This window comes from Aulostomus chinensis, chromosome 20 (assembly GCF_037954235.1).
Source record: "Aulostomus chinensis isolate RoL2024-O1b breed Wild chromosome 20, RoL_Achi_v1.0, whole genome shotgun sequence".
NCBI lineage: Eukaryota > Metazoa > Chordata > Actinopteri > Syngnathiformes > Aulostomidae > Aulostomus > Aulostomus chinensis.
In genome coordinates this window covers 11662149-11779570 of record NC_141339.1, presented here as the reverse complement: position 1 = coordinate 11779570, position 117422 = coordinate 11662149, and the positions used below count along the sequence as shown (strand labels likewise).

Sequence of the window (117422 nt, the reverse complement as noted above, 5' to 3'; positions counted from 1 at the left end):
CCAGTCAGTCAGAAATTACTTCCAAGGGAGCAAAGAAAACGTGACCAAACTTGTTGAAGATGATGTGGTTTCTGAATTGGAAGATAAAATCTGAGCAGCACAACTGGAACACATCCCACAAAAATAGGGATTTAGAGGCCTGAAGGAACAAAAGCAGTGGCGTACACAAATATGCAAGATGTCAGTACTTTTACCTTTTTATTAAATTGTGTATTTTTATGTTTTTTTATTCTTTAAATAGAAGGTAATCTAAATAATGTGACACTTGACAACACTCTATTTCAAAAGCTGATTATGTTAATTCATGCATTCAGTTCATCAGGTATTAACAGTACTTTTGTCAACCACGATGATGTTTTGGGATAAAATCTTCCATGGAACAAGGGGGCACTTTCCTGTTGGTCCCATGTTCCACCGGAGGAATTGGAGTTGAAAAAACAACACCTCAGAAAGGACAGACCTCTCAACCACACCCTTCTTGTCCCTGAGATCAGGAGGCAGAGTTAGTGGGGTCAATGACCCTAAGGCTGGGTCGGGGTCTTGACTGGCTTCTGTTCCCTCTGTTCAAGCCACTCAAGTCACTTGGGACTGGAGCCACAACTGTTTCTTTGGGGGTCTCAAGCTGTAAGAGTTGGCTCAAAACCTCTGCAGCAAAATCCCCCATTTGGCTCAGCAGCATCAGGGCAAAACTAGTGAGCTGGTGAACCAGGTTGCCATGGTGATTTACCTGGCTGATAGCTCTTTGTATAGCCAGGACCATATCGTCCCTGCTGGAGCAGCAGAAGGTGGTGTGGCTGTCCATGGTCTGAAGAGCACTGGAGACCCTGTCCAGGCCTTGTGACATCAACAAAAGCTTTACTGAGCCTCTGTGATGCCTGATTGAGGAGAGGGCATGGAGGGAGAGCGCTGAAGCCTCACAGGACTCCTGGGACCGCCTCCATCACCACCTCTCATGGGCCTATCAGTTTGGAGCAGGAGGGTTTTGCCTAAAATTCTGGCAAATTTGCTGAGGATTCAGGGATGCCTGTTTGTTAAAATGATGGAAAAACACTATAAACGCTCCTGAATACTACAGGGATGTGAGAATCACTGCATTATAATGGAAGATGTGACCCAAAGCATGTCTTGGGGGACAGGGCCTGAGGCTTCGAGGAGCACTTAAGCTGCGCAGTTGGTGTCCCTCCTACCACTGTCCACATCCCAAACCAGAAACCAATCAAGAAGTTGAATTTAGGTGCATATTTGAAAAGATTTACAGGATCAAATAAGTTACTCTCTTCTCCTTTAGAGGCGTGTGTGTGTGTGTGTGTGTGTGTGTGTGTGCGTGTGTGTGTGTGTGTGTGTGTGTGTGTGTGTGTGTGTGCGTGTGTGTGGTAATTGTCAGGTGATCTGTGATCTCATTCCCTGGCTGGTGGAAACCCAGAAGTCCCCTCAGCGGAGCGATATAATCACACGTAGCAGATTAGCTACACCAATGATCAGAGCAGACGCAGCGCTCTATGACGGCGCAGGATTGGCGGAAAGTTTTACCCGAACCTTGAATCTGTAGCAGGAAATGACATCACATCACTTAGTTTTCTACAGTCACTTCCAGCTGTCTCATGCTAACAATTAAACTTTATTACATAACTTAATGAAAACATATAAATTGCAGTTGATTATAATTTTGTATTACTGGCATTAATACTTTTAACAATATAACTGGAATTAATTATTTTGCACATCCACTAATTAAATTTAAAGATTCATAAAAATGACAATGTCATAAATCTGGAGAAGAGCTTTCTTTTAAAGTGTGATTGAATGATGTTAGTTCATTTGCTCAACTGTGTATTTCTTGTAATAATGAAAATATTTAAATGAAATGATTCCATCATACAGCAAAACCGAACGGATGTAAAATTGTTCTCAAGCCAAACATGACACGTTTATGAGTTTGTCATAAACGCAGTAACACCAATAAAATCAAAGAAGCTCCATGTCGTTGCTTAGCAACAGCAGCGTTTTCATGAAAAATTAGTCCAACACTTGTTAACCCCATTTTTAGTATAAATTCTCTTAAAATAATTTACTTGAAGTAAAACTTTTGCATGAAATTCTACATTAGCCATCCTCTGTACGTGACAAACACACACCCACACACACACACCCACACACACACACGCACCTCTGTTGAGACTGATAGTTTCATACTGACATATTCAATGCTCATTTGACAGAACCTGACAATATTTAACGTCTATAACTTCAGTAAACACTCTCACTTACCCCGAACGGTTTGTACACTCCATTGGAGCGAAATGCAACCTTTTGTTGTTGTTTATTAAAATACCACAACAAGAAGGAGGATTTAAGGAGCGTTAAAGGCTTGAGGGTAGCTTCTGCTACGCTCTCGACCCTCGTGACACACGAACAAGCAGCAAGTGTTAGCGGAGAGGAGAGTTAATTTACCTATAGAACAAATATAAAAAGCTTATTTAAGTAAGAAGTACAATATTTCACCTTGAAGTGTGGTTGGATAAACTGTTAATAAAACTGCTGAAAAAAACAGTTGGTGCCGTTAACTGATTAAAACATTTTGAATATTGATGTTACAGAGTTTAATAGGTGAAGTGCACTTTATTATACATTATTCGCAGTTCCTTCTTATTTCATCATATAAAACACTGGACTGGTGTTGCGTTTATACAATCATTTTCCTTTTAGCATCCCGTAAATGCAGCGGTTCACAGTTCACTGTTCTGGAAAGAAGAATAACAGAGTTGAAATGTCTCTCGCACAGCAGTTGATCCTACCACGGCAATTTGTGTTTCCTCTTGGAAACACCGAGTCACAATATAAGAAAGACACAAAATGACAACTCCCTCGAAAAATGGAAATTTGCAATAATTCCAGAGTTTAGTTTACGATGTTTAAACATGTCTGAATGTTTCCTGAGAAAAATGACCGAAAATTTCTCCCTGAAGTCTGCCAGGTTTTAAGCTTCTTCTTCTTCATGTAAACAAGCTGTGCATTTAATTTCAAAATCAACACCAAAAAGCATCGCAACATTTAAAATATTAAGGATGCAGAATGGCTATTTTCGGATTATTTTACAGTATGTAACAAAAGATTGTTGAGTGTTAAAGGTTGCAGCAAATATTAACTGCCTTCCGTGCTGTCAGTGCGTTCATCTGTACTATCACAGTTTGTTATATGAATATGCAATGAAATTCATGACTGACACTTACATTAATGTGAAGGACAAATCACATTTAAAAAAAAATTGGGATCAAGAAAGATTTCTTTTCTTCTCTTCACTTCTTCTCCTCTCCTTTAGAGGCGCGCGTGTGTGTGTGTGTGTGTGTGTGTGTGTGTGTGTGTGTAAACAGGTTATGGCAGTGACTTACATCCCAGTAAACCTATATTGTACCATTAATGTACCACCTCAAAACTTTCTAAGCAAGTTGGTGGTTAAATTTACTACAAAGCAGAATGATGTATTCACTGATCATATGTTTTACTGTTATACCCTCAATCTGCAGACGTCAGCTGTCAAACGCACACTGGTTTATTGTTGTACGCAGTGAGGAGGCAAAAATAGCTTACAGTGAAAATACTTTGAAGCCTTAGAAGTACCTCGTAATTATTAATACTTGCTAAATTTCCATCAGAAGCTTCCTTTAGAAACCTTCAAATCTAACTGCTGAGCTTCCTGAGATCATTTCGTTTTAACCCCAGCGACCTTCAGAAGTTGGAGTATTTCTAGGGAATTTTACAGCTCATCAAAGAGATGAATTATTACATACGTCTTTTTGTACTGTTGGGTTATCTCCCCTCAATAAAGAAAATAACACCTATTGCACTCGAGGATACAAAAACACTGATGTTGAATTCTACAATCATCTCCTCACTAATCCCCCTCTATTCTGCACACACACACACACACACACACACGCGCGCGCACGCACGCACGCACACACACTCACTCACACTCACACAGATGAATGGAACTAAGTTCTTGTCACAGCGCTATTAATCATCAGCAGCTAATGGGATCTACCGTCATTTCACCTTGCGGAGCAGAACAGAAACAGTCTAATCTCATGCTGCCTCAGAAATATCTCCAGCAGAGCCTGAAGCTGCCTTTTTCCTGCTGTATTTTCTATTAGCTTAATCCTTTCTGACACCCCTGTGCTTAACCTCTTTTCCTCATTAGGCTCTCTGCTGCCAGTTCCCCCATGCTTAAATGCTTCCTGGAGAGAGAGAGAGAGAGAGAGAGACAGACAGACAGACAGACAGACAGACAGAAAAGGCTCTTTATCTGCGCGGCCATTCAATGCAATAAAGTTCCTTTTCTCTGAGTAGACAACCTTCTTGTCTAGAACTAGTAGGCACGCAAGGAAACAAGGCCTTTCTCTGGTATGGGCAAGTCAGTTTCTCATGTGTTGGTGGGTAAGTCTCTTTGTCTTGCACAACAAATCAACGATGAATGCGATAAATGAATGTGCTTCGCCTTTGGGAAACAAAAAAGAAAAGAAAAATGTGACTTGACAAATATCACTTTTTTCAGTGTGTGCAAAAACACTGATATGGCATGAAATCGTTTCCGCACAGACAATTTTGTTATTGGTCAATATTGGCAATCAGCCAAATCAGTGCTATATTGGGAAAAAATATAATAATAAATCTAATGTCTGTGTAGGTTGTCATTCATCTAAAAATAAATAATAATAAATCTAATAATAATCCCCCCCAAAAATATCAGCTTGGATTCAAGGTTTACCTGTCCTTCAGACTTCACATCAGACAAGTGCACAGCAGAAATAACACTGCATTTGTTTCGTAAAAAGTAGCGTTAAAGTATTTAAGATAACTTACCATATACCGTTATTTTTAGTGATTTACTTTAAAGCCCTATAATGTACATGCAATAAAATCTCCTCTATCATCATGAGAAATAAAATATTGTGCACCCCCAGTATAATAAAACGTATACATACACCATATTTTGCCTGTTGGTAGTGTTTTTTTTAGTGGGAGTGAGACTCTTCATTCTCTTCACATTGCACACCAAAGAAGGAAATCACTTGTATTTCTTTAGATGTATTTTTATTAAAAAAAAGGAAACCCAACAATAACTTTTTTTTTTTTACATAATGGTCAAGGATTTTTATTATCTTATTCTCTTTCATCAGTTTCATATCATTACAGAAAATGTTATAGTACAGCGTTGTTCAATGTCTCCTCATTGCTTAATAATTTCCTTAGGAGTGCTGGTCACATATATCTGTACAATATGGTTCTAATTTTTTTTTTCTGTACATTTTTTTGTGAAGTTGGTTAAAAAGGCTGTCAGCACTTAAAGAAGCTGTTTCTTTTCTTTCTTTTTTTTTTTTCTTCGGTAGTTGATCAAATAAAAGGTTATTTCTCCCAGGTTCAGCTCGCCCCTGGCAGGGGGGAATTCGGAGCGAAGTTTCCACCTGGTCACCGTGAATATAAGGAAGCTTCAGGTCTGGGCAGACTGGGTGCGGGGTGACCCCCCCCCCCCCCCCCTCTAACACACGCGCACACACACACACACACATACACCACCCACACCACCTGCACACATGCACGCACACATGCACACACGCACGCACACGCACAAACACACACACGCGCCTCACGCACACCTCCCCCTTCCCAACACCACCTCTTCCCTGCCCAGGCAATTTGGCACTGCGCACATAAACAAGACTCACAAGATAAACAACAAGCAAAGCTCTTTGTGAAGCCATTATGATGCATACTAATGAGAGAAAAACTGAAGTGTCACCTTGATGGGCGCTCGAAAGAGGAAGTGGCCTTGATGTACCCCCTCTTCCTCTTAGCTGAGCACCGTGGGAAATCTGGAGTCTTCCTCAATATTTTCTTCATTTTTCAAAAAACAGATTTTTTTTTCCACTAAAGATGAGAAAATAATAATTATCTTTTTTTTTTTGTCCTGGCAGGCACCTACAGCTGTCTATTAAAATGCTACTGCTATAGATAAGGTCTAGCATTGAACACACAAAGCAATTGCAATGAAAGGAACAAAGTTGCCTTAATATAATAATGATAATAAGAATAATAATGATAATAATAATAAGAATAATCATAATAATATATTACAGAATAAATCTCTTTTTATAATTAGATTTTTTTCATTAAAAGTTATATTTTCTTTGTTTGAAATACTATAATCTTTTTAAATTAATTTTTTTCATATGTATCTAGGTTGTGATCAAGATGTTGACTATACCTCAACGTTATCCAAATCAATAAAAACTAGCTGTGCCGTTGCATATTACAGAATAGTCAATGATATGTGGACATGCACCGTGAACCACCCATTCCATCCCTCGCTAAATGACGGCAGCTCTCCGTCCCCCTGTGATGACATCATAGCCGGCCGATGACCATGACGTCAACCACCTCCCCCTTGTGCAGCTCCACATATTGCTCTGTTTTCGGAGGTAGCATCAGGAGCCCGTTAGCGCTGCGCATACTCATCAGTCTGCTGCTCACCTGGTTCCCTGAAGAAAAAAAATAAGGATGAAATTTGGATAAAATTGGAATTGCTGTAAGTGTTTAAGATGGATAATCCCCCCCCCCCCTTGACAGTTTCATATGCGATAAATCTAGCAAACTATAAATTAATTCAATCATTATCTACACTGGCGATCCTGTACAGGTCACAGTACTGGAACCTTTCTCAGCTTACGTTGGGCGTGAGGCGACCCTGGACATACAGAGACACACGTCTACTCCCACCTACCGATTTAGAGTCACCACTTAACCAAAATTGCATGTTCATGGTCTGTGGGAGGAACGTGGAGCACTTGGAGAGAACCCACGGGGAATCAACTGTCTAGTACTGAGTGTAAACAACATCATTATTATTTCTACCTGGACCAAAAAGTGAAATCAAACACGTCAAAGCATCACAAATTCACTAAACAAAAGAAAACAGGAGTATATTAATTCTTAAAATTGAATTCAATTCATGAATTGTTCTCATTTTCTTTTCCTCCCATCTTTTTGATTTGGGATGAACCAAATAATTGTGATAATTTTGACTGATACTGCAAATGCAATATGATTTGCAATATTAGAGGAAATACAGATGTTTGTATCGATATTCTCATTTTCATCGAAAATCACATTTAAACAATAACAGTTCATCTTTTTTGGGGGTCTTATTTAAATAAAGATATCTTAAGTCTGTAGAACACTACGTATCTGCCTCGACACAATAGTCAATTTCAAATCAGACCGTGACACACGATGAACCCTTACAAATATTAATTGAACATTGCTAAAGGCGATACAGCGATTAATTTCTATCAAATGTGCCTGCTGCATTTAAGAAACCACTCCAAACGCAGGACAGCGACGAACAGAAAACAGTTGCACTGACAGGCAGAACCGCTCCGGAGCTTAGCTTAGCACAAGCGTTGACTGATGTCGCTACCTGTGCTCTGTGCCCACGGCAGAGGCTCCTGGTGATGCCATGTCAGGATGCAGCGGTGGTATTCAGGGCGAGGATCCAACTTCACGTCACACGACAACTGAAGCAAAACCGCACACAGTTCATTCAGAAGACATTTGTCATTTACAAAAAAAATGTAACTTGGCTGTCAGAGATGGGGTTTTTTCTCGTTCTATGTGACAAACTCCATTATTCTGGTGTACCTGCGGGTAACAAAGACAGACTTAAGTAACAGAGAGAATCTTTTGAAGACAGATGAGTAAATCTCAGGTCTCCGTAACATTTTATGTCTGTTAATCTTAAATTTAGTGGGGCTGCATTAAGTAGTCGTCATAGTACAGGTCTTATCTTCAGTGGTTGGTCAGTTCTCGTAATGCTGAAATGGCCTCTGCAGAAAAGACTTAATCTTCCAAATAAATGCCCACCTAAAAAAAAAAAAACTATGTAAAAAAAAAAAAATCAATATTTGTTAACATGTAAGCTTTATTTTTAACATCTCATTGCTTTACTTTTGGAGTCAGGCAGCCCTTTCTGTTGTCAGATTAATAAATCTGAAAGTGCTGCTGCATGCGTAGGAATGTAAGGAAGTCGAGCCAAAAGGAAGGGCTGTCTAATGGCTAAAGTAAAACAGGGAAAATGTTACAAATATAGCCTACGTGTTAACAGCTACGGGTTTCTTTGAGGTGGGTGTTCATTTGGTGAACACGTTGTCTCTGCCATCTCCGTCCTCTGCAGAGGAATGCTGAGCATTACAGCGCCGCTCCTTACGGCTCCTTTGCACGGAAGTCGTGTTGACCAACATCTACTGAAGGTAAGACCCTCGACGTGATGCTCCCCCCCCCCCCCCCCGCATCACTTCTTTGTGACTACAAGAAGCAGTGGAGGTCAGCCAGGTACATTTAGCTTGAAGCTAACAGTGACTGACGGCAGCAAAACCTGCCAAACACATCTGTTTGCAAAACTCTCGAGCATGTTATCCGATATGATCCTCATCTCCTTTATCCAGCCATACGCTCAGTAATTTGTAAATACTTTGAATGTCAACTGATATTTTTTGGACAGTTTTGCTGTTGTTAGCCATCAGTCTCCATTAGCTTCAAGCTAAATATAAGTGGCTGGATCTTTCTGCATTCTGGAGTCACGAAGAAGTGACGCGGAAGTGAAACACATATTCCTGCGATCAAGACGTCAATTTGAGAGAAAGTTAAAGGCAAAAAAACAACAACAACAAAAAAACAACAATTTTGGATGAAGAATTACTTTAAGTATTATCAACGATTGATTTTCTGTGTAATGACTGCTGTCAGTAAAATTCCCATTTCCTTGAAGCACGTGAATGCAGCTCAAAAGTTGCGACTAAAATTAAATGTTCAACTGGCAAAAGAAAGATGCGGACCCCCAAAAATATTACTGAGGGGATACATGGTACATTTACCCACATATTAGGCCATCTTTAAGGCTTAACCAATAGAATATAAGTTAAAGGAAAATGGAGCAGTTGGCAGCTGAGATGGCTTCTCCAGAACACCATTTGACCTGCGTCTGCTGCCATCTGCTTTCAGACCATCAGTCCCACTACTAAGTGACAGTAATGCATTCCAGTTGATTTCTAACGGCTTTACGACAGCAAATGATGTAACAGAGCTCTCTGGGTAGCCCCCACGATGGCGAGGGACCAGAACTCATACTTGATGACGCCTGTTGTGCACACAAGCTGCTGGGTTTGTATGATACTGTAATAATAAGTATGAATAATCATGAGGCCTTCAGGTCAGTGTGGCCCAGTTGATCTGTCAAGTCTGAGCAAAATATGGCGGTCATAAATATGTATTAAGGAGGTAATGAAAATGGCTTTAAATCAGGAGTTAAGATGCAATGGACTGCAATGATTCAGTGCAAATGTCCAATCCTCTTTGCTTAAAATTGTTGTACTTAAATTATGAGAACTAAAAAGAGAGCGATCAGAATTTAACTCCATATTTACTGTTTTTAAAAAAAAAAAAACATTTACTCTTTTCAGACAAAGAAAAATCAGCTTGGATCAAAATGACATCATCAAACAGATGCGTGCTCAAAATGAAAAGTTTGAGCCTTTTAGCTGTCACAAAAAAAAAAGCCTCTCAGAAGAACTTATTTCTTGGAACAGAAATAAACACGTTGAGACCACCAACGCTTAAGGACGTGATGAACTCTGCGGGGTCAGAAAGTGACGGTGCTCGGTCGCCTACCCTTGCTTTGATGATAGTGGGCCTTGGGTCCAAAATACCCTGCATCTTCCTCAAGGCAGGGATGACAAAAAGATTACAGGTGACAACAGCGGACACAGGGTTTCCTAGGACGGACGGACGGACGGAGAGGAGGACAGCGGGAAGGAGAGGGGAGGATACAATATATGAGTAAAAGCTCTTCAGAAACAGCAGAGTGAATGGCTCTTTCTCTCAACTTCACACACTACCTGGGAGGGCAAAGATTAATTTGCGAGCACCGTCGATGTCCAATGTGGCAAATGTTGTCGGGAGACTGAAAAAGAGCATTTCATTTCATTTCAAATTATGATAAAATGAATGTTTTAGCTCCTCAGAGGTATAGAACACACTTGTTTTGTTCAGTTTTCTCTCATATGTTTATGCTTCAAGTATACAACCTCATTTACACTAATAATTATAAATAGTTGTACCCTGGTTTCATGAAAACACGACCAAAATGGATCTGAGCATGAAGATCAATATCCAGCACCTGCTTCAGATAGTCCTGAAAGACACAAAACACAGACAACTACACTAAAAGAACAACTAAATATAATCAGGGATATTTCAAGAGTACAGAGAATTAAAATCCTTTATGGACATAAAATATTTTGTATTTACCTCATAAATAATCAACAATTTAAGTTTCTTCTAAGACTTATTTCTTGTGAGACCAAGATGTTATACCTCCTTTCTACCACAAAGTGTCAGCAAAACTCAAAAAGCTACGACTGAACTCGTGTGCACTTTTTTATTGCCATCCTACCTTCTCTCCCATGGACACTCCTCCTGAGGTGATGATGACATCAGCACGGCTGATGCCTTCATTCAGAGCGTTGAGAAGGTCATCGGGGCTGTGGGGCACAGACACAAACTGTGTTGAATACCAACTCGCAATGGAAGGGGGAGAAAATAGGCCGTTTCAGAGCAGAGTGAGCGTAGCGGGATGATGAACACGAATGTAAATGTGGATGTAAATGTGAGAGAATAAATGTGAAGGTGTACTTGTCTCCCACAATGCCCAGGTTGATAGTGGGGTAGCCGTGCTCCTGGATTGTGGCCAGCAGGGTGGAGCGATTGCTGTCCCTGATCTTCCCAGGATGGAGGTCATCTTCTGGGTTCAGCAGCTGTAGCAGGACAAAGTCAATAGTAAACACTCTATAAGTGCAAATCTGGTTTCAGTTATTTTCATAAAACATTCTTCAGATATTGGGATTAATAGAGCCATCCTCTTAGGCCCAAATATCCTTATATTTTTGACCAAATGCCTAAATAGGGATATTATAGCACCGATGGGTGTAAATGAAGTTACATTTTCTGATCAATAATCATTCATAAGATGGATATAACAGTGAAATGGAACAGACAAAGTATAGAAGACTCAGGTGAAGTTCAGAAAACTCCATTACTTCACTCTTATGCACCCTTTAAAACAGAGACGAAGCCACACTATGATTTAGTGACATCCCAAAATTTATGATATCTCCTCTTATATCACATAATCAGTTTTATATTGCTGGAAGCACAACTCTGATCACAAAAATCTTCAAGTTTTAAAGTAGAACCAGTCACTTGCCGTCTCGCTTACATCCAAACTCAATTCAGAACAACAGGCTAACTTACGTACACTTGTCAATATGACTGTTTTGTGTAAAAGGTCATATTTAGGAGTTTAAGTTTAAGATACACAGATTTGACATCCATACATGATTTCCCTGTCTACTTTTCAAAATGACGTCCCGAACTGGTAAATGGACTCATTTTTATATGGCGCCTTTCTACCTTAGCGGCACTCAAAGCGCTTTACAGTGTCGTCTCACTCACCCATTCACACACACACTCACACACTGATGGTGGAGGCTGCCATGCAAGGCGCCTACCTACTCATCAGGAGCAATTAGGGGCTCAATATCTTGCTCAAGGACAGTTCAACATGATGGGAAGTGCGAACTGAACCAGCAACCCCTTCGGTTGCTAGACGGCTACCTCTGAGCCATGCTGCCCAAGATGTATTCAGTGCAGCTTGTTTGACTTTTAGCAGGATTGTGTAAAAAAAATTACGCTCATTTTCACCAATGTGTGGGACGGCTGTAGCATCCGGATTTACAAGAGCAAAAATTTTTTTATTTATTTTTTTTAAACAAGAGGTTTTGGCTGTAAGTCTCCAGGCGCGTGTAATCTTGCCACGGTAATGGTAGCAGCCTCTAGTTTCACATGATTTCCAGTCTTTGATGAGGAGGAAACGCAAAGAACAATGACAGGAAGACGTTATTCATTTATGTATTATTCAAGTTGGTAAAATCCAACTCAATTCTGCTTTTATACCATTTTAACTGTTTTTTTTTTTTAACATTCAGCTTCCCGTAAAAATGATGTAATTCATCTTGGCGTGGATTTCATTAAGTGTGTGACAGTCAAAGTGCGCTTGCCCTTGAAAACCATGAAAACTACGATAAACTTTGAGAAGAGAAAGCATCTCTTAATGTAGGGTCTAATTTATTCAGTATTAAAGAGAATGTATTTCTTTCCATTACTGTTCTTTTAGGGGGTAAAGTACCCATGGTGACTATGACGGTGAAGTTTTGAAATAAATCTATGAACTAGTAAAGCTAAAATTGAATTTAATATTTGGGTTGGACCAAGAAGCTGATTATTCGGGGGGATTGCAACGCAAAAAGGTTGAGAGAAGTCCAGAGAAGCAGCCGAAACTGAACATAACAGCGACCTGGATGGCCTAAATAATGCTGCTGCACATGAGAAGTACTCACAGAGAAACAAACAAGAATTATTATTTGTGATTTAGGCATTTTAGACATATTTTCTAAGGAATGAGAGCCTAAAGTCTGCAGAGGACCTCCATGAAGGTTACACATTTCAGCCATACTCAAATTATGATTGCATCATTTAAAATGTAATGACTGAAATCACATTTATTGGCAGAAAATGCTGATTGTGCATGAATATGAATTAGGTATGTTGTCAAAATAGTTGTTACACTTTAGCAGGTGGAGCTTTTTTTTGGCAAATAAAGATCCAATGATGTGCTGTTACCTGAGAAATTCCAAAAAAAGGTAAAACCTCATTACCTCATTTCCTGTAGACATAACAGCCACCACAGGGAATTTCTGGACCTCAACCTCTGTGACTCCAACAGTGGCAAGGAGGCCAATCTCAGAGGGGCCCATGTGGGTGCCTTTGGCCAGCACACACTCTCCACGCTTGATGTCGTGACCGATAGGCCTAAAGAGAGGAGTGGAACATATATAATATATACCATAAATGGGAATTATTGCTTTTATCTTGATATTGTTTTGTTTTTTTGTTTTTTTTAGCAAATTTCCATGACATTCTATAATTTTTCTGGTTTTATGTCATTTCCCAAAGTCCTGAGAATTGCTATAATTAAATTCAATGACTTTTCCAGATCTTTCATGACCGTATGATACAACAGAGAAAAAGACTAACCTGATGTCCTGGCCCGGGCGAGCCTGGACTAGAATTCGTACCTCTAGCTCCTCTGTGCCCTAAAAGACAAACAAGCTCTTAAGCTGTTTCTCATGATGAAATTCTCATTTCCTATTATCTTTTTGTTGTTTGTTATGCACAGTTTCTTTTGATTCCACTCTTGATTTTTTTTTTTAAAGGAACAATAGGTCTTGTTTAAGATTAAATAAACAACAAAAAAGATGCATGCTGTCTCACCCTTCCAGTGAACGACAAAGCCGCCTTGAATACATCTGCTGAAGACAATTAACTCTCAGGGCTCTATTTTAACCACGCAAGTGCACAAACAAGCAGAGGTGTGCGGACTGCGTAGGTGTAGATTTGTGCACTGCTTGTTTTGGTCCAGTATGGCGCTGCTAAAAGGAGCTGGATGACTGAGAATATACGCAGAGGGTGTGGGAATGAGTGAATATCTTTTAATCCAATCATATCAGCCCTCGCAGATCTTAACAGCAGGATCAAGTGGAATTTGGAAAACATTAGGTTTCATTCTTTGAGACTGGAATAATTCAACACCTTTTATTGTGATCTATTTTTATTCACCCTTGTATTGACACACTTGTTCTGCAGTAGAATAGATATGGTTTAATGATCGTACCGAAGCGCGCTTACGATACTCGTGCTGCCTTCTAGTTCAAATCAGATGTTGGAAATTCCGAGCTGGAAGTGTTAACTGGAGCCCCTCAGAAACTCAGAGATACTTGACGAACCCCGAGATCACAATTCAAACGGTGCTACGCACATCAATAGTGGGATCGCTTTGATCATAAATTGTTTTTTTAGCAAGTACATCTTGATTGTGTCTTGATTGTGTTAAATCGGTAATACGCTCGAGACTGTTCATCTTCTACCAGTGGACATGCTGTCATAATGTTTACATTAACAAAATACCCCATACAGCGTTGCTATCAACTGGTATTTCAAATAGCTGGGACATCCACAAGGTGTGTTTTGTTACTTTTACTCACTTCTTCTGATAGAGTGCTGCCATTTCAGGTGTGATGTCCCAATACTGACACCCCACTTGTGAGGTAAAATGAACACTGCACTGGTATCCAGTTACCAGCCTAAATCACTCACAAATCAAAAATAAGATGCACTCATCAGCCCAAATTTCCATGTAAATGCTCAACTAAACACCGAGCAACGTGTTGTGACGCGCCGTTAAGACAGAAGAATTACAGAAAACACAGACGGTCTAACTATTTTACAACTGAGGCAGGCTGCATGTATTTCACTCTTGGCGGCGGTAGACAATATGTCGGAGTATCTGTTTCACATTTATGTTTTTTCGATGGCAGGTGAAGCAAAGTGCAACGATATATTAACTGCCAAGATGTCTTAGAGAAGGAAAAGTGGCATCGAGCCATCCGTAGTTTTAAGACCTCTATTCACAATGGAATATGTGTTCTGAAATGTCTATATTATGCTGCTTCATTTCATAAATCTCTCCTCACATGTGCCAACCGTGTGCTGTCTGTCCATTCTTATGTCTCCATGAACTTAAGGCCCTTAGTTGATACTTTTTTAGAATAAATATCAACTTTTTTTATCCTCTTTTATCCTCTCTCTTGTAAAGTTTTGTTTCCTTCAGACTTACATCTTCAGATTCACGGAGGAGTTCAGTATCTTCCACTTGTACGACGGCGTCAGCCCCACAGGGGATAGGAGCACCCGTCGTCACCCTCATCACCTGGCCGGGCATCACTGTGTGGGTGGGCTGAACGGGAAAAGATTGGACACCACAGATGACAAAGATGTAATAATAAACAAAGGTGGCACTTTTTATTACTTTCAAAAATGTGCGGCTTCTTTGTTGGGATGGCTCAAGTAAATATAAATGAGAACGCACATCCTACTGAATAGCACTTGAACCAAACTGAAGAGAGCTTTGAACCTAAACAAAAGATATCTTCTGTTCACATGTAGGCTGTGTGGGTGTGAGAATAACTGAGTGTGTGAGGGTCTTTTTGTGAGCACGAGCGTGATAAGTGTCAATGTAGGCACAGACCTGCTCTCCAGCTTGTGACTCTCCAATGATGAAGCGGTCGCCCGGGCCATCAGCAGCTAAAATAAAAGATTGAATAGTCAAACCAAAGTATTCCACATGTGTGCAGCTGAAATGGTGTGTAGGAGTGCGTCATTTCGTTGAGTCACTGTGTTTCAGTGGGCTTCACAACGAACAGGAGGGAAATGAGGGAAACTCTGACGTTTGGAGTTCTTGAGTTAAACATCTCAAAAACAGACACGCGCTGTATTTTTAATGCTGGAAGTTCTCACTAATTTAATCATTAGTCATTGGGTCTGACACTGTTCTATGATGAGACACCATGTGGGCTACAAACACTTTTTGAAGCCATGAACTCCACCCTGAGCTGCACAGACAGTCTGTTCAGAATCATCAACGACTGGCTATATCCAAACTTTCAAAGAACCTTCATTATATAGTCCAAACACCAAGAAAGAAGCTCCTAACGCTTATTAGCTTTACTTTAAAATGACCATGTGACACATCAAGTGACTGGAAAAATAGAAATTCCAACATGTAGGAGGATTAACTGCCCCTCTACTAAAAAAAAAAAGGCGAAGGTGTGTAACCTCTTTCTCTGGAAAAAAAAAAAAAAGATCCCTGCATACTTCCTACTTCCTGTTCCTGAGTATCAGTTGAGCTAACTCCTGTAACTTGACGTCCCTCCTTCATGCTGTGCCAGCACAAGAGCACCATGTGTTTCAATCTGTTATTGTTCTCCTAAAGTAGTTAAAATGCAGTGGCTTGGTTTTATTTCTTTAGGCCAATCATAACTGTTGTGGGCGTGTGCAAAGATGGCATACAGGGCTCTATTCGGAAAACTTACTCATATGTCAATATTTGTGAATATATTTACTATTTGCTAATATCTTTACTGTTCACTGTGAATAAATCATCATCAACTTGCCATTTGTGATGTGTAGGTTGCTCCTTACTTGCTAACTGGGAGTATGTTGTTGTTTTTATGTAGCATGGGGGATTTTGTAAGCAGCAGCTGATAGCGCTAAAGCAGTTCCAGGAAACTATACTAAAGAAACATAGACATCGCTTCCTCCCTGTGCTACCCTGACGACGAAAATACCTCAGATGGTACGTGAATGTTTGCTTTAATTTTGAATTTATAAGTCAATGCGGGCCAAACCAATGCAAATTTGACTTTAAAGAAACATTAACCATCACTTAGGTCAACATAAGCTGTTTCCCCAGAGTTAACCTATTACAGTATTTCAACTTATTTATTCAGCACGTGTAGCAGAAGAAGATGGCTGCTGTAAGTTGGTAAAAGTTGAATAACACACACTGCCTCTGATGGAAGCAGTAGGTTATTGGCTCTTTCTAGGCTCACCATCTAGGCTGAAATCTCTGCACGTGGGCCTCAGAGGACCCTCGGGACAAATACACAAAACCTGGAGACCTGTGGTGTTGCTTCTTCTCCATCAGCAAGTACCAACAGCAGATGTTATAAGAATTTTTGAGCTGCCTGAAGCCAACAAGCTGCCACCCTGCTCTCCAGGTTAACAGGCCCCTCACTGCCTCCCAAGAACCACAAGCCATCTCCTGGATCTCGATGAGAACACTACTATAAGACATTTCCACAGCCTGAAGGGATAGAGTTTGAAGCAAAAATAAACTCACAGCAGTTTTACGCTATCTCCTGCCTGGTATGTCCACCTGGCAGCCCCCTCAAAGTTTCCCCAAAGAGCCAAGCCTTGTTGAAGAGAAGCCTTTCATTGCTCCTGAGGCAGGTTTTCACTGCACCATGTGTCCCGTTCATCACTAACAAGGACAGTCAGGTCAGTTATGTAGGAAGGAAGCACCTCAGAGTTCGCAACTCCTTTGTAAGAACACACAGCAGCATAAAATGTAAAATAACAGTCGCATCACTATATTATAGGTACCAGGTTGAGGTATGATGCAAATATATCTGCTCCATACCTGCTCCTCCATATAAAAATTGCAACGAAAACCAGCATTTCAGTAAACACTGTATTTTCTCTCTCTGGAAAGCAATAAACAGACCTTAATAAAAAAAAAAAGAGAGAAAGAAGAAGAACATGACATTATTAGGTTCCAATGGCCCGTTTCTAAATATGGACATCCCAGGACCGTCATTCTCAGGCGCCTGTTGAATTTCCCAGTAAAAACATATTTTGTTCACGTCTCCGAAGCCTGAATTTTAAGGCATTGCGACTGTGCAACACATATATGTTTTTTCATCCATATCTGACAGTAGGCAGTAAAGGCTCTGACATATCAAGCCAATGATCAACCATCAGTCCACATGATAATTGGCTGTTCAATCAAGCCAATCGGAGCACAAGCGGCAGTGTCACAAAAACATCTAGCGCCAGGATTTCAAACTGCAGCACGTACATAGCTGGAATCGCATATTCGTTGCACACCAAGTATTAGTGTGTATTAGCTATGTTGATGCAACCCAGGAGGTCTACGTCAATTTCTTCCTGGGTCAGAAATGACACCAAAATTGTTGACTAACTTGTTCAAATATCACGAAATGCTTGGTGGTTCAAAACTGATGAAAGCATCTGTGTCCGACAGTGCTAGCACGTTAGTTGAGGTAAACAAAGTACACAGAAGAGGGTGGAATGTTTCAAAGGGACATAAAAGAGTATCGAGCGTATATAGTGAACAAAAATGGCGAATATAAGTGATTGTTGGTTAACAAAGGTGTGTATTTCTGCAGTCAAATGTCTTTCAGTTTCCCTTTTTCACTGACAAATGCTGACTACCGCCTCCTGCTGGTTGTGAGAGTTATTTCCTCCCAAGAATGTTCAGACCATTGGCGCAAGATGTCGTCTTAGCGGTGTGTTCAAGTGCAACTTTTTGGTGAAAGAACAGGACGCTGGGCAACACAACTGTCTGTGTTTTCATCATTACTTCTATTTGGTGTGTCAGGTCCCCATAAAGAAGAAAGAAACATCATCATCACTGACCTCTCACAGCATAACCATCCTTGACAGAAGCGGGGAAGGGTGGCAGGTTGTCTTTGGCATAAACGTCCTGAGCCAGGACTCGACCCATCCCATCTGTGGGAGAGGAAGAACATGAGTATGAGTAGAGGAGGCGAAGCTGTGTTACGGGTGGCGGAGGGTGGGGCGGGGTTGGTGGTGACAGGGGGCAACAGCTGCAAACAGAAAGAAAGACAGAGGGTGAGTGAGCGTCTGATTCACATGAAGATACAGAGAGACATATTCGCCAAAGGTGTGTGTGTGTGTGTGTGTGTGTGTGAGAGAGAGAGATAGAGCGAGAGAGAGAGAGAGAGAGAGAGTATGACACCATGCATCAGGATCTCACTACATGACTCACTACCTGACCAGCACACATGGACACATCAGCTGATTCAGACACACCGATGCTGCAATCCAGACTATGAACAAACATTTAGGAAACATTCATAGAAGAAGAACAGAGACAATAGCAGCTCATAGAGAGCGAGGGAAGGAAAGAAAGACAGAAAAAGACAGAGGAAATGTGGGTGGAAGAGAAAAATCTTGGCACTAAAATACCTTAAGCTGCTGTGTGGCTATATATAGCATTTCTCTGAGCCTTTATGCTACTATCACGTGGGTGTTAATATGAAGATCTCAGCTTTGATATCAAGGAGTTGAAGGCAAAAATATGCATACACACGTCAGCTTACTAGAAGGCAGCGATAATGGGCTGCTGTAAATAACGCATCTCAATCACTGAAGAAGGCTTACGTCCAATCCTCATATCTTTTTTTTTTTTAAGTCAACAGCATTTCATCTGAGATATTGTGTATTTCAACAAACACTCTTCCTTCCGAGCTGCCATTTAAACAGCTTGTTAAGACCACAAAGCTGACTCGAGAATAAAAATAGAGCAGCTGCGATGTCTTGTTGAAGAAGCAACGTGTGTGTTTGATCAGACACATTACTTGGAGAAAAACAAGCTAACATTTGGTGTGAAAGCCCCTGGAATGCGCTTCATGTACAAGCATAAGGTTGTGAGACTTTTGCTCGGCTTTTTCTTTAATAGCTGTTCTGATCTCGAGACTTTTTAGTCTCTCCTTTCAGTGTGTTTTCAGTTCTGGAAAATGTTTTGTTTAATTTGGTATGCAGGTACCATTAACACTCTTTTTTAAACCTGCCCCGAGGAGGTGATGTTTTTAGTACTGTTTGTTTGTCTGTTCACAGGATTACACAAAAAAAAAAAAAAAATATATATATATATATATATATATATATATATATAAAGCAGATTTTCACCAAACTTGTTGGAGCTGTGTAGAACGGGCCAAGTAAGAACCCCTTAAATCTTGGGTAAGATTCATTAAAAAAACTGTAAAACTACATTTTGTTGCATTAAGTTTGGTTGAGTTCACCTTGGAGGAGACAAGTGTTCTCTGAGTATCCTCTGGTTTCGTAAAGATGTGTGAAAAACCATAATTTCAGTCTGAGAGAGACTGAAGCCCCAAATGCATATGCAAACATACACTCTTGCACACACACAACAATCTTGGCACATCTGTTAACTCAAAGCATACAACTAAAAATTATACAGTAAACATCTCAGTTCTGAAATAGTAAGCATATACCGTTAAGGTTGGACAAATTATGATAAAAGGAACATAGTATACAGAACAAATGCAAGTGGACATGGTGTGAACACACACACACACACACACACACACACACACACACACACACACACACACTCACACACACACACACACACACACACACAAAATGCAGGCCCTGAGATTGTCCAGCTGTTTTCTGTCTAAATGTTTCATATATAAAATCTCTTCATCCTCTCTCTCTCTCTCTCTTTATCCTGCTGTCCTCCTTCCAGCTTCCCAGCTGTGCTTCTGAGAATCCTACTACTCTCTTCCGAAACATAAAAAGCCACTTCTTCTAGAAGTCGTGAGCGCCGAAGGCCATCATTGCCCCCGGGTACCTGCTACCCCTTCTTCAGAGATGTGTTTTCCCCTCCGGCCCTGTCTGTGTCACCCCCATCTGCCAGAGGACTAAACCCTCTGGTGCTCTGCTAACCTCTGTGCGCATATTCATGTTTGTTTAGACATGCAAATGCAAACCAAGCCTACGAGAACAAAATTTAAAACACATATTGCTTTATTGGGGCGGCACAGTGGAGCAGTGGTCAGCACTGTGGCCTCACAGCAAGAAGGTTCCTGGTTCAAGTCCCGTCTCCAGCACGGGATCTTTCTGTGTGGAGTCTCCATGTTCTCCCTGTTCCTGTGTGGGTTCTCTCTGGTACTCCAGCTTCCTCCCACAGTCCAAAGACATCAAGAGGGGACGAGGCTGATTGATACTCTAAATTGACTGTAGGTGTGACTGTGAGTGTGAATGGTTGTCTGTCTCTATGTGTTGGCCCTGAGATGGACTGGTGACCCGTCCAGGGTCAATTTTGATCCACGTTTTATTCAATGTTGACTCAATTTTAAACTATTTCTTAAAAAAATGTAAAAATCCTCTGAGGGCATTTCTTTATTCCTTGAATCTGCTGTTGGTATGAAATATCAATTACAGAAACTTTAACCTAAAAAGAAACGATGAAGATTGCAATCTAGCTTCCTGCTGAAATTATAACAGCAAAAGCTGTTAACGATCAAATTTTTCTTTCAGAAAGAAATAAAAAAATATTCTGTGTGCCACAGTGTATTTCAAAGTTCGTTGGGAAATATGATTTTTTTTCGTATTATTATTACTTTTATGTGTGTATTTTTGCTTCCTGTCATGATAAACAGTGTCTGTAGACTGCTGAGTCAGTGACATGTCCACTTGAAGATCGTTCAAATGCTGTCATGTACAGTTAGTGTTCTGTAGCAGAGATAATGGTGTCCTAGCATGCCATGGAGCCGATTAATTTTGGTACGTTTGTGCGTGTGAAGTAGGATTGTTAAGATCTTCGGGTGTTTGATTTATTGACACAACACAAATGTTCACAGTAGCGTCCCGCTCACCCCTGTAGTTGATGATCTCAGTGCCCAGGACGGCGGTCATCTCCAGCACAGTGATGAAGGCCTTGTCCATGGAGGTGAGGGGGAAGGGGGACATGCGGTGCCTCCGAGCCACCTTGGTGATGTCCACTGCACTGTGACCTAGGGAGAGGTGTGACATCACAAACATGGCCAGTAAACTGATGCCCCCAAAATTGAAACATATTGTAAAAGAAGACCAGCTCACACTGGGGTAAATCTCTGCTGTGTCTTTGTAATTCATTATCAAGGTCATTTGAACTTCATTTCTTATTTATGTATCTTTCCATTGCTTCTAAATAAGTACAACATAATCAAATAAATTCTTTCTAAAAATATTAATAAAAAGAAAAAAAATTGATAATTAAAACCTGTAATTTTCCATTTTAAAACGTTTTTCCTCATCTTTTCTCAGCATTCTACTTCTATGTTTCGACAGTTTTTAAAGTTGCGAGGGAGGCAGCAGTGATGGGAGGGAGAGGCGAGAGAACTCTGCTGGGAGTCAATCCCTCAGGCATGAATGTGGTTCCATCAGCAGGAACCACTTAACTACCTCTGGGGACAAAAGAGACATTTAAGAGTTGCTTTTTGACCGATAAATTACCTAAAACCTTAAAAAAAACAACAACAACAATAACAAAAAAAACATGGAAATCTAGCAGTGGCTGTCAAAACCGTCAAAATACAAGACTTGATGTGCACAAATGGGAAACATATAATTTCATATAAATAAATTTAAGTAATCGAATGTGTTTCTACGCCAGTATCACCAAGACAACTGGATTAACATGAATAATTTTTTGCCATATATGTTTGTTTGTGTGTGTGTGTGTGTGTGCGCGCACGCGCGCGTGTGTGTGCGCCAGGCTTGCAACAACAACACACACACAGGAAGGATCAAAAAATAGGTTTGTTTGTTTGCAGAAGCGGTGCAACCAGCTGGATGATAGAGGTGCTTGATAGCAGCCATGTTGCTCTAATAATACCGCTTTAATAATTCCAAAGGTAAAAGGAACAAAGCAAGGTGTAACTAATGTGTAATCTGCTCTCTCTCTCTCCTCGTCTCTCTGCCTCACAGTAAAGAATAGGCGCTGCGCTTTGATTTCCCTTGACCCAATTTCCTCTCCTTTAAACATACATTTCCATATTCTGATGTTTAACATTAAGCTTAACGACCTCTGGCAAAAACATCACATACATGCCAACGTAACGCCGCAAACACTAATCATGCATCACGTGCACATTTAGAACTTATTTCTGTGTCTCGAAGTGACATTCAGATTTGACACTCGGGGACTGGACACTCACTTGATCTTAGGATATTTTCTTTGCTGCTGCATCGTGACTGCACCTAGAGATGGAGGGAGTGATCGGGGAGAAAGAGCGAGGGGCAGGAAGAGGGAGAGAGAGCATTTGGTAGTTTCAGGTCAACCGGGTTGCTCTTTTCACACGCTGGAGGTGAAAAATTGTTTATACAACAGCCAGAAGCCGTGTCACAATACACTGTGCACTTTGTCCTGCTGTTGGGAGATGGCTGCATCTCCTGTATTAGCATTAGCATCACTTACTGTGGACATCATATAATCACAGGTGATATTCACACTGATAAATGCACGGACATGTGACAAAGTACTGTTAGATCCAAACACTAAGAAGAATATAAGGACAAAGGCAACAACATACAGAGTGACATCATTGTATCACAAGGTCATAACAGATGTTTTAACTATGCTAACATCAAATGTAGTGGGAATGTAGTGTCGAGTATCGATTGTGGCTGCTCAGATGTGGCGCAGGATGGTGAGATTTCTCTGGAAATCACTGATGTTGCGTGGTAGCTGCACTAGCGCTCGACTACTTGTAATGTGCAGGAAGGTGGGGAGGAGAGCAGGGCAGGTCAAAGACTACAGCTTAGTGAGTAGAGAACATACAGTAGTTATACCTGTTTATATTTAGCCGGGGAATTCAACCATCATTATAAGAAGACAACCATGGTGGACAGTTTTAGTAGCTCACAACCATAAATTCTACATTTTTGTCCCTATTCCAAATTACTTACAAGTAGCACTTATGGCTATTTGTCATCGTGCCTGTTTTTTTTTTATTTTTTTTTTTAGAAACATTTATGTCGTTCATCCTGTTCTCCAACTAGATGATTACACACAAAAAGAAGAGAAAAGCTTTAATTATTTTATGCACATCTGTGTTCTCCAGAAGCTTATGAAAAAGGGAGTAAAAGCGCAATTCAGTGGGAATTATTATGTCATACCAGTATTTTCGATGCCAAGTAACAGTTTTCATAGTTAACTTTGAGCCAAAACAGGTGAGAATTCTTATTAAGCTCACACGTTCTAAACCCTTTAGCTGCTTAACTGTCAAGCAAATTTGAAGGGAACTGTGGATGTGTTGACAAAAAAGCAAGTCTTCGTAAGGTGGGTTTACGTCAACTGATTTGGAGCAAATCAAATAGGTTATTTAATGCTGTCAGAAGATGGCGCTACAGGGATTATAGCTGTAGCTTTAACAGAGTAGAAGAAGAAAAGCTGCCTATCAGTGATAAATGGAGAGAGGGCTTGAGGAACTCCTTTCAGTTGCTGTTATGAAAAATTACAGCTTGTTTGTCTGTGCCAGCGACCACTGCAGTCCAGAGTGGAGGAGAAGTTTTGTGAATTTCTGCGAAAACGACTACAGCGGAAACAGCCGGTCGGTCACGTGACATAAACATTTGCTGTAACCTTTATTTGCTGAAGGAGTTTTCATTTCCCCTTTTAAGCATTTAATGTCCTAAAAAAAATTTCTTTTTTTTTTAAATAACAAATCAGCTCAAGTTCTTTGCAACATTGAGCTTTTTGTGGCTGTATTTTTAAATATGATACTGGAGACCTCTATTTGTTTTGTACATTTAAATTACTCTGGTAAACTATCTGCTTAACTTTTTTTCCTGGTAGTTTCTGGACTGGATTAAGCATCTAAACTGAGTTGTTTTTTTTTTTTTTTTTACATCTTGCATCTCAACTGAAATTAATAAAAAAAACAAGCAAACTGACAGTTGTGAGAGCTTTTCTGGCTTAACTTGGATACGTAATGAAAATCAATTTAAAGTCAGTATGTAGTAGGGAATTGGGACATTTCTCCTCCGCCAAGCAGCAAATTACGTAAGTAAAGCATAAAGCATTAACTACTGGTGACCAGGACAAAAGGAGCAATGTCTAGATTGGTCCTGCTTAATCTCACCATGGCTGCCAAATTTTTCATTTCTCCATAGAAAAACAACATGAAATTGATGTGTTGAGGTGTCGTACAGCATTATTAACTAAGTAGAAGATGCCGTGTCACAGTATGAGCATGCTTTTTGTAAAGCTCAGCCTAAGGTGAGGGCTAAATAGTTTGGGGAAAAAATCCCAGGGTGTAGTTGTTGGAGTAAGTCTACATGTTTGGCAGTGTATCAAAATATCAGTGACACAAAAATAGGCTGTATGCGTTGCTAGGATAGAAATTTAGAGTTTATAGAATGTCAGGCCATTTACACGACCAATTATGGGTATTATTTTTCGGGTGTGTTTAGCTCTCCTTTTGCCTTCTTGCTGGTTTAACAGATGTGTTTATTCGTATAACTAATTGTAAATAATGTTCTTGTGTATCTGACAACACCAAGTAATATTTAACTTATCTGGGTTCTAACAATCCTCCCTTCCTTTGGTGGAAATGTAGCTTCTAGGTAACCTTTAACACATAGGTTGGGTGTGTGTGGTGTATGGAGAACCAAAGCACCCATGGTGAAGGTGAAGGTCTCTCTACCCACCCATCCACCCCTTCCTCTCTCCTCCCCTCCTTCACCGCCATCGTAACTATGCTACTGCGACACCACTGGGCACCAAACAGCCAAGGTGAGAGGGTGGAAGGATGGGAGGTGGGGAAAAGTGGGTGCATGGGTGGGTTAGGGTGGTATGTTGGAGGAGAAGGGATGGATGGATAGAGAAAGAGAGAGAGAGAGAGAAAGAGAGACAGGTAGACAGATAGAGACAAAGGGTGGATCATAGGATGAGGATCAGCATGACGTGGTCCCACAGCCCGTAAAGAAAGACAGAAACAAAAAAGAGGAAGCACAGACTAGACAGACTTCACTAAACTACAGAGCCGAAACATAGCAGAAAAAGGAGGGAAGAAAGAAAATAATAAAGACCACCAGAGCGGCCTGATATGGCATCTACTGAACAGACATCCAGCACACCAGACATGGCTACTGAAAGCAGAGCATGTTAACCGGAGAGACGGAAACAGAGATAGACAGACAGATGGAGGAAGAGACAGACAGACAGAGAAAGTGAACAACAAGAGACAGAAAAGTGTGCGTGGGAGAAAGACGAAGGACAGACCGGACAGAGAAAGAGTGTGGACGACAGACAGATCAAGAAAGAGATTCGTGGCAGGAACAGGGCAACAGACAGAGAGAAAGAGAGCGAGGGAGGGGGAGAGAGAAAGAGAGAGAGAGCTAGGCAAGCCAGGAGGAGGAAGGGGAACACAGAGCGGGGCGTTTGGTTTGCGCGCTCCTCAGAGGAGGGTGAGGGAAGGGCAAGGAAGGGTGGGGGCGGGATAGTTACTCGAGAGCTGAAGGTCCTCCTGCGATCATCTTTAAGCCCCTCCAACCTACACTGGAGCTAGTGGAGATAAAGCATCGAATCACAGGCATCAGTGCATCTGTCCCGGCAACCACAACACTACAGACAGACAAGACAGACAGACGAACGGACGGACAGACAGACAAGAGAGACTGACAGGCATCCACTACAACAAGCAACCCTAGCAGGACAAAGGACAGCAGCAGCAAGGACGGAGCTGAGGACGTATAAGGAGGGAAGAGGGGAAGAGAGAGAGAGAAGAAAGAGTGGCTGGCTTTCAGGAGACAAAATAGCATCCTGTGGTGGCCATGCTGGAGGTCCCTAGATCTCAGGAGGGGGGATGACTTTTTGTTTTTTTTGCTTTTAAAAAAAAATTAAAAAATTACAATTTTGTCAGTGGTAATCAATTTTGTGTCTAATTAATATTCTAATTGGTTATCAGAAGTTTTTCACGCTTAAATAGCAGTATTAGCCTCCAAAATACAACATCAGTCAGGCTGTATTTTAATTTGTTTTTTGAGATTATACCTATTTATATATCTTATGTATTGAATATGTATTGTGTTTCTTGTTTTTGTTATTTGCGGCTAAAAGAAATAACCCCCAGTGTTAATTCAGAACTGTCATTATAACTTCAACCAAGGAGGCCATGATTTATTTTCTGCTGGTTTAGTTTGTTTGGCTGTCAGCAGGATAATGTAAAAACTACCAGGTATAGCATTAGCCAGGGGAGAACAAACCAAATTTTGGTACAGTTTTGCTTAACATGGTCAAACTGCACAAATGTCTGAAATTGACATTGGTGGACAATCTGTTATCTTTAAGTTCTTATTTTTGTTGCATTGTTTTTTAACTGTCAAAGACAGTTAAAATTTTTATATTTCCATTAAACTGGACACAACATTAGCACCTTTCACTCCATTTATTGATATATTACAACAGCTTTTGTCCATACACTTTCCTTTAATGTTATATTCTCTGTTTGACTTACTGTGACCTTTATTTTAGCTTTTTGTGCAGTTCAAGGCGGCCTGTTCACAGTTTTACTTTAATGTCTAAAAAACTGCTGAAAGGTCACAGTCCACGACAATATTAAATCAAAAAACAAACTATAAACTATCCATTTTATAAATGGTGTTTAATGACAAGCTAACAATGCAAAAAGTTAGCTGTATGTTGAACTTAGTGCATTCCTCCCAAGTTAGTTTACTCTGCTCAAGCTAGTTTACGCTTCTCACGCTAGCTTACTCCTCCTCAGTTAGCTTACTATTCTCATGCTAGCTTACTCCTCCCAAATTAGCTTACTCTTCTCATGCTAGCTTACTCTTCTCATGCTAGCTTACTCCTCCTAAATTAGCTTACTCTTCTCATGCTAGCTTACTCCTCCCAAATTAGCTTACTCTTCTCATGCTAGCTTACTCCTCCTAAATTAGCTTACTCTTCTCATGCTAGCTTACTCCTCCTAAATTAGCTTACTCTTCTCATGCTAGCTCACTCCTCCTAAATTAGCTTACTCTTCTCATGCTAGCTCACTCCTCCTAAATTAGCTTACTCTTCTCATGCTAGTTTACTCTTCCCAAGCTCACAGGACAATTATTTTGATTGGATCACATCTGAAATTTTTGAACACCAGATAGTTGCTAGAATGATTTCAAAACCCCCATTAACAAACCACCCATCGCAATGGTTACCCTAGGCCAGAAAACCAATGGGATTTCTACATTATGATTTTTGAAGCTTAAGTGCAATTTTTGGAAGTACTCATCAATGTAGAGCCAATTTGGCTGTCAACCTCGGTTTTTCTTTACACAGCCTACTCTCCAGTGGACCTCCATGATGGCGCCAGCTGTAGTTGTTAGGAGATTTGTGCCACAACTGTGCAGCCCTCATACAGAGAGCAAGAAGTATAGAAGACACAGAAAAAAAGACAAAGGTAGGGATTAAGGGAGCTAAATACAGCTAAAGCAAGACACAGATCAAACTTGCAGACATTGAAAAGCACATATGAAAACTAATGGTCGACAGCTAGGACATTTTCATATAAGGTGTGCCTTGGTTAAAAAAGAACAACAGAGGACAAAAGTTTAAAAATGACACACTAAACAATTACATCAATCTCGCTGACAGGAACATCTACTTAGCTGGTCTCTTTAGACACAAAGACAAAACCCCAAGAATCACAAGTTTTAACGTCTTATGTATCATTTATCTGTCCTGCAGCTAGTTCAGTAATGTTCAGTCACCGTGAACTACAACACAGCTTAAAAACCTTGATGCAGTGTGGAGTGATGACACTAAGACTGACACGGGTGGAAAACAAGACCTCAGTATGACAAAAAAATAGCTCCAAAGAGAAGATTGTACCATCAAAGAGTCATGGCAGTGGGGGAGAGGGAGAAGGGGACAGTTTGCATATGAAGATGAACACAGTGGAAAAGCTACAATGTAGGAAAGTGAGGAGAGTATGTGAGTGTAGAAGCAAAATGGGATGTTGGACATAGGGAGGGAGGGAAAAAGCAGACTGTCAAACATTCTCACACTCATTTCTAATCTACCCTGCAGCCCCCCTGCTACTGGTGAGAGACCGAAGTGACAGAAGAGAATGGACTCAAATGAGGGATGCAAATGTGAACATGCGCACATAATTGTCACAAAAATAAAGAAATAAAAAACCCTGAAAACCAATCTCGACAAATCTGTGTGAGCGTGTAAAGATTTGATCTGCACCTTCACTAGTCTTAATGGCATGCTGCAGTACAGCTGGAAATGCGCGTGCGCGCGCAGACACACACGCACACACACACACACGCGCGCGCGCACACACACACACACACACACACACACACACACACACAAATATAAACAAAGTTCCAACATCCATGCCAGAAACCTTAATCACCCTGCACGCAAGATTCATCGTTGCCACAGAAACAGCCTGACAACAGGTTGTCATGGAAATCTGCCAGATAGATCAATGGCAGATGGGCCAGTGGTGGTTAGTACATCAGGGATGCAGTTAGATACTTTGGGCCCCCTGAAAACACATAATAGTGGACCCCCATCACCCCTTAAATATTTTGCTACAAATAGTTTGAGGGTAAGTTGTGGAGTGTACACACAAAATAGCGAGCCACATGTCCTGGGGGCTGCAAACTGCTTGAGGAAATCAATTGATGGCGCCGATAACCGGTTGACTGAGGAGACGCTCCAGGAAATGATGGGATGCAACCGCCACAGTGCTGAGCTCAGCGCAAAACAAAGGAGCTGTCAGAGACATTATGCAAAAAGGGGAAGATTTAGCCGTTCACCGTGAGGAGGAGGGTGCCGTGATGGGGAGGAGGGAAAGAGACTTGCTTATTTCGCTTTCTAGACAGAGCAAGGGAGAGATGGAGCAGAGGACAAAACACTGGAGTGATAGCGACAGAGTGGTAGAGGCCAGGACAAAGTGCTACTATGGCAATCCATATCCTCCCTGGGGAGTGAAGGCAAGAGCTTGGGGCAGGGGGGCGACAGCGGCAAAGAGACAGAGTTACACTCTGGTTTGGCAAAAGCTCCTGCTTGCGTTGACTGCTGGATTGCAAATACATGGACACTCAAACCAGCTACATGCTCACATTCTCTGCAGAAACAAAATAACACTAGCCACAAGTCAAACAACCTGATGGGTGATGAACAGAAGAAAATGAGTGCTGGTGGAAATCTTGAAAGAGAAGCAATGAGGAGGAATGTTGCTGACCAGGGAAGGTGGTGATACACAGGGCAACTTTTAGGGCAACTGCTGCTTTAACTAACTGAATTTTGTTGCTAGGAAACATATATAATAACCTACGAAAGTGCCATGTGTATCACCGGGCTAGCTCTAAAATTAGCTCTGGATGGCCTACGCAATACACACCTCCCCTTATTATGTGCGTTTGTGGACCTAGCCCCATATAAACCTGGTACCTGATATGCAATCTAATGTGTGGATCTACTGTACATAGTGATGTCCAGATCGTAGTTAATACCAGGTCTAAGTTTGTTAAATGAGCCTGTTGTGGATTTTAACATCTGTTTCATACTTCCCACTGTAGCTCAGTCATCATTAACTGGGTCTGATGTAGAATTTCGACTACAGGAGGGGGCTTTTCAGTGTATCGTTGCCTAAAATGGTTAGCCTCTGTCCCTCTGCTGCCTCCCTGCCAGCGTCCACGTGTGTCAGTGTATGTAACTAGCATGGTCAGGTGCTATGTGGGATGCCAGTGCCCTGCATGCCGGTAGAAAAGAGGTTGGTAGAAGGTTAGCGGGTTTACCTGGTCCAAGGTAGAGTACCTTGACTTGAGCGTGATGACCTCATCCAGGTGAGCCCTGAATTCTCTCCTTGAGGCCTGGGGGAAGCCACAGGATAGTCACTCATCGTCATGCCACACACACGCACGCACGCCACACACGCGCACACACACACACACACACACGCGCACACACACACACACACACACACACTCACACGCACGCACACACACACACACACACACACACACACACACACACACACACACACACACACTCAAAAACAAGCAAGAAACAGGCATGCACATCCACCCATGGCTTTATCCAAATAACATATCAGTTAGTACTGCTTTTGAAACATGGTCTGCTCATTTTAAAGCACACACACACACACACACACATGCACGCACGCACACACACTCACTCATCTCAGGACTAAGCCAGTGCTAACCCCATACACACATTCAGCAACTGACCAAAAAAGAAATGGTAAAAGAAGTGGCAAATGTTATAAACAGCTACCATAAAAGTAGAAGAACAGAAGATGGATGAAGAACAGAGCCACTTCGGAACAACTGCTGTAGTGATCACATCTATCTGCTTGTGTGTTCTACGTGTGTGTATGTGTGTGTGTGTGTGTGTGTGTGTGTGTGTGTGTGAGAAAGAGAGAGACAGAGACAGAGAGAGAGAGAGAAATAAAGAGAGAGAGACCCTCAGGTCTGGCCTTGCGCTAACCTCATGAGCACAAAGAACACTCCAGTAACCTGTTAGTACTGTCATATTGCACTGCATTTTACTCTTTGTATATTGATTTAATTATTTTCAATTAATAAAATGTAGCAAATAAACTTAAAAAAAACTGATTTCAAACTATTAATGGAATTAAAGTTACAGCTGGCAAAAAAATTGAACAAATTTAAGAATTTAAGAAGAAAACATATTAGCCAATATTTTTTAAAAATCCATCACTTGTAAAAGCTCCCTTAAATATGGTTATCAAACAATAAAAAGGCTGCAATGTTTTTTAATCTTTGAGATGCCTCAAAAATGATGAACATATGGAAGCAAAAATATAAAAAAACAGTCATACTTGTAGGTACCTTTGAAATTACACTATCTGGAGATAAGCCAATCAATAACGTGATCTCTCAGAAAATGTGATTAAATAATTAATCTTGTTTCCTTGTGACAACAGGTCAGTTTATCTAAGACATGCAGGTTTCTCAAGTTAAGAAATTGGTTAATTGTTATTGGAAATAGGCAGTATATTAATACTTGTTAATTTGATATGAATTTGAGGATTAAACAGCTCACTGGTGATGGGTTGATATGTTTTGGTATTAGACAGCAACTGTGCTAAAAACACAGCAATGGAATACAAATACTTTGGAGGAAAATGTACTTTTGTGACCCGTTTTCAATTGGAACAAAAAACCCAAAATGTAGCATGTGGAAATTAAGTTAAAGTGAATGTTGTCTACCAACATCTTTGAGATTTTTTGTGTAATTTTTAGTCACATATAATTAATCGATTCTGATGTCCATTCCATGTCTTCTCGCTGGGCAACACAGGGGCACTGCAAATGCTTACAGCACCAATTGTTTCACAAGCTGCCGTGTGTGTGTGTGTGTGTGTGTGTGTGTGTCTATGTGAAAAAGGCCCATTCAAAGGAAGCGAGGTGTACACACAGAGGGAGGAGAAACACACATTGTTTGTTCAAGCAATATCCCTTTCATTCAAATACATAATTCAAGCATCTTTCAACTTCATTTCTGAGGTTGAAACGTAGTTGAGGAATATGCCAAGTGATGAAGGTTTGTTTGTTTTGGAGGCTGTGTGAGAGGGTTAGGTGTAGTACGAGGAAGGGGGCAACAGGACATTCTCCTAAAAGACAAAACTGGAATAAAAACATAAGAACATATCCACAGGAACAGAAAGGATTGTGGGTAGAAAAATCACACAGAGACAGCAGGAGCACAGCAGGCAGGACAACACACACACACACACACACACACACACACACACACACACACACACACACACACGCACACACACACACACACACAAACAAACAAACAAAGGATGGGTATTCAAGGTGGGAGGCAATCATGCCAGACAGGTAGTGATGTGAGGTTGGAGAGGAAGGGGGTTAGAAAGCGATGCCGTGATGACGCCACAATGACGGCCATAACGATGCATTAGAACACATGCAGGAGTACCTCAGCAATGCTTAGGGTGGATGAACAGGAGGGGAGCCGCGCCTGGTGCCACGAGAGAGCGGAGGCGAGAAGAGAAGAGGGTTAACAGAGCCAAAGCCGGGTTGAGCAGGGGACAGAGGCACACAGAGACAGCACCCCCTGGCTTTCAGGAGGACATCTGCACGAGCAGTCTCTGTGTGACTGTCTCGGATGGGCCAAGGCAGCCAAGGGCATGACAAATAGGACAGGACAGGATAGAACAAGACAGGACAGGACAGGTCAGGACAGCAGGTAGGAGTTGCACGGGGGTCTAACACCCTTTTAGGATGACAGGAACAACTTTATAGGAAACATCGAACAACAAGAACATTGTGCTGATTGTCAAATGCAGCTTCACTCGAAAAGTGTGTCAACTTGTTTGTGGGTTGTGTGTTTATGTTGAACATACTTGACAGCTAAAGAGAGCGTTGGTTTTTATCTGAACATCAAAGTTTTTCCTGCACTTGGGAGACAGTTAGAGAAAATGAGCATCATTCATAGTGCTAGCAGGGTCTTCCTGCTGGGGTCTGATAGACTGGTTGAAATGCCGCTAAACAACTCCATTGTTGTGTTTCTACTCATCCAGAACGTAACTTGACACATGCACCATGTGTAACACACTCTTGGGCACCTGGTTGTAATTTTTGCCCTTCTGGCTCTTGACGTCTGCTCGAAATAAGGAACCTCAAAGCATTTGTGCTTTGAGATTTGATGTATCCATATTTTTGTTGTATCTATTTAAATCCGTTACCATCCAAGTCCACGATACATGACGCGTATCACTGAATAAATGCAAGATATTAGACAGAGGCACCATTTTAATAATGTCCAAAATTCAAACATTTAAAAACTCTGGATAAGTTATTGTCCATCCCTATAGAGAACATTTATACTCGAACCACTGAATGTGAAAACAACATTCTAACATCAAACTTTGCACATAAATCATTCAATACAGAAGATCCACACATTTCTGACAAGGTTAATGAAAAATACAAATGAATTTGTGTAAATATTGTTGAAGAGACAGCCTTAAAATTGATATTTCCTCGGCAATCATTCTAGCCAAGTACCAAATAATATTTAATTATCCTGTTTTCTTAATCAAAACATCAAAATCTAAAAGCCAGATAAAAACGGCCATCTGTGAGGTTTTCTACTCGTCTGACACAACCATTAAAACACAAAGCTCACAATGAATTACAACGAAGACCATTAGCTAAATCTCCATTTCCTTATAACATTTTAGATGAAATCATGAATCACTTTATCAAAGCGGAGCTGTCAAAGCGATGAGCATCTCGTGCCTCCTCGTTAAAATGTTGTAGATTCACAGTAGTTGCCCTCATCGCATTCACCGATCAGATAATGGCCACTGGCAGGAAACCACAGCAGGTGACACATCCAGGAGTTAATTATGGAGCCATTTCTAAAATAGGACCCTCGATCTGCCAACATTCACTCGGAAATGTAGTAGTTGTACATCTAAATGTGGAAAATTACATACATTATTACACCGTCTTTCTAACTAAAGCACCTTTGCTCATAGTACGAGCCGTGGTGGAGTGAACTTTTAAATTCTACACAGGAAAACAGCATTCTCGTAGAAAACCTTCCTACTGGATGCAATAGAAAATATGGAAGAGAATATTCTGGCGACTTCACAATTTTTTGAAATCTATCTAGGCCATCATGATCCACAGAGCAACATTTTCAAGGAACTGGAATTAAAACTCCCCCCAAAATCGAAGAAAACAGTGAACAGCTCTCGTCTATGATGCCAATTTCTACAATTGTACCTGTTTATCTAGAGTGGGGGAGGGGTGCATACCTATAACAGAGAACAGGGACTTATTCTCATTCTCAACTCTATTATAGGAACAAGTTATCATCACCCACTCCACTGTTATTGTGAAGATTCCAGCAATGGAGAAAGCAACATTATACAACTTTACCTAAAAATAGCAGCTTGAAAAATCACCCCATGGTTCACTGACTTATAATAAGGAGAATGGAGGTTCTTTCGTTTCCAGCCCTGTGGCCCGAATGCTTGTTCTTGCATTTTTGTGCTTTATACAACAACAAAAAAAGACCTTATTCATAGCACTGACGTTTGACCTGTTTACTGTCTTTACACCGACTATAAGAATCGGACAGCGACAGCGTCATTGACAGAGGCACAATGGCAGGGGATGTCAGAACAGTAGAATCTAAATTTTGCACATACTGGGCCTCATTAAAAAAAAGTTCTTCGGCACTAATTTGTTCTTACACAGATTAGGCCTCAATTTAATTTTGCATATCAGAAGCAATGCTTGAAATTTGAGGCAAAAACATCAAATCAATTAAAATCAAATCGAATCAGATAAAAAGGAATCAAATCAAATCGAATCCAATATAAAATGTGTGGAAGAAATAAATTGTGCAGGAGAACATCAGTGTGAGGATACAAGTTAAATACAAGGAGAAATACTGGAAATTTTCTCGAATGAGCACTGAGACACCTTTAGTATATGTCACTGGTTTACACATTCCTTCAATCGAGATTCTGTTTGATGAATGTCAACGTCTTTTGAATGATGTCACTCATTCGGTGTGCAAGATTCTGATGATTTGCTATCTGTTACTTGTCAAATTGAATTTGTGTGCCATCACAGGAAATGAATTTTGTGCTTACACTTAGAACACAGCAAACATCCCTCCCCTGAATAAATAAAAATGGAGGAATAATTCACCTTAAAATCCAAATAACTGTAGCTGACGGGATGCGTGCGCTTCAGTCCAGCACTTCTACCTGCGACTGCCCTCCCATGGCCGTCTCATGTCCGCACGTTAGAAATGACTCACACGGTCAAAAAATTAAAGAGCTACCGAGTGAGTCGCAAGTGTTGTGGTGAGCGAGTGCGAACACGACTAATTTGACAGGCCAGCGTTATGCTGCTCACCAGTCTCCCCCGCTTCTCATCAGAAGCCCACATGGTCAATGGGCACGCTCAGTACAGCTGGTCAGACAGTCTCATCCACTCGTCTTGCTGCCTTTCATTTCCTGTCTGTCCTCCTGCATCCTCTCCCTTTCTGACTCCGCTTTTCTGTCTCGCTATTCAAAGCCCTTTTTTTATTCTCCCTCTGTCCCCCTCAAGGCAAACTGTCAGTCAGTGGGCGTGAGTAAATATAATATCGCGTACATGCACGCAAACTTAACACATACAGATGCACGGTCATGCTGCACTTGTGATGAGGCAGACATATTAAATACTCATTATTGTACTGCAGATTTGTATATATTTATCAACCCTCATAAGAAAGTTGCTGGATTTAGTCATGAAGTGACTTGACCCACATACAAGCTGAATAATGCAAGGGGAAGGCTAAACGTGTGTAGATTAATCAGTCGAAAGAGCTGTTTCCTTCTGGCTGTATCCATCTGGTCTCTGCAACAGAATATTACAGATATCAAAATACATCCTGTTTCCTATCTCAGCCATCCCGCTGCACCTGACATTTAACTGGACAGACTCATCCTTCACAGCTAAATTTATATCGAACTGCCTTTTTTTCCCATCCAGTTATTGAAAGCTGTTTTCTCTCTAGTTAGAGAGGCAGATATATGCTCCATCTTGACATGCATGTTACCCCTTAGGCTAAGTAAAGACAAGACTAAGCAGATTTAAAAAAAAAAAAAAAAAAAAAAAAGGGTGTGTGTATGTGTGGGAGAAGTACACTGCAAAAAACAACAACAACAACAACTCCTGATCAAGTCATTTCTGTCTGCATTTGAGTCTTATTTACTTAAAAGAAGTGGAAAAGCACGTTAGCTCGCTGAGAACGTTTCAACATTTTCCCCGGTCAACTTGTTTCATGTCTCACCCCAAACAGAGTAATATTCTTTTATTACGGTGCAGCCTCATCACATGAAAAATTCTTTAACAAAAAAACTAAAGAAACAAGAAACAAGTTGTCATGTTTACAATGAGTTGAAGGAGAAATCTAATATTCAACAGATACGCTTAATAGTTTTCTTGCCAAGTGTGATGATATTCCTATTGGATTAAATCTTCGCTAACAGTAGCTATGTTAACTTAGCTTAACACAAAGGTTGGGGTGGGGGGACTTTGTCAAAATTGGACAAAATCTGCCTACTAGACTCATTTTAGATCATGAATTGGAAAAACATGAGGTGAAAGATTGGCTAGTTCACATAATATGACGTAAAATGTTACCTGTTTCTAGCATTTGTGCTAAGCTAAGCTACCTAGCTGGTTTCCAATGTTTATTCAATGAAGAGATGTTGAACTCTCAATGTTGAGCATCATATTTTAAAACTGGACTTTAGACCAACAAACTTAAAAAAAAAAATCCAATTCTAAGATTTCTGGGGAGTCGGTGATGAAAGCTGGCTCCGTTTCATCACCTGCCATCGGACAAGCTGATAGCAAAATTGGATAACATGTTTTACACAGTAGGACACAGTCAATATGCAAATTTACACTCGTCACTGATTATCAGGTCAAGATTTGGACCAGAATCAATTAGCAATACTTAATTAAAAATGTTTTTAAGCTTAATTAATCTCACTAGCTTGCACGGTGTTACAGCATGGAACAGTTTATTGCAGAGCAGCATCAGTACAGCTCATTTTGCTGTGACAGGTGTTTAGACTCATTCTGCACAGCTACATCAATATCCTGTTGCTTCTTCTCGTCAGCTGTTTAAAGCCATCATGGATTCTGAAAATGCAGATTCTACAGTTCTTCATCTGCCCTCATTGCCATTTACAGAAGTGTTCTGGCTGAGCTGCCATGTTGGTGGCTAGAGGAAAACACATGATAACTGTGGGGACGAAGCTTAAGGTGTCAGGATCAGGGCGTTGGTTATTGTATTCTTATATTAACTGTAAGTCCAGTGGGCAGAAGTTGAAGCTAAATGAGGAAGATGGAGGATCAACGTCTGAGAGATATAAATGTTAATGCAATGGAGCCCCTGTAATTTACCATCTACTCGTTTGCCGATTTCCTCCACATCTTTATGTAACCACTTATCTCATAACAATGCAGACTCTACATCAGGCACACAACCTCCTTCATCTTCTTCCTCTTCCTCATCCTGAAGCCCCCCTGCTAGTTTAAGCTAGTCAACAGTCCCATCGGTACATTACTCACTGCCCACCCACGACTCACCCCTCTACCCCCTAAATCCATGGCCTGACAGAACAACCTCCTCCTTTGGGCATCATCATCCTCATTAGCAACACACACACACACACACACACACACACACACACACACACACACACACACACACACACACACACACACACACACACACACACACACACACACGCACAAATATGTATTAAGGCCCACAAATTATATTTACAAAACACACACTGTACCAGCAACACATCCACCCCCATGCCCACTCAGCTAATAATACAAAATCCTTTACTTATTAAAAAACAAGCATACAAAAGATTTGAACGCGCACACACACACACACACACACACACATGCACACGCGCATGCACACACACACACACACACACACACACACAAACACACACACACACACACACTCAAAACTTAAAAACATTCTCGCAGATATGCAGGAGGAAAGATGTTACTTACCATCTTCTGCCTGGAGTCGGAACAGAATGAGCTCCCCGGCACATGCACACAAGAACACACACACGCGCGCACACACACACACACACACACTTTTACCGGGAGAGGATGAGTGAGTAAGGGTGAGCGAGAGAGTAAGAGAGCGACAGGAGGAGATAAGAGGGGGAAGCTGGAGTTAGAAGGACACAACAGAGCAGAAGAACAGCGAGGAAATGCAACAGAGACAATAAGGAGGAAGAAAAAGAGGTGGAGGAGGAGGAGGAGGAGGAGGAGGAGGAGGAGGGTATATCTGCACATATGGTGCTGCGCTGCGCTGAATCATACATGCATGACTGAGGTCTGTGTGCATGTCTGTGTTGGGATGTGTGTGCATTTCCCATCGCTTAGTGCATGAGGGAAATGACGGGTGTTGCTTGCACATTCGACATCTAAACCCCTCACTTGTTCTCACTGTTCTCCTCCTCACTCTTGTTCTGTCGGTTTCATAATGATTTAAGATGATTGGGCGAGAGGGAGGCAGGGCTTTCTCTCGCCCTAAATGTGGTGAGCGACTGAACTCTCACTCTAGAATGGACAAAGATAAACACACAGAGAAACAGGCTGTGCAGGACGGGCCTAACTATCCAAACCTCAGTTTATAATCCATCCCCCCTTCCCCAACCACCCACTCTCCTTCATTCCTTGTCCTCTCTAACTCATTAGGTTCTCCCCCACTTTCTGTTCCTTCATTCTCCCTCCTCTTTTCTTTCTCGCTTGCTCCATCTCATAAATCCTCCCCACCACCAGCAGGCCAGGGGGAGAGTAGTCACTTTTATGAGCCCTACTGCACTGGAGGAGGACAATAACACATATCCAGTATTACAGCTGCCACACACACACACACACACACGCACGCACAAACACACACACACACACACGGACACACAAGCCATCAACACTGTCAGGTAAAAACCAAACGTGAATAATTTCGGCAAGAACACAAAAGCATATAACAGGTCCCATTTATCGTTTTCGCAAGGCAATAAACCTTTAAGGAATGACGACATGAGCTGTAAAACAGTGCCGGATAGTCACTCTGTTCCAGGCCACAATGTCCTTTCTTGATGGGACCAACACTTACTCACTACAGAGGAGCCACTTATAAAGTTCGATGTGATTAAATTAAAGAGAAAAGAATTAAAAAAAAAAAATCATTTTTTTTGCAGACTTCGCAGCTTATCCAGAAAGTATACTTTGCTCAGTGGTGGACCACGAAAACTGCTCATATTTGCAAAGGTGGCATCTATTCATCAAAGTTCTGACAATGCTAGGTACAGTAGGCACTCCAACCTTAAGCATCACGATTGGAACCACTCAACTGCGCTTTGAAAGTGTGTCCAAACATGAATACTAAATCAAATATCAATTATAATAGCATTTTTTTCTTGGTTTTTGTTTTTCATAAAAATGGCAAACCAAAATGTGTTACAAAGCACATGGGAAGATTATCTCTGTTTATTTGTCAGATACGTCTGGAAACGTGCAAGTAAGGCGGTAAATATGCAAAGATAGTCTACAGATATTGAAGTGTGTAAGTTTCTACTACTTTTTAAGTATTCATGTAACACTTTTTGTCCTGTCATAGAAGCCGCAACAAGTTCACCTGGTAGATGGGTCAGATAGAGTTCTGATCATCATAAATGCAGTATTCTTTTCAAATATCTGAATAATATCCAAGCTTGTTGGTACTTCAAAAACCAGGTCTTACACTCGTGTGATCACACTGCCCAGAAATGGTGCATTGAAAATAGTGGGCCTCAGCATGGAACAGTAGCACATACACAAGCAGGGGAGGTAGAGTGGCTATCTAGTCTGAAGGGTTGCTGGTTTGATCCCAGAGACTGTGTGAGAGGGACTCGGCACAAGAACTTGCTCCTGACAAGTGGGTCAGCACCTTGCATGGCAGCCATCACCATTACTGTGTGTGTGTGTGTGTGTGTGTGTGTGTGTGTGTGTGTGTGTGTGTGTGTGTGTGTGTGTTTGTACATATTTGAGTTCAGCTAATGTAAAAAGGCTCTATGTAAATACAGTCAATTTACCATCTGGCAACTCAATGGACACAAAGGATAATACTGAGCCTTAAACCAACTAGCACGGGAGTCCATACATGGACCATGAGAACAGCATCTGCTCCAGTCGTGGATAACGTAATGGAGGACAAGTGAACCCAATGAACATTGAGCAACGTTTGGCTATGATAGCTCTACAAAACACAACTACCCAAACAAAAATGTACAAGTAAGGTTTTGAAAGCAACCTTAAACTCACACAGGCCATATGAAGGTAAATGAATATACCAAACCAACAAACACACAAACCAACAGTTGTGTTTCCAGTATTTCAGAGGAGCTTGAAAGAACTTTTCTGAAGATTTACTCTACTTGGCTGACCCTTAAATTCAAAATTACATTTTTTGCCCTCAAAAAGGGCTCAAAAGCGAGTCCCTACAATGTGACGATAAATGGATTTATGTCCCCAAAACGTGAGTAATACAAATACTCACACACTCGTGCACACAAAACCCAAATCCCCAGCAGAGGTCACTGACACCGCAAGCTAACAGACCCCAGCGGACATTAGTGCTGCCACTCCAGCAGAACACACCCGAGTTTCATTGCCGGAGCTCAAAACAAGGTCAAGGGGACACACACACACACACACACACACACACATACACACACACACACACACGCACACACACACACACACACACGCACACACACACACACACACAGTATAGAGCTGCACCTTTGTGGACAACCAGAGAAGAAGTGACGAGATCAATACACTTACACACTATAGCTTATTTAGTCAAAACATCAATCATTCCAATCCCTCTGTCAGATCAGTTTGCTCTGTCAATGATGCTCTGTCACTTTGCAATGATAATTCTTTGATCTGTGCACTGGACCGAACAGCGTGTGTGTGAGCGCGCACGCGTGTGTGTGTTTCTAATGCTGGTTTCACACACCGTGACTGTCACATTAGCTGTCAGAATCCTGCAAGGGACAGATTAGAATGTTTAACAGCCAGGCTTGTTCCTGTGAATGTAGCCTCATAATTAAGCCTTCTGAATATAAATGACACAAATGCAAAATAGAATCAAAGTAAACATAAATCAAACTCCGTGACACACATAAGAAAAATGAGTAAAGATCCTGACATCAGAGGCAAGATGTCGCGCAAGTGATTGACAATCAATAAAACAGAAACTATTTTGACACGTATTTGTTCATTATAGCCTGTAAAACTAAATTCTACATCTTCTGCCTGAACATTTTTACACTTTGGACATTTCATACACTCACATTTAGTCACATAACAGTTTGAATTCAGGCGGTGTCTGAGAAGTCAGTTCAGATAAGAGATTTATCACTGTAATAGACCTAATGTCCAATGTTGCAAAGCCAGCACACCTCATATTCAAAACAGGGTGAAAATCCTTTTATGCACACTGCAAATATTTATGTATGAGTGTGCCTGTTTGCACGGGTGCATGTTAACATGCTCTTGTTCAGCTTATGGCTATGACCAGAATGGCAATACAGCCATGGTGAAGGTCATGGACGTAGCGTGGCCTGAATTGCATTGCTGCATTGTGATTCATCTCTTACATTCCAGTGGAGGAGGTGAAAGAAGAGGTGTTGATCTCCATAAGCCTTGAAGTTGTCTCCAAATCCACGCATCAAGCCATTCATCAGAAAACCCCTACGGGAGCGTTTTCCTCCAGGGACACTTGAGAGACTTTAAGATGCCATGCAGGAGTGAAAACCTTTTCACCTCATTATAAATGCCAATATGAGTCACAGTGATGGGAAAAGTTTATAATACGCAGAGCCAGAATAATGTTTCACATTCAGTGACAGAGATTCTTGAATATCGCCGCCGTGCTTTGTTAACATGGGACCAAACAATGCTGGAGATGTGTGATATGTTACGTTAGCACAGTGAGGCCTTTAAAGAAAAGCTGGAGCTGGAGATTCTCTCATTTTTACTACCTGGAGGACCTAATTGTTGTGCAAAGACAAAAAGCACATCTGGTAAGAAAAAAAAGAGATGTGTCACATGGATGCTCTCACACCTAGCTGTCTGCGAGAGAATGGGGGGGGGGGGGGTTGTTCCACCTCCGATCTGTCAGCAGAGGTAGTAACAGGAAGAATCGTGGTCTCTGCACAGGGACGGCTCACTCAAACATAGACGCTGTTGAGTTTACATGTCACATCTCTGTTACAGGAACGCTGAAATGCGATGTCAAATCCCAGACTATGGAATATGTTTAAATTCCTGTCCCTTTTTTGTTGTTTCTGCTAACATTTTGACCCCCCCCCTCAAGATTCCATCTCCTACCTCTTTCCCAACATGATTGTGGGCTATAATGCAGATGAAGCAGAAAGGACCAAGGCCTTAAATTAATATCAAAAATTAAAAAAAACAACCTAAACTGGTGTAGAGGGTGGTAGTTAAGACCACGTTAATCGAAGTCAAGTCATGACCAAGACTGGAGCAGATTGAGACCAGACCAGAGGGTCCTGTTGCAGTATTTACAGCCTGTGGAGTGCTTTTTTGTTGTTGTTGTTTTTCAGGATATGAAATTTTTGTGGTTTATGTATTTAACTCTAATTAAGGAGGAATTATCTGATTTCTAATTCTAGGAATTAAAAAAAAATAACTACTACTACTATTAACTAATTACAGGTCAAGTTATTGATTAAATTTGAAGACTAGCGTTCTGATATCTGATCAAATAATGTACTGGTCACAGTTGTGGTCTTGACCGGTCATGATATAAAATCTTGAGTCCGCGAGTTCAAGACAAGGCTGAGGGTAAAAACACAGTCGAGTCAAAGGCGAGACTCAGACCTTTAAAAAGTGGTCTAGAGGTAAGTCTCCAGACTAAAGCCAGCCTCGACAACCAGAACACTACTGATTAATTATCAAATTTAGGAAATATTAATGTTGAGTAAGGATAACTAGGTTGCCTGTATGGCGGCAAACTGTGAAAAAATATGAGTTTATACTCGGGTTGCAAATGCTTAACGCCTGATCACTACCTCTACCTATTGTCCTCTAATCCTGACTTTGTTCTTAAGCTAACTTAACTTCTAACGTACCCCGGCAGACACGCTCAATATCCACGGAGCTCTTTTCGCACGATCATGGATCGCCTGACACTCACCAGGGGTTTTAGTCACTTAGCTAATCCTATCAGACACTCATGTTCTAGTTTACAAGTGAACATCAAAATATGAATCAAAATGTCTCCAGAGAAAACAAGAACACGACACCGAAGAACACACACACACACACACACACACACACACACACACACACACACACACACACACACGCGCATGCACACACACACGCGCATGCACACACACACACACACACAATTATGTTTCCATCATTTCAGAGGACATTACATTGACTTACATTCATTCCCTGGTGATGTGTTCTTACCACAACATTAACTGCTACAAGCCTTTTCCCTTCACCCTAAAATTTAACAATATCTTTATGGGTACACGATTTTTGCCCTTAAAAGGGACTTGAGCCCGCATAACTTTAAACAGATTTATGTCCCCACAACATGAGTAATACGAGCACAAACACTCTGTCAACCATCCTCTGAGTCAAAGCCCCATCTCCCATATGCTTCATTAATCTAAACTCACCATTACATAACTGTACTAAATGCTCACAAGAGTGGAAGGGTACAACTACCCTCCCTGTATCTTTTGCATGTGTGTCTGTCTGTGTGCGCTTTATTGTGTGTGTGTGCACGAGTAAGAGACAGTGTGACAGGGAAAGAAAATCGGTTTACATGAATGGTTGTAGAGCTGCTCAGCTTGTAATCCTTTGTATCTGCATTTTGTGGGCTGTGGGCTCTGTGTGTGGTGCGTTTGAGAGTGTGACAGACACTTTCTCCCTAAAGGATGCTTTTTTGGTTAAAAAAAAAAAAAACCTAAATGACTGTATGTTTGTGTGTGTGTGTGTGTGTGTGTGTGTGTATGTGTGTGAGTGTGTATTCTCAGAGACAGGATTGGACGGTAGTTGTGCACTCCTCTGCGGTTTACAGGTGCAGAGGATTTCTGCTTACAATAACAGCCAACCATACCACTGATCTCCTTTGACACATTCACACAGAATATTCTGCTTATGTGCAAAACACAGAAGAACTGACTACATGCACCTTTAATGTCGCCTTAAAACATGCCATCCACCTGAGAGCGGACTCATATTACATGATGCTTCTTGAGCTGAAAGTGCTGACACACAATGTTGTTATGTTTATGCGTGTGCATCCTCTTGCTTCGCTCTGTGAGCTGTGGTGGTGGGCCTGCTTGTACTGGAACTGCAGCAGCAGCGGCGGCAGCAGCGGCGGCGGCAGCAGCGGCAGCAGCAGCAGCAGCTGCTGCAGCTCTGGCACTGACAAGATTAAGACCTACTCCATACCTTTGCCTCTCAAAGCCAAACACACAGCTCTGCCAACAAGACCCTGCTAACAAACTAACACAGCCCAAGGTGGCACATGAAATGCATCAGTGAACAGAGCCGTTCTGACTATGGCTCTGGAGACATTGTGTACATACTGTCAGCAGCCGCTCGCAACGTGGGAATTTCAAAGAACATATGGCAGCTTGTCGTTTGTGAAACAGACTGTGTCAGATTCTAAACAAGCTAGAAGCTATACCTAAAAAAGCCATTAACTGTCTGCTATCTGCTATGCAACAAAGACACACATGTCCATACACGCACGTCATGCATAAATGCTGCCTAGTTTGCCTGGTATGTGATGGCGACAGGCTAGCGATGCTCAAACTGGGTCACTGGAAAGAAAAGCTTCAGTGGACAGACAGTTGTGTATGTATTTGTACATTAGCTCAAAGACACAAGGGACTGAATTCACCTTCCTTCCTACAGCAGCACTGGGATGATGCCATTGATGCTTCCTGCTGCCCAGTTATTTACAGCTTGATGTCATAGTCAAGGTCAAGGTTGGGTGCGGGTCCACAGTCCGTAGAAACTGTCGCATGGACTAGCAGGAGCCTTCTCTGAATCATCCTTTGCCAACTCAAGATCACTTATGATGTCAACAGTTGTGGCTTAATGCAACAAAATCTAAGGTTATACCATGTCAGCTGATCAAATCCGAACTCCATTCATAAAACAAGCATTTTAAAAGTTCTTTTGTCATCTTGTGAAAAGAAATGACAAAGCATGAAATTCTACACCGTACAAATGGTGCCATTACTTCTGCATTATTTTGATCTGTTTATTGCAATGAAGTCCCAGCAAAGACTGAGTTAGTCTCCCTGACCGACTCTACAAATACTCGACGTAAATCAATGTCCACATCAGATTCATCATTTCAACTGTATCTAGGTGATGTTACAGACACAAACATGATGGTCTTCACATGGAACTTCCAGCCGGCACAGGACAACAATATGGTCATTTCATTCTAGGCTTGTCACAATAGCGTATTTTGTTGGACCGCAAACTGTCCCAGAAATGAGAGCTCGCATTGTTATCATTTTAAGAGCATTTTATGACACATATCCTGATAGTATACCAGCAAAATTCTTGAGAATATTACAAGACATTAGAATCACAATGTGAAAGAAAATATCCTGAATAAATTGAATCAAGCACAGCAAGTGTTGGCAAAGTTGTTAACAAATGCGCTTTTAAGTACAGTAGGCGATTCAGCAAGGCTAGCGAATTGACTATACACGTCTATTAATTGTACAACAAGTCAATGTGATAATTATCGTGACAGGCCTATTTCGGACACTCGATGAAGAGAAATGGCAAAACGAAACAGTGTTATTTATTCATCCTCATGCAATTGTGTGAAAGTTGTCTCACAGGGTGTTGACTGCTGACTTAGAGCATAAATGATACGGTACACCGACCACGAAGAAGGATTTAGGGATGAGGTCATCATGCGTCACATTACAGGCCTGTCAAAGAGAGCTGCCGTCTCATTAGCTGTGTAATAAAGGTCAAAAATGGAGTTGAAAGTGCACAGCAGTGTGGAAACAAATCAAGAAAACAATACAGTTGCTCAGCTCGCATGTACAAAAAGGACTGATTGAGGAGAAAGCCAAAGGACACACCGAGTGTTATTGCAGTATTCATTTGTTTACAATAACTAGAAAAGGGCAGAATAGGTTGGAGCCCAAGTAAAAACATCACTATCAACTCAGTTTAGTAGCAGACCTGAAGCAAAAAATACTACTACTAAGCTGCTGTCAACAACAGTGTACAGTACTGCACTCTAATGGCCACCAGAAATTTCACACACACACACACACACACACACACACACACACACACACACACACACACACACACACACACACACACACACACACACACACACACACACACACACACACACACACGCACGCACAGTACCGACACCTAAACACGCTCAAACCGAGAGAGAGAGAGGTGTCCTCTGGCTGCCACCTCTGTGACCCGCCTATGCACCCAACCTCCCTCCCTCTCCCACAAACATCCCATTCCCCTCTGTTCCCATGGCAACCCCAGCTCTTTAATTCCCATGGCGCCTGCCTGCTGTCCGGGAGACACATGGAGACATGACACTGACAGGTGAGGTGAAAGAGAGAGAGAGAGAGAGAGAGAGAGAGAAAGAGAGAGAGGGATGCCGATTGGCATTTTAAAATCCTGCAGGAGAGATGTGTTAACACATAAGAGGGTCCACGGACACTTCCTGTTTGTACTCCTCATCAGAACCCACCAGCACCTGCAGCCTCACACTAACTTTTCCGACATGCGGTGCACTTGGTTTACCAAAGTGAGCACTAACAGGGACAAAAAGACACACAAACTTTGCAGTGAGTGAAAAATAAACCTGGGGAATAATATCGTTGGGAAACTCACGAAGCATAACAACCTGCTGTCTCCAGAAACACACACAAACACACATTCACACTGAAACAGGGGGTTTACTCAGAAAACACAAAGACAAAACACACATGTTGCCGTGCCGAGACACTGAAAGAGAATAGAAGTCAGACATCCTTCTGTGTGTGAGATTCTGTGTGTGAGCATGTCGGGATGTAATGTAGAGCAGTTCTTTTTAGAGGTTTGCTCGGTTGTCATGGTAACAGTTGAGATGACATACAAAATATGTTTCTGATATGTTTTTTTTCCTTGATGACATAAGTTAATTACTAGTACTACTACTACTACTACTACTACTACTACTAATCACTACTTGGGTCTAACATTGGGACTGGTTTGCCTGACTACTGTCAACTGGGAGGAAGGAACATTCCGGGGGTTTTCAACCTGAGCCGTATTTTCCTATGTTATCGGGTCTAAATTGATTGCAGAGTTGTTCAAGCTTTTAGCAGGACTGCTTTGATCAGAAACAGCGAACTGGCAACTGTAAAACATCTCTGGACAATTGTCCTTATCAAAGTCCATCCACTGAAAGTGTTGTCAATGTTTTCATCAACATACTTTGATACACATTAGAAAAGTAAATGAAAATGGCAACATGTAAATAAAAAAAGTTGTTATATGTGCTTGAGGGAATTTTTTGCCATTTTTGAAAAAATTAATGAACAAAACAGGAGAAACTGACTTATTGGAGCTTTAGCTTGTGTGACTGAGCAGCTATTTTTCTTGCTGGCAACTTGCTGGATATTTCCAGACTTTGTCTCCAATACTACATGCGGCTAGCGCCAAATCACGATTTGCCAAACTGAAAGCAACTCCACAGGGCCCATATTTAAAAATCCCAGATTTTTTCATTAAGAACTAACTTAACTGTTGCATAACTTTTAAGGTCAAAGTTTGCAGCGAGCAACCGTTCTATCTCAGGACAACTGAGCAAACTCTAAACTCGGAAGGAGACCGTGTTCAAATCATTTAGTCAGTTGCATTCAAACTCTGATAAACCTGTGACTGCTGAGCTTCAGGGGTATTGTCAAGGTTTTGTTAAGATATAAGTGCAGGTGTAACGCTTGTACGTGTGTGAGTGTGTGTACTTACTTTAGGCGTAGGACAGGAAGCTGTAGAGAGGCGGGAGGTGGCCTGGGCGCGGGGCGACTCTGAGGGCGTGGTGCTGAGAGAGGCGGTATCCCTTGGCAACACCTGCACACCCCGTGAGATAATGGAGTCTGGGATCTGGGATCACAAACACACACAAAAAACACACATGCATATAAATATCATCAACATCATAATCACACCGACCAGTCCAAATACTCGGACAAACACTACTGCTGCGAGTCACTCACGGGGTGATGTAAATGATGACAGTATGGCATGACGATGAAAAACAATGATTGTTGTGATATTGGGGGCGGAGTCTTACCAACATCCATGTGTGACTGGACAATGATGTGGGATGTTACCCTGACAACAGAGCCATAAAGCTGCTTCCAGGCTGGAACAGGATGATGGTGTGGAGATATGTTACAAGTGAGTGCACAGACACAGACGCACACACAGACACACACACACACAGACACACACACACACACACACACACACGAATCAAGCAGAAATCAGCACAACACAAACTATGAGTTGAAAAACAGCAAACCTATCTATTAAAGATATCACATGTAGCCTTCGAGTAGGCAGTATCTTGTGATCCCAGTCATTACGAAACATGATTATTGTGACAGTTTCCTAGCAGTCAGAAGCAATTGTGCTCAAGTGCTTTGAATTACAACTCTTCAAAGCTTGAGAAAATCTCTAGTAACCCTTTGCGTATTTATACATTAGAGCTCATTTTCCTGTCATCAAGGAGTACATCAAACACCCAATCTACAGAACATGATGTTGCTACTCATCCTCTCTCTGTCTCCGATTTGTTTTCTTTTGTCCTCAATGATGATGTAATCCTTCTCATTGATATTTTTCACAATGTACAGTCGGTACCAGTGCGGTGGAATATTCAGTTTTTAATCTCCTCATCAAACAATGGTTGCATCGCTATGATGCATCAACATGGATGCACCTGTGTTTGTTCTAAGCCTAAACCATCCTCACTGTGATGAACACTCTTATTGGTGCTGGAAACTCGATGAGGGCCACTGATTTAAGCCTTGCTTAAATTGAACACATTTACTTACTTCATGGTTTTTGGGCATGAGAGGAAGAGTTGGGAAACATAGTTGGGGGGTGGGTGGGGGTGATAAAGGATTTCCATAAAAACATTTTTCATTTTTTTGGAAAAAAATGGATTAAAATAACTGAAACACAAATTTACGATGTGATCGTGTATTGGAGGGAACGGTGGTGTAGTTTTCTTGTCTTCCTTATTTTTGTTTTTTCATATCTCCACTGTAATTATTTCTATATTCATCGTTGGTCACGTTGAAAGGTAAACATTAAGAAATACCCATTTTTAGTCACACACCATATTTTAAAAAATGCTAATATGCAACATGCATGCCATATAATATGATGTGCAACCTTCTGGTAACTTTATTTTTGGCAAAAGGGGCTGAAAAGTTTAGGAACCCCTGGTTTAGTGCACATCATTTTTGTGCTACACTGGAAAAATGAAGGAGGAGTTTAATGCACTGTATTTTAATCTTATATTTTTACTTTACACAGTACGTGTCTTTGTTAAGTTTTTATGCCTCCGTGCCAGGCTGGACCAGACTCTTCGTGGATTCATCCTATTCCATGAAAATAATAGCTTTGCAATGCCTGGAGGGGTTGTCTTCAAATTTGGCACAAATGTCTGCTGGTGCTCAAGGATGAACTGAAAATTTTTTGGTGGTCAAAAGGTCATTGTTATATTAATTCATATGGACTATAGGACCCAATGTGAAGCCGAATTGTAATGCATCAAATTTTAAGTACTGAAAATCATCAGATTGTTGGTTGAGAGAATCGATGCACATGGCAATGAAACTGGTGATTTGCAGTCCAAGTCTGAACAAAGTCTCCTCTGTTTGGAACGGTTACACTGTAAAATCAATTTCTGATGCTACATAAACCATCTTGTATGGATGATGGTTTCAGAAATACATGACAAACATCTTGAAATTGATGGAATCAAATCGGAATAGAAGCTTTATGCAACAACAAAGCCCCCCCTGTTCTCTCCACTGCTCTCATACCTTGGCGGCGATGGATGCAGCGGTGATGTGGGAGGAGGAGCTGTCCTCGGTGGAGGCCACCCCGCTGTCCTTCTTCTCCTCATCCTCCTCCTCACACTGCACGCCCTTGTCCTCAGTCTGGCGGCGTGGCGAACTGTTGGGTGGCGGCGAGAGGGGCGGCGGTGGCGATGGCAGGTCCTCCAACTCGTCTGCCGCCTCTTTTACCTTCACAACTGCATCCCGCAGAAGGTCAATGGCATGTGGCAGCGCTGGCAGGATGAACTGAAAGCACTCCTGGAAAGAAAAACAGGGACATGGAAATCACAGCACATATTATTTTCTTTCACCAAGTCACATTTCTAGTATGATGCTTTAAAAAAATCAAGAGTTAGGATGGGACAGTTCCTGTTTCACAATAAAGGTCCAACTTGAAAGGAGACTCAAAAAGCCTTTTGACCCATTAAAAGGACCAATGTTTACATTTAGCATGCACAAACTGTAATAATAATAATAATAATAATAATAATAATAATGATTTATTTTAAGACAAACCATGCTCTTTCTTCTGGCTATGTTTGTACTAACTTGAGCTCATTGCTTCCTCCCTCCATCTCTGGTTTCCTCTCCTGTGTGTGTCTCTCTCTGTGTCAGTGTGCCTTTGGGCTCCTCTGCTATGCTAAATGCTCCATTCTCCTTTCTCCTGAGAAAAGAGCTAATCTGTGAAATTATTTATCTTCCTGTGTATTTTAAGCACTGAAAAAGATACATTATTAATCAACCCCAAGCTTTACAGTATCTACTCTGGCTGCAAACAGGCTTTCAGAGCAATCTGTCCCGCTCTATGTCTCGTATTACAATCTGGATTAAACATGACGAAGGTAACCTTGATTTAATCCCATGCATCTCCGGCATCAATGTACAGGTACACACACACTAGGACGCCATCATCCTCTACCGCTGTGTGTGTGGGAATTGTGCAAGATGACAGAGCCTGAACTGGTTGATCTCAGTAGTCGAGCGACACACTGCCAACTCTGCTGTGTGACTTCAAGGTGACCTTTTGCCCCCCTTGTACTTGCTCATGTCTGAAGCCCAGATCTGAGCTTTTTTAGAAGATGTGCTGAGGATGGTTTGGGTGGAGGTGGCAAGGGACTGGGCGAAAGAAGGTGTTAAGAGCCTGGAGACATTCCCCCTATCCCATTTTATGCTTTCATTGCGTGTCAGGGAATTTCTGGGTACGTCAGGAGTGTTTTTTTTCCCCCCTTTTCTTATTCTTGGCTTTGACCTGGAGGAGAGTGACTGTCAAGAACACTAAAGAGTAGAATCCCTGGATTTACTGTCAGAAACACAAGTGAGAGAGAGCAATAGAAGAAATGGGGAAGGCACCGCTGTTCTTGTGGGGATGAGGGGAGCGGTTGCAGGATGACGAGAGCATGACAGACAGCGAGAGAAAGGAAGAGAGACACCGAGACAGGAGAGAGACAGGGAGGACGAGATCTCGAGAGATTAAGAGAGACAGAGATTCAGTGAGAGAGAGAGAGAAAAAGAAATAGTAAGAAGGTCGGAGAAACAAGAGAAAAACTAAAACAGACAGCAACACGAACAATAAAAGGCAATGGAAAGGTGATAAACCAACCTTTCCTGAACCCTTATCATATAAATGGGAAAAAAAAAAATTTAGGAACATGTCAGATACCCCTCAATCTTCTATGTGTGCTTGAGAAAGCTGAGACCCACAGAGACTTGTCTAACGCCAGTTAGCTTAGCACAATGAATAGTATGGACAAAAGTCCCTAAATACACTTTTCTCCATCTCTTCTTCTTTGGGTGCATTAATAGGGTTGGGTGTGACATTACGTAGCTATAAAATAACAATTTTAAAATTAGTTCTAGACTCAGACACACAGCCGGACACAGCACCTTAAAACTTTAGCCAACAAAACAAAACATTGATTGATGATGAGAAGAGCGACTGCTGTTAACAATGGCTTACAGGATGACGACATCTGGACAAACCCAGACCTTGAACTTTATGTATCCGAACCAGAATACACAACTTGTTGAAACTGAGCAGCAAAGATGGAACTATATTACGCAGCCCATCCGATCCCATTCACCGTGCGAAGCTAAATAGCAGTCAGCCGGCATCTGTTGGTCCCAGCTGATCTCACCAAGAATCAACAAGATGAAACTGCAGTCAGGAAGGGGCTTTTTCTTGAATGAAGTGAGTCTCGCTAGATAGAAATACTATTGCAGTTTCCAGAATATCATGATCAGAGCGGGTATAATTGTCTTCCCCACAGGAAAATACCTTCACTTCAGGCGCAACTTATTTTCACCAGCTGAAATGTTTGGTGATGTCAACCGAACAAAGAGCCAAAAACTGACACATTTTCCAAAAAACATTACTGGAAATTTAAAAAAATCAAAACAGAAACCAGACATATGGAATCCTGATGCAAAAATATTTAACACACAGTTGGGGATGTGGAGGGGATGCTGGTGACCATTAAAAGTGCAGTTATGGCTCTCTCACAATTCATTTAGAAAGAAGGCGCGCTGCAATCAATACAAAAAACAAACAAACAAAAAAACAACAACATTTGACAGAAAAAAGTCTTATCTAACTGTTATTCTAAGTCAGAAACAGGGGCAAACCTGACTTAGATAATGACACTGGTCCTCACAACGACATATATGTACATGGTAAGTAGAATGACCACCCAGCCATCCATCCATCCATCCATTTTCTTCCACTTATTCCTGTTCAGGGTCATGGGGGGGCTCTCTCTATCCCAGCAGCCTTCAGGTGAGAGGCGGGGTTCACCCTTGACAGGTCACCAGTCCATCACAGGACCAACACATAGAGACAGACAACCATTCACACTCACAGTCACACCTACGGTCAATTTAGAGTATCAATCAGCCTCGTCCCCTCTTGATGTCTTTGGACTGTGGGAGGAAGCTGGAGTACCAGAGAGAACCCGCACAGGAACAGGGAGAACATGGAGACTCCACACAGAAAGATCTTTGGACTCGAACCTGGACCCTTCTTGCTGTGAGGCGACAGTGCTGACCACTGCAACCCCATGCCACCAAAGTAGAATGACCTTCTCATCCAGTTTTACTTTACTGGTATTTGTGTTTAGAAACGTGCTGTAACAATACCTACATAAGCGCTGCGAGTGCCCATGTCGTCCTGAGCAATGCACCAGAAGACGTGAATTCTGACTATGAATGATCAACTTCCAAGTAGCAATGGATCACAACATCTTTTAAGCCTAATATAATGCTGTAGTAGTGGTGGGGCCAAATGGTCGGACTTGCTTTGAGTGATTTCTGTCAGTTTATTGTGTGTTAGATGTGAAAACTTGTATGTTTCATATGACCTGTTATGGATTAATGTTCTTTGTACATCATAGATCACTATCGATCAAGTCTTCAGGCTTCTTAAACCAACAGATTCAGTATTTCTTCTTAATACTAATCAGTAAAGAACTCAGTCATAACACATGAAAAGGAAGAAAGGAAGAAATTTGTTGGATCAGGCAGGTTTCATTGGAGATTTTCCAAACAAGTACCTCTTGAGCTAAAAACATAATGAATACTCATGTTTAAAATAAAAATCTCCTCACAATACTGTAAAAACAAATAAATAAAAAATGCATGCAACAACCATTTATAGAGTCACAGTGCGGAAAATACAAGGGTGTGATTGAATTCATCGGTATCCATTTGTTATATATAGCTACGTTATTTTATCTGCGGTGTGGAGGAGCAGCTAAAAGATGCATAGCCAACACCAGAGGCTTCGTCTGGCTGGCTCAGCTGGACTTCCCCCGTTATCTTTATGACAGGAGATCATCGTCATAAAACTTGCAATTGGCTGCCTGTGCCGTTAACTTTAACTGGGGGTTGATGAGGGAGACACTAATATGGCAGCAGATGGGGGAGAGGTGGCGTAATTGATTAAAAGAAATACTAAAATCGATCAGGGGAAGCGTATGTGCAATGAGACAGAGACAGATGTGCAGGTCAGCACCGCAGAGAGGGAGACAGATGGAGCGGGACAAAGAGACACGAGTGGGTGGACACACACGCGCGCGCGCGCACGCACACGTACTGTGGTGATCTCTGCTTCTGTACATAAAGAAATGTCATTGAATCAATCAGCAAACACCCACAGAGACACACAAAGTCATACACATCCAAATCTATACGCGAACTGTACACAGACTGCTTGAACGTACATGATTCCATGTAAACACACACATCTGAGAGGATGTTGTGTGTGATAAGCGAGGATGACCATTAGTGCAACGCTAAGCTAATTGCAGGCTAACACTGTGATATGGATCCAGAGCTGTGAGCGCCAACATGTTGAAAGTTTTGGTTTTTAAAATTGTATTTTTATTTATGAATGAAGTTTCATTTTGAACATGTAAAAATACTGTATATATGTATATAATAGTGATATTACAATTTCACTTATAAACATTGTATGGTATCCCAAGCTAACACTTTACATAATAGCCCAATACTACTTGTTAAAATCCCAATTCTGTGTACCACCCAAATATTCATTAGAAACAAGAACGTAAGCAAGCAAGAAAGTGAAAAAACAAACCCTACAATAAATAATGTGAGAAGTAAAATGAATATTAATTAATTAATAGTTAATATAAATAAGAATGACAATAATATTCCTTTCCTTCATCATATTCCATTCATATTTTCTCAAATCTATTTTCCTTTCTTTTTTCTTTGCTCGATTCTCTTTGCACTAGCATTGTATCATCATGTGTTCATGTATTAACCGTGTGTGTGTAATGGTACTTATGGTTTTAGTTTTTTTTTTCATTGTTCTAATCTATTCGCTACCATATTATTGCTTTGTCATGTAGCTGCTGAGATGTTCGGGGATTTTGCGCTGCTGTTTTAGGGCAAGTGGGAATGTCAGGTGCCCTCAAACAAAGCTATTCTATCAAAGATAACTGTGAAGTGACTTGCTTGATCAGTTCTGTGGTGGATGTGTCGAGAGTGGTCCTGATTGAAACACGCTACTCTGTGGCTCTTGTAACATCCTACCTGGGAGCCTTTCTTGCTTCCTGGTAAGTTAATGATGAGTGTCTTCCCGCGGATACCACACACAGGTCTGTCACACACATACACAGAGGAAAGTTTGAATTAATAGCCTATAGATGCAGAAAGTGGATGACAAGTCAGTGTCCTCAGGTTGTGTCCTGTAAGAGTGTGTGACTGACCTGGAAAGCATGCCTAGTGGTGTGACGTTGAGGGATCCCATCAACATTGCCAGCGACATCCCTGGAGCTTCACGCTCAATCACCTCCTTAGTGGCCTGGAGAGAGAAGCGAGGGAGGGACGCTCATTAGTGGGAATCATAGTTTAACTTTTTATTCGTCTCAAGTGTCTTTGCAGTGGTTTTTCCAACGCTGACGTGGTGACTTCTTCAGTTTTGTTTACTTGGGAAGGTGAGAGCCATTAGGACTGAGAACACTGCCGCTGTTTTTTTTCACTGTGAAAACTGTGGGGATATTCAGTAAAGTTGAGAGTGTAATAAAATTCAGCAGCAGTTCAACAAACAGCAATGTCAAAGTGAAACGTGCTTTGTGGGAAATACACGAATATGCGGTCCTCCCTCGAAGCAGACTTTTACTTTATTTACTTTATTCATATTTATTTAGCACTTTTCATACAAAAATTGCAACACAAAGTGCTTCACAGAAATAAAAGAAAAACAGGCAACATTAAATACAATATAAAACAATACAATAAATGTTAAGAACCCGGCCTTCCCAACCCACATGACCACATACATGCCTGGCGCTGCACCCCCCCCCCCCACACACATACACACACACACACACACACACACACACACACACACACACACACACACACACACACGCATACACACACACGCATACACACAACCACACACTGACTGTAAGTAGAAACATGGCAGGGCACTGAAAATCCTAGTGAGGAAAGACCACCTATGGAAGCCATCCTCACCGGGAGGTGCCACAGCCCACAAGCGCCGCCACTGAGACCCCCCGACCCGGACAGACCGGGTACACTCCACATATAATTCAGAGCCCCCCAGCTCTCCGGGCCTGGACGATCCCAAGGACGACGCCCCTGCGGGCGGACCAGAAACACCTCCCAGTGTGGAGGGCCCCCACGAGGAAACACTGGAGCTAAAAACTAAAAGACTAAAAACTAAAAGACTAAAAGATAGTAGAGTATGAAAGAACAGAAATTACAATAATATTAAAGTATCAGAATGACATAAAATAAGATAGATGCCATTCCCTCTGAGGGTGCAGTGGGGACCATCAGAGACGAGCTGGCTGCTAGTTAGCTAAGCACAATGAATAGTAGTGGATGGGCAGGTTAGCATGCCTCCTTTTAAAGTTCTCATAGAACTTAAACAGTCTTCGCCAGCATTAATGGAGCTAGGGCGGGGACAGAGAAAAATCGTGGACTATAAGTTTGTGAAACAAACTTATATTGTCTGTTACCTCGCAACTTGGAACAGGAACAGCCATTACACTTGGCTTGACTGAGCAAGGAAAAGAAAAAGCAAAACAAAACCAAAAAACAACATACACATTATTGCCATCTCAGCTGTTCCAAAAACCAGCAGGTACCAACTGATTTATGCAGTATTTGACACATATAAACATTACAACATGTCTCAAGATAAAATATGAACAGGACTGTGTATTACTAATTTAATGTGACAAAATTAAAACATAAAAGTGCTAAACGGATCTAGTTTTCCTTAAGCTAGCAAGCCCACATCGCTAACATTCAATCGCAAATACATCAAACAGTTCAGTAAAGTTGCAGTTTTCTTCCACTTAGCCAGCAACCAAGGTTTGAAGTGTGAAAGTCAGCATTTTGGCAACAGAGGATGCGTCGTCATTTTAGTAAAGAGAAAGCACATCCGAATGAAAACCAGTTTGTCGTAATTAGTATTGGCAGGTTTAGGCATCACGCGTTTAATCTCCTCTGTGTTTTCTGTGTTGCAATTCGATTCTAATCTGGAATGCAACAATCGAATCAGTGTCCTTGTAAAGTTAGGTTTCTCTTTTAATGATGCGAAAGATGCATAGTTAGAAGGAAACGCGCGTCATGAACGTGTGTTGTATTTCACCTCCTTCGTCAGTGTAGCACGAACGAATTGGAGGAATTTGACATCACACTGACATACTGGATGTAAATGAAGATAGAAAAAAAACATCATTTCTTCATAAGAAAGCAGAGCTGAATGAAAATGCTGCTAACAGCCCACAATTTTCCAACAAGCTCTTGAATACGTGTCTTGACACAGACATTAGGACTGCCCTTCAAATATTGATTTACAGTCCTTCTTACACAATCTACGTCTACAACCGTCTGAAGGCTGAACTATCCTTATCTGACCTGTCTTCTCTCAACTGCATCACCCATTAGCGATAAAGACTGATCTAATCTTTGACATCGATATGGGAAATATGTCTTCTCCACGGCCACTCTGTCATATTAAAATAGTTTATTGATTAAAAAAAACAAAACATTCGTGTCGGTAACTGGAATGTAAGAGAAAGTGTGGTTGTTCATTAAAGTTTGTTTGCGATATAAGTTTACATAACGTGAACGGGAAGAAATTTAGTTTTCTAAGTTTCTCATGTTGAGATTTCACTTCTTTTGCGAGTATTTCTGCAGCAAATGTTTGTGTGGGAGTTCGTATACATTTATGGTTGTGCACTTGAGGCGGCAAGTTCCCTACAGATAGATAGCACAGAAGATAGTGTCTTCTCCTCCAGCTGTGTGTGTTGGGTGCCCTTGAGTTGAGTGACACTTCAAACGCACCATTAGCGAGGGAAAGGGTAGGAAAAAAAGACTTCAAAGGAGAGGAGCCACTGATGAGCATCGTGGGCTTGGACTCAGGAGAGAGAGAGAGAGAGAGAGAGAGAGGGGAGCGAGATGAGGAGAAGGGAGAGAGTGTGGGAGGGGTGGGACAGGAACAAGGGGGGGGGGGTAAGAAGAAGGGTGCTGCCCGATACATATTTCAAGTCAACGACTGGAGGACGGGGAGATGGGTTGATTCAACAATTCTTTGGCACTCAAATGAAGTGAACAAGATGTATAATTTGTTCCTCTAATAATAGGATGGAAAAATGGTGAAATTTCTTCTTGAATTTGCCAGATCAAATTAACGCTGTATCATATAAAAGTCCTCTGATGATAGGTTCATTTCCTAAAATCAAATCTTTCATCAAATCAAACCAACTTTCAATAAGTGGCTGAAGGATTTTGCAGACATGTTACCTTTCGAGAAGAGGAAAAACTCTTTATCGTCACATGTACAGCGACCTTTGCACACTACAGAGCAGTGAGCGGCCACGCGAGCCACTCCAGGACCAACTGCAGATCTTCTGCCAGCGTCTCTGTGAGGAGTTTTAACCTAAAATCCACATCCGTGACGCAGGAGGAGGAGGAAACACGCCGGCACAGTGAGAACATGCAAACTGGGGCAGCTAGGATTCAAAGGTGGGCCCCTCTTGCTGTGAGGCAACAGTGCTAACCTCTGCGCCACCATAATGCCCAAAACTGCCCGAAGAAATTCAAGTGTACCGTGGTAAACCAGGAGGGACTCCCAGGAAGATCTGGGGACCAGTGGTCAGTCTGATCCAGGTACTAAGGTCAACTGAGAACAGTCGAACAGGTAAATGGTGTCACATGTATGGACCACTTAACAAATAATGTTAAACTATTACTGATTTACACCACCAGTAATTCATTTTATTTTTTCCTTCCTTTCTAATTGATTTTGATCTGATATTTGCATATTATGTATAATTTTACTTTTATTGTGCTTCAATATAACTCCTAAAAAAAACAACAACAATCTGTTCAGGTGGTGTTCATTTAGGTGTAGCGGTCCTTTTTGGAGTCTGTTGAATTACGGGTTGTAAATATTGAGGGACGTTCCTTTAATGATAGCAACCCTGATAAATAAGATCGGACAAAATATTTGGAACGCCTTTCAGCCTCCAAAATAAAAGAATATTTTCTCTCAAACGGATTCCAATTGAATTGCTACATGCACTTATACCTCCACCTTTTATAACAATCTGTCTGAAACCATGACGTCACAGTGAAGGTGACTTTTGACTTTGGGGCAAATGCGATCTCATGAATTGATTATGTTCGCCATTTTATGTGGAATTCAGTCACGGAGTTTAGCCCATTTCAAAACCACGTTTTGTGAAGTAACGCTTGACCAATGACCCCCAAAATTCTTATCAGTTTATTATTGGGTGGAAAAGAAAGAGGGGAAGGAGAAAAAAGTTGATGTATTCCTCACCTAGTGTACATAAAGTAGAAGCAAGAATAATAAAAGCAACGTTTTCCTTTGTTTTCCGTTAGGAATAACAGTCCCCGGTAACTCGGACCAATTATAGACGTGGCGCATTCCTAGCCTACGTTGTAACTTTTTTAAAATTCGCATTGTGTTTTTACACCCTGAGAGTCCAGCTCCTGGTCCCGGGACATCCTGAAAGAAGCTTCTAGGTGTCAGCTCAGCCCAGGAGAATTTCTACCCACCCTACAGCCCGAAAATGGAAAGTCACAGACGTGAATAGGAGCTCTGTGAATCTGCGCTCAATTATTCATCCTCACAGACCAGAAGTCTGTCTCAGTAAACCAAAATTGAATTGTGAGAACAGAATGTGTGAGTACCGTATACAGAGAACTGAATGTTCAGGCGGGATAAAATGAAATTTCACAGCAAATGCAGTTTCGTCATATTAAATTCAGCTTCAAGTTTATCTCGATGTAGCTCCGAATAATAAATTCAATTTTCAATTAGACCATTCAAATCCAGTTTTTTTTTTTTAATGAAATGATTCAAGCTGCCCAGTTCAAACTAAAAAAAAAAAAAAAAAAAATTCCAATTCAGTTTCCAGAGGCGCATTTTTCAGCTCACAGTTTCTGTTGTTCACGCCCGACGAGAACCAACAGTACTGCTGCTGATCAGTTCCCCGCCAATTCAATATGACGTGTGTTTTCAGGTATTTTCTGCACTGGAGTCATAATTAAACACTCGCATTCAAGCATTTTGGCAAAGTAACACTCTCATTTTGAACGTGTCGGTGGCGCTGACCGATCGTTAACCCTACTAAACGTTCTCTGTGTGAAAAAAAGAAACAGCGGTATCGCAAACTACGTGCCGAGTTCGATTTTTTTTTTTTTCCCCTCCAGGCCAGTAACATTTTTGTTTCACACTCTGAGCATGAAGTCTGTCATATTGCGAGGTTAAGTTAAGTGCATCCAAACAAGTGTATCATTAACTCAACTGGATGGAGCCCCCGGGGCAGACAAAAAGAGAGAAAGGAAAAAAAAAGAAAAAGAAATTGTGGGTATGGAGTGAAAAATGTGGAGAAAAAAAATGTGTTTGATATATATTTGAACAAATTATATATTGTGGCCAATAATCAATTAAATTGAGAGAACAACTTATATCATGTAAAAATGCTGAACAAGTGAAAACCAGAAAAACAGTTGGAATATGTGTCGGCCCTGTTTCAGGATCAAAACTGTTGGAAAATCATATGGAAATCGAGGTATTGATAACTACCTGTTCCAAACAGGAGTAGACACCAAAAGAAGAAAGTCATGATTTTACTAACTTAATGATGTAGACGGCAAGTGAAGAGAGACGGAAAGGGTGAGTGACTGTATTCCTGCATGGATACGCAGTATTGTGTCGCATTTAGAGTACAATATACTGCGTGTTAGCATGGAAGTACCTTTGATCTTGTGTGGTTTATTGCAGAGAAAAACGTGCCACTGTTTTCTTCTCGATTTGAATACAACGCCACCGAAACACGCTAATATGGCCACAGTTACGCTGCATTAAACCGCTTCGTTTCAACTCTGCAGTAACACAATGCAGAATGTCGTTATATCACTCCGCTTCGTAACTTCACTATCTCATGCGTTATCAGGCTTTTTAATACCTTTAATTCCAATAATTTATGCTGTATTCATATTAGGATCAGGATTATTGTTGACGTATACATTACATACAATGCAACAACTATACATTCGGCACAATTCTTTTTTTTCCCTGCAAGTCAGAAGGAATACACTCGTAGCCCAAACTGTCTAAAACTGAGGAATAAACCATTTGAATTAGGATTTTTAAAAATAGTGATTATGCTAATTACATAAATAAATTTCAATGCATCAAGATAAAACAACATGCACAAGTCTTACAGTGGGAAATTATTGGTGTAGAAACATGAAAATAATCTAATTAGAGCAGTGAGTTTGTGCAAACTACAGGGACTGTGTAAAAAGAAAAGGTGCAAGAAATCCGTTATTGTACGCTAACCTTTAAGTACAGATAAATAATCAGTAGCAGAAACGCTCAGCACACCTGTTACGACACCTGCCACCCATTATACCGGAAATTGCTGGCAATAAGATGCCATATTATTTTAAAAGTGAGTCAATAAGGATTTTACTTCTGCCTCTTTATTTCCCATGCCACCGCGGGGCTAATTGCACTGTGTGTTAATCAGTGGTGGAACACATACTCGCGCGCACACATGCATGCACGTGCAGGCACGCACACGCATGCACACACACACGCACACACACACGCACACACACACACACACTGTAAGCAGAGTGTCAGCAGAAAGAGTTTCTTTAAATAAAGCACAAGGAGCAACAGGATATATTCAACAGCCTTAAGACACACATCTGTTAACACTCCCCTTATAAAGTGTCCATGTTCACCCAAAGTGGTTGTATTTCTTCATATGAAACATATTCTAGTTCTAGTCTATTTTCACACAAATCTTAAGCTTCCTTGCACTGCTATCAACTTTGTTCAAAAGTGAGCCTTAAACACACAAAACCATGATATACTGAATAAAAACTACAGCCCACCTCAGGTGTGACGTCTCTCGGGGCAAAGCCGGTGCCTCCGGTGGTTAAAATGAGGTTAAGCTCCTTTTCATCACACCAATCTACCAGAGTCTCCTGTTGATGTGCGCGCGCACACACACACACACACACACACACACACGCACACACAAACACACACACACACACACACACACACACAGATTCAGCTGTTGAAATCATTGTGCTGCACAAGATGATCTCGATCAGGGGAGTGATCAGTTATCAGTGTGTAAATGCTGGCCCACCTTGATTTCGTCTATCTCATCTGGCACTATCTTGTAGGCCGCAATCATCCCCCCTAACCTGAAAAAGAGAAAGTATCATTAAATCACATATACAAACACACACCAAGATACTTCAGTGATTCCTGCTAATAAATCCTTTTTTGAGGGTCAGCTGAGGAGCCATATCTTGATTCCCGATGCTTCAGCAGCAAATGGAAACGCAGAAAATCGAGGCGGGGGACAGCTGATTGTGGAATACCTCAGAGAATCAGCAGGTTAGGTTATAATATCATTGTGCAAATAAAGCACGCGTCCAAAGATCCCCGCCCCAGAACTCATTAGTGTTTGTCTGATTGAAACATAAAGTATCCTGCAGAGTCTGGCCTGCTTTGAAAGAAACCTTCATGTGTCATTGAAGTAAACCTGTGAAAATACAGAGGGAGAACGTATGACAAACACTGCAGATGATGTAATAAAAGTGTGTTAGAAATGAGACCAAAGCTGAGGCAGGAATGATGGAGAGATTAACAGAGATGAGGAGGGAAAGAGAAATTGCCCTTGAACATCCCCTCCTGAAAGGATTTTCCACCAGGACAGCCCACTGGAGAGGAAGCTGCTACTGCTGCTGCCATACAGAGAACCACGGTGACCTCCTGTGGCCACACCGAGCATGACACCCTAAATCCAACAACAACCCCAGGCTCAAGGTGAAGGCTCTGCTCAGACACCCCTTACGTAACCCTTTTCTTTTTTTTCTTCTTTTTTTTTTTTAAGGAGTGCTATTTTTGGGAGACGACTGCATCATGTTTCCCCTCTGCGACAGCCACTTAAACACCATGATACCATCCCTCAGACAAATACGCATGAACTCTGAGAACATTCAGACATCTTTTCCTGCCTTTCGGATGCTTTTTACACACACACACACACACACACACACACACACACACACACACACACACACACACACACAAGTAGAGGATTACAAACTCTGCACCGTGAAAATATCATTAACTAAAGGCATCACCCCTGCTTGAACAATGAGATACGCTAAAGCACCAAAACACTGCAGCAAGCATGCATGGAAACTCAAAGGGGAAGCCATCTGACAAAAAGATACAGAGAAGTCAGAAAGAATCATTTGAGGAGCACTTTTTCCTGAAACACTGCACATTTAGCCTCACACGTGTGTGCGCACACACACGTACACACACACACACTTCTCCCCTGCTGACATTCCTGTGACAGCACGAGTGATTTACTTCTTCTGATGTGCATGGGAGGGAGGATGATTTTGGCATCTCTGTATGTACAAGTGTGTGTTCATGCATGTGCATTCGTCCGATCGGTGTGTGTGTGTGTGTGTGTGTGTGTGTGTGTGTGTGTGTGTGTGTGTCTGTGTTACACCTCGGGAGAGTAAAGGAGCTGTCAAGACAAATCACCTCTCTTGCTTCTCCTGGGGTTTTCATGCCTCTCTGTTTCAGACCAAGTGAAAATATGCTCAACACAAATAACGAGGGTTCCTTCCCACCGTTTCCTAGGCAACAGCTCCTATCTGAAGCCTCTAGTTGCTGTGTTGCTCATTGTGAGAGTGTGTGAGAGTTGGTGTGTGCCAGTGAATGTTTGTGCTTATGTTTTTTTTGTGTCGGGGATGCCATTTGGAGCACGATGTTGACTGGCTATTTTGTTTTGTAGATACCTTTTTTTGGAGTTTATTCAAGAATGAACGGGATTTAAAGATGTGCATCAAAGCTTCCTATATATAGACATGCGCACACTACATATGGTCCATATACACTAGTCACAAAAAGTTGGGGATATTTGGCTTTTGGTTGAAATTTATGGAAAATGTAAAAAGTTCATGAGACAGTGATATGTCATGAAAGTAGGGCATTTACTGTAAGCAGAAGCATGCCACGGTCATTTCCTCATCTCAAACAATTTATTGAAACAAAAGCTAACAGCAGTGTTGGGCATACCACAACAAAAAGTCTATGTCCCAGTAATGTGTTATATGCCCTTGAGCATGAATTCCAGCTTGCTTGTCTCATGCTGCTCACAAGTTGACTTAATGTCTGCCGAGGCATGGCATCCCACTCTTCTCGAAGGGCGACCCTCAGGTCATTGAGGTTCTGGGGTACAGAGTTACGAGCCTCTACAAGGCGACACAGCTGATCTCAGAGGTTTTCTATGGGATTCAGGTCTGGAGAAAGTGCAGGCCACTCCATTCGAAGTACCCCAGTCTCCAGCAGCCGTTCCCTAATGATGTGACCTCGATAAGCTGGAGCATTGTCATCCATAAAGATGAAATTAGGTCTGTGTCGTTCATGCAGGAGCACAATGACTGGATTAATGATGTTATTTGGTAGTATGGGCTTGTCACTTTACCATTCACAAAGTGTAAGGCAGTTACACACGTGCCCACACTGTAACACCACCACCACCAACACCACCACCACCACCACCACCACCACGAAAGGCAAACATTGAACAGTTGGACATGTGCATTCAGAAGTTTAGAGGTTATATGAAGTTCACCTGTAAAGGTTATAGTGCATTTTAGGTTCACCCTGAAATTTAACCGAAAGCCAAATTGCATGCATAGTCCAGGTTTTAGACGGACAGATTTGTTCTGCAAATGCAAGTGCAATTGTTGTGTCCACCGACTGCTCTCATTGGAGAAACAATCCATTAATCAGAGCTTTCTTTGCAGGATAATCAGTGCAATCAATTTTACATAAGAACAAAGTGCTGGCAACAGTGCTGTCTTTGCAGGGGTCTGCAGTAAAATTCAATTCAGTCATGATTGGGAGGCTGCTGGAATACAGATGTCACTGCCCTGTTCTTATTTAGCCGCAATGACAAGAAGCACAGAGGTGAAAGACCAAAGAAGACCTTCAAACCTAGAGGTGGTGGAGCTGCTGGTGCATTCCAGAAAGGTGATGGGAGAAGAACTTTTATCTCGACACAACAAACAAACAAACATACACCAGAGCAGGAGGGCCCCAAACGTTTTCCTTTGCCTGGCCGAAACAGAGGGCCGCAGACCACAACGACCACCACAAACATCTTTTGTACCTCTGTCTTTGGTGCCTCTGCATGTTTTTACTCACACCAAACTGCACAAAGCGTCGCTCTGTCGCCTGATCCAATTGTGATGAAACAATTACTTATGAGGTATCCTACATATTCAAAAAACAATTTTATCTCACAAAAAAGACAATCACGTAAAAGTGACACATAGTATACTTTTAAAAAGAATAATCTTATCTTTATAGGCTTCAGCCCCCCACCCCATACATGTAGATAGATGGATGGATGGATTTTATCTTTAAATATTAGGTCTGTTCTAATTTATTTATTACATCTAGCTGGCAAAATCAAATCTACTGGACTGATTTTTATATCGTGTTATATTCAGAGCATGAAAACTACAGAAAAATTGTTCGTCAACTACCTTTTTTTTTCAGATTCCACTGACAAAAAACAGTAAACTGACAGTTGAATAGCCCCTTAGGAATAAGCGGAAGAAAATGGATGGATGGACAGTTGAATAGATGAAGACCATGGGCCGATTGAAAAGGAGTAATAAACTCCTATACGCTGTTTTCTGCACTTGCAATAAGATGATAGGATTTACTGAGACAAATTTTTGGCAGGGACACCTTTCTCAGGTGATTCCTACAAGACAAATGGAGAGACCGACTTGAAGCAGGTTGGTAGACCTACATGGAACAAAAAAAGGAGGATTTTCTTTAACTTGTGTCAAGTCTCCCTCTTCCTACTCACATGCCATTAAATATACTTTAAAAAAAAGAATGGCATATCTTAACATCAGACCCTGACCCATATCATCCTCACTATTGATAGACCCCTTATGGAAAATAATAAAGCTGCAACAGCACACAGTGTCACAAACCTTACGAAATAAAAAGTCTGTGTAACAGAATAAAAAAAATCTTACTAAATGAAGAAGAAAAAAAGGCCTGAAATGCAGTTTTCTACAGTTTTCTTTGACTTAAAAAAAAAACAATTAAACACTGAAGTTTTGTCAACTACAACATTTCTTTTTTTTTTTACATAGAAACAAACTGAGGATGACTAAATATCATGAAAGCTAACAAAGACATTCTGACACAGGATTGAGTTTAAATTTTTAAAAAATAACTATACAGTTATCGCTTAGAAGTGTATGTTAACTTTCTGTAGAGGTATAAAATATGTACAGTATTTATACCCGAGTGTGGGCATTTATGGGTTTTTCAGCATGACTGGCTGCTTTGTAGATCGTATGCTGAGGCTGTATTGGGGTATGTGTGCTTGGAATTGAGGAAAGCCTATTAGAAAGGGAGGGTGCCTGAAACATTTTAATCTGTAACACCCATCTATGTCTCCTTCTACGATGGCGGGTTATGACACAGAGAGCTCTTCTTCTAACAACAGACAGGAGTAGTCTGATATAAAGGCTTTTTGCTGGAGGTGTGGACAAATCCTTAGGTTGGGGGAGGAAGGAATGAAGAGTGAGGAAATGAGGCAAGAGGTGGGAGACATGAGGGTGGGATGGGGGGGTAGGGGTGGGGACATGGCTGTAGTCTGGGCCTGAAAGCCTGGACGCCAAATCTTCCTATGAATAAAAGACGAGCACAGAGAAGAGGATAAGGAGCAACAGACAGTAAGAGAGAAACAGAGTGAAAAGAGTGAGAAAAGAAGAAATAGACTGTCAGAGGCCCACTTACCAAGAGTGGCTGAAAGTGTGTATGTGTGTGTGTGTACGTGTGTGTGTATGTGTGTGTGTGGTGTATGCCAGCTGCAAATCTCAGTGGTTGTGGGACACTTTTGAGATGAAATCCATCTTCCAGGGTTATTTTATTAATAATACAAGCTCTTTGTACAGAGCACTCAATCCCACTTTCTCTTTCTTTGACACACATACACACACGCACACATACACACACGCACACACACAAACACACACACACTTGGTCCGTGCATATGTATGAAAGCTCTCAAGGGGTCACCTCTCAACATGTTAGCTCATAGAGGGAAAGGGTGGAGGGACAGAGGCAGAAACGGTGCCCACCCCTTCAAAACCCTACTGTGATGAGAGCTCTGAGTGCTCTGCAAGGGGTTCCACTCCAAGCCAATAAATAACATCAGAAACTAAAACACACCCACACACCCACAAGCATCCATGATACAAAACATTTTGCAAACCACTCCACCTCACAATTATTCCATTTATTTAAAGAATGTCACTGTAGTTCAGATCTGGCTGACCTTTTCTCCTTCTCATGGCACGTCACACAACTGCTTCCTCACATTCTAACGTTCTTTTCATCATGTCAACCACTATGATTTTCATCTGGTTCCTTAGGCTGCAGGGAAGACCTGAAAGTTCCTAAGCAGCATTCAGTACAACCTTCCTTGAACAGCAACAGCTTATAGTTGGGGAGTCCAGAAGCTTTCAATGAGCCGAGAAATTCAGGAGGAATGGAATTCTTCTGGTTGTCCTCTGGAATCGTGTCTCCACAGAGGTACTCTTTAATCACCCCAGGGAAGATGTTGATGCCCAGCTTAGTGACGTGTAGATTGTCCCAGTCATCAGGTAATCTCTAGTGTTAGATGAACAATCAGCAGGGCAAAGACAAGACCAGAGGTGTGTCCCAAATCGCATACTTCCACACTACATACTTGCAATTTTGAGTAAACTCAACTCAAAATGGAAAAAGTATGGATTGTATGCAAAAATTGAGTATGCAAAAGGACCTGGGTGATGTACTCAAATCCGTCAAGATTTTGAGTATGCGACTGTGGACACTCGCTGCACTCATGTCATCGATAAAAATGACAGCTGTGGTGAGAGTCAATCACACAAATAAACCATACATACCGTTGCATCTTCAGCCAATAGAAGAAGGATTGTCGGCGCCGATTGTGGCGTAACAATGCACGATGACCATTCACTTTGCTGTTTTACTGCTTCAAAAATCAACAAACAAGTGCAGGCAAAAGGTGGCGGTAATTAGCTGATGCTGATGCGGTGCTCGCCGGTCACAAATCAGCGTAGAAGAAGAAGACATTACGTTGTCATTTCCAGTGAGTGCACCACAGAATGCAATTTGGGACAGCACTGCACCCTCGAAACTGGCGCACTGCGCGATTGAGTACATAGTGTGCTTAGTATACTCAATTTGAAAATTTTAAGTATGCAGTATGGAAGTATGCGATTTGGGACACAGCACAGGTGTGAAGTAAGATTCTTGACTCTCGACTCTGTTTCTCCCCCTGGGCCGCAACAATCCACATCGGATACTTGGAACCCTCTCTTTAGTTTTCATGTTATGGTCCATCTTGTCCATCTCCATCTTCTGGCGAAGTGGAGACATCTGGAAGCAGACATGGACAATTTGAGCATAACCCCCTTCTGTAAGCACAGGAGTTGTCTGTCGGGGTTTGCCATCCATCCATTTTCTTCCGCTTATTCAGGGTCGCGGGGGGGCTGGAGCCTATCCCCGCGGCTACGGGCGAGAGGTGGGGTTCACCCTGGACAGGTCATCAGTCCATCACAGGGCCAACACATAGAGACAGACAACCATTCACACTCACAGTCACACCTACAGTCAATTTAGAGTATCAATCAGCCTCGTCCCCTCTTGATGTCTTTGGACTGTGGGAGGAAGCTGGAGTACCAGAGAGAACCCACACAGGAACAGGGAGAACATGGAGACTTCCAAGGGTTCTGCTCAGCACTTGGCTTACTGGATCAGCTTGGCTAGGTGAATGTGGGACTTGATTCTGCACTCAAGAATCCTCAAACATGTCAAAGGGGATTTTAAACCAGTAATGTGCTGCCCCCTTCCTCTCCTCTTCCCAGTTCTTCACTGCCACACAGCATAATTCCTCCCTGATACCTGATCTTTGCAGTGAGGACTTTGAGGAGGAAAGTCTTCCCATAGCTACCAAGGCAATTCGGGATGAACAGCTTCTCTGCCATTTGTCCTGGCATTGTGTGAACAGCTGAGAAGAAAGCACTGAGCATGGGCAGAGGTGAGCGGAGGTGCTCCACTGTAGGTCTCTTCCCTGAACAGTTTCTGCTTGCTCCCTTTTGCACTGGATGGAAAAGGCATTGGCAGCCCAGGGATCTGCCCATAATCTGGATCTTGTGGGCTGGTCTGACGACCACAAGTATGGCCTAAACTTTGGACTCCGTGTCAAAGTTATGATGATGCAGCTGAAAGAAGACGTTAACTCAATGACTGTCATTGCAGCATCTTGATTGTGAGGTCACTGACCATGCCTTTTGGCGGTTCTTTGACAAAACCATTCTGCTTGACAAAGTGCGCCTCAATGGGAGGGAAAACCATGTCTTTTTTAGACAACATCCACTACAATTTGAAGGAGATTCTTCAGACTCTCTCTTCAAGCAAATTTGATATGATGCCAGCTTTGCTTCATCTAGAACTGGGTATCAAAGGGCAGTAATTATTTGGCAGCGACTGAATCACATCAGAACTACCAAGCAAAGAAACATTTTAAAACATTCTGTATTTTTTTGGTTGGAAAAACAAAAATGTGTCACATCCACTTATGTCCAAATCCAAGAACTGCATACCTGCCACAGCAAACTTAGAAGCAGATTGAAAGATGTCCTTGACAATAAGCCAAGGTCAGGCTACATTTCTCAGATATTGAAGATGGCATAGAGTGCAATGTTTGCCATAAGCAAATAGCTGGCGGGATTGGTAACACTTCCAGTACCCTTCCTGCTTTTATTCATACACAACATGAACTTGAGGCAACTGTGCTAAATTGCATGAGAAGACAAAATGTGACGGGCCTAGTCCGCTTCCACAACATTTATATCCACTCATCCTTTGCGACCTGCATTGTTGCTCAGGACTGTATAACTGATGTAGATGATGCTAGCAGCTACCAGGTGTTATTCAGGAAGCTATATAGCTAGATTGCTAACCTCAGTTCTTTCCTGATGGCTAGCTAGTGTCTAAGACGTATTGATGTTACGATTTCAGATTGTTTTAGAGCACCCTGCAGCCACACGCTCTACCGGCAGATGTCACGTCCTTCACACTGACTGAGGTGCCAAAAACGAAGGACAAGAGGGATGTAACTCATTCAATAGCATTAGAATTTGTTGCATATCAATGCCATACTGGACAACAGTAATGCCCTGTCAAAATCAAATCCACAACTAGTCCTGATTTTCCTTCACATTTGCTTTCACAATCCATAAAAGAGGCTCAACCAATCTGCTCTGAAGATGCTCTTTGCTGAGGACAGAGTATCTAAACTAAGTCCCACAGAAGGAGGCTGACCTTTACAGGATCCTACCAGCTTCCCTGGCCTCGGTGGATCCAGATGAAGGATAGCCTGCCTGCGCTGTCTGAACACCCCATGAAAATGCCTCTGTGTCCAGGCATCTTCTGCATCCTCAGAGTGCAGATTTTCCACAGCAGGAGACACCATCAGCTAGGAGCAAGAATGGCACTTGCATGAAAAACAATTCCTACAGCATCTTCCTGTTTACTTCATTCTACTTTATTAACGTGATCGTGCTTTGTTGAATTATAAGTACTGTTGCTTTTGGATTTCATTTAGTGGTTTTATTCTAATTGTTGTTCAGTTACAATAAACATTTCATGCTTAAAGTGAATGACATTTGGACTCTCTCTACTTCGAAAAATTAATCTAAAGAGATTTACATCATGATTTAAAATAAAATAACAGTGTATTTTATTTTTCTGAAAGAAAGATGTTTTTATCGTTTCGGTATCTGCGCTGAAAAAAAATGGAGTGTATTGTATCAGAAAAGTTATAAACCTTACCAGCCCTGCTCTCGCCCCCCTGCTTGTGATACTTTAATAAAATATTCTAACAATATTATAAAAACAGTGTTTCAATGTATGTCAGAAAGAAATACTTCTAAAACAAAAAAATTAAGTTTCAGTTTATATGCCGGGACTCAAGGATGAACTGAAAAGCCTTTGCCGGTCAAAAGTCACGTCACATGAATATCAAGTAAATATCACAACACAACCGAACAATTTGCACATATACTTTGCATAGATAGCACAGTTTAACAATGTGAGACCTATTGTTTATTCCAAATGTGTAACAGCGTCTCGTTTAACCTGAACTCACGTTTGCCAGCCACTGTACATGTAACCACACGCAGCAGCGATACCATGAAGTTGTGTTGAACGCAAAGCTTCTTGTATTGCTCCACGTCCATGTGAAAATACCCAAAATCCAACTCCGAGACTTTTCACGTCCACTGATTCTTATTTGATCAAAAATCTCTCTGAATAAGCCGCCTTCACAACTTCACTCATTCAAATATTTCAAAATACTTCCAAAAGTTTTTTCAGGAGTATAGTTTTCATGCACACCGGCTGGAATATTGAGGATAGTGTTTCGTTAATGAAGCCTGGACGGGAACTTCAAGAGGGAAAATCTTCCTTTTCATCATCTTCTGGGAATTCGACTACATCTCATTTGTTTTTCTCCACCACTTCCGCTTTCCCACGCTGTCAAAATTCCCCTTCTCTCAAATATAAACAACCCACCTGCTGCTCATCACCTTCCATACTTGAGTTGAACATGGAAATCTGTCCGAGGGATCTATTCCGCACACACTATCCCAGTTCAATACAGAGACTGTTCCTGGTGATTTATCCAGCAAGACGGTGTATTCTTATATCCACATTCCACCTAATTTATTCCGACGGTCCTTGTAGGAGGACAGGGCAGCTTTCTGGGAAATACGCATTATTGCTGTTCTCCACAGAACCGGACAAGAAGGTAGATGCCCTTGTGTCTCTTTTGTGCCGCATAGGAGAGCTGAGACCCACAGAGACAAGTGCAAGTGCAAGTTAGCTTAGCACAATAAATGTTTGTGTGTGGGAATAGTAAGCACACCTCAGTCCAAAAAACTCCAAAATGTTTTTTGTCTACAATAATACATGTAGGATTGTGTATAACAATCATTAGGAAATGAGAAATAAAGCCCCACTGGAAATTGACTCGTCCAACAAAACAAAAGTTTGTTGATAATAGAAGAGTGACCGACTGCAAGGGAGAATGAGAAGGGTTATTTCTGGACAAACCAGTGATAAACTTCATCTATTTGATTACTTTTCATACATACGCTAACATTTCCCATTCAGCCATTTGTTTGAGCTAAGCTAACGGTCGGCCATTCCTGTAAGTTTGTTATATCCACAATGCTGCTTAATCGTTTTCAAATTATATAAAATCAGACTTAATTTCTCCTTGAAATGCATGTAAATGAAATAAAACAATGTGTAAAACTGTTCCTGAGGTTATTCAAACCTAAGGAGAACTTCGTAGTTGCCACAGAGATGACGTACATTTGCTGCAGTCAGTCAAATAAGGGCATCCAAACATTTGGAGTTGACCAAGTGAAGCATCTAACCCCGCCAATGAACTGTTTTTGACCCCTGTACAGAAATACAGTACAAAGATCTGCATAAACCCAATCACAATCATACACTGACAAGTTGTGAGGAGTGTTAATGTGTGCACAGATCCACAAAACAATGTCACGTTTTACTTCCGATGGTAAACACAGCATAAGCGTGTAATGGATTCCTGATAACTCTCTGGTGCTCTGTCTAGCATGACGAACGCAACATGGCACAATTCTCCTCACACCCCCTCTCCGTGTCACTCACCACTTGACACATGCATTACACATGAGCCTCAAAATAAACATCCCGTAAAGGAAACGACAAGCATGGATCAGTCCAGGCTCCCATGGGTGTGTGTGTGTGTGTGTGTGTGTGTGGGGGGGGGGGGGTTCAGTTAACACTCTTATGATCCTGACTGGTGCTCTACTATGACAAGGCAGCGGCCGCAAATCCAAATCAACGGGCGTCATGACAATGACTCGGGAGACTGAGAGGAATGTGTTGGGGTTGCAGGCAAAATATAAAAAGGCAAAACCGTAATGGTTATCACACCAAGAGAACATAATTCATAAAAGTGAGTTTAGCATGGAAAAAAACCATAACAGTAACTGACAAAAAACAAAACAAAAACAACCTTCCACCCCAGAAGTTGCCGTCAGAATAACAGGCCCGAATTTTCGAAACTTTCCTGGCTACTTTGACGGAAATGATTGTGTTTTCATTTTGTTTTGTCGCTTATCACTTTCTTTTGAATGGAAAAAATTGCTGATTTCACCTCCTTTAGCTTCTGTGAACAAATAATGACTTCCTGCAGATACCAGGAGTCATCCTCAAACAGAAGAGAGCTGCAGCTCCTTTGTTGTTGCCATGCATGCTGGGAATTTCTCTCCATAGGGTGACACCGAGCTCCCGACATGTTGTGTTGAAGAGATATTTTTAGTTTCTTAGTAACACTCCTGCACAAAACGGAGTCTTCACACAAATACACACACATGCAAGTGTTTTTTTTTTTTATGCCAGTTGTGTGAATACACGAACACTGTTGGCTGGTTTCTTTTTTGTCATTTGTGAGCTGAACAGTTTTGAAAGAGCCGATACTCACAGGGATGGATCGTGGACGAGATCTTTGAGGTTGACGCCACTGCGGTCCTCTGCAAGGTTGCGAAAACAGCTGTCACTCACTGGATAGACAGAAACAAAGAGAGGCAGAAATAAATCTAAACGTAATTAAATTAGTAGGCGTGATATACACTGCTTTTGTTGTCACAGACGTTTTTTTTTTAAACAGTTTTCCTCTTTCTACGTCTTCTCATTTTAAGTCCTCATAAGAATAATTAAATACAAGGACATGACACAGGGATCAAATCACAAAGTCCGCAGGGAATTATGACAAATAAATTTAAAATGCTTCCAAAGGACAGGAGACATTTTTTGTGTCACAGTGTGGGCTCAGCCGAGGCCATTATGATCTCATTTTGTGAGTCAATTAACCAACATATACAGTACATCCATATGTGAAATTCCTCAACATGGCATAAAAATGAATGAGCTACAAAGGTATGAATGGCTCAAGCTACAATCGAAACCTCTAGAATTAAATCAGTCATAGTTGTACACAGGGGTGAAAGTGGCTTAAAAGTCTTGCTGGAACTGTTAAAAAAAAAAGCGCACGCCGACTAAGTTTTACAGTTTTTAATCCATTTTGGGTGATTTTTATAACAGTTTTTGGGTGTCTATTCCCCACGCAACTGCAGCCCCCATAGCCCCACCCTTCCCGCACAACCCCTGGAAATGCTTTGAAAACTGCTTTTTACAGTAACTGCCCACTAGAGTGCTAACAACAGGGAACAGGCAGACATGCATACATGGAAAAACAGATCATCAATATCACTCAATGATTTATTTAGCAAAATATCAGTTTACACTTTACAGTGAGTGACACAAAACGTGGAAAATTTCAAGAACAATTACTAATTTGATGTTGCCCTCTGTTTTGTTTTCTTTCTCTTTTTTCGTTCCATGAAAGCAGAACACGTGTGTTTTTAACCTATCAAAACTAACAATGCTGGTAACGTGACCCACGTGTTCGTCTGTCAGCCAACCAGAAACGCCTCGCATGCGGAGATGCACTCATGGGCACGACTCCGTGTCAAGGCGGTTTCACACTGAACGCGCAAGGCGCAGGCTGCGCGGGGGAAGTCCATTCATCGTGTATGTGGGCGCGCTGTGACGTCACATGAGCGCAAACCAAGCCCAGCAACTCGGTAGCGCTGAGCATGCTTGCGCCCCACCCTGCGCTCCAAACCGCCTTTAGACATCGTTTTCTTTATTTAATATGGGATTTTGACAGCTCCCTCCTCCTTTTTTTAACGGAACTCCGTTACGGACGTGAATATTTTACCGTAACTGTGTTCCGGCCCGTTCCGGCTCACATTCACCCCTGGTTGTACCTCACATTTGTCTCCAAGTCCACGATTTAAGCAGTGACTTTGGTTAAAAGGAGTGTAACACTTCTGCTTGTCGATTGTGGTTTTGAATAAGTTGATTGTTGACATTAGTGACAGTTAATTGTCATCAGTTCCTCATTTAATAACATACCACTGTAAAAACGTTGGTGGCTCAAATGGGCTGATTCGGTAAACTTTTAACCCGTTGACAAGTAGGGACGGTTCATAAAGTTAATTCTTATTGCCCTGATAGAAATGAATGTTTGGCCCAAAGGAGGCCCACATCTGAGTCAGAAGTGCCAAACATGCCCCAGGTCAGGATCAGGCCAAAATTTGACAGCTATCTGGGTAATCTCACCTTCCTGTAATGAGCTCTTTCAGGAAACAATCAGTTTACATGCCAACATTCCTGTTGATGACGTGAGCTCAAATCCAGGTTTGTACTGCTATTTCAAAGGCAAAGATTCAAAGTTCTGGATGAATGTCGCATTCGCGGATGACCAGGCTGGTAAGCTAACGTTAGTGAATGAGGTACTTAGCATTTGTTCTTCTCACAGTGAATCAGAAACAGCAAATCTGTATCGTATGAGACAAATAACAACTACGTCAAGATTACTGGGGAAGTTGCTAACATTGCTCGACAATTAAGCTAACAGAGGGAACCCTGTGATCGGCTAGCTGAGAACATCTTTGTGCCCTTTCATGCTGCAAACATTCAACACAAATATCGTGCTGATTCTGGACAAGTTCATCAGATTACTGATGCAAGCTGGCATTTTCTTTACAATGAATCCCTCTTGTCTACATTTATGTGAAATTAACTCATAATCAGGCCAAAAAGTGTATTGTCTTTGACCACAAAAATCCCCAAACAAAAAGTTCCTCTTTGAATCAAAGTGGACTTTGAGGTCAGATGTAATTTAATGCCCTCCGGGTGGTCTGACAAGAAGGCAAGAAGGTGATAACCTTAATTACAGTTGCACGAAAACCCGTAAAACAAAGTCACCTTAAATTGTACCTTTTCTCTATACCTGAGCATGGTATTTTGCCTTGCAGCCATTTTTTCCCCATAACAAAGAGTCTGGTCTGCTCAAAATGAGTTTAGCAGGGAAACACACTGAGGAACACCTCGACTGCAGATATCACCTGCCTGACTTCTGACCACAAAGACTGATGATGGTCAAACCGCAACATGAGGCAGCTTCTGATGACAGTCCCTGGCCACAAGTTTTCAGTCCAACAGAGGCAACATGTACTTCATGAAGTGCTTGCTGTACCTTCTGAAAACATTTCTGAAACTCTTGCGAGCTACAGTAGCTGAAGTGTGAAAATGTAGCCAGCTAGCTAACGAAAGCTAAGGTCCTTGTGTGTTGTAGAAGACTGTTAATCTAGCGTAACAGCAACTTCCAAATTAACGTCACTTTTTAAAATTGGAGTAGTAATCAATCGCTGCTATTTTTTTTTTTTTTTAGTTACAATTAAATATCATGTAGTTAATTCAAGAAAGGCTGTAGAAATTGTCCAATCTAAGAGGGATAGGAACAAAGACCATGTGTCGGTGAGGAAGAGAGGGGTAGAGAGGAAGAGATGGCGTAAGAGCTGCAGCTTGTTCTTTTCTCTAGCTTGATGAATCTTATCTCACATTAAAAAAAAAGAATCAACAAGTTCTGTTTTTGTGTATTACTTTGCCCTGACCTAAACAGGCTAAAAAAAAAAAAAAATCAAAATGGAAAGTTAGTAATTTCTTATCCAGGTACTTCAATTACTTTCAGTGGAATTAGTTTCACAAATACTAATCTTCACTGTGACTTAGGTCATTTTATACTGGAGTGAATGTACTTTAACCTGTGATTCTCAGAACTCACCCCACCACACAGGGCTAAAAAAGGAGGTCAGAGTTTTTTTGAATAGCGTTTGCAGAAAGTCACACAGATTTCATTGCAAACCTTTTTGTCTTCTCATCAAAAATCATCAAAAGTTGGGAGGACGTTTCATTTAATTTCACGCTTATGCGGTTTTATATATCTTCCAAAGTTTTAATGCAGTATTTCCACCTATGAATAGAAGAGAACTGCGTTTACCTTGTCTTCCACATGTCTCCCTTATCTATAATACAAGTCAACTACCATTACAATGTGAGAAAAGCAAACTCTGACACCCCCCCCCCCCCAAGCTCTTACTTTAATATCTTATAGGGCCGATACCTTCCATATCCTCACCTTCTAAATCCACCATGGCCCCACCACCGCGGAGCAGGTGCAAGCCACATGAGTCATCATGGTAACCACAAATGGATGGAGTGAGAGAGGGAGGACAAATATGCAGAAGAGACAGATGATGACAAGAGGGACAAGGTGTTTTGTGATGTGATGGCGACCAAACGTGAACGGACACACTATCCTAAAATAGATGCAAAATGAAGCAAGGGGTGATGCTGCAGTGGATTTGATCCCCCCCAAAAAAAGAAAAAAAAAAGCAAGTGGTAGACAAGACTGGAAATGTCATGATGATACTCAGATGAAGTGCTATGATCCATGAACGAGAGGAGGGGTCAGAGGGACAGGGCAAGCTGACGGGTGAAGCAAGAATGGTGTAAAAAATGGAATCGGGACAGCAGTGGGGGGAAGGAGGAGGAATGAAAGAGAGAGCAAGGGAAAGGGGATAAAAAGGATCAAGTGGGATGAGAGCGGAGGACAGTGGTGAGATGAATGAGAGGAGGAGGTGAAGAAGACAGGATAAAAGGGGGGGGGGCATTATGAAAAATAAAATGAAGGATTTTTAAAGAAAATGAGAGGAGAGGGAGTGATGATGGAGCAGCAATTTGGAGACGGAGGTAAACAGAGGGCACAGGACGTTGCTCTGGGCTCTGGCAAATAAATGGGAGAGTGCTGACATTTGCACACTGAGCTCAGAAAGGGAGGGAGAAACAAGAGAGTGAGAAAGTGTGTGTGTGTGAGAGAGAGAGAGTGAGAGAGAGAAAGAGAGAAGGTGAGGAAAACAGTTGAGGGAGGAGAGGAAAAGAGGAGCAAGCACACGGGATACACACTATCCCTGGCTTTAGAGGGGCACTGCTGCATAAGTGCATGTGTGTATTTGTGTGTAAGTGTGTGAGAAGAGGGAACTTCCTTCAAGACTGCTGCAGTATTCCTCACACACACACGCGCGCGCACACACACACACACACACACGCACGCACGGCGTGAGAGAGAGAGAGAGAGCATTCCTCAGTCTTTCTCTCCCAGCTACCCCTTGATCTAAAAATAGCCATCCCTTTCTCCTACAAGAGGCAGCAACCATTCTGAACCAATCAACACGCTCTGTCAAAGGCATCTGTACCCACCACCCCTCCATGTGTGAGTGTGTGTGCACACCCGTATACGTGTGCGAGTGTGTGCATGTGTGAGAGAAGGGGAACTCCTGACTAAAGGTAGAAAACTGCCCCTCCCTGCTGCACCGGTTTGTAGAAATGGTGTGCAGGCGATCCCGTTTGTGAAACAATAGCACTGAAAAGAGACAAGAGAGCGAGAGGGAGAAATAGGGATGACAAAAAGAGGGAGAGAAGGAGTCAGCGTGGAATAGAGGGAGTGGCTCCAACTGAAAGAGGCTTCAAAGGAATATTAATGTGATTCTGTGCAAGAGCTGAGGACAGGGGAAGAGAAAGAGAGGGAGGGAGGAAGGATGCAAGAATTCATGATGCTTCTCTCTTCCACCTCTCTCGCTCCACCCGTGCACCTTTTCTCCAGGTAAATCCGCAGCTTGGCTTCCACCAGCTGCGCTGAAACATCGCGGCGCATCGCATCAAATCTGTATAAAACCTGCGACGTAATGATTTTGCTTCCATACCAGGATACCGAGACGCAATGCAATGACCCCTGTCTCACCCCAGAGGGCGCTATTTCCCACAGTACAAACACCACTCAGCAAGCTAAAGGTCAACGCTTCTGCATGGCTGGAAAACCTCTAGGAGATGGACATCGAAGGCCAGACAGCCTGTTGTTGGAGCTGTTGCAGACACCAGGCGAAGTACGTCACGCTGTTATTCTATGGTCCTCTCATTTGAGTTCAAGTACAAACGCACATCTCGTCAGAGCAACTTTTCGTTCAACTTACACATCTGACCTTCCAGATTTCTGGTGCAACCAAAGACAGAGATAAAAGCTGCATTCGCTCACTTTGTTTGTTTGTTTGTTGAAGGACTGCACACTGCCAAAACCAGTCTTGCCAAGTATCTTACCAAGTGTCTGATTTCAAAGGGGGTTTCTGGACAGAACTGCCTTAAGTAAGTATAAACTAATAAATGATCCCAAAACAAAACAAAAAAAACAGGCTCTTTTTTTTTTCTTGTAATAAATACAAAAAAAAATCTATATTTCGAAATTCTAAAATAAGTTTATTTTTCCATTAGGAACTTTTGCAAATGTGACATTAGATACGCAACCCTAGAACACAACCAGGCAAATGACAAGTACAGAACAGACAACATGTAAGCACAGCCAAAGAAGGCAACAAACAAGCCATTTACCTGACTGAGGTAGTACTCTAAGTATAATGAATATTTTTGGCAAGTATTTGGACAAATATAATATAAAGTTTTTTTTTCCCAGTGAATTAAAAAAAAACAAAAAACTCTACAGTTTCCATGTCTCAGTCTGACTCAACAAATCAAAGTTCACTCTATTTAGAACTGCTACCTTAACTGATTCATTTCTTTGCTCAAATTAGAAAAAGAATAACATGTTAAAAAAAAAAGACAGAAATGCATTGAATTGTGTCAATGCCCCTTGACCTCCTGTGTGGATATCGCTTGTAAATGGCGCTGCAACCAAACAGTAGAGGGCAGCAATACGCCTTTGCTGTGTCTAGTTTGCGGAAATTATCAGCATTATGACGAATTTAAAAAAAGAAGATTTGGACCTCCACTCCTTTCTTCTCAAACATATCAAAATCGAATTGAACTGAAATATTTCGAATGCTTGTCACAGCTAAAACGGACAGATGTGATTAATTTGCATTAATTAATTACCAAAGATGCATGTTATTATATGTTTTAAAACATGAAAACCCTATATATTATATTATATTATATTATCTATGATGATTGTAATGACTGATATACATGGCATGTATCTTTCCAATGGTTTTTGGGATGCCTGTTCCTGTATTGACTCCTATCTTTTCACATTTGCCTCCACCTGTGAGTGTGTTGGAGTGCAGCAGCCTGGATGTCCCCGGGCTACAGCAGTGGGAGGAGAGCAGGATGCCTGAGCTTCAGAAGCGTTACGCAGGGCAGAGCCGCTCACACACCAGATATAGACGCGCAACCCCAACACAAACACGGGCTCACACGTACTCTTAAGGGGTTAATCACTGAGCCGTACCAGAGAAGGAGAGATCAGGACACAGGGGAAGACATCAAGAGACCAAAGAGGAGAGAACTGATCGGGGACGGAAAAAAAAGTCAATATAGAACAAAAAGTACATGAGAAAAACACAGAGGGAAACATTTCCTTATAGGGAGAACAAGAGAATGGTGTGGAACCATGCATGCTAATTGTCGTTCGACAGAAACGTTCCATTTTTTTTCTCAGTTGTCAAGTCGATCACGTGTTGCCTGACTGTGTATTCTAATGTGTCACAAATGCACAGGAAAACAGAATAAACAAACAGTACAATAATAATCAGCATGTGGGCAGTGACAGTGTTTTGGATGTTACTCTTTCATGCCCAGGTGAAAGCCTACTCTCAGACTGCTCGAGCTACTTGAGCTCAGATGGGTGGAAGCTGTGGCCAAGATGACAAAAAGTCCCCAAAATTACTGGTGGAGGTGTTGCATCCATGCAGTATATGGCTGCTAGTGGAGCGCTGACCACGTGTATGATTGGGGGATGGCAAATTACTGCATTCAGCCTGGTTTTGCATTTACATCAATACAGATCAAAGCCAAAGCCAATAAATACGAGTGTGTTACTCCAGGGTCATTTGACCTGGGAGCGCGTGCAGATTAAACCTTTCCTCATTGCAGACAAACGCAGGGTGTTAGCAGGTCTAAGTGATTTTCTGGGAGAGCTGTGTTCACTGCAGTCTTCTTTTGAGCTAAACCACAGCATGGTAAAAGGCTCTCAATGATAATATTACTGCGCTAACACGTAGCAGGTGTAGTGCTTATGCAGTACAGTGTGTTAGCATGCTCACTTCCACATTAAGCAGCATAGAATACACAGGACGAGACCTGACTGTTTCTGAGCGAGTAAAAACACAAAGCATGCTGGGATACCTGGAATTCCGTGCAGCAACAGTGACTCTGACAATCAAAATCTAGTCAGTTAATTCTTGAATCCGAGAGAAAATCGGTATCAAATTCAAAGACTTTCCCTTGAGGTTTTATCGAGATATCACAAGAATAGGACGGACATACAAACAATTAACTCCTCCAGATTAACTCCTGGTCTCCGACTAAACTGCACAAGCTTTTATCATCTCAGGAATACAAACCTGGCATCATCATTTGCAGTATCATTATTGTGTTGATATGAAGCCAATTTATTATTACAATGTTCAGTATATTAAAAATCTCAGGCTTTTTTTTGTGGTTTATCTTTCATTTCAAGCAGTGGTCACAGCAATTAACTGCACCCACAAAGATGAGTGCAGCTCAGGTCAAAGTTCACCAAATCTGGACTGCCTGGGTAAAACCCCCGAGAGCGCAGCTTTGTCGTTGAGGAGGGGCGCGAAGAGCTGTTCTTCTGCGATAGTGCGCGAGTTGTAAAGTTCAGCTATTTGTGGTATTACACAAAAGCACTGGATGACTTTAAATTTGGATCTAATAATGGAACTCATCACAATCCCTCCTATGACGAACATCTATGTCTGCATTATATTTTATGGACTTTTTCTTTTTTTTTTATGTGACTTATGTCATTCCATAACCCCTTAAACCCTGACAAACCTTTCACATCAGGGACCCGGGCTTGGATCAGGGAACCCTTGACCCAGAAGTCCAAGTCAATTTGACTACTCTTGGATCAGGTCTAAAAGCTACTTTACTGTACCGTGTATAAAACATAGAAATGGACAAAAATACAACTTACTCTTCCTCGTGTTTCTCGGTGGCTTGAATGGTGCGCAAGTATTCTGGTACAGATCAACGTTACTAATGCTCAAGCTGAGCTGCAGGGGAGGGGAGGTAATTGTAGAGTGCAAAACTATTGTGCGCGAAATGAAAAAAAATCACAAAAAAAACCTCGAATAAAAAAAAGACACAGTGACAAAGACATGTATGTCATGTCAACGCTCCTGTCAGTGCTCCTGACCAAGACGCCAGCAGAACCATCTGAAGTTGGTCCCCAAGTGCCGCACATGGCTACCAACAGGATGGGTTGAACGCAGAGGACGAATTTAGTTTTATCTATGCACAATGGAAATAAAGGTTTCTTCTTCTGAAAAAGACGCTTACATGACATGGCAGGTTATTATGGCAAAAAGCATATCTCATCTCAAACGAGTGAGAATTCTCACTTTTTTCCCACTTTGATTTCTCTGAAAATAATGCCTTCTTTGCCGAGTGTGTGTACAAATCACATTTATGTGAATCAGCGAGGATGTGACCAACGTTGGATCTTCAATGATGGACCAAACTGGCCTGAGGGTATAATTCTAAAGTGTCAGAATGTATGAAGGCTGAATCATAACCCCATATGTTTCTCCATACCTTAAAAATAACACCCTGGGGCCAGATTTGACCCATCAGCCACTTTCAAATGTGCATGGGCCGCATCTTTCCTGCCTATTTGGTCAAGATTAACACCAAAGGAAATTTGCTATCCAGGCCTCTTCCAACTGGAGAATATGGCCCTTGTCTAACAGTGAGGTAGGACGCACATCACCGCAACAAATAACGGCAAATGTTTTATGTGCATATTCTACGTGTCGGAAACAAGGGAGCATCTCGCTACTGTGTTTTTAGCCACAACGGTTCCATCTTAATAAAACCATGAAAACATACTACCACCATATAAAAAGGAATAAGAAAACTATGGAACAGCTTCTGTTCCACAATTACATTTAAGTAACAACCATAAAATATTACACGATGCTGAAAAGTGATGGCAAACAGGTGAGTAAGGTCCTTAATTCTTAAAAGAAGCTAATTTTCCAAGCAAATAACTTTTTATTGGAAGTTAACTTGTTGCAGAGTTTTGTTGGAACAAGTGTCATGGGTTTTCAGCAAGCTTTGTGATTCAGGACTCTCAGCTAGCAGCAGTTCTGTCTCTGGAACTTTGCTAGCTAGCAGGCTACGTGCTGTCAGTCTGGCAGCCTGGTGCAGAGGGGATTCATAAACTGTTAGTTTGTTCCACTCAATCATTTCCAGGACATAAAGCAGTCAGCACTCATTATCTCCCTGGGATCTGACGCTAATGGGGTTTTCCCTTATAGCACATCCACTCTCTCTCTCTCTCTCTCTCTCTCTCACCATCTCTCTGTCACTCACACACACACACACGCACACACACACGCACACACACATATGGTGGATGTATTTACAGCAAACACTCTCTGCATTCCCTCCAAGTACGTACACACACCCCAGCCTGGGACAAGTTACCATTGATCAGCAATTTGACACTACAAATCATAAAGCAGGACAGAGAGCCTGGAGTTGCTTGTGCCAAAGTCTGCTTCCAGTCGAGTTATGACAGTGTATCTATCATTATGGTACAGTAGCTCCTATACACTGCTGCTCTTAAAAAGATGAATGCAGAAATCTGTCAGTCTTGAGTGTTTGGGATATTATGCGAGGTTCTGTTGTATAAATCACTGTCTGTCACCTTTGCGACGGCATATTTCAACATGCATGAAAAGTGACAAATGCACATTTAGGCAAATCAGAGATTCTTTGCCTCAACAGCCCATTTGACGTCTATCGTTCTGTTCTTTCTCAGCTAACTCCAGCTACCATGGAGGTCAAACCCTGGCTTGGGCTGACATCTTCTGGTAGGAGGGACAACACGTCTGCACGACAATAAGCTGCCACCACAGTGCATCCTGTCCTCTGTTTTACTGGCTTGTTCTGTGTCAAAAGGAAGCAGTGGGCCCCAGGCCTCAGATTAAATGGCTTAATGATGAATAGAGGTATGGATCCGCCTCCAGATTGTAATTGGGTGGGGTAGACATCTGACTAGGGGGCTTTTGGTACGAGGGACCCCCCCCCCCCCAAATCAGGAAAGGAGAGAAGCAATGGTGCACAAATACCAGCATCTTCATTCCAAGGCAGGGTAAATTTCCAAATTAATAAAGGCTTCACGGTGCTGGGTAAAATATAGTAACAGCAATAACAGCAGATAACCTAATCTAATATAAGCCCACTGTATCTTAGCAACCTTGTTAATTCTGAGAGGAGCAGTGGGGTAAGAAGCAGAAGCACAGCACCCATCATCAAAGATGCACCCAGCAGCAACACAAACACACTCCAATTACTCAAAAACTCTCAAACCCACAACACCACGCGCATGCTATCTTCGCTACTATCTCAATCAGCCTGTGATGCAGATGAATGCACACACGTGCAGGCCTACACGCTCAGGAACATACACACACAGATCCTCGGGCTTACTGTAAGCAGCCGGGAGAATGGAGGGGGTGTGGAGCGGAACAATGGGATCCTAATCGTCGGGCTGCATTTCAAAGCCTCTCCTCTCTACAACACTGTTTCTAGATAAGATTTGAAAACGCTATTTATATCCGCGGGGAAAGGAGCCAACCAGCGACTTGATTTTCATTTATTTGAAGTCAGATCTAAATTGGGGTGGAGTTACATAATTCAAGGAGTGCGACACTCCACCTGCTACTGCCGAGTCAGCCATTGAAGAACACTACAGAAGCAGGCAGCCCAAAAAAATGCACTGGGCCCACGCTATTACTGCAGCTAATAATTACTCTATCGGCTTAATAGCCATCGCTTACTACACCAAGGGAGCCCAGCTCATCCGTGTGGGTACAGCAGTGGGCCGATCCGTATCTCCAATCCAAACCTACTCCAGCGTGGCCAGGCCAAAACCCAAGGACAAAACAACACCACACATCATGGCCCAGACACCCCCCCCCCCCCCCCCACACACACACACACACACCAGATGTGCAGAGACAGAAAGACAGGGAGGGAGAGGCATCTCTGTTCTTCACAGCTGCGTTCCAGGCAAGGCCCATTTTCAGCCCCCAAAACAACTAACCTACCGACAACCCCTCCCTCTCCCACTCTCTCTCTCTCTCTATGTCCCCCTGGAGAGGACAGGCTCCTCCATCCCTTGCTGAAAAGAACGAGAAGGAGGAGACGGACAAGTGGAGTTGAGGGAGGGTGAGTAACCCTGACAGGATTAAGAGAGCAATTCACACAGGATGGGGGGGGGGGCAGAGAGAAGAGGTAGAGAGGGGAGCATCAGTGGGAATACTCTAAAAAGCAAGTAGGGAGGGTAGGGAAGAGATCAAGACTGGAGAGGAGAGTGGTAAGGTAGTGAGGAAGGGGGAGAGAAAATGGGAGGATGGGGAAAATAACTGGTATAGGGAGGCTGGAGGAGAGGGGAGATGCAGGGGAATATAATAATAATAGCACATGGAAGGGGAGAAGAGTAAAAGGAAGAGGAGACAGAGAGGAAGGAGGGAGGGGATGTTGAAAGCAGCTACGCAGGCCAGAGAGAGTTCAGCTGAGTCCCTCGCTTTTTCTGCAGATATATAATGACCAGCGTGAGCAATAGTCCAAATTCTTCAGGAAAAGAAAAAAGATTTCTTTTACAGTCTGGTAAAAAAGCGGATACGTCACATGGAGGGAAGAAGTGTTGAAGGGTCACAGGGAAGCATACAGATGTGCAATTAAGACCCCATTTACCCCTGCTATTAAAATGTGATCTGTATCTGGATAATGATATCCGCTCATGAGCTTTCATTTACACTTTCTATTAATAAACGTTCCCATGATCTCTATTCCGCAGATCTAGATATGCAAATGAGGTGGTAGAGATATGCCACGTCCCAGGTCAAGGAATGCCGCTTGCTCCAAGCTGAGGAAAGGTTGTCCGGACCTGGAGGTGACCTCTAAAATTATTGGAATTTTTTCTGATTGAGAAAGCAGCCAAATTGTACAGATTGCATATACATCTGGCTGAGCGGTCCCGTTACTTCTTAAGTGCATTCTGTCTGCATTTGCGTTAATAGTAACACTAGATATAACACATCCAGACTCAGATCTCACACACACACACACACACACATATATATATGTACATACACATACACGGTGTGTGTGTGTGTGTGTGTGTCAAAATTTCTCACATCACGAATTTCTGAAATCTGTACTAACTGATTGTATCACACGACTTCTTAAGTAGGGACATTTGGAAAATTGATCAGATGGCATGACACTTTTCTTCCATAGCTAAATAGACAGAGTGATATACATTGATAATGGAAAAAGGGGGCTTCTGAATATTGTAATATGCAGTTTCTTCGCATGTTGCACAAGCATGCTAGAGCAATTGTACTATTCACATAATATTCAGCTGTCACCAGTTTAAAAATCCTGATCGTAATGATTATTTTCTTCCGTCAAATCTTCAGGATTTGGGAGCATTTCCTGTTTTTATTCCATCCATCCATTTTCTGTATCGCTTATCTGTTAATGGTCATGGGAGGCTGGAGCCTATCCCAGATGAGAGTGGGTGAGAGGCGGGGTTCACCCTGGACGGGTCGCCAGTCCATCGCAGGGCCATCAGGAGCAATTAGGGGTTCAGTAACTTGCTCAAGGACACTTCCATATGGTCACCGGGGGAAGAGAGGATCGAACCACCGAGCATGCTGCCCCCCCCCTTTTTTAATAATATATTCTTTTTTCTTTTGTCAATGAATGTAATAAACTAATCTAAATCAAGGTTTTGGCCTGATACTTAAAAGAATACTTATTGTAATTAAATGCCAGCAAAAATCCCTTCAGACGACTGCTGTGTTCGCCTCACAACGTCACAGTGAAACTCTTCCCACGTCGCTTTCATCGTTTAAACTGTCCACAGATGATGTTAGGGACCTCAGCGTAATGTTGGTTTCCCATGGTTACAGGACAGTAATATGCTTTGGCCACAATAGGAAGTAACTGTGGGTCTACATGGAAACACATCAGCAGTATGGAATGTCTAAAATCAAGCAACTCACAATGCCATTGAGGTATTTCCCCCACTTTAAGAATATTATCACAACATAACGATTCTGCTGGAATCGACATATCGCAGTGGCGGTCATTGATGATGCACCATGAAACAAAAAGAAAACACTCCGTTAAAAGCTGTAACAATACTTACTGGATTGTGTCATCTTAGCTTCGTCGTACTTAGATACTACACACACACACACACGCACACACACACACACACGCACACACACAGATGCAATATATAATGGTATCCATATTCTGTCACGCCTTCACCGGCTTTGTCACTTATTCCCTGGATGATATCTACTGCTGAGGGAATTTCAATTCGTTGAAATCTGCAGCTGAAAGTAATTGAAATATATTGAATACTGTACTTCAGGGACTGATCCTGCTATGGTGCGATCCTGCCATTATTTGACCCTTTGCCCTTCAACACTGCAACATCAAAAAGGAAGGAAAAGTAAAAAAAAGGTCCCGTTTAAATAACAGAGAGGGTGCTGCCTGCAGGATCTGGAAACTGGTTGTAATGCAGTACATTTGTCATTATGTTGTGACACATTGCGACACGCTATTGACATAAAAAGTAAATGACAGATGAATTGATTTTGAAAATAATCGATGTCTTCAGCCTCGTATGTTTCGTACCAGATAGAAAGAGGCGCTAAGATTGTGCTGACCCTGGGTTTTCACTCCGGTTTCACAGGCCGCCTCCCACCACCACCACCACCGCCACCACCACCACTCTCGACCCGTTGGAATAAATAAAACATGAGAGAGGCTGAACCACACTTACTCAGCACCCCTGGAACAGAAACCAATAATACACAAAGCATCACAAAACACACACACACACACACACACACACACACACACACACACACACACACACACACACACACACACACAAACACCACAATCAACAAGCAATCACTCACAATGAAAGTGTCTTAAAGGATTGTTTCGCAAGGTTGGGCTGCAGTTCATGTCCCAAAATCTACCCCGCTCTCTCGAGGCCCTTTCATGCATACCTGAACCTCTTTTTATCATCTAAATATCAGTGGAAAGCCTGTGACTGCGGTGCCTACAGCTCTCCACAAAGCTCTCTTGTATTGATATTTTATTAACATGGTCATAAATATTGAAAAGACACTTACTAATGAAGCCACGGAGAAAAGTTCAACAGACAATTTACAGCGTGATGACTGCACCCTACACTTCTGGTTCTACTGTCCTGCACCTTCATCCGATCCCCCCCACCCCCCACCCCTCATCTGCTTCCCCCTTTCTATGCTTTACTTGTTTAATGAAATCAATGAATTGGAGGGGCTTGACAACATGCCACGCCCCTTGCAAATATTAATCATAAATCATGGGCTCTGAGTATAATGAGGCATGTTTCTAATAACAGGTGTGATAAATGTGTCTGTGGTTCGCCGTGACAGCGTCATGTAGCCAAGCGAGAGCACGTACATGTATGCGCATGTAGTACGTGAAGGTTAGGAGGGTGTGTTCCTGCGGGTGGATGAGGTTTTAGCCTCCCCCTGCATGCATGCGTGTGCGTGCACACACGCACACACACACACTGTAGCATGACATTTTGATGGCAAAGGGCCCATGGCAAGCCGGTTCTCTGTGGCATTTCCGGCAGCTGTGTACATACACACATTCAAACACACACACACACAAAATCACACACACGCAAATTCAATGCGTAATATGTGTTTTTCTGAGTACGTGTGCTGTATCTGCAACGCATGATTTCAGTAATTCATTTAGTTGCAGTTTACTATAAAACCCACAATCGATGTCATTTGGAGAATGGTGTGTAGATGGAGACAGGGTTTGATTCTACAGGGATTTATGTGTTTGAGCCACCCGGACACAAATAAAGGAGAAAACATTCAAATAATTAAAGGATCAGTTTATCAAGATTCCCAAAAAAATATCCCTTTTAACATCCTTTCTTATGGCATTTAGCCATATGGAAAGATTTTAATTGAATGAAATTATTTTGATGACTATCAAGATAATCAAACATGGTCTTCTGTATTCAATGTGACATCATCAACTAGATTCATTTTAAGATTTTCCACTGACTTTTTGTCAGAGGTCCTTTGAGATACAATTGTTTAGCTGTTGCTGCTCGCAAGGCTTACACTACCAAATAAGAGGTCACTGTGAAAGTGCATACCTCCACCAAGGTGAACTTAATGTAAAGCGAAGTGGCAGTAGAAAACAACTGCTGTAAGATTTACTGATGTAAATCAAATGATGTTCACACCAGGATCAATTCCTGTAACCACTAGGTGGCACTATGACAAACATTAAGCTTGCAAATGTCTTCAGGTCGAGACTCTCATCGCCCGCGTGAAAGTCTCTCACCATGTGGAGTCCAGTTCTACTGTGACGTATCAAAACTGAGACGCCGTTTAACAAAAACTCAGTGTCAACAGTGACTGTTTTAAGGAGATTCTAACCAAATTTGAAAAATTGATCAGGTTGACCCACTAAGAGGGGTACATCAAACTGTAAAATATATAATTTCCAGTTGTCACAAGGCGGCACCGTGATAAATAACCTCTCCAAAGTTGCAGATTTTGGAGCGGAGGCCCTATTTAGTGAAATTGATCCTGCTGACAGACAAACCCCACAGCAGACATGACCTTCTGGACGGAGGTAACAACCGCCAAACATCAGAGCAGTAACATCAGAAGGCACTCGCATCCCTCCGCCACACTGACGTGACGTCTAATCCATTGTTCCAAATTTCATTAAAATGTTTTACTTTATCCTGCTTCCAGGCAAACCCACACTAACAACATGCCCTTTGCTTATGAATAGATTTTTTTTATATATCATTGTATAGTATTATATTATGATAAGATTTTGCCAAAAGGGAACAGGACGCAAAATGATACCAGCTATCAAAGCCTCACCTTAAGAAAAAAGACCTCTGTTAAAGTGGCTTTTTTTTTTTATAGCTTTGGTACTTTTTCTTTAGTTCCAATGAAAACTGATTATAGAGTGTAAACTGGTGTGACGAGTGTATGCTGGATCTTGTTTCTGGAACGGAATGTAGCTGTGAGCATCAGTGCATTGACCTCTGTCAGTACTGGTGTGACTACAGCAGATAGGACACAAAGTAGGAAAAAAAAGTGTGTGTGTGTGTGTGTGTGTGTGTGTGTCACTTGGGGACACTGATCCTTTCACTCTCAGCAGCAGCAGCAGCAGCAGCAGCAGCAGCAGCAGCAGCTCGAAAACGTGCGAGACAAACTTATTAATAACATAGTTGAAAAACGGAGAGAACGACAAATTAATTCATTCACACCTGACTCTTTTCTTTTATTTCTACCGTGTCTGTGTGTGTTATCTGGAGCCATTCTCCTGTAAGAAGGCAGAATGAGCTGGAGAGCAGCTCTATTGATTTCAATAGAAATGTGCTTACACTGGCATCAATATAGCTGCACGTTTCTGATACCTCCCTTCAGAAGCTTCCCTACTCTCCCCTTCTGCCTTCACATCCTGTAATCCCCCTCCTCCTCCTCCTCCTCCTCCTACCTCCTCCCTCATCCTTCCAAGCTGCTGATGCAGGGAAACCCAGGGCTGCACCACAACAACCATGGCTTAGCTACGCATTCCAGTTTGAATCCTTGGACGGGCAGTGAGAATCCACAAGGAAAACTCAGGCCATTCACTTGGCTACAAAGGAGAAGGTCAGGGATGGAACTGATAAATATTGGCTAACATTGGCAACGGACAAAATGCAGACTGTTACGGTTGTGCATGGTGGAAACAGAAGCAGAGAGACCATCAACATACATTTCCATCTGAATGTGGACATGTTGGACATTGCCCTGCAGCAGTTCTAGCGGTCTTATTCAGAAGAATCAAGATCTTTGACTTCAACCCCCCCAAAGCATTCCACTTCAGGGGAAAGAAGTCACATAACACCAATGCAAACGTATGTGGTTTCAGAGAAAACTTTCATAATGACCATTATCTTTATTTTTTCCCTCATAGTGTCGAAATGTTGGGCCCATTAATCCAACATGAATAGTTTCCCAATGTAATTTGCTTAATTCCTGTTTCAGTAGCCAACCCTGGAAGTAGTGAAGCATATGTGCTGATGTTAAATCAGATAAAATATTGACCATCGTCATAGGAACCCTCCCTGCTCCTCTGCAATCTCTCACTCAAGGGAAAAGATCAGAGGAAGAGGTCAAAGGTTATTGTACAGCTAGAGGAGGTCAAGGTTGGATTGGTATGAGACTATCTAGAATCAATGGCAGCTTTCTGATCAAATGGTCACATGCTGACCAGAGAATTCATGTGATACACACAGTAAATGCACAACCCTGATTGGGACAACCAAGTGTGGTGAGGCGCAGCTGTCAATCTGGAGCAGGACCGATTTGTAAGTGAACCCCTGCTTCACCGAGTGGAAAGTTAATCTAAACTGCATCTCAACAGGATCCCCATGTGACAAAGATGGCAGCCTCATCATCGTCTGGTCCACCGGCTGCCCTCCCCATGACCAGCCCCTGTTCACTATCCACAAATCCCATTTCATGGCAGCCATGCTTCTGAAAAGGCAAAACAAAAGCCCAATCAGCACAGCTGAGGCTTTAGCACATTGTGCCAACAATCATCGTGAAATCAGTGGAACAAAGCGGAGTGGAACTCTGCAGCACCCGGAACTCTGCAGCGGCGCACCAAGTGGCATTAAGCTTAGCGAAGGTCTGACTGTAGCGTCTTAGAGGAGAAGGAACATCCTGCTAATGTCTCCTCGAGGTCCATGATTTCAGCCTCACTGTACTTTGTTCCAACTTTAATCCTGTTGTAGGCAGTGACATCAGAGACACTTTCATCGAGGAACTGAACATTTATGACAAATGTTTATACCTTTAGATTCGGTGGACAAGAGACTGAGCTTTGATTTAGCTTACGAAGACAACAATTTAATCATCCCTTTTTGTACATAATCACACAAAAAGATTAACATTTTCTTATAAGACTGACAAAAAAGAAAGGAAAAAAAAGGTGATGTGGAGCTGTGACGGCGAAGGGAGTCGGCACGAGTCTGTCAGCAAAGTAATAGTGACAGGTTTCAGCTTTGAACAGTCACATGAATATGACTGGACATTAGCGGTCGCCAACAAGCTGATGAATCAGTGATTATGAAGCATGAATCAAATCAAGCAGCTGAAGCCAGTCAGCTAATGTAAATGCAACACTGCACTCCATCACATTAACCCTGAAATTACCCTGCGTGTCAGCAAGGTTACAAGAAGCCTCTCTCTCAGTCGATGAGGGTCTGAGTGCACAGATGAGGTTTTAGAGGTAGGAACCACAGAGTAACTCCAGATATTCAGCCCATGATTACAACAGTATCACCACACCGCCATTCTGTGCTCATCAATATATTGCAAAACAACTCATCGCGATACCTGTGAAACCGAAGCAAAAAAATCCTCCTTCCCTGGCATTTATTACCTCATTGTGATGTCACTCCCACAGAACTTAACAACTTGTCATGGAGTGAGGGTTTTTTTTTGAAGCTGCTACACTGCACCTGTTTTTTCTACCCAACCTGAAGCAGAAACAGGGATGGATCTGTAAGTTTCGGGTGTTTTAACAGTATATTTTGGCCCGTAGGCTTTGGCTCTGTTGCTGTATTTGATAGTAGCCAGAGAGAAGTGAGCTAACTGAGAATTAGCACGGTCCAGTTTCAGGGCAAATAAAGCTGTGGTGCATAGACTCGCATATCCGCATTTCCGAATCTAGCATCAAAATCGGAAGAACACTATGATGCAGTACTTGTACAGACATGAGACGCAGCCTAAACAGAACAGTTTGCATATTTTCAGTCTGTTTTGGAATATCATGACCTTGAGAAGTCTACAGAAACCAAAGTGTGTGCATGCTTAGGGCTGGAATGGTCGAATTGATTTGTGTGTAGATTTACCAATCTTGGTCCATTAATGAACAACTTCAAAAGGAAATTGCAAAGCATTTGTTTGTTAAAGCTTCTTGGAAAAAAAAAACACCACAATCCAGCATTGTAAATGTCCAAAACATAATTTACAGAATTATCCCTTAAACCTTGATACATCCAAGTGTGATATCCTAAAAAGCAAGACTGCAGCCAAGTATGTTGCTATGCTGTATCACAGTAATATTTCTGAAGTACATCCTTTGTTGCGAACACACAGAGGAAATGAAGTCCCATGGATTAAAGTTACAATCAACGTGCTCCACACACTGCCAGTGTTGGTTGATGTGTGTGTTAATGTGCAAATGGGTGGGTCTTTGTGTGTGTATGTGTGTGCATATGTGTGTGTGCATGAGCCATTTGACTCCCCTTATTTCCCAGGATGCAGAGTTTTACATGCCCACACACACACACACACACACACACACACACACACACACACACACACACACACACACACACACACACACACACACACACACGGAGTGCCTCAGGCCCGGCTATACTAATGAAGCAGCCTGTAAGCAGCTACCTTCATTACATTCAATCCTCTGGACAGTGTCAGCAATTACATTGCAGCTTCCCACTGTCAGAGCTTACACACGCACAAAAACACACACACATACACACGTTTGTACCGCTCTTCTTATGAGGACACATTTGTCTAACCTCAACCAGCACAACCGAGTGTCTAACCTCAACCAGTACCCTAATCTATACCCAATTCTGTCCTGAACCTAACTAACCCGGTCCTTTGAAGGTGTGTCAGAAGTGAGGACCAGATAAAAGGTAATTATCTTCCAATAATATCCATGCACACACATACACACACACAAACACACACAGTTGTACCCCACCTCCCTGAGGCTAATGCTAGCTCAGGCTGATCCAGAGAGGTGTTCCTGTACTTATTTGAGGTGGTGGGTGTTTGGCTAAGGCTCAGCCATGTAAAACCCCTCAACAGATCAGATGAAGCCCACTGCTACACCAGCACGGTCCCTTAGACGTCTCTCTCTCTCTCTCTCTCTCTCTCTCTCTCTCTCTCTCTCTCTGTCTCTACCAGCCTCTCTGGATGGTGGAGTAGAAGGGAAGCCTGGAGGCGAGGGGAGAAGCTGCCTAATAGAGTGCTCCACTTGCTATATTTCACACATCTCATCACTTATCCCACAGAGACACACATACATGTACATTTCAGCACGGGGGCAACCGACAGGGAAGCCCCTGGAGAATCCGAAGATTTAGGGACCTTTTCAGGGGTTTGCTTGACATGGAATCAAACCTGTGACCTGAAATCATGAGGCAGCGACAGAAATACTCACAAGGACTGATGACAAATTAGGCAGTGAAGAGTAAAAATGCAACTTCCAATCAACTAGTGCACAAATAAACGATTATTTTTGTCATGATTACATTTTGTCTGTAAAATGACACAAATAAAATACTCTTGCTACAATACACAACAAATAACAGCAGCACATTTAAGCAGCAGACATTCCATAGAAAATTACTGAAATGATTATGAAATTAGCTGTCAATCAATTTTATTGCAGTTTGCACATCAATTTATTTAACATTCCCATCAGCATATAATATACCTTCATGCTAAAAGATTCTAAAAACACTTTTTGTTGTCAGGTCATGAATCATCGGAAGTCTGGAGTTTTCACAACTAACAAAGGTATTTAACTCATTGGTTAATTTTCAGTTATTGGTTAAAGGATAAATCCACTATCTTTAAACCTCCACAATATATTTGCTCATATGCTTGAGTTGAACTAATCAAGAGAGACCATAATTAATTGAATTTTTCCATCATTGTGCATGAACACTACTTCTAGTAAACACTGCGAAGCTGCACAATTGTATGCTGCATGTACGGTCATGAGTCCAAGTCTGTCCTGTAAATGTGTGCCTTTTTGCCACTGGCAGGTTTGGATTGTTATTTTCAGGGTCAAACCACAAGAGAACTTTTTAACTTCCACTTTCCCTTTACGTCGTGGTGTCATGGAGGAATGGTTAGCTGATTTAGTTGTACTAGAGGTATTTGAACATAATGGTTACCCACATCATGTTCTCCCTGTTCCTGTGTGGGTTCTCTCTGGTACTCCAGCTTCCTCCCACAGTCCAAAGACATCAAGAGGGGACGAGGCTGATTGATACTCTAAATTGACCGTAGGTGTGACTGTGAGTGTGAATGGTTGTCTGTCTATATGTGTTGTTCCTGTGATGGACTGGTGACCTGTCCAGGGTGAACCCCGCCTCTCGCCTGAAGGCTGCTTGGATAGAGAGAGGCCCCCCACGACCCACAACAGGATAAGTAGAAGAAAATGAATGGACTTTCCAGTCTCCTCCCAGCTTCTTCCGCTGACAGTTGAAGTGTATGTGTATGAGGGCGGGTAGAGGTGATGGGCGGGGGAACCTGTTCACTGCAAATTTGGAGTCGTCTTAAGTTGTTGAATGCATTTGAAGCCGGTTCTATTTTCAATATCCTATCAAATAATGTAGAAGCAATTAAAATGATTGCCACAGTCGTGGTGTTGACCTAAAATCTTGAGTCCAAGACTGAGATAAGACTGAATATAAATGCAGTTGATTCTAAGGCAAGACCTTTAAGAAGTTGTCTTGCGTACAAGAGATGTGACGCTCCCTCATGTGGCCAGAATAAACTGGAAAAGAGCACCAAGATGAAAGGTTCATGGGAAACTTGCCACTTCATCGATAAACGTGATTTTAGAGTGACTTCAGTAAGAGTTTTGACACTTGTGCATCTCTGATGGCTCCTTTAATGATGGTGTCAGAGGCTGATAATAACCGGCACACTTTTAGCATACAGACTTAGACACAGACATTTGGCACACACGCTAGTAGCAGTGGTTTTGCAGATGCCAGTAACAGCGTTCTCACCCAATATCCCAAATATTTCGGTCTCAATCATCAATCTCTTCAAACACCTGAGAAAACAGGGCTCAGACAGTGGAAGGATCCCTTGATTAATTAGTTTATAGAGAGGAAAATGTACAAAATACATCCCAATGCATTTTAAAATGCTTGTATTGGACCAAAGACTAATTAAAAGTTCAATTCCAATACAACAGAGACCACACAGCTAAGCAAAACCCCCTCCTAATAAAGTAGCAGCACATTTTCAGCACATTCAAGTGGAATTTCTGAGCGGGTCACTAGTACTGAGACTTCTTTCTCTCCATAAATCTCCTGCCACAATGGGAGACGACAAAATAAAAAAAAAAAAAAAAGAGCAGGTAAGCCAATGAAGCAGAACGGAGGAAATTGAGTGAGAAACTCCCTGACTCACTCTATCAAATGTACACAGTCATGAGCCCAGATTGGAAAACCACCAGTCATGCCAGTCGTAAGACCATAAATGATGCAAAAGGGCAACAAAGCTGTTGAGCCTTGTCATGTCAGTCAAACTAACTTGTGTGTGTGTGCGTGTGTGTGTGTGTGTGTGCGTGTGTGTGTGTGTGTGTGTGTGTGTGTGTCGGCAGGTGTCTATTAACATTTGATTCCCAGGTGCCATGATCTGAAAGGGTTTCGTGGTAGAAATGGGGAGAGGCATGACGCTGAATAATTGAAGAGGAGAATGGGAGAACACCTTGACCACTCATCCACGTTGGGGCCGGGGTCGGCCATCAAACACACCTCGTTAGGGCGAAGCTGGCCTCCTCCATTATTCACACGTACATGCTCCCCTCTTACTGCTCGCTCCCTCACTCTGTCGAGGAGATGGAGTGAGTTGAGTGCAGACAGACCGCAAAGGTACAAAAAAAAAAAAAAAGTGAGAAAGGTGGACCAAAACGGAGCTTTGAGGAGATGGGGACAGAAATAGCAAGGGAGAAGAAGGGCGATGGTGGGAGATAAAATGTGATAGATGAGTGCAAGGGGGCGAGGGGGCGGGTGGGGGCAGCGAATGTGTTATATTTATCTCTGAAGCCTTGTTACTCTCAGTCCAACTCTGTTTCAATCATCATTGATATGGAATTGATTAGTGCAACTGATGTGTGAGCAAACCAACGACTGATATAATTATCATCAATTATGACGGCAGCGGCAGCGTTTGCTGCAGAGCTGCACAGCGTCGGAGAAGTCACGCCAGCGCGGAAACATCCCGTTGATATTTAGTCACACTTTGGCCACCCTCCAATGATGCTTTTGCTTTCATGGGTGCAAAAAAAGATGCAAAAACAGATGGAAATGTCACACGCTTAAATCGACGCGTTGCTGGGAGGGAGGGTGTTTGCTGTGACAAACCATTGGATACAATGGAAGTCACATAAGGGTGTCCAAAAGTTTCTGGTCCCACCCAAAGCGACTTCATACGCCAGTGATATTTCTGCCTCATGTGGGCCAATCTCAGAAGCCACCATCTTATTCTGACATCTTAGCCTCTGGGAACGATTTCAGGGCTCCGCTGTCGCTGGCGGATACACGGTCCAGGACTTCCTCGCTCCATCTGCCGCTCACTGTTTACAGGGTCGGAAGAGTATTTTTTTCCTATTGTGCGAATGTCTCACATTTTTTTGATAGTTAGATCCTTACAGCTGCTTGCGGTATAGTTTACTCCAGTTTTTCTAATCTCAAAAAGACACTTTAAATCAAGTTGGAAAACTTCTTAACTTTCCCGTGATAAACAACATACTTATGCAAAGAGTTGGTCTACATTAGCCCCCCCCAATAGTGTGTATTCAATTGTTCCCATTTTGTGCAACATTCATATATGTGGTTTCATTATTTTGCCTCTCCCCTTCATTTTTTTTCTCCCCAATTGTACATCGCCAATTGATCAGCTGTCCCGGTCGTTGCTCCACCCCCTCTGCAGCCCCGGGGAGCACCACGGACTACCGCGAGCCTCCCGTCACGTATTGTTGTCAGCTGCAAGTTTTCACCTAACAGCAAGGAGTTTAATAGGGAGGGAGGAAGAATGGAATTTCTCCTGCATCCCGAACAGGTGCCTCCGCTGCCCACAGGAGTCTGGTAGTACAGCGGGACACATTGCACTCATCCAGCTGTGACTGTGGAGACCGCCAACCAAATCAGGGTCAACAGGAGAAGCCAAACCCGTCATCACCAATGCAACTGAGTGTCTGATGATGAAATGCGATGTTGAGTGATTGAAACTCCTGGCACATGCGAATGACAGTTGCTGGCTGTATTTTGCTTTTACTCATCACACTTCTACAAAGACTTGTTCTGTTCTTTTTGTCTCCACTCAGACTGCAACTACCTTTCTGCCTCTGTTTAGCAAACAACAACAAAATGTCGAAATACTGAAATCACCAGAGTGATGTTGACATTAATGTCTCGGCTCACAGCGAGGCAGCTATACAACTCCTGAACTAGGTAGAAGATCTGAGTCGTGGTGCTCCTCTCTCTCTCATCAGCTCCCCATTCCCCTCACTGCTGACAGTCCACGGAGGAAGGATGCTGTTGCTACGTAGCTCTCAGGCCTTCAGCGTCTTTATGAGTGTGTCGTGCTTACAATGAGAGATACATGATCTAAAAAACCTATGATTATTTTGACTGATATTGCACTATGATTTCTGATACTGGAGGGAAGGTATGTTTTCATGACACTATTCATACTTTCATAGAAAAAAAAAAACATTAAAAATAAGTCTGTAGAACAGGCCAAGTGTGCAGACATCTCTGCAGCGCGGGTGAAATTGTCATCTCCTAGCTATAACTACCATAAAAATAAAAGTTGAATTTTAAATCAAATTCATAATTAATAAATTCAGCTGTGTTCATTCACACCCACCTGAAACTACACTGGAGTTTCAGCAAGCAACAGCAAACAATTAGTAAAAGTCATCAGTAAAACTGATTCCTACAGTCCCCATAATGCATTTCTGTTGCCGAGCATTTTCTCAGCCTGCTTTTCCTCCTTAACCTCAGGTCTCTGGAATGACACGCTGACTTATGTGCAAACAGCAAAGAGATCCTGAAAGGTCTCAGATGTTTTCACAAGCCCGGAACTTCCAGTGACTAATAGGATGTTGATTTTAACATAAAAAAAAAGTGTGCGTTGGCCCCAAGATGACTTGACAGCCATCTGACACTACAGACTCACTAAATGTCGCAGTGTGTCTTCACATTTCCTCTGAACCAAACAACACGTCTCGACATCATACTCCCCTCAGAAATTAGTCGCCTTTTATTTTCAGCTGACGTTAACATGAAAGCGATAAGACAGACCAAACAGATGCTTGCGAGGTTCTTATGATCAAACCATGTTGAACTGCATCTCTAATCAAGGAAGATCATAGATGTGCGTGTGTTTGTGTGCATGTGTGTGTGTGTGTGTCTCACCAGAAAGCACACATTAACCAAACAGGTGGATGACAATCACAAACAAACAGACAGGAAATAACACATCTGAATTTCAAATTAGTGTAACGAGGTTGCTTGTAATGCCATTTATATCTAAGAAAAAGAGTTTCATGCATCCAATTCAATCCTCCTGAAATGATGTATCGCCATGTTAGCAGTCACCAGGTAAAACAAGCTGAGACTCTTCGCATAATTAGCATACAGGCTAAACGAGGAGCTCCCAGCGACATCAGCACCCAATCGGCGTGTGATGGATGACAGGTACTCGCTAGCTGACCTCATCTCCTGGTTAAAACATGATAGAGGGATAGATCTCACACACCTTTTAGATGCCGATAAACGTGAGGCAGCATGGCACATGAATCAGTTACTTCTTTACCCTTTTCTTTCTTTCCATCCTTCATCCATCCATCCAATCCTCATCCTCCAGCAGCAGCAGCAGCAGCAGCAGCAGCAGCAGCAGCAGCAGAAGCAGCAGCAGCAGCAGCAGCAGCAGCAATGGACCACAAGAGAAACTCATCAGTGAAAACCTGCTGCTCTATCTTTTATCTCCATCTCTATCACAATCACTCAGCTGCTTCTCTCCCTGCACAGGTTATCACGAGGGAGCGACCCAAGCAAATAAGGGGAGACCCAATCACTGTCTCTCCAGAGGAGTGTAAAACAAAACACTATTGGATGTCCACGTCTTAGAGGAGAAAGATTGAATTGCGACCAGGAACTGCATTTTTGTATTTTTAAAGGATTATATTGCAAATTTTATTGCAACAATACGAAGTAAAAATAAGCGGTGCCCAATAGTGCCTCATTCACACACACTCGTACACTGATGGTGGAAGCTGCCATGCATGCATTTTGCTCCAGGACACTTGGACACAGTCTCTGGGGAGCAGCCGGAACCGGGCAACATTCTGATTACTGGACGGGTGCCTCATCAGTTAGTGAATTCGAAAATTTGGCTTCTTTTTTTCACACTGACAGAATGACAAACAGAAAAATGTTAATCCCTGGGCATATGTACAGTAAACAGTGTGTGCGTTGAATCTGCCAGGTACAGATGTCATGTAGATAAAAGTGTTCAAATGGATGGATAGACAGTCATTTCACCTGATATCAACTTTAACTGTGACGGTGAGTAACAGTCATTTAAAAAAAGTCGATCCTGAAAGTTGTAAAAAAATTGTTCAACGTCGGGGGGGGGGGGGGGGGGGTTAGGTATCTGGTCGGCGGGACCAGGTGCTAACCAGAGCACCGCGTAGAGGGCGGGACATGGTGTCTGTGATGGAATGAGAATTTTGACAGTATCCTCCTCTCTGTGACTACAAACCTGGGACTGAACTAAAGGTAGCTGGTCAATTTATAGGGTACATTTACATACTGTACACTGGCTGCCCATGTTATTTTTTTTAATGTCCAAAACTAAATCATCACAAGTTTTGTGGAAGAGCTGGAACATTGTAATTTACATCAATATAAGCTAACTGTGTGTGGTATGCTACATAGTTAATTGCATAAAGGCAAAGCATCAAATGATAACGATAACAAGCATGTTCTTTGGTATTTTCTAAATGTTGGTGACACTGTAATTAGCTTAATTATAACTTTGGCATGTTAACTTTTTAGGAAATATTTACCGTCCTCCTCAGAGCCAGACAAGAAGACAGACACCGTCCTCTTCTCTGAGAATGCGACAGAGACTCCTAGTTAGCTCCAAACAATGGTCGTGGGAGGGAAGTCTTAGCTTACTAACAGTCTTTGTTCACATTTGTATACCTTTTGTCAAAATATTTGGTTGAAACAGTGAACAATTTTTGACCAAAAACAATCAAATTTGAATTCAAAGCACTGCCAGAACTACTTTCTTTCCTGGGCGTAGTAGAACCAAGTTCTGGAAGCTTAGCAGGCAGAACACATGCTAATCTGCCCATCCCCTAACATCCATTGTGCTAAGCTAACTAGCAGTCAGCCGGTCCCACCTCTCGAACACACATGGGAGAGAAGGGTATCTATCCTCTTGTCTGGCTCCAAGGAAGGTGACAAAAAGTTTGCGTGTTCCTTTAATGAACCAACTAACAGCTGTACAGGGAATTCGACCTGTCAATGCCTATGAAAACGGTTGCTGGAAGGTGCTGCTTCCATGAGAGAATAGAATCATATTTATGACTGATATAAAAATAGAAAACAATAGCTTCAAGCTCTGTCTGTTTAAGTGTTGGCACTAAAAAGCATCAGCACCTCTTTTACTGTTTTCTTTTTCCCAAAAACCTGAAGCATAATTGTACTTTTTGATTTTTTTTTATTGTGATTATCACCTCAGCTGAATGACAGACGGTAACACGGCTTCAGGCCAAGAGGCGGTGGGAAATAACCGACTCTCCTACACCTACGCCTTCAGTCTGGGAGTAGCTTTCCAGGCGGCCACGACGGAGCTCTTCTCTGGAGGGCTGACAAGAGCCTACGAGAGGCGAGGAGACTGCTACTTTGCCGCCAAATGCCGTCTGCCTCTTGTTCTAACTCTCATCCCAATTAAAGACTATTTACAATGAGGGAGGATTAGTTCCATGGGCTATGAAGGCAGAGTGAGGGGTGTGTGCATCAGTGGGAGGAGTGTATACCTCTCCACTCCCTGCTACTCAGCGCTGAAAATAATTCCTTTGCAGTGAAGACTTAATTCTCATTCTATGTCCGTGTCTCTTTATTCTGTATTGTCTATTCTGGTCATGTGGTCTGCCTGCCTTTACTGCTGTCCACTGTGACAGCGGTGTGTGTGCGTGCACAGAAAGAGAGAAGAAGAGAAAGAAGGGTCAGTGTGTGTGTTTTAACTACAGTACCAGCCCCACCCATGCGAAGGAGAAATCTCTGTCTGACTACATGCAAACAAAAGAGCTTAGACAATTCTAGTTAAATAGATGCACACAAATCAGGCAGGTGTAATACAGACAATTTGTTTTTATGGCTCTTATACTAACAGCTCTGATTTTGCAGCCTGCTAAAAAGTCAATATGTCAAGGTTAACAATTATAAAAATCTGAACAAATTTCCACTCTAGACAAATATTGGAATTGGAGAAGCAGGAACAAGTGTTTGTTTCCCTCTTTAGCTCCCTGAAACTAGCATATTGTTGAACAGATGAACAAATATCATTGCAAAGGGAAGCACCCCAGTAGCAGCTTAGAGATGATTCAAGCACAGACAAACAGACACACATACACAAAGAGTCAGGTCAAAGCAGGAAAAAAGCAGCAACAAACTCATGCTAGTTGGTAGACACACGCCTGGGGCTCAATGATTTCCATCCCAACCACGTATCTTTAAATCACCAGTGAACTGAATGTTAACATCTAGTTTGTGGTTTTTTTTGTTTGTTATCTACTCATGGCGTCAGCTATGTGAAGACACTTTGACTGAGTCGCTGTTAATATAGTGGAAAGTGTGTGCGTGTTTGTGTGTGTATGTGGGGGGGGGGGGGGCAGGCTGAGGTGAGCAAAGTCAAACCTGAAGTTGAAACAAAGATCCATCCATCCATTTTCTTCCGCTGATTCCTATTAAGGTTCGCGGGGGGGGGGGGTGGAGCCTATCCCAGCGGCTATGGGCGAGAGGCGGGGTTCACCCTGGACAGGTCACCAGTCCATCGCAGGACCAACACACAGCCAGGACTCAAACCCGGGACCTTCTTGCTGTGAGACGACAGTGCTGACCACTGCGCCACCGTGCCGCCGCCCGTGAAAAAAACGTGAACCATAATTTTACATTCATTTTAAACAAATTCTTATATTTGTTGGTATATCTTTGTTTCAGGGCGGCACGGTGGTGCAGTGGTCAGCACTGTCGCCTCACAGCAAGAAGGTTCCAGGTTCGAGCCCCGGCTCCAGCACAGGATCTTTCTGTGTGAGTCTCCATGTTCTCCCTGTTCCTGTGTGGGTTCTCTCTGGTACTCCAGCTTCCTCCCACAGTCCAAAGACATGAAGAGGGGACGAGGCTGATTGATACTCTAAATTGACTGTAGGTGTGACTGTGAGTGTGAATGGTTGTCTGTCTCTATGTGTTGGCCCTGTGATGGACTGGTGACCTGTCCAAGGTGAACCCCACCTCTCACCTGAAGGCTGCTAGAGAGCCCCCTCCCCATGACCCTTAACAGGATAAACAGTACAAAATGGATAGATAGTTGGATATTTTGTCACATATTTAGCTTTTAACAAATATTGCGCCCTCCTGTAATTTTGAAATGGTACTAGACCATATTGTGACTACTTTTCCAGTCACCCCAAGTGCAAAATCCAAATGGCAGGAGTTTCAGTATTTCCTAGAGGCCAAATGTGTGTCACAATATCAATGTAAGGAGGTGTTGTGTGTGTGTGTGTGTGGGGGGGGGGTGGGGTGGGGTGGGGGGTGGGGGGTCCTGAGAGTCTAAGGTCAACAGGATTCTGGATTCTGGAACACTTTAAAGCTCAGTAACGTAACGGTTTTTGATCAATTGAGTTTTCGCCCATCTAAAATAAGAAGTGGAAACATAACCCAACTTCCTGTGTAGGCTCAGTCCGTCATTTTAGAGCTGTGAAGAAGACCTGACTACCTCTTTATAATGTTAGTCCGAGATGATTGAGCTAACTGGGAAGCAGCAGGGTCCTGTCAAGTAGCAGCTCAGCACACAGACTTCAACACTACACGCTGAAACAGACCCTGCTTTTTTTCTTTACCAAGTATGGGAGGTAAGGAGGTTTTTTTTTTTTTATTTTCACGTCACTTCGAGACAATGGTGGCTCCTGCATCAGCAAAAAATTGCAACACTTTCTGAGCTTTGAGACAAAAAGTGAGTGAATTTTGAAAATATGCCGGCTCCTGCAGAGTTTGCCTGATTGTCGCATTAATCGATGCGACAATCAGACTGGACTTTGTAGTATGAAGGCACGTTTTTGTCCTCCATGAAAGATTCCGGGACAAATCGATGAAAGCATGATATTACGAACAAATCATGCTTCAACGGGCTAAAATACAGTCATGGCAGACAAAGTTCTTTCTGGCCGTCCTGTAGAATTTGACACATTCTGTAAGTGTTGAAGATTTATAAGAGAGCAAATCTGTTTGGGAGCACTAAAGACTGTATCTCCTTCAAATATGGCAGCCTGATGATTCTGAAACGGTGCGGCACATCCATCATTTGTGATTTCCTTTAATTGAGTCATTCAGAACTAAACGCTACGAGGAGATAAGTCCATCACCTCACTCCGGTCAGAGTGCAGCAACGTGCTGGAACGCCGCTCGGCGACTTATCTCCTGTGTCTCCTCTAGTGCCTGAGCTGCTAAGGTGAGCTTGGGACAAACTCCAGAGATTGAATTATGTAGAAAAGCAGATTAAATAGTTATTATCACATCTGCGGCCAGACATATACACACAAGCGTCATACACGTACAGAAACACAGACGAGAAGCAAAAAAAAAAGAAAAAGGAGAACGGATTTGATTGGTTTTGTGTCAACATGCATGGTTTTGATACGGGTCATTATTCTGAAAACGATGCTATCCCTCTCATTCTCGCATGAATCCTCATCTTTTGAGCAGGCCGATGAAATCCAGACCACATATGATTAAGGAACAGGCTTCCACCCATTCTGCGGGGAGTCATAGAATTAGTTCTGCTTAACAGGGGGATTGAGAGGGCGATTGAGAGGGCGATCTCTGGTTGTTTCGGGAAGCCCGCCCGCCGTCGATTCATGCCTTCCTGATAAACATGTACGTTTGGAGAACCACCCACACATCCCTGAGCCTCTCTCAGTTGTTACAACCGAGGGTGATGGAAAAAGAGCAACCAAAAAAAACAAAAAAACAAAAGAGAGGGAGAAATATGATCCGTCCGAGAGGAGCTTTCCCACCTGACCTGCTCAACTGACATCCACCTTCTTTTTATGCACTTTTTCAACATTTGTCATCAGTGCTGTTGCGTAGCTGTAATATCGCTTGTTCCAAAGGCTCCATTTCCGTTGTTTTTCAATAAAGTTTTTATATCCAACCTTTTGTTTTGTTTTATTTGTATCTGTGTTCGTTTCATGTTCTTTTAACCGCGCCCTTGTCTTCTTCAGTGGCAGACGGGCGAATTAGAGCGCCGCCTACTGCTCATTTTGATGAACACCAAACGTTTGCATCTGTATTTAATATTCTTGTGCCGAATTTCAGGAAATTGTTTAAAAATGTCAGGCACAGTCGGATGTAAACTTCACTATTATAGAGCATTCAGGTTTCTGTAACTCTTTACAATAAGCCTCCACTTATAAAAGATTAATAAATGGTTGTACTTATTGTGTTATTACACCCACTGTGTACACTTTATAAACCATTAATTAACAGTTTTAAATGATTGGAGTTGAACGATCTGATCGCCTAGTCAACCTAAACGGATAAAAATGCAGAAACACAGTAACCTTCACCTTGCCAAATAGTGAGTCTGCATTGATGTAAGGGAAATTAGGTTATAGATAATATTTACAACCATTGAGTAATTGTTCATGAAGTGTTTACAATACCAGTAATAACACACTTGCAACATTTATCAATCATTTATAAGACTTAGTAGAACGTGGAAACCAGGTTTGTTTGAGGACGAGCTGGAGTGAATGCGTCACACTCGCCACAGCTGGCATCAACGGGCTGTGATTCAAGCAACAGCCCGTGCTGCTATAGAGTACCATATGCCCCCCCCCCCCATAAACACACACATATATGCACTGACTTTATAAAGATAAAAAGCCACTGAGTGTCTTTCGCAGAGCTCACTCTGTGTGTGTGTGTGTGTGTGTGTGTGTGTGAGAGTGTGTGTGTGCGAGAGAGTGTGTGACTCGCTCTCCGTACGTATGTGATCACAGGATGTATGCATACAGTAGCTATATTTGGGGCTGGGGTTGTGGGTGCTGGGTGGGGGTGGGGTGGGCGGATTACCAAGCTGTGTTTTCCCAGAGCTCAGTATTATTGCAAAGACAAAGAGAAGAGAGCACGAATGCACATAATGAACACACACACACACACACACACACACACACACACACACACACACACACACACACACACACACAGAAGCATATGGTGTGGATCCAACATGTGGAGCCTGCTGGTCCTTGAGTGGGTAGAGGGTTTCCTTGAAAAATTGACATGTGAAACATTTTACACACTTGACGAACACACACTCATTCAAACTCCACAGGAAATGTAGCAGGTCACAACGTACGACTACCTTTGCTCTCCACAGGAAACGCAGGCCGGCGTATTTAACGGAGGTGTGCAGCTGAGACCCCAAGGCAGACCCACAGAGATAGAAGCCAGACAATTAAAACTTATATTTAAACTCAAGATGAGCAGCTAAAAAAAGAAAAAGAAACTGGGCTCTCGCGCATCTACGTCCACGCGTACAAGTAGTCGCATGACAAATAAAAAAAAACAAAAAACACGCAGCGCAAGGATTCCATTAAAACATACACTATTGGACACACACACACACACACACACACATGCACACACGCATAAAAACACACGTGCCTCCTAAAAAGAGACGTCCCCAGGGCTCCGTCACCTGTCGAGAGATGTCAGAGGGGTGAGGGTTGGGGGGCCGAAATGATGGAGGAGAGTGAGCCAAGGTCTCATCAGGAGTGGACAGCTGACCTTTGACCTCTTGTAGGCAGAGAAATTGAGCACTGCTGCGGATTCTTTTAGTATTCTGCTCACACAGTACACCAATGGCATGCGTTACAAAAAAAAAAAAGAAAAAAAGGAAATCCAGTCAACCTGAATATCTTTCCTTCTTCATGGTAACACAGTTGGGGAGTTAATGTTCTCATTCCACACACACACACACCCACCCACCCGCACGCACACGCGCACGCACGCACACACGCACACACACACTCACACACACACACACACAAACCCTTGCAATGAGGGATTCACACAGCAGCGACCACGAGTAATCCCGCCATGATTAGATTCTTAAAAGGCTAAGGGGTCAGATAAAACATGACAACCTAATGCCACTGTGCTGGTTTTTCTTTGATGCTTTTGTCCAATCACGGCCCCCAACCCCCCCACCCCCACCCACTTGACAGTGCAACCCTCCAACTCCACACACGCACACACACACATACACACACACACACACACACACACAGAAATACATCAAAAAGACAAATAAGCCTTCGTCTCAACATGGGCATATGCACGCAGGAATTGTCAACACTGCACAGCGAGATCAAGCTGGCAATCTGTCACTACGCCGGGGATACAGTTGAGGATTCAAGTGGCTGATGACACAGAGAGAAATTAACCCCGTCGGATGTGGCGCGGGCATTGAAAACGATGAAATCCAGTTAAAAAAAAAAACCCATCACCTGCATAAAGAAACCCTTCAGACAGTGGTTTTATTTAAAAATCCAACATTATACAGTTGTGTCAGCCTTAACATACTGAAATCCAAACAGAAAAGATGGGTTTACCCTCCTCTACATCCCTATCTGATGCAAGGTAAGGTCAGTACCGCACTGATTTGTGATTGACGCTGAATTTCAGCACCACGGACAGCGCTCTCTGTTTTCTCTCTCTCTCTCTCTCTCTCTCTCTCTCTCTCGCTCTCTCTCTCCAACCAAAAGAAGAGGGAGAGAGGATGTAGGAGACGGGAGCTTGTGGTGGTGTTAGCGGTGTTCGTGGTGGGGGTGGTGGTGGTGGGGGTTTCCCTGGCAGACTTCAGGAGAGGGTCCACATACAGTCATTCCTCCCATCTAGCCTAACAACTCTTCCGTTCCGGATTTCCATATGGAGGAAAAGCCTGGCGTATGTGTGAGATCACGGCTTTCATGAAATATTGATCGAACCAGCCTCACTTAGGATGGACAGAGAGAGAGAGAGAGAGAGAAAGAGAGGAAAGGAGTGGATAGGAAAGAAGGAGGGAGGGAGGGTATTCCTCTGGACAGCTTTTATCGCGCATCCACCCTCTCTCTCTCCACACACACACACACACACACACACACACACACACACACACACACACACAATATTCACTTTCTGAGCAAGACAACAACCGCTGAGATCGCTTAGATTGGCGATCAGACACATGACAAAGCAATGGGCAGCACGCGTGCACACACACACACACACACACACACACACACACACACACACACACACACACAAACACACAAACACACACAAACACATACACGCGAAATAAAATGAAGGCCGACGGCGAGCAGATCCAACACCATCCGCCGCTTCATAGCCGCAAATCACATCCGAGCGCATTTCCGAAGCTGCACGGCGGGTGAGGGACGCGCCGTCATCGCGCTGCATTCACAGGAATGTCTGGTGGATTCAGCCCCGCCAAACCCGGAACACATCATGTGTCATGTCAAAAACTCCTGTCATTCACAAAATAAACCACACAGACACACACACTGAAACGCAATCATCCGGCGTCGACGTGCATTTTTCGCACATTTTCTCAGATGATCCGCGGCTCTAACAGGCCGAGGATGCGCTCATCATCCTCCTCATCACCACCACCAAATCATCAAGCACCCTCAGCAACTGTCGTGAGCAACACTTCAAAATAAATTATATACATATAGGAATATACATACATATATAAAGGAACAGAAATGGTCGTGGTCAGCTGGGTGTCAATAATACAATCTATAGCCGGAGCGTTTGAAGCAGCGGCACAACACGCGCTCAGCTGTAATTTTCAGCTCTGACAAGCAGAGAGGGACATGAATTATTCAATACACATAAACTGAGCTTCTCTTCTTCAAGCAGGGACAACGGCTCGACCGGTAATGAGCGGACACAAACCGATGCTGAGCCCACGTTTAGCGCTTCCACCGCATTAGCGCCTGAGCGGAATGTAGCACGGACATCCAAGCTTTCAATCAAGAGGCTGCAAAAGCCAGCGAGAGCCGCCGCCGCCGCCGCCGCCGCCGCCACGCAAAAAAAAAAGAAAAAAAAAGAGAAAAAAACAGCCGACATGGATCCGGGCGGACAGTCGGCGCAAATCCATTCACCAAGACATGAGTAAAACATGAAAGAGCCGATTGGCGTTCGTCCTTTTACCTGTCAAGACTCCGACCCGGATTTGGTGGTCGTGGTTCGTTAAAATCATCCCGTCTGACGCCATGTTCAGCAGCGCTGTCGCCCGCACCGAGAACTCACGGCAGGGCCCAGAGCCGAGCGCATCGAACTTAGAGGGGAGAGGGAGGGGAGGAGGAGGAAGAGGAGGCAGAGATGGAGGAGGAGGGTTGGGATACAGCAAAAGAAAAAAAAAAAAAGCCAGACGAGACGAGTAGAAAGTCGAGTGATCATCGGGACACCTACAGATAAGCAGGCAGGGTGCGGGGGCCGTTTAAACCGCACACATCACTCAGCTGGCCGCCTGCCATGGTAGTAGTGAGGATCCCAGATTAATTCTTATGGAGACCACTATTGATTTCCCGTGAAGGCTTTTAGGGGAGACAGACTTGCAGTGCGTCTGCAGACGCCACTCATGCATTTGATGCCATCAGTGGAAGACATTTATACATCCCTGCTGCTGCTATGAGTCAAGTTTCACCCCACGGATGATGAGGAAATCCACTCTCCTCCCCGAAACAACTCGATTAAATTTCATTAACAAAAATCGGATTTTCCGCCAACTACTTTTTTCCACCCCAGATTTTGTCAAATAAAATTAATGATAACGGATGTTTTTTTTTTTTTAATAATAATGATGAAAACTTGTCTGAAAAATTTCGAGGGCTACCTTTTTTTTTTTTCAAATTTTGACGGCTAATGCTAAACTGAAATGAACAAAAATAAAATGGCTAAAATGTGACTTAAACTAATGGGCATTTAGGTCGAAAGACTAAACTTAATCAATCAGAAACTCATGAACAGACCCATCAAGGCTCTCAACGAAGAAATGTAAATATTTTGTGGACTAAAAGTAAAATGTCAAACAGTTTTCAACTAAAACTAGCCTAAAATGCCAACAGTTTTCATCAGATAAAACTAAAATGTCAACAATTATTGACTAAAGCTAGACTAAAATGGCAAATCTTTCTCTAAAGCTAGACTAAAATGTCAACAGTTTTCGATTAAAATGTCAAAAGTCGTTTTTGTGAAAATGTCAAACATTTTTTGACAAAAAAATTTGACTAAAATGTCAAGACTTGTCTTAGTCCAGACTAAAATAGTCACGGTTTTATTCGATGAAGACAAGAGTAAAAAAAAAAAGCGAATGAAAAAGACTTAAAATTTTTTTTGCAAACTAAAACCTGACAAAAAAAAAAAACAGGGGGAAGCTGATGGAAATGATGAAAACGAATAAGTATATTATATATAGACTTGTAAAAAAAAATAACCCCTGCCATATAATCAACGCGAAACTTAAGAGCTTCACAAAAAAAAAAGTCCCTCCACCCTCCAATTTCTCCTCCATGAGTTGCACCCTGCCCTGCTTTTAAAGATTAAAGGGGCTCCTCTAAGAGCCAGCGACAGCACCCCAGAGATGTGTCGTCTCAATGCAGAGGCTTAAGAGAAGATCACAGTCTGACCTGTAAAAATGCAACTCCATCCCCGGGCAAAAAAGCACCGCTGCTATTTATAGACTGGCTGCACGCTTCCACGGTGTATAATTTCTCTTGTTTATTCTCATGGAAAGAAAGAAAAAAAAATGCCCATCCTCCAGCTTCTGTTGGGAATCTATCGATATGCATAATTCATTAGCACACATACATGGGCACAAAACGTGGCAAGAAATGGGGCAAATCTTCCAGCTTGAGTGGCTGGCTTCAGTGGTGTTGCCGCGTTTGTGTCCGATGACCCGACCAAAAGAAGTGACACATATTCTGTTATATGATTCCCTCAAACACTGTGATGCAATTATGAGTAAGAGGTGCGTTTCTGCCAGAGACATGAAGCAGACCTCCAATACGTACCTGAGGGATTTTTACAGCGCAAGGTCCTGTTGTAGGAATAATCTGAATTTTTTTAGGAGGACTAAATCATCATTCTACGGGACTCTGCAATAAAATGGTTCTAATCGAGTAAATCATAATAAATACATGAAAGAGAAGTAAAGTCCTTGTCGTCGCCATAACTAAGGGGGTCAGTGTGATTGAATTGTTGATTTTTTGAGGGGTTTAGCTTTTCAGGGTCAAACAACTGATGGAAATATACTAAAAGTTCACTCAACAATTGATTAATGCTAAAACAAAACAATGAAAGACACGAAAGCGAAAAAAAAGAGGATAAGCGTCATGAAGGACTGGATCTAGACTTATCTGTCCAGCAGCAGGTATGGGATCGTCAGTCAAAACCACCCTTACGTGAGAGGCTAGCGATAAGTCAAATCAATGGTACAGCAGCTTATTTGTGAATTATCCATTACAGTCATAAATTATTAAAGCAGCAGGGTTTAAGCGAGCTAATGGAGAGCTGTGTGGAAATACTAGCGTCTGCCCTGAGGTGACCTCCTGCAGAGTCAAAAGTTGGATGTGCGCTGAACAGTTCAACAACTGGTGACTTCATCCAAAAAGTGTTTGTTGCCTTTCAAGTAGTCACAAATAAGTGCCTGAGGCTCCCAAACATCTCTGTTTCCACGGCTGCATTACTTCTCCGTGACTCCACGATGCTGAAAAACCCAGGGATGTAGATTTAGCTTGAAGCTAACAGCGACTGATGGCTAACAACTGTAGAACTGTCCAAAAACGTCAGTTTATAAACGCTCAAGTGCGGCATCCGGTCTAATCTGGATGTTCTTGCAGACTTGCAAACTCAGTTTAAGAGTTTGTATGTTGTTTTTGGACAGTTTTGCTGTTGTCCGCTCCTGATGGCTATGAAGTAAATGGTACATGGTAAATGGAGTCATTTTTATGGAGCTCTTTTCTACCTTAGCGGCACTCAAAGCACTTTACAGTGTCATCTCATTCACCCATTCACACACACTCACACACTGATGGTGACGGCTGCCATGCAAGGCGCAAACCCACTCATCAGGAGCAATTATGGGTTCAGTATCTTGCTCAAGGACACTTCGACATGGTCACCGGGGTCGAGGAATGAACCAGCGACCCTTCGGTTGCTAGACGGCCACTCTACCCCTGAGCCATGCCGCCCCCCGCCCCTCAAGTTCACTCTAAATGTATGTGGCTGGCTCTTTCTGCAATGTGGACCCCCCCCCCCCCCAAAAAAAAGTGATGCAACATTGAAAACATATCTAAAGAAGCTCAAGACAAGAATTTGTGAGTAACTGAAAATCACATTTTGCGTGGAGTATCACTCTGACTCTACCCATGCTTTTACAGTTTTGGTCTGGCTTCTCACCAGAAGCGTCCATGGTGATGTTTATTTACGGTGAGGTGTAAATGGTTCATTCTGAGGTGCTGTCTGTTGAGGGCTCGAAGGTTCAAAGGTGGAAGGGTCAGAACTCTGTCTTGGGTTTGTGGCAGGAGGTGAGTTGATGCTGTGTGGATGGACTCTTTTATTGGCAGCACCTGTTTGAGGTCTGGAAGGAGAACCCTCTCCTGTTGCTTCTGCGTAAAGAACTTATTCATGTCATTCACAGATGTGCACTGACATCTGTGACCAAGTGGCAGTACCTAAAACCAAGAATCAACTGGAACCAGAGACTGCTATACCCAGAAAAAAAAGGAGATTTTATTGACAATGTATGACAAGCAAGGTAATTGAATAAAAAGCTTAAATTAGTGTCAGTCAGTAAGCCGACAACGACAGGACAAATAAATTAAACAATGTGGGGTTAAGCTGCACGTGCAGGGAGTCTAGTGGAGAGAAACTAGTCACAAAGTTTCAAACCAAATAAAACTATTTTACCACACTCAAATAGGTACTCACAGCAAGAAAAGGTGGCTCAACCCACCCACTGAAGCACACATGCAAAATGGCTACCCTCCCACTCAGTTCCCCCTGTAATACATCAAGAAGCCCAACAAGAAAACAAAATAGAACAAAAAAGAAAAAAGGCCCATTCATTGATTGTTGAACCTAAAACCAGGTCTGGGAATAACAGAGGTTGGCTCTGATCGTGTCTGAACAGAAACACATGGCTGTGATATACAAAAAGAAAAATAAACTAGAAAAAAGAAAAAACATTTTACAAAACACGCAATGTAAAAGTAAATAATATACCTGGCTAGACTGGAACACAGCCCCCTTCCCCAGTCAGAGTCATGAAGGTGACTGGAGTCTATGATTATAAGAACCATGTTAATATTAAGCTATCTCAAATGGGATAAAACATTTCAAAACATTTCAGTGCATTCTTTTGTGTCTGTGCTGATACGCCTAAGCCATCACTCCAAGTTATTTTAGTCCCTCACCAACATGAGGAAATCGATCTACAATTTCACCGTTACCATGCTCTCAGCGTTTTTAAGAAGAAAACCTATCAAATCAAACACCAGACAAAAGACGGCTCTCAGCTGCTCTCTCAGGTGTGCGTCTCAGTGCAGGAAGAAACGCCCAGGTGAGCGTCCCGCCCCTTTTCTAGACTCTGGACCTGAATGGTAGACTTCCTGCTACCTTCCCTTCTACACATCTTTGAACAGAAACTGGACAGTGCTTCATTTCTTAGTATCTTGAATTCTTGACTGAAAACGTTGATGGATTTATCAACACGTTTGCAGTTGAAGATTCACTTAGCAGCAGCTGTTATGTGCTGCACTTAAAAATCTAATTTCAAAGAATATAATAAACTATATAAATATATAAATAAATAATCAAAAAATGTAATTCTTACAGGTCTGATTTCACATATAAAACTTGCACTGTGTTTACTCCATGGGTTTTGCAGAAAAATGACAGGAAACAAATGACAGTTTTAACGTTTTTGTAAATCTGCTTATTTGCGTAGCATCTGTTATTAGTTGGATATCGTTCTTGTCTCTAGTATGGAGACACACAGCAGAGCATGAGACTAAATCCAGGTTGAAACAGCTGGTCTGGCTGTTGTTTCTCTCTTTTCCTTTTTTTTTTAGACTCATCACAACTAATTGTTATGACAGTCGTGACAGTTGACAACAGTTTTTCCAGGAAAATAGCACATCTTGGCACCAGCTATGAAGTCAGTCTTCATGTCTAGTCGGGGATGTCACTGCACTTTGTTGTTCCAGCACCTTCCTCGGCTCTGTCTTTTGTTTTTTTCTGAATCTCTACAAGAAAAGGAGTAAGTGCAGTATGCTAAACTTTTATGAAGACACATGTCTACAAAAGGGCAACAAAATAAATAAGAAGCAGAGAATTATATTCACTTAATCAGAGGATGCCATGCCGTGGGTGCTCCCTGCATCTGTCAGCCTGTCAATTACAGTGGGAACCCAGTGCAAAACTGGCCCCGGTAATGGTGAAAGCAGCGTGCGCATGAGGGTGCACATGTGTACTTTGGGCTCATAATGCCCTCCCTGGCCTCAAACACTAACCTGAGCCATCACTTGAGAATCTAACTAGACCCAATCCTAAACTTAAAACCAAGTCTTAACCCTCAAACTGCTCCTTAAAGTTGTGAAATCCTGTTTAATGTCTTCAAACTAAATCCTCACAAAGCTAGAAAGACCTGAAACACACACAGATGCACACCATGGTCTAGTTGGCTGGCGTTCCTGGAAGACTGGAATTCCCTTGTTGGTGCTGCGAGAGGGAGAGTTGAGGAGGAGATAGTAGTAAAGATGTACAGAAGAAAGGAGGAGGGGACGATACGGGGACCCCATCTGGTGTTCAGAGGACCATATTTACACTCTGTGTATGTGTGTGTGTGTGTGTGTGTGTGTGTGTGTGTGTGTGTGTGTTCTTTTGCAAAAGTGCGTATTATAATGACAATGTGATTATTGCGTTGGTTGCGGGTAGGCGATGCGGAGGCGAGGGTCATCGTTCTCCCCTATCCTCTCACCATCCATCATAATAATAAGGGGAGCCCCCAGCAGACTTCTGTGTATAACTTATGTGAGATATATTGGAGGACACTTTGTTACTTGTTTCAAAGTCTCATGATGTGTGAAGAGACAGGAAAATGTGTATTAGGATCAAAATTGGTGCAGGAAGGAGCCCCGAACTCTTGAAATAAGATAAAATGGTCGGACGTCTGCTTCTTCAATACCTGCACGTGAGCTTAAGTTAAGATACTTTCACAGTAGTATGTCCAGAATAAACACTTTATGTGAATTTTGAAGAGTTTGTGTCTTTTAAAAAGTCGGTTGGTAATAAGTGGCTAACAAAGTTTAAAGAGGTTGCTGCAGATATTAAATATCATAAGGCCCTTTTCACGTAGGACATGGGGTTTGCACACAGTGCACCCAGTTCCCAGTTATTGTCTTTGTGCTTGGCTTCGCAGAACCAGGTGGTGTGTAGAAGTTCAACCAGACTAAACTTGGGTGCAGCGCTCTGTGACAACACCTCGACGCATGCAATAAGAGGGAATCTGTGAGAAAATGATATTGTCCTTGTCCCAGTTTCCAGAGCTTTATGACAAGAGACACTAGAATGAACCGAAACTATCCCAAATCCTGTCTTGCCCTGAGGATTTCATGAACCCACACCCTCCTCTCCTCTTTGCTGCTGCTGCTTGTCTCCTCCGCAGAGGAACTAAAGCCAGGGCTTTCCTCTGTTCATAAGAAAGGTACAAGGTGCACCCAAGTTATGGCAAGCCAGTGAAACAGACGGAAAAACTACTTGATGGTGTCTGTTTCAGTCACCTAGCAACTGGCGCTAAGATGGGCGTGATTTGCGTGGTGTGTCATAGTCTTTGCACTGCCCTGCTCTGTACCTGCCAGCACCCATGAAAAGCTTGATTTACAGTTGCGCTTTGGGTCTGCGTCCTCGCCTATCCATGTGTTCCACGGTAGTCTCGCTGTGTCGCTTTTGAAATTACAAAGCTGATAGTTGGGGGATGAAACAGAGCAAACAGTCTAGGAGTTTGAACACATAAAAGTTGTACAACAGTTTCATTCACCAAAATAAATAAAACTGAAAAGAGCTCAGAGCAAAGGGAGGCATGTCTCGGAGGTAGCGCGGCCGTCAAGCAATCGAAGGGTTGCTGGCTTGATCCTAACTTCCATAACCATGTTGAAGTGTCCTTGAGCAAGATACTGAGCCCCTAACTTCTCCTGATGGTCCTGCAATGGACTGGTGACCCCTCCCGGGTGAACCCCGCCTCTCGCCCAATGTCAGCTGGGATAAGCGGTATAGAAAGTGGATGGATAGACGAGTTCAGAGCAGAGGAGGAGACAGTACAGAAATTGTAATCGTATGGCAGACCACTGCTGTGTGGAGTTGCATGTCAAGTTACAGTGTGTGGATCAAGCTTCAGTTGTGGCGACATTTACGGTAAGTATCTGTGGTGCAGCTCGCTATCGTCTACCATCAGCATTTGACATCTAGCGATTTCACAACAATTCAAAAATCCTGTGAAATGAACACAGATATTCATTTCTGAATCTTGCTGTCGAAACAGTCTACAAACTTCTGTTTGCCATGAAACTTATTTTCTGTAATAGTCCTAAAACAATATAAAAATCCCATTGTTTTGTTTGAGGGAACCCATGGCCATGCTAACTTCCAAGTTAACCTACCAAAATAAGTCATCCCTGCAGCGCTCTATTGTCATAAAGCATCCAGG

The 117422-nt window shown here is 42.3% G+C and overlaps 1 protein-coding gene across 8 annotated transcripts; it reads right to left on the bottom strand.

Annotated features, from left to right (window-relative positions):
• Nucleotides 1-5050: 5050 nt before the first annotated feature.
• On the bottom strand, nt 5051-110043 carry gphnb (gephyrin b). Of its 8 annotated transcripts, none has more exons than XM_086188595.1 (25): nt 109868-110043; nt 73907-73985; nt 62378-62435; nt 62115-62207; nt 55406-55500; nt 55230-55296; nt 50163-50435; nt 48073-48207; nt 32363-32404; nt 30166-30240; nt 25856-25912; nt 22563-22605; nt 21240-21377; nt 18226-18318; nt 15254-15309; nt 14843-14962; nt 13204-13262; nt 12825-12978; nt 10744-10865; nt 10505-10592; nt 10170-10243; nt 9945-10012; nt 9721-9824; nt 7475-7571; nt 5051-6536 (listed from the first exon to the last, which is right to left on the bottom strand). In XM_086188595.1, exons 1-25 carry the CDS (start codon nt 109929-109931, stop codon nt 6403-6405), a joined length of 2388 nt encoding a protein of 795 aa, XP_086044721.1. In that variant the 5' UTR covers nt 109932-110043; the 3' UTR covers nt 5051-6402. The 8 variants fall into 8 exon arrangements, with proteins under 8 accessions (XP_086044721.1, XP_086044723.1, XP_086044726.1 ...); XM_086188596.1 differs by having other exon boundaries at nt 5053-6536; nt 9948-10012; nt 109868-110042; XM_086188597.1 differs by lacking the exon at nt 32363-32404.
• Between the last annotated feature and the right edge of the window lie 7379 nt (nt 110044-117422).

Bases quoted from the DNA above. Each gene is read 5' to 3' on its own strand.
- gphnb (XM_086188595.1), bottom strand. From the start codon at position 109,931: ATGGCGTCAGACGGGATGATTTTAACGAACCACGACCACCAAATCCGG. The intron at 62,208-62,377 runs GTGGGCCAGCAT...GCACATCAACAG, and splicing joins ATGAGATAGACGAAATCAAG to GAGACTCTGGTAGATTGGTG. The intron at 10,593-10,743 runs GTACACCTTCAC...TGTGCCCCACAG, and splicing joins CTGGGCATTGTGGGAGACAA to CCCCGATGACCTTCTCAACG.